A 144,179-nucleotide genomic window follows, 5' to 3' on the forward strand; every position below is an offset into this window, starting at 1 on the left:
AAAATTTTTCAGCTTTAACCATGATTGCGGGTGTTTGTAAAACAGATATGAGGCTATTGGGCTTGATTCCATACACAGACCTCTGCTCAGGAAAGTGTTCGCTAGAGTCTGGGAACCATTGCAAATGACAGCTGTACAGGGACAACACATCTGCCTTCAGCTTCAAGGCAACATTATGGTACTGTAGTTAATCTAGTTCTGCTCTAAATTACTTTTTTACCTTATCCTGTGTCTTTTAGATTAGTACTATTTCTTTGTTTCTATTGACACAATCGTGTATGATCTGTCAAAATTCTTTCTCATAAAATAAGATGTTCTTCAACTGTGAACAAAATTGCCAGGACAGGTATTCTTTATTCCCATCTGCTGCAAAAGTCTTTAGCATACTGCGTGCACTACTGGAACAGGCTGTTAATCACAAGCTATAGTCCTGTTTAAACAGTAAAACATACTAAATGCAAGGCTATAGTTCGCCTGTTCCTCCCCCCCACATTTGCCCTTCACGGGCTACAAGAACAAATAGGACATTATTTTTAGACTTTCATTTCTCCAGAAGGAAGGCAGTAGAGGAGCTGCTGAGCAACCGCATGAAGGAGAGGAATGCAATAGCTAGTTTTCCCAAATGACAACCAAAATTACTCCATCTGACCCTCTGCACAGAAGCAGTACAGCTTTATCCCTCTGATAAAGTAACACTGAGTTCTGAAAACGACAGGGAGTGACTCAAAGGCATGTTTTCAATTCTCAAGGCCTAATTTTTCAAAGCAAATAAACTTGACAAACTTTAGAGGTTTAGGAGCCTCATTACTGTCCCAGATTAACAGCAGCTATAGCAGCCTTTCTCAAGTCCTGTGTAAGGAGTCAAGTGAATCTCTTTATTTATATCCAATATATACATATACTCTGGTCCAACTATATGTATTGACACACAATTGGTGGAATTCTACCATCCTTTTGAAACGGATCATAGCGGTCTTGTAAGACGTGAATTTGCAACTAAAGACTGCAATTACCTCCTACCTCCACCCTTACCGCTTACATCCTTTGACTTGCTTCATGCTGGTGGGCCTGTTGGTCTGTATGGAGGGCAAGCAGACACCACGGCCATGTTGGTTTGATAACTAAACCCAGCTCTGAATACCAAGTTGTATTAATTTGATCCTTACTTTTGCAAAGCAACAGTAGTTCCGAGTGCCCAAAAAAGAGGAGGGTGAGTGCAGAGTGAGAGGCGAAACCAATGCAAGCAGCCTTTTATCTCAGTGTGCTGAAAGAGGCGCTACCCGGTTTACGTTACTGACCATGGTTGCTTTAGTCAGCGCTGAGGCCACCACCAGGCCTGGGCATGGCTGTGATACCTGAAGAGAAGCAAAAGCAAAGAGCTCATGTGCTTTCATTCTGGTACCACCTCATACCGGCCAACAAAGCCTGAGCATGTTCCCTTTAAGATGGGCTCTAGATAAGATCACCACAAATAAACGTGCTGCCTAACTTCCACCACTATTAAGAACTCTCAGTACAACTAAATGGCAATTTTTACCAATATGAACTTTTCCACGCACCAGTGTATTTCAAGCTGTGTGTGAAAAATCTCAGATGTCTTCTGCGTAACAAGTCTCTTCTCACCACGGCCATCAGCCGGGGCCGGGGCCAGGCGCCGCGCTGCCACAGCCGCCCCGTCCCCGCGGGCTCCCGCGGCCGGCGACGACCCAACGGCTCCCAGGCGGCCGCTGAGCGCGCGGAAAGCGCGCCGGGGCCTCGCGCCTCGGTAGCGGTATGTGTGTGGAGGGGGGAGGGGGCCGTCAGCGCCCCGTGCGTGCCGCAGCCGGTCACGTGGGCGGCGGGACCGGGGCCGGCGGTCGCGAGAGGCTGAGGCGGCGCTGGCGGCGCAGGGAGCAGCATGGCGGCGGCGCTGGGCGGCCTGGGTCTCCTGCAAGGACGAGTCAGGCTGGCAGCCGCAGCCGCCGCGACCTCCTCTCTCGGCCGGCCTGGCCGGCGGGCGCCGGTGCGGGGAGGCGCCGCCACCGCTCTCCCCTCGGCCGGGAGGAGCTACAGTTCTGAGGCGAAGGAAGAGGAGGAGCTGCGGGTCCGGTACCTGGATGACGAGCACAAAGGTATCGAGGGGAAGGCGGCTGCGGCGGGGTGATCCTTCCCCACTGACCCAGCTCCGGCAGCGCTCGGGCAGCCGGACCGGGGTGACCCCTGCGCGCCGCCGCGGCACTGTAAGCCGGCCGCCACGGCGGGGCAGGGAGGGGGAGGTCCCCGGGGGAGGGGCGGGTAGAAGAGCAGCGGCTCCTCCTCCTCGGCACCACCGCCGGTGGCTTCTTCGCAGGCTGCTGGGAACTGCCGGCATGGCAGTTGTATAACTGGGTCAGCTTGGTATCACTTGGCTTTTCTTTTTCAGAGTACGACACGGTATGTACTGTGTGTGCGAGGTACACCTTTCTGAGTTGGCATCGGTGGCCACTTTAATGGGAGAAAATGAAGTTTAGCAGCAAACTACTGCAATGGTGCTGCATCCCGCATCTGTCTTGCTTGTGTGCGGGGGCAGACGAGGACACAGAAGTTGTATCCGTGTTTTCTGTTCTGGAAAGTATAGCTTCGGCACTCTCGCTCATCTCATGCAGCTTTCCTAGTACCCATCTCACCCTCCTCCTGGCTTTTAGTGCTGTCAACTGCGGATGACCTAGTTCTGCTCAACTATACCAAGAGTCTTGCTTTAACCCACCTGGTTAAACAAAGAAAGAAAATCGATGTTCCAGAGTGATCTGGAGCCAGTAAATCACAGTATGGACGCTTTATACTTCCTCTTCTGGTTTGGTCCTCACCAGACTTTGGAGATGTTCTTCCACTGGAGGTGTTTCACCTTCTTTGGTGTTTGTCACTTCCTTCCCATTTGGGTACAGGAAGGCTAGGAATGGTGGAGAAACAGTAAGTGCATGCTCTGTTCCTGAGAATGTATTTTTAGAGCCATGATGGTATACCTACTAAAGTGGAGAGGGCCATAGTGTGAGGTTCTGTTCATCTGCAGCACATGAATCTCTTTATGTGGATAGTATGTATTGAAATAACGATATGTTGGGATGCACAGTTCAGTTCAGCTCTTTCAGCATGTTAACTCAGTTATTTCAGACTTGTGGCAAATTCAGGCAAATGCCTGTGAGTTGAGTATGCATATATGTAAATTTGTATACATATCCTGAGAGGTAACTTTAAAACTTTGAATTTTAGCATGAGGCTTAGAAGATTATTATTTTCAAAGGAAAATGCCGGCTCTACTTTCATTTGAGGGCAGATTTTTCTGTCACTCTTAAGGGTCAGTAAAGTTGATGATGTAATCTAATCCTGAATTCTGTCTTACCTGAATTCTGTCTTCGTGATTGTTCTGTTCCCAACTCTTTCCATTTCCTTTAAGTTCTTCTTTAGTCCTGTTTTCTCAACCAGCTGTGGAACTTGGAATTAGTTTTAAACATCCATTTTAATTTTCAGTTCTTTCCATTGAGGAGGAGGCAAGGCAGGAGCAAAGAAGAGTTTGAAAAATGTTGAAGGAGGAGTGGTTTTGCTTGTTTGTTTTGTACTTTTCCAACAAGTGGTAGAAAATACTTCAGTACTGCCTAAGATCATGATTTTTTATTTCTGCTATTACACTACAACCAGTAGAAGTAGGTACTATGTTCCAGCTGTTGAATCAGCTAGAAATCACTGCTTTTGTAATGTTATGAAGTTGTTTTGTACTGTGTGTCTATCCTGAGTTCATTGCTGAGTGTTTTTGATGCAGATACTGTAAGTTTGATTATGCAGGGAATTGAAGGAGGTTTTTGAAGAAAAGATGCAGAGGTAGCTAAAGTTTTTCACATCAGTAGCCCACCTGTTTTTATTTTTTCAGTCAAAAAATGTTTTTGAAGGTTTCTTTTTTCATTCTTTCTCAGAATATACACCTTTGTTAAATGTGGTATTAAAAATGCCCCAAAACATGAAGCATTTGGAGTGTTAAATCAACTGTGGATATCATAAGGAAGGAGTCAGCCAATGTATTTTCATTTCATGAATTCTCTTCAGGAGAAGGGATTTTCTTTGTGTTTGCCTTTCAGGAGGACATAGAAAAAAATACTGTTTGTTAATAAAGGTTAAGACAAGGGTCTAGAAGTAAGCCGGAAGGAATCATAAGCTTCATATGCCTCCTTCAGCAGCACAAAGAGCAGCCCACATTTTTGCAAAAGAAGCATATCTGCTTCTTCCCCATGCTGCTAGTACATGCTCTCCTCCTTGCTTTGTGTGTCGAGTTCATCTATCTTTATCTGCTTACAGCCCGTAGTACCCCTGCTGCCTTAGGATACTAACTCCATTTAAGCCCCTGTGGTCTTTCTTGCTCTTCTCTAAACTACCATTCATTTTTCCACCAGTTCATGTTCTAGACCTTCACGAGTGGGACCCTGGTGCCATTGCCTCATCGTATGTCTTCCATTACATACTTCTTGACTACACACAGGGACAGACCCTGTCCCTCTGACTACCTTTTATGGCGTACACATGCTCATTTATGCTGTGGGTATCATGCTCTTGTCCATGTCTAATCTTTCTGTGCTGCTTGGAGAAGGATTGTGTTGTCCAGGGGCTTTTACAGCTGAGGATGCTGGTCAGGCAGGAAAACTGACAGTTAACTGCCTCACGTAGAGGCATATACCATGTAGCTCTAGGCAAATCTTTCCCTGCAGGCAAAGTAGCAAACTGTCCTGCTTCATAACACTTCCGTGTGATTCATATACCACAGTTTTTGGGAAGATGTTAAACATAAACTGAAATGAGACTATATTTGAAAGGGACAGTTATGGGAATTTTAATTCCAGACTTTGCAGCTTACAAATTTGAACTGAAGTAGAATACAAAAGATGTGAGATTTTTGAAGAATGTGATTGCAAAATGCCTGGGTGTTCTGAACACATTGCAACTTGTGAAGCTTTTAGTATCAGTTTTGTATGAGTATAGGTGAATGCCAGTGTATTAGTATTTTTTAATTATATATATTTTACTTTATTTGAGATTCTGTTTGATTATCACTTGAATAGGGATGAAACATATTACAACTATTGACGTTTCAGAACTTTTAGCCAATTTGCATTAGCGGTCTCATTACAAATTTTAATGAACTTAGGGCTTTTGCTTTTTAAGTTATAGATGGAATTAGGAGAAATGTCTCTGTGATGTCACTTGACTCAAGTGTTGCAGTGTCACTTACTGGAATCTGATACAAATATTTGTAACATTTACATTTTACAGTAGAAGGACTCTTTGTGCTTATATTTTCCAGCTGGTTTTAGTTCAGTTAGAGTATGTACAACAGCTTTTTGGCCTCATCAGCTAGAATTTTAACATACATAGGATGGGCAGAACAAATATGGTCTCAGCTGAAATTATTTGTTCAGAAATTGGAAACTGATAGCTAGCTGATAAATTGGAAAAGCTTTCCCTTCTTTTGCTCTCTTTAAATAAAGCAAGGCTGAGCAGATGAGACCTACTAATTTAAGAAATGCAGGAAAGATTTTTAAGTGGTGTTTAGAGATAAAAAAGGTGCAGATAGGGGTTTTTGAAAAGTGTTTTGGTGTTTTTTAAAAACGCTGCCTAGTACACATCTGTATGATTTCCTACTTAAATACTTCTTGATAAGATGATCAATGGAAACCACCAGAATTGTGCATGATACACTCACCATAGATTCTTGTCTTGCTTAAGAAACTATTTCAGAATAATAAACTTCTAAGTCAACTTGGCTACATTGGTTTATCTGAGTGGTTAAGTGAGATAAGCATAAAAATTACTTAGCTCTCTTTGATTCTCCCTCCATTTTTCAGTGCATAATTCAGATTCATTTATTTTTTTTAGTTGTGAACAAGTACATTTGAATAGATCATTTGTGTGAGCATGTATACTTAATACAAATAAATGTATTTCCATGAGTACTTTTTATGTAGATGTAGTGAATCTTTCTAACTCAGACAAAATGACTAATAGGAGTGTAAAGTCAGGATTTATTTGCAAGTAACCATTTAATTGTGTTTCTAACAACAAACACTGAGGATGAATATTTTTTGAAAAATAAAAAGTGCAAGATAAAACAGATAAAAATCGTTATTTAAAGTACGATTTCCTGTGTGCTGATATAAAGTGTAGTTAAACCATGATCTAATCACTTGACTTAAATTGGTCCACCCTGTTTTGTACAGTATAGAAAGAAATATGATCTCTCTCAGGAGTTTTAAATAATGATAGCATCATATATTTTTGCTATCACTCTTAAAATACAGGAACCTTTCAATATGAGCTGTTTATATGCAAATCCCAAATTTAGTGTATACTATGAAATGAGGTTGTTTCTGGGAATTCACAGGTATTTTGAAGCTATCTTTCATGTATGTGTGTATCTTTATCTCACTGAAAGACATTTTTTGTTTTTATTATATATGACTTTAATTTAGTTTTCTCTTAAATGTTAAGAATTGTGTCACAGGCAGCTTTCTGTTTTGACAGAGGTAACATAAGCAGAGAACATATTGTACATTTGCATATGCTTTTCCTCTGATGATTGGTTAGGCAAGTCATACACGGGGGTATGACTTCCTATATTAGACAGCTTTGGGAATCATCCCAGACCCTTGGAGAGCCTAGCAAATAGGGTGAAAGTTTTTAATATGTTGATGTAATTTTTAGTAGATGCATGTCATTTGCTGAAGAGTGTTCTGAAATAGTGTGGAGATGACTCCCAGGGAAAACTAATTAATAGTGAATTTAGCATTATGTGAATGCTTATTCCTTCTTAGTGTATCTGCCTTCTTTGACACCATACAGATACTAGAATAATAATAATAATTATTATTATTATTATTTCTACTGTTACTTGATGAATTGGATGATGAATTTTTTTTTTTCTTTTACAAATAGATTTTTCAAACTTTTTTTTTAAAAGATTTTGGAAAGCACACTTATATGTGGGTGCTTTAGGAAGAATGAACCATGATTAAATTCTTTGGATAACAATATAACAGGTGTTTTAAAATACATAAAAATAATCAGGTTTTCTGTATGACTAACAATACTTGTCAGAATGGTTACCTGTATGGCAGTATTGTCTGAAAGCTTTGCTTATTTTTTTTCTTTTTCTTTTCTTTATAATTGAGTTGGTGAGGCTCTGCAGTGTTATATAGAGTCTGAATATTCTTTTTTCCCCTGGTTAGGGAAATTTATCCCATCTAAAATTGATATACCCATGTGACGAAGAGTTTTTGCCAGCAGATTCTTGGGGTGGGCTGGGGAAGGGAGAAAGATTAAATTCTCCGTTGAAAATCATGAAGTCTATTCTTCAATTTTTGTTTTGTGACTTTGAACATGTACTTATTCTGTCTGTAGTTTGTTCACTAATGAATACATTGGGAGAACTTCCCAAATCTTCCTGCAGTATTAAAAAAACCTGAGCATTTGTTTTAAGGATGCCCAGGTACTATAGTAATGGCATATTAGAATAAAACTGACTCAAATGAGAATTCAAGGAACATCTTTTTGTTATATATAGTTTTCTTGTGTAAACCTTTTATGCTTTTACTTTTGTGGTTCTTGCTTCATGGTTTTGGTTTGTTTTTTGTTTTTTTTTTTTCCTATTTAAGAAATAGAACAGCTGTGTGGGTGTCATCTGTATTTACCTCTTATTTTTCTGGAGAGGGAGGCAGAAGTGGTAGATTTATGACTTCATATGACACTGCTAAGAAGAATCAACTTGTATGATTTGTCTTCAAGGATCATTTCTCTGTAGGAAAAAAAACCTAAATGTACTTTAAAGTTAATTGGAATTTCCTTCTGAATACACTAATATTGGTGGAGCAGCAGTCTTTGGACTCTGATGGGGAGAAGAAGAATACAAGTGTAATTAAAAAGCATTTATTTCCTAACTGAAGAACAGTTTAGGATGATAGCATCTCGTTTATTCAAACATCAGATTTGCAGTGTGGCTTAGAGTTTAAAATCAAAGCCAGATTAAGTGCCTTTTTGTTGGTTTAACCTGTGGTGCTGATTTTGCCTAATCTACTTTGAACGTGTGGAGTATTTGAATTTGGAGTAATCCTCCTGAAGAGTAAGTTGTGACAGTAGAGAAAAGTGCTAGGGACAGAAGCACTGCTTGAACGTTGTTGTTTGCTTAACAAAACATAAAGAGATTCCTGCGTAAGTGCTGAATAAGGACCCTTGCAGGACATCCTAGATGATTACCTCCAGCCATGGGGATGAACAGGTGGGAATTTAGGCTTACAGAACAAGGGAGTGAAGGTCCTTGGGGTTAGCCAGGTGCCTCTCCCCTTCTAAGAGCTATCTACGTAGCAATTGGTTGTACCGTGGGAGCAAGCAAGATGCATGTAGTGTGTTCAGGAAGAAATTGTCTAAAAGATTGGTATAGGTTTGGTAAACTTAGATATTACCAAGATAACCTTTTCAGGATTTTCCTGTTTGATGATCATGCCTGTTAAGCTGAGAGGAGGGCAAAATAAGGACAAACAAATTATGTTTGTAATGCAACATTCAAACCAATGCATATATAATCAGTTGGTGAGACAACTGTTCTCGAAGTGGATTAAGGGATCTGTGAATGTATGATTGGAGCTGTGTACCAAGCATTAGGTGCAGTTTTTGTGTGTTGGGGGAGATTTTTTGTATGAGTTTTTATTTTTAAATAAAAGTTCAGGTTTCCCATTAATAGCATTCTTTCTGTGCTTGTGACGTCCTTTTACCTGTATCAGAGTTGCTAGTCTTTGCTGTGGTAGCACGTCTTGGTTTGAGAAGTCTCTGAAGGCAGGCTGTCTAAATATGGAAACATATGCTTTACAATTAAGTATCTTTCCTGATTGCATGTCAGCACTTCACACACAAACATGAAATTTGTGCATGCAATTGTGTAATTATACATTCAGCCTTTGTAAGCTCTATTTCCATGTGAAGGTGTGAAGGTCATATTTTTGTTCTTAAAATAAATGTCGTTTCTGTTGAACACTGAAATGTTTAATGTTGGAAAATGTAAGTCAATTCATATTCTTTCAAAAACTCAGTGGTTAAGTGATTACACTAACATTTTTTTGCAGTCCTCGATACTTCTATAATTTCAAAATAATAATTTACATAGATAATATGTATTTTACTACATTGTAACAACGATACACTTTTTCTTCTCCTCCAGGAATTGTGGTGCTTGGATTAAACAGATCTTATGCCAAGAATGCACTTAACAAAAATCTTTTAAAAATGGTAAGTGAAAAGAATAGTTTTAGTATAAAGGTGAAGTATTGGAATTAAGCACTTTAAGAAGTGTTTGGTTATTCCCCTTCCTCCTTTTCTCTGTAGATGTCAAAAGCTGTGGATGCTTTGAAATCTGATAAGAAAGTACGAACTGTTATATTCCGGAGTGAAGTCCCGGGGATATTCTGTGCTGGTATGCAAACTTAATTTTCCTGAGAAGCTGGAAATCTGTATCTCATAGTGCACAAAAAAAGCCCAGATTGCAAGGAAACATGTCTTTTGTATATATTCATCTCAGTAGCAAACAAAACATTTTTGTATGATTTTCCTTAGTTGCTAACAAGAACCAAATAACGGTTTTATTCTTTCTGTGTCATAAAGTATTTCAAAATATGTAATAAATTATTCAGGGTGGTGGAAAATTATTTAATTGAGCTCCTAGAAAGTCTTACACGTACTTCAGAATGAGGACCAAATGATACTAGAGGCCATATAAAGAGGCTGTGTAGAAAGCCATATCAAACCCATATTTTAAACACATTAAAATTAACTTTTAATTAAAGAAACATACTTAAAATTAATTATGAACATGACTGTTACTGCAGACTAAATGTATTCTCAAATAAAAAAAACTCCAAAACCCCCAAAAGCAACACGTCAACCCACATATATCAAGCAGTACATGTGTCCTGTCAAAGTGCTCAGGAAAACAAAAGCTCTCAACTACCAAACACTACGAAAGAGAATTTGTCAACATGTCAAAATCAATTGAAGGACCCATGTCTTTTGTGAATAGTCTCCTTTTTTCAGATGTCCCATCCAGTTGTTATTTTGTTCAAATTTAATTTAAATCCATTTGAAACTGAAAACAGAAGTAAATCAGTTTCTTCTTTCTAATACACAAATAGAACTGTCAGGAAAGAGAAGCAGATCAGTTCTGAAGCCTTTCTTTTCTGATGATTTATGCAGTCATTAACCTTGCTAGCCACACATAACATAATTAATTCAGGTTTAAATGCAAAATAGTTTTTCCAGTTTTTCCGTATGTAACATACCTAAGTACTTTTAGTTGAGTTTAAAATTCTTTTTTGTTGTTTTTAACAAGTCTGTTTTCATCCAGATACAGTTTGTTACTTACAAGGCTGGTGAAAAGAATTGTCTTGAAAAAAGGGAGTAATCGATTCAGCATTTAGTAATACATATAACTAGGTTAAGTATGCATGTATTGATCAGTATATTTAATTTAAAGGTTGTATCTTGGTTTAAAACAACAAGTTTTAAAAATCAATTGCTAACAGTCTTCAGGTAAAAAAGTTTAAAAGCTGTGGTTTTTAAACTGATGAAGAACGCAGCATCAGAACAACACATGCAACTGGGGTTTCAAATTAGGTGTTATGTAGTTCATATAAAATAAAAAGGTGGCCATTAGTTGAGATTTGTTATCAACTGTTTTATTTTTTTAAAACTTTTTTTGTTTAACATCCATGAATTTTATGGTAGTGTTATATAGGAAATATGAGAGCAGAAATACTAATTTTGAGGGAGAGGGTCTCAGGGATGGTATTGATATTGTATTTACAAGCTCCAAGTACTTCTCCAGTATTCTTTGTTGGCTGACTTGCAGAGCTGTTTTGGTATTAAGATTTAATGTAGGCTTAAAAACCCCTCAACTTGGAGTATGTATACACAGCTGACTGTAGACAAGATGCAAGGATGTTTATGAGTGAACATTAGGAAGGAAAATTAGCACTGAAAAGAGGAGTGTGAAAGACCATGGCTGGACAGCTATATCTGGACCTTAAACGAGGGAGTAGAGATAGGGTATGTGGGCCAGGTGTCTATTATTGGTGGAAAAAAAAAAATGACCAGCACAAAGAGGGTCCTAAGAAAGGAAACTCCTGCAGCTGAACTGCTGAAATAACGGAGGTTTTGACAGTGGTAACTGAAGTTCAGGGTGAACCAGAAGCCTTGAGACAGAGTTTGTCAATGAAAGAGCTCAGTGGCTGGAAGGGTTGCCTCTAGAGATGACTTTAAGGGGTGTCTGTAAAGAGAATGAAACTAGAGAAAGCATAGTGGGACATGGAGAAAACAGGTAATGGCTTAGGGAAGTAGGATGAAAGGAGGAACATATTGGATGTAACAAGGCATTTTCTGGAGGGGACGTACTCGGGAAATTCAGTAGAACAGAAAAAAAGTGTTTTCAAACTTGAAGGACAATGTGTTGTTTCAAGAACACTTAATTTCTTTAAAAAATGAAAGGATCATCCTGTGAAATGTTGTCACATATTCTTATGCATCATAGTGCAATTCAATTAGGCTAAACTTTGAATGTTTGCTTTATTTTTTGTATTTTCTCAATTATGTTTTCTTGCTTGCATGTGTGGGAATGTATGGTTTTAAAAATACATTTTTTATGATGATTTTTTGGACGACCATCTGATGTTTTACAGACCACAGATTGAGAAACTTTGGCCTAGAATGTAATTCTCTTTTATGTGTGGAATGAAATCCAAGATCCTTAAATCTTGCCATTCCTCAGCTATCAACAAAAATCTTTGAAAGCCACAACCCAAGTGTCTTGTTTCCTTCTAAGGGCTAGTCCACAAAACATGACATCCAACTGTTTTTCACAAATGACAGTGTGGGTGATTAAAAGATTTAAACTCTGTTGATGGCTGCTGGGGATTTGAGCATGAGTCCAATTTATGGCATGTTCACATAGTGAAATGGAAAGGAAAAAAAAAAAGGAATTGTGTAAAAGAACATAGAGATGTGCCAGCAATCATGTTCTTTCGTTTCTGCATAAAGATTCACTTTGAATCTTTTACTACTGTTTTCTTTGTATCTTCTTTCTTATGCTCTATACATCCATGGGTGCAGAAGGTTCCTCATTAATGCTTTAGCGCTGATCAAAAGGGACACCTAGAAGTCAAAGAAGAGCTTGGCTGCATTATTTCTTGGCAGTGTTCCATCCTGCAGGAAGGCACTGTCTGTGCATGGGATAAGGCAGGTGTCCTGTGGGTAAAAGTTCTGTGATCAAGTAATTAAGAGCTATGCTGTGTTCACACAAGGAACTGAATTACATTTACATAGGCAGTTTAAATAGCTTCATTTTTCATTAGTAATGTAATTTTAACATATGTATACTAGTGATATTGCTCAGGTAGTTTTTTGAGGAGATTTTCATTATTTTTCATCTTCAAAACATTTCTGGAAATGTAAGTGTGTACACAATACTGTTGGGAGATACGGTACTATGAGGAATGGAGGAAGAACTGTCTGCAAGTTGTTGCAAAACCTTATTTTGGAGTGGCAGTGTGTTCTGGAGACAATCTTAGAGCTTCTTCTGATCTTAACTACATGAGGTCTGAAAGAAGGTACAAATAAAACACATTCTCTCAAAGCTATTTTTTGGTTTTCAGATAGTGTTCAGTAGTATTTGTGGTCCGAAGAGTTGAGCAGGCTAATATTGCACCTTAAAGCTTTTATTGTTCAGTTTCCTAAGACTTTGAATAAAAGGCAAAATAATATTTATAGAACTTTCAGTTATTACAGACTTTTGCATTTGGAAATGTTGTTTTGTCAAGCTGAAGCCTGCTGCGTGATTCCAAGTCTTCTCCTTTCTTTTTTTTCTCTTTTTTTTTTCTCTCTCTCACTCTTGTCTATATGTCTGGTGATGTGAAATGGAGATTATGTTATGTTTTGCAAAGACAAACTATGCATGTTTGAGATCAGGTAATATTATTTTCTTTTGAAACAGTTTTATTTGTTGATGATTATATTAATTAAAGAAGCAGACTCCTCTTATATTCCTTTCTTCTCCCCTTTCGACCTGCTGTTCTTTGTACTGTTGTTTCCCCTAGGACTGTCATGGTCCTCCAGCTCTCTTTTTATGTTCTGTCAAGAAGGCATTTCTATGTGTTTTAAAAAAAAATTATTCTTCATGTGTTTGTCTCAGGCAATACCTTATTGGCCCATAGTCCATTGATTCAGCTTACAGCTCATACTACTAAATAAAACCCAATGCTACTGTTTTACAGTTCAGAGTAGTTACTGGTTTATTTTCCTTCTTCTGGTGCCTGGCCAGCGAGGACAGTTGCTTAACTCTGACTGTCGCAGTCCAGTCAGAGATTTCTTTCCTAAAAGTCCACATGTGAGTTGTTGTCAGTTTCCCTGCATCCATCCATCCTCCATTATGCAGAAAAGCTCTGCCATCTTGTATGAGAGGAGAATGAAATGCTATGATTCCCTAGAGGAACAGACCACTCCTGGGTTTCTTTTTTGCATGGGAGAGTTAGAAGGAAAGCTTTCAGGGGCAAGAACCTCTAACTTCTTGAGATTTTTTTGGTGACTGTGTTTAGAGTGTAATTGTTAAGAACAAGCTCTTCACTATTGCTTCTACAAAATGAACTGCACTAATTGAAATAGAAGTTGTGAGGTTGATGAGTTACTCGCTTTGTATATGCGTGCACGAAAAGAAAGCAAGTTTTGGGGCAATTTTTAGTTGATTTTAAAAAAAAATGTTGTTCTTTGGAGACCTTCTTTCAGAAATCTTTGAGACCTATCATAATATGGATAGTTAACTTATTTTTTTTGTTGTTGTAACCAGCTTTCAAGACAATTTGGAAAATTTTGATGTTGGAGCTCTTCAAACCACTTTGCCCTAAAAGTCACTTTGCTTGGCCAATAAAGCCCCCTCTTGGAAAAGCAGAAGTAATCTTTCTGCCAGCAAAAATTCATCGTTCGGGTCTGTGGTGTGAGTAAAGCCAGCACAAATACTTTTCCTGTTGGCATAACTTGTCTACATCAGAATTTTGTTTCCAGCACAGCTGAATTGGCTGTGTGGTGTCTGGTTCCCGGCTGCAATTTCCAGCTGGTGTAGTTTTTCTGGCAGAAATTTATGAAGTAGACAAGTCTGGTAGAGCAGATCTTGAAGACTTCCTCCTTTATGAGGTTTTGATGTGGAGGCAGAGAGGAGTTCCATAATAGCTCTCAAATACTTGATCTACTTTTATTTTTGTAGAACTAAGAAGAGTAGTAGGGAAGTATTACTGTGGGTGTAGTCTCCTTTTTCCCTCCAGTCTCTGTTAAACAAGCAAGGAGAGAGGGTATATTTTCCCAGAGCATATTTTGGTCCTCCGGATTCCAGCTCCTGCACAGGAACTGAGAAAAAAGTTCATGTATTACTCCACTGATCTCTTTTGAGGATTCAGATCATACATGAAAATACTGTAGTGTCTTTTGAATATTTTTGTTGCTGTACATACATTTCATTCCCCAAAATAAATGTCTTCAGAGGTAGATTGTAGCTGGGTTCTTTCCTCTTTTTTTCATTCCAGACTTTCACTAAGGTTCAAACTAGTGCTGGCTGCCTGTAGACACTAGCTTCAATTACAGTTGCATTTCCCCTAGAGCAACATGAGTTATGTGAAATCCAGCAAGTTGGTCAGCCGTGTGACAGCTACGTTTTGTGAGAGTGTGCATAACAATCAATCTGTTGAGTTTGGAGTCTATGGCTTGCATTTGTCAGACATCGGTTATTTTACTTCTTAATTTTGTTTCTGATGTTGTTTTTCTGAAAGAACTGATAGCTGTCATGATTTTCTAGAGCATGTGTTGAACAACTGAGCCAATAAAGAGTGCAGTTAGGATTGTGGTTTGATCCCCTAGTCTATACAGAAAAATTCCCAATAAGAAAAACTGGTTTAAATGTCTTTCTTTTGGAAGTACCTCCATCAGATAACTCCAGATGCTACCCTGAGGAGGCACACTGAATTTCAGAAGAAATTGGAATGACTGTGGATTTCTGAGAGCTAGAAAAGTTCATCTTAAACAAAAGCTTGTTCTTGGCCTTAAGTACAGCAGAGCTGGTGTGTTCCTAATTAATCACTTACATGATTCTAGTATTGCAGTGTAGTTCAGATGAGTTCAGTGTGTTATTTGATACATTTTACTCTGCCCATGTTTACCTTAACCTTGTGGCTAATTGTAGAAGAAGGTACTGGGAAATTAGCAAATAAAAATTGCTTGTAGTTAATGCAGCACATGGTGGCACAGTAAATAGCTGCATGCTTAGTTTATGCTGCAAAAATAGATAAATATACATACACCTTTTAGCTGCAGAAAAAATACAAATGGGAGGTTTCCAGGAAGTTTTTCAATAAGAATATGATAATATAACTATGTACTTTCCTGTTGAGGAGGCAGGCAAAAGGAATGGGTGGAATTGTCAACAACAGTGTGGTCTTTAAATCAGCTCTAATCAGCTATGATACTTTGAGCTAAGAAGCACTTGTCTGCCTTCTCATTGCTGATTACAGTGCCTGACTTGAGAAAAATTTAGGAAAGGTGGGATTTTTTTCATATATAGAGCTTTCTTAAAATTAATCTGTAGTTGTGAATGGAGTTTTTAAACCAGTGTATTGGGTTTACATGGCAAGGTTTTGGTAGGAGAGGGGTAACCTCTGTGAGAAGAGACCAGGAGCTGTCCCTGTACTGGACACAGTGAGCTCCAGCAAGCTACAAAATGGACCCATGGCTGCCCAAAGCTGAGCCTGTCAGCAATGCTGGTGGCACCTCTGTGAAAACATATCTAAGAAATGTTAAAAACCCATGTAGAGAAGCTGTGAGAGAGAAGAGTGAGAAAAAATGTGAAACAGCCCTGCAGATGCCAAGGTCCGTGAAGGAGGAGGTATAGGAGGTGCTCCAGGCACCAGAGCAGAGGTTCCCCTGCAGCCCATGGAGAAGACCATGATGAGGCAGGCTGTCCCCCAGCAGGCCACGGAGGACCGCTCTGGAGCAGATATCCACACTGCAGCCCATGGAGAACCCGACGCTGGAGCAGGTAGACGTCTCCTGAAGGAAGCTGCAGCCCATGAAGAGCCCTCTCAGGAGCAGGCTTCTGGCAGGAGCCTGTGCAGAGTAATCTGTGCAGGAGCAGATTTTTGGGCAGGTGCAGCCAATGAGGGACCCACATTGGAACAGTCTGTTTCTGAGGAACTACTCCATGGAAAGGACTCATGCTGAAGTAATTCTTGAAGAAGTGTGGCCCATGGGAAGGACCCACATTAGAGCAGTTACTGAAGGACTGTATCCCATGGAACGAACCCTATACTGGAGCAGGAGAAAAGTGAGGAGGAAGGAGTGCAGAGCCGAAGTGGAATGGTCTTGCTGCAACCCCCATTCCCCATCCCCCCCTGCGCTGCTCAGCAGTGGGGTAAGAGGTAGAAGAGTTAGTAGTGAAGTTGAGCCAGGAAAGGAAGTAGGGTAGGGGAAGATGTTTTTATTTCTCACTATCCAAGTCTATTTTTAATTGGCAATAAATTTATCTTTACTAAGTTGAGTCTGTTTTGCCCATGATGGTAACAAGTGAGACATCTCCCTGTCCTTACCACAACCTGGGAGCTTTTCTCTGTATTTTTTCCCCTGTATTACTGAGGAGGGAAGGTGAGAGAGCGGCTTGGTGGGCACCTGGTAGCCAGCCTAAGTTAATTCACCACATCCAGTTATTATGGATTTTCCAAAATAAGACTGAGGCAAAACCTTTATTCTTGGAGAACTATGACGTCGAGGATGGACTGGTCATATAAAGTCTCAGAGGAACTTTTGTAAAAAATGAGCTAAATAAAAGCAGTCAGGAAACTTTCTCTCCAGTTGAGTGAGTAGTGACAAGTACTGTGTAATTAGTACTGTACCGAAGCTAAAGTGGATGAACTTCAACAGAAGAGACTAAATCTGTAGCTGCTTGGTTCTTCATTCCATCCCTTACTTGAGGTGCAAGATTCTTGTCATCAGGTTTGTACTGGACGTGTTTAGATGTCTCTCTCTTCCTACATTTTGTGCTCTAAACACTTGTCTATGAAATATTGTGGGTAACTCTCCTCTAGTTTTTAATTTCTCTAATGACAACCTTAGTTTAGTTACTCCTTTAGTGGAAGGAACAATTTATAAAAACATATTTCTGTCTAAGAGAGACTCCATTCTTCCACTGATGGAAGACTATTTGAATTGAAAGTACTGTCAACCACACTGTACTGTTCTCCTGTATCAAAGTTTTTCATAGCCTGTAGTGGAAGTAGAGACAATTTTATTCACAGCTAATATTGCCACAGCATAAAACTTAAAAAAAAAAAAAAGTTTCTGATAATTGATTGTATTCAGCTGGGATGCTACTTGTGGATATTTCTGTGCAATTTTTCTTCCTTTTTTGGTCTTGAATGAGCTGTAGACTGTAGCTCACTGTGATATTTGAGCACAAAGCTGATGAATAACAAATTTAAGATCAGGCCATTAGTGAAAGATAAATTATGAAAGCCAGCTAGAGAGTCATATTTTTAGCAGTGTTTTTCCTTGATTGATGTAATTTTGAGATTTGCCTTTTAAAGCTGATGAAACAGAACATCTGACCATTCCTTCTCTTGTGTGGCTGGTGACATCTAATTCAAAAATGGAAATGTAAAATGTAAAATTAATTGATCCCAACAAGCATTCTTCTTTCTCCTTCCTTATTAGAACTGAAGCCATCTTGGACTTGAGAAACATGCTATTACTTAGGATTTACCTGAAAACTAAATCTCTCTGAATTGGTCCTCTAGTTACATGGTGATTCTTGCCAAGCAGATTCAATGTTTTTGTGAACAGTGACTTAAAACAAATGGTCAAGCTAATGCTTTACTAGTGTAAGGCTTACCTAAGGCTGCACTCTGTAATGCAATCACATGGAGCTACAAACCAACACCTACTTCAGTTATTTAAAGTATGGGGTTATTTTACGTGATGGATATCTGTCTTTAGAACTAGTTTTGAGCAATGCAGGGCTGTACTATACTTGGTGTCATTAAGCTGACTTACGTGTGCTGGAAAGTATAAAAGCAGAATTAAAGTGTGTATTTGGCTGCTGGAGAACATAGTGAGGTTGTGTTAAGTTTTAACTGCTGATTAAAAAAACCCGCCGTTTTTAAAAATTATTCTATTTAAATACTTTAATGAATTGTCTTAGGCTTTTAACCATTAGAACAAATGCATACAATGAATGTGATATTTTCTGGAAATATTTTTTTTCAGTGAAAACCACAAAAAAACCCCTGTTAAATTCTAAGTAAAATATATTTCTGAGAGTGGAATTTGGTTAGTTCTTCAGTTTAACCAGAGGAGGGTAACAGGAAACGGGCATGACTTTCCCAAAGCCCTTGAAAAAACTGTCGTAAATGCATAGTAAAAATTGATCAAATTGAATGCTTAAAATTATTAAATTGAAATATTAGTTACTAAGTAATTTGTTATTATGTTCTGGAGAAGCAGTCACAAAGCATAGTTATACTGGTTGAAAGAGAAATGTATTTGTTTGGATTCTTGTGTATGGCAGCCTGAGTTGTTCCCTAGGGTACCCTCTCTTTTGACTAGCTTTACACAAAACCTAGGGAGACAAACATCTGAAGGATATACTTAGCCATTTTGAGTTCCCGTCCTACATCTAGTTTATACTAGTTTGAGTGAAAAATTTGGGAGTGCAGCTTGTTGTTTTTTGGGTTTTTTAATGGAAAATAGAGGCTTTGAGCATAACTTTAGAGCCAAGACTTTTATAACCAAATGACTGAATGCCAGTTTATTAATGAGAATAAATGTAACCATATAGCTTGCAAATAAGCAAATTAAACAGGATCCTGAACAGTTGGAGAACTTCTGCAGTTTTGTGAGATGTTTGACACAATGCTCAATATCTTTTGGATGGTTACAGAAATAATACAGTCTCTTGAGTAAAAATTTGTAGTGACTTGGAGTGCAAACTTGACACAAGCAGGAGCTGTTGAAAAGTATCTTCAAGTTTGTCCCAGAATTTAAATGAAAGTGACATCTTGTCAACATAATTATGAAGCAGTGAAAAGCACCTCACTTGAGTACCTGGAATAATGAAATGCACATGCAGACCTTACTTAAAGTGTTATAATGAATTTTCAAATAGTGGAGTCTTTTCTGGAGTGGATTTTACCAGAATAGACTAAATTAAAATGGGAAAAGATACCAGATGGATGCAGAACATTTTGTGTTGGGAAAGCTATGTTCTGCAGTGGATGTCGTTAGGTGGTCTGACAATTTGTTTTCCCAGTTCCTCTTATAAAGAGACTCTGCTTTCTGGATATAAAATATACCCAGATTTTTATTTCAATATTTAGAGAATAATCAGAAATAGTTTGTTCTGTATTTGTCATCTTTTTTTAGTATGCTTTTCTAAGGTTTGATCCACAGATGTCTTTGGTGATGTAACTGGCTTATTTGAGCTTGTATGGATTGGAAGTGCATCTTCAGTAGCTATATTATGTATCTACTGCAACTGCAATAGATTTAATTTTGGTTTAAAAAATGTGTTCTACAGTATTTCAATCAGATTTATACAAACCCATTTTTTCTAGGTTACCTGTGTAAATGACTTCCTGCGTTTCATGTGCTTGTTACAGTTGGATTTGTCTTTTGGAATGTAGTCCTTGTGGCACTGCTTAGGAGTTGTGTTAAACTTCATGTACAGCTACTCACTTAAATGCATCACACCTTCTTTTTTTTTTTTTTTCCCTTTTCTATCCTGTATCATTGAGGCTTGTAATTGGATGACGATCGGTGCACATGACACCATGTAAGAAATTTTTACAATTACCTATGTGCGTAACATAGAGATGCACAGATGAACTTGGCTGTAATAAAACAGACCTAACTGGAAACTTGCATAACCATCGACAGACCAGTTCTGGTGTCTGTGTGTGTATCAAAGTCTGAGGACTGAAAGATTCAGCACTGCTGAAATCTTAGATTTGGTAGGGTACACTACTGGACAGGATGCTGTATCTGAACAGTCTTTGTTTCTGTGGAAGTGAGCAAAGTCTTCTTGGTATGCATGAGATTCTCCTGTTCAGGAAAATCCTTAGTATGATGTAATTTGTCATCTTTAAGCAAGCTATAGGCTGTGTAGCTTCTTGCAGGTGTATTAGAGCTAGGTAACTGTTGATTTAATGTCTAAAGCTACAGGAATATCTGTGTGGCCTTCACTGGTATTTTTAGGCTCTTTGAAGTCACAGGGCATTTCAGGTTCGTCCTCTGATACCATTTAATGTATCAGCTTTCTGTAGCGCTCTGTTGATCTATGTGCTAACAAATGCTTTGAGTATTAGTGGTCTTATTTTACAAACTTGTACTGGTTATGGCTGGGATGGCGTTAATTTTCTTTATAGCAGCCTTTATGGTGCTGTGTTTTAGATTGGTGACCAAAACAGTGTTGATAAGATACTAGTGTTTTAGCTGTCACTGAACAGTCCTTGCACAGCATCAAGGTCCCCTCTGCCAGTGAGTCAGCTGAAGGTGGACAAGAGCTGGGAGGGGACACAGCTGGCACAGCTGACTTGAGTTGAGCAAGGGAATATTCCATAACATATGATGTCATACTCAGCAGTGAAAATGGGGAGTTGTTTTTCCAAAGTAAACTTTGCTTGGAACTGGTGAGGCATTGGTCTGGTGGATGATTGCTTTTGCATCATTTCTTTTCTTCTTTTTTTTCCCTCTGCACTTATTAAACTGCCTTTATCTTAACCCACGGGGTTGTTCTCCACCCCCCATGCCCCACTTTCTTTTGCTGTTCCATTTCTCTTCTCCGTCCTGCTGGTAAGGAGTGAGCAAGCGACTGGGTGGGGGCTTACCTGCCAGCCAGACTGAAACCCAGTAAAAAACTATAGTTTTGTATGACAACAGCAATGAAATCTTGAGTCATTAGCTGGGGTAGCTCCAAAAATGTCCTATATGGTAATGAATACCAACATTACTATAATGTTACCATACTCTTTTTTAACTCTGCTAGTGGGATGCTTGAAGTCACTTTAAGCCTGTTCCAACAGGTGTTGCAGCCCTAGAGGGTTATTCTTTTTTCCCATTGTATTTTCAGAGTGCCTTGGTGAACTGTAACTAAGAACTCAGTATTTAGGGAGGTGCTTTTTAGCTATTTTTAATCCAAAAGTATCTTTAGCACTATTCACATAGAAACCCAGGTTTTGGAAAAAGATTCTTTCTGTACTTCTAGTCCCTCATGGCTGGCAGTTTGTGCAAACTTTGAGAGATGCCTTATGAGGATTGTTGTTCTCACGGCTTTACCTGTGGACAGTTGCAGTTTTTTAATGGAGTCTGGAATTGCAGTGCCTCAGAGTATTAGGTGTTAGATTACCAGTTTGAGATATATTCCTAAATTACAAAATGTTGTTTGGCTGTCTTTCTTTATAGGCTTGCGTCAGCAATGTGCTTTTGCTTTAAGTCTTTCATTTCAAATCTTGGGATAGAGAGAAAGTTCTATATAAGAGTGAAGACATTTAATTTATTTTTTTCAGATCTCTTGAAAGCTGGGTTAGTATCCTAACCTGCATTAAGACAATTCAGGAACTTAATCTGTGTTTCCAAGCTGCTTGTACATCTCTGTAATAATACATTTTAGATTCCCATATTGCATATTTGCATATTTTGAGATGGAATTTTATTTATTGCACAGAAAACACAATGGACTTTATTAGACAGAATTCTGTCCTTTAGTAATATCCAGTTGTTCATGGTTTGGTGATGATAGGAAGTCAGGAGGGGTGTTGAGCAATTTGGTTGACTCCAGCATGATACCAGACTCATTTTAACATGATTATGATGGAGGGTCACTATTTTAGTTCATGTAATTCTCACTCTTTTCATCATCTTCAAATCCTAGTTAAAAGAAAGCAATCAAATCTTTATTATGTGTAAATTCCATGTCTGTCATAGACTCTCCTACATCTTCTCAAAAGCTGCAAGCTTAGTTTCAGATGTTGGCTGGAGCTTTTGCTACAGTTTCAGGGCAGGCATATGGATCCATTTTTTTGTTGGATGTTACACTCACTCGTCTATGCTCCATATAAAATGGTTAAAAAATGTGGTTTTAAAGCGGCTAAAACCAGGTGAAGATTACTTTAATAGAAAGATACGGAGTATTGATTAGCCTTGTTAATACTATGTTGATAAGGATAACTTTGGGCTAGGCCTGTGCTACTCAGGACACCACTGCTAACTGCATTTGTGCTTAGATGAGCCACTTAAGAATTAAGTTCTTTATGTACCTCTGAATATTTGACTTTCCGCTGCAGTGTATAAAGTCCAGATCTCTTCCATAAGTATTAAGTCAAATTGAGTGGTCATCTCCACTTGAAATACTCATGTGGTGTCTGTGGGTATTTGATGTCTTGATTTGTGAAGAAAGGCTGCTGGTTTTCTTCACAGTTCTCTGAGGTAGGTTGTCATAGTGCACTGTATGAGCTAACTAACCTTTTGCTCTGGTGTACTAAGTGCCTATGGCACCTGATTTCTTTATTGGTGAGGGAACTGAGCCTGCTTTGCCATTTATATCTGTAGCTGAGAAAACCTGCTGGCAAAAATAATCTGCTCTCATGTGCTTGGTGGTAATGTGTGCTGGAAATAGAATACATGTGCGCAACACATGGCAAAAATAGTTATTGCATGGTAAAGAATTATTTTCCACTTGCTCTTGAAAAGAATAAAACGATCATGTAGCAGAGGTATTTAGACATATCTGAATCTATGGCATTTTCATCTTAAGACAATTTACAACAGATAGTTTCATATCTGCTTCCTTCTATAAATGGTGTAGAATAACACACGATGCAACTATTTATATGTGTGCTAGTTGCCACAAATATGAAGAAAAACTTCCAGTAATTAATTTTTACATTTTCTTCTCTTGTCTTTGCCTGCTACTTACCCTGGTTTCCTTTAAGGACACCTTTGTTGTAGGTTTAATGCAGTAAAATGTATTTTTTTGCAGCATCTAAAGTGAATGTACCGCTCTTGAAAGCTACAGGAGAACAAAATAACTGAATCCACATAAATGTAGCATGGAGTTGCTTATATATTCACAGTTATAATATGTTCATGCAGTGACATAGGAAGAGGTGGAGACCTGGCCATAATGAAAATTATATGAATCTTGTGTGTAGTTTAATTCTTTTATATGCAGTCAGTGGACATTTGTTTTATAGAATCATAGAATGGTTTGGGTTGGAAAGGACCTTAAAGATCATTTAGTTCCAACCCCCCTGCTGCGGATAATATATACTTTTCAAACTGTTTTCCTTTGTAAAAGTAATATAGGTAATATGAAAATGAAGAAATTCTGAAATGTCTCTTCAGATCATTTTCTCCTTGTAAAATTTTTTTTCCTATTTAAGTGCTGATTCCATATATATGTTTTAATAAATAGAAATATATGTGTGCTTCTGTTTATACACATCAGGCAACTCTTTTATTGTTTTACACCAGAAGAAATTTAAAAGATAAGTAAAAGAAATGCTGTTACTCTTAGTCAGATCCTGCCTGTTTTAGACAAAATACAGTCCCCCAAAAGCTATTTAATGATAAGAAGGTGCAGATATGTAGTTGTCTACAATGTTCTCCAACTTAATGTTGGTAGTTTAAGTTAATACTGAAGCAGCAGAGTTTTGTAGGATGTAAGAAATTTAGGTTTGGAATAGTCTCTTGTTGAGATTTTAACATGTCTTTGTGGAATTCCTGTCACCAGCTGGAACTTGCTGACTGCATGTGGATGGACATGGTTTTTAAGTGATTGAGTTCTGGGCTCAAATACCACCAATCTGTATAATTTGTTAAGCTCCTCCAGATGGCAGGTAATATTCTAGTGTTAGATCTCCTTTTCTTTCCTTTCTATCTCTGAAGTAATTTGCTGACAAGTCTATTGGATAGTCTTTTAAAAATAGAATAGATCAAATATCTGAAATTTTTTAAAAATAACAAGTCCTTAGAAAATAGAATTGAGTTTGCAACATTGGGGCTGAAAATATATTCAATGGATGGGAAACTCTGCCATTTGCAAACACTTTTGTTTATTTTTCTGAGTCAGTTTGAAGCCTTTGGGGACACTGGAATAAGGGGAAGTGAGCTGCTTAGCATGGTGCTTATGAGAAATAGAATTGCAGCTGCTATTTTCCTGTCTGACTTTTGTGTGAACAAAGCGTAATTAAGAGATGTTCCTGCTCATGGCTCAAATGCTTACTAGTCCTTACTTTCACACAGTACTGTGTGGAATGGCAAGACTTTGGCCTTGAGTGCTAGCCCAGTATTAATATGAGCCAGAAATGTTTGTGCAGGAATGCCAGCCATTTTAATGCTTCTTTTTTTTGTTTGTTTTGGGGGTTTTGGGGGGGTTTTTTTTAGTTCAAAGATTTAACCTTTCTGAATAAACTTAAAGCGGCTGAAGCTGAGCTCCATATCTTTAATCTTGAAGGCTTTTCTTCTTCTATTTGAGTTTTCCCACAAAAGTCCTTGTTCTCACCTGCTATAGCTTGAAAAGATTCCCAGTCAAACTCAGCAGTCACCTCATCTAATTTTTCTAAGGCCATTACTTCAAATGTTTCCTCAAGTTTATTTGTGGTCTGCTGTATGTAGAGAATGATCATCTTGTAATTGGGAGGCAACAAGTCATGATTATTGTTACAGATATTCTTCACAAGGCATGTTTATTTTCATATACTACATGTATTATTTACCTGCTGCTTTAAATGTTCTACTGAAAGTATCACTAGCTGCATAGCTGCACAGACACAGAATCTAGTGTCACTCAATCTTGATCTGCTGGAAGTTTCCAGCTAATATACCAATATGTCTAATACTGATCATTTGCGGGGAGGTGGAAATGGGCAGCTAGAGAGATACTGGGTGATGCCTTTCAAATCAAGGGATGGGATGGAGTCTAATGAAAAAGAAGAAAAAGGCTTTCACCCACACCTTCATCTACATTCAGGTGATTTAACAGTTCAAATTGTGGTTTTTCTCAGGAATAACTCCCCCTTTCTTTAATAGGATTTATGCTTGAATACTTACTTACTTCAGGACTTCTAAAGAAGAGATTCTGACTTTCTCCTTTTTACCACATAACACACTTCCTCCTTTTCTATTTACAGCTCATAAAACTGGGTGTGCTTTTAGTTAACTATTTTTGTAATTATTACTAATCAAAATAGATAAACCCAGCAGTATCAATTCCTTTTAACATTTAAAAAAACATGTGCAGTGGTCAGATGTATGGTACATGCAAAAGATTTGAGTCAGTCATCTGTAATAGTGCAATGAAAGATGTCTATTTTTTTCTGATTACTTAATTTACTAGAAATCAAAGTGGAACAAACAACAGGTTGCTCAGAATTTCAGGTGTGTTCATATTTCTTTTGAGTTGAAAGGCTTAGTACTATTTACTAAGAATGTTCTGTCTGAATATCACTATCCATTTAAGGTAAAAGAAGAAAGGTGAATGTCACCACTAGCAATTTTTAGGAATGCCTGCTTATTAATTAGAAGATAGAAAACCATGTCACTTGTCATTATAGAGATTAGATATTAGCAGACTCACCGCAAAGCTATTGCAATTGGTACAAATGAGATGCCGTGCTACTTTAATGCTATTTTTTTCAGTGGTAGTGGTGTTAAAATATCCATACATTCTTATTCTGTTGAGTAAATTATTCTTAGTTCTTTGTTTAAAAACCAAGAACTCTAGTGCTGATCTTATGGAAAGTGTAGAATAAATAGAAATCACAATTAGTGATTCCACCATTACTTTGGCGCTAAATAGTAGGATAAAAGGTGCAGCTTGTATGGTTGTCTAATTTGAACTATGCTATTCTGTATAAGAATTCAGTTACATCTCATTACCAGAAAGTAAGTGCACATCATGTTGTAGGCATGATGTAGAACTTATCTTAGTGAAGATTGAATTTGAAAATGAAAAGTGGTTTGAGGAAGTTGGGTATTCAGGCTACCAGAATGACTGGATTAAAGAAGTACTTCTGTAATGCTTATTGTGGAAATAATGTAGAAATACAAGTGGTGTAGGAAGTAGCTTTACTTTTTTGTTGTTGTTAAAAAAACCACAACTGTATTAAATAGTAATTGCAACATACATTGCTTTTTATTAAATACTGATATTTATCATTACTGTGATGTGAGGTGTAAACTCATGGTCTTGATGTGTTTAAGTAGCTGGGCTATTGTATGAGGGATTATTTGAAGATTGGGACAAACAGGTTTATCATGACTTGATCACTCTAGAGGTCTGTATTTGTGGTTCCTAGCCACTTGATAGGTGACCTTCATTGCTGTTGCCGTTATTGCTGTCTTCTCCTCCTGGATCTTCTCCACTGATTCTATATCTATCTGAGAGTCAAGGATGATGCTGCCTCTGTGCCTGTCTTCTGCTAGTCCTGATTTGTTAGCCTGACAGAGGTCACTAGAAGTGAGGCATAGCACAGAATCAAAGTTTATATTGACTTAACAGTGTTTGGAAACAGGTAACTGTCCTGTTCTTGTACCTTTCCACCACTACTGGTCTCTTTCAAGTGTCACGGAGGAAATGGCAGGAAGCCCTGTTGTGATGAACAGAAGAGAATGCTAGGAACTAGGGAGTGTCTGTGGCAATTGTAGAATTGATGGAAGTGTAACCAAAATATGTTGGGTGGTATCTGGGAAAAAATTGGCTTTCTTTTTAAGAGGTGTGACTAGGATCCTTATAATGATTCTTTTATTTTATTTTTTTTTCCTTCTTCAAGTGAAGATGTATTCAGGAAAGGCATGTGAGGTACAAGCTGCCTTTTTGTGGCAGAAAAGGTTAACAGGAGTAATATTGTTGGGTGCTTCTAAATTTAGAGCTGGATAGACAGGATGGAAAAAGAGCCAGCTGACTTTAATCTATATCTGGTCTGAATTTGCATAGGCATTGAAAAGGAATTGTAGAACTTCTGTATGTAAAGTTAGGGTTGTTTATGTTCAGGATTCCTGGATTTGAGGAGGAAATCCGTCTGAATTAGCACCTTGGCCTTTAAGAAAGGCTTGGCATTCTAAAACTTAAAAGAAAAAGAGTACAGAAAACCCCAAAAATTGTGCTTTCTGAAATATCCCATTTATGGGAACTGATTTAGCACCTAGTGCTTTAAATATGCTGATCTGGGTGTAAATTATTGCAAGATATGAGATAACCTATAGCAGTGGAGCTACAAGACTGCCATCTTACCAGAGGGAATGCTCAGAACTGCCATGCTGTCAAAGGCTCAAATATGCAGGAATTGCAGACATTTTGTTTGTTCTTCACAGTTTGATGATTCTCAGGAATGTTTCTGTGACACAAAGGGGATATGTGCAAAAGTACAGATCCAAGTCATGCTAGTAAATTATGACAGCAAATCATATGGAAGAATACCGATATCAATTTTGACTTAAAAATCATATGTCCACATTTAGAGAACTTCAGAAATCTAAAATCTTGCATAGAAAATAAATTATTTTATTAATTTAAATTACTTCCTTATGTAGGAAACATGCGTAGTATCTTTCATGCCAAACTGTTGTTCCCTTGATTAAAATGACTGCAGCCAGCATCCTTCTCATTTTGTTTTGAAATTTAGAATTCACCTTGCTTTTTATCAAAGTTACGTGTAAATGCATTTTTCTTTGTACTCAGTTCAAGTGGTGTGTGCAAGAACTTGTGTCTATATGTGTGTGCAACACGATTTGTGGTTCCTGTTAATAAAACAAATGATTACTAGAGAAAGTAGGTGGTTACTCTTAAGGGGAAACATAATCTGCATTTTTAAAATGGGAGAAAAAGGAAGACCCGGGGAACTACAGACTGGTCAGTCTCAACTTTGTGCCCAACAAGATCATGGAGCAGATCCTCCTGGAAACTATGTTCAGGTACATGGAAAATAAGGAGGTGATTGGTGACAGCCAACATGGCTTCACTAAGGCCAAATTGTGCCTAACAAATTTGGTGGCCTTCTATGATGGGGTTACAGAGCTGGTGGATGGGGGAAGAGTGACAGACGTCATCTACCTGGAGTTATGCAAAGCATTTGACACTGTCCCGCACAGAATCCTTGTCTCTAAATTGGAGAGACGTGGATTAGACGGATGGACCACTCAGTGGATAAGGAATTGGCTGGATGGTCGCAGTCAAACAGTTGTGGTCAACAGCTTGATGTCCAAGTGGAGATCAGTGACGAGTGACGTTCCTCAGGGGTGGGTACTGGGACCGGCGCTGTTTAACATCTTTGTCGGCGACATGGAGAGTGGGATCGAGTGCACCCTCAGCAAGTTTGCCGATGACACCAAGCTGTGTGGTGTGGTTGACACGCTGGAGGGAAGGGATGCCATCCAGAGGGACCTTGACAGGCTGGAGAGGTGGGCCCATGCATACTGCATGAAGTTCAACAAGGCCAAGTGCGAGGTCCTGCATGTAGGTTGGGGCAATCTCAAGCAAAACCACAGGCTGGGCAAAGAATGGATTGAAAGCAGCCCTGAGGAGAAGGACCTGGGAATGTTAATTGATGAAAAGCTCAACATGAGCCAACAGTGTGCACTTGCAGCCCAGAAAGCCAACCATGTCCTGGGCTGCATGAAAAGAAGCGTGACCAGCAGGTCGAGGGAGGTGATTCTGCCCATCTGCTCTCATGAGACCCCCACCTGGAGTGCTGTGTCCAGCTCTGGGGCCCCCACCGTAAGAAAGACATGGAGCTGTTGGAGCGAGTCCAGAGGAGGGCCATGAAGATGATCAGAGGGCTGGAGCACCTCTCCTGTGAGGACAGGCTGAGAGAGTTGGGGTTGTTCAGCCTGGAGAAGAGAAGGCTCTGGGGAGACCTTGTAGCAGCCTTCTAGTACCTAAAGGGGGCCTACAGGAAAGACGGTGAGGGACTGTTTACAAGGGAATGTAGTGATAGGACAAGGGGTAGTGGCTTTAAACTAAAAGATGATGGATTTAGATTAGATATAAGGAAGAAATTCTTTACTGTGAGGGTGGTGAGGCACTGGAACAGGTTGCCCAGAGAGGTTGTGGATGCCCCATCCCTGGAAGTGTTCAAGGCCAGGTTGGATGAGGCTTTGGGCAACGTGGTCTAGTGGAGGGTGTTGGAACTAGAGGATCCAATCCAAACCACTCTGTGATTCTATGATGTTATTAAAGGTGAATTATGAAGCCTGTTGCTTTAAAAATCTTGTGATAACCATATGTTGTGAACTAGTTTCTTAGACAAAATGTTATTAACAGGGAATTATTAAAAATGTATTGTTACCTCCTTAATGTTTGTGAAACAGTATCAAAGACTGAGAGGCAACTTAATTAAATAGGCATAGGGCCAAGGTCTGTGTTTTTAGTCAGTGACTGTTTGTTTATAGTTCTTTGGGGCTTCAGAGGCAGCTTTTTAATATATTAATTCACTCTTAAGGCTGGGTACCGTGGTAATGTTCAGGTTTTACCTTTTTGGTTCCTTGTAGCTAACATTAAAATTTCTTCCTAATGGTCATGAGCATATGTACCCTAACCTGTATTCATTTCATTCTGGACCTTTATGGTGAGTGCGCTGACTTTCTAAGAATTTTGTGCATCTGAAAAATTGAGTTATGAATGATTCCATACAACTTCTGGGGTTCTCCATTCCCTTTTATGAGAGAAGATTTTTGGCACTTGCTTAATATTTTGTGATATGTGACTTCTTCTGTTGTGGGGGTTTTTCCCTACCTAATTTGTTTGAACTACTGAAGTGTGATTTTTTTTTTTTTTTTTTTTTTAATTCCGGTATGAAATGCAGTAAAACATAGAGAACCAAGTCATACTTGCCACATAAAAGTGGTGATCATGTCTGTTTAATTTCAAATTAAAAAATAAATAGCAAGGAAGTATTTTAAGTATTAGAAGATATGAAAGTTTGGATAAAACTATGTGGAGACTGACATGAAATGTCATGGGATTCCTTCCTCAGTGAAAAGTTTTGAGGTACTCTACAGCATAGGCAGTTAATGTGAGTGAATCTTAGATTTTTATCTATCCTTAAGGAATAAGAAAAAAAAAAAGGGTTATGCAAAGCCACGTTTTGCCAACAATACATTGCTCTTTTAGAGATTAATCTTTGAGGAAATGATCTTTTAATTTAAATTTAAATCAAACGTGCATGTAACAAGTAAAAGTTTAAAGTACGAAATCTCAGAGAACTAAAAAGTCAGAGAGTAAGTTGTACTGCTTTGTGAGTAAGATATTTCTTCTCAGTAATACTTATAAAAGAAGCTAGCGGTTATTTGTTTAGTAGGTATTTCAGTAATAGTTTTCCCTTTATCCTTAACTTTCACATATCTCATACCTCACAATTAAAAACCATGAATCTTGATGAAATGATGTTACATTTCTTAATGTTCTGAATTAGTAACTAAGTTATACATATTGATAGAGTCAATTTGAATATAAAAATCTTGAAAATATTTAGGAATACACTGGAATATATTGAGTACATTATAAGTTTGTGTGTTCTGTGGCTTTTAAATATTTAGATTTGAATATTTCTTTTTGTTCTTAAAAATATATTTTTAAAAAAAAGCTTTCTTCCTGTCTTTTAATCTCTCAAATCTCCATTATACATATGTTTGGAGGAGTTGTTTATTTACCTTACCTTTGGAAAGTAGGACAGACTCCCAAAGAGTAATACAGAAATACTGCTCAGGTATGCAGAGATATGCTTAGGATGGAAGAAGCTCAGCTGGAGCTCGAACTAGCAAAAGGTGCCAAGAATAATAAGAAAAATTCCTGTATGTGTGTTAGTACCGAGCAGAAGTTCAAGGAAAATGTTGGTCCACTAGCTGCATGGGACTGGCAGCTTAGTTATGAATGATGCAGAAAAGACAGAAGTACTCGATTTTCTCTTTGCCTTGGTCTGACTGGGAAAGGTCAGCTCCTAAGTCTCTGTGCGAAGAAGTGACAACAAAGTAAACAGCAAACCACTGACAGCAGAGGAGGACTGAGTTAAGGTCGATCTGAACCGATCTTACGGGATCTGATGGGATGAACAGGATCTGATGGGATGCATCTGAGTTGGTGCACTGGAGAGCCACTATCTATCATATTTGCAAGGCTGTTGAAGACCTAAGTGACTGGAAAAGGGCAAGTATTACACCCATCTGCAAAAAAAAAGATTTGGGAAAATACAGACTCACTTCTCCAGGGAAATTATGGAACAAGGTTTGTGGAAGTTGTCTCCAGGCACATGAAAGACAAGAAAGTGGCTGGGAAAACCAACTCAGATTTACCAAGGGTCAATTGTGCTTGACCAACCTGATTCCCTTCTGTGATGAAACCACTCAGTGAATGAGAGAAGAGTTATGGATGTTATCTACCTTAGCAAGGCATTTGACATGTTCTTCTCTAGCATCCCTGTAGACAGGTTGGTGAAATAGAGTTTGGACATACAGACCATGAAAAATGGCTCACCTGCCAAGATCAAAGGATGATGTAATCTTAAAGGCTTAAAGTCAGGCAGTCACAAGTTGAGTTCCTTGAGGGTTGATGCTGGGTCTGGTAGTACTACTCAATATCTTTGTAAATGTTCTAATGATAGGATTGAACCTTCACTGAGTTTGCAGATGACTTCAAAGTAGAAGAAGAGGAAGGTATGTGGGAAGTAGGAGCCACCATTTAGAGAGGCCTTGACAGGCTGGAAAATTGGGCCAACAAGAATCTCATGAGATTTAACAAAGATATTAAAGAGAACTGGCACCAGTACTGCGCCCTGGGGAATGCCACTTGTGACCAGCCGCCAACTGGATTTAACTCCATTGACCACAACTCTCTGGGTTCGGCCATCCAACCAGTTTTTTACCCAGCGAAGAGTACACCACCTGCCTAAGCAATGAGCCGCCAGCTTCTGTAGGAGAATGCTGTGGGAGACAGTGTCAAAGGCGTGAAAGAACCTGGATAACCTAGTCTAGGGCTGTGCATGTGACGGAAGGTTGGACCAGGTGATCTCCAGAGATTTCTTCCAGTCTGGACTTTTCTATTACTCTGCCAAATAGGTGATAATCTTTTTTGTTACTTTGTGAAAGATGGTCTGGAATAGTTAATATTTATGAAGCATTCTATCTGTTCTTAATTGATCAAACTGAACTAATTTTTATTCAAAAATACAATCAGCAGAGACTCTTAACAGGTAGAGATTGATGATCTGAGTATCCTGGGTCTGGCTGGGCTGGGAAGCGCAATGGAATTCTTACTGGAATGCATGCGTATTTTGTCTATAAAGCATAAAATATTTTTTCTTTCACACAGGCGAGAGATTTCAGTAGTGGTTGACTTTCTTTTGTACTGTGATTCCTCAAGTGTATAGCGTTACATACAGAAAAATGGTAGTTGAAAGCAAAATACAAATCATCAATCTACATGCTATTATTGTTATTATAATAAAATTTAAATTATGCTGCTGTGGGTTTTTTGAAGGAATTTTAAGGATGTTAACTTCAAGTATGTATCTGTCAGCAGAGTAATAGTCATAACTCATTTATCACTGTGGTATATGTATTTAACAAACACCAGTTCTATTAAATAAAGTTTTACTTACCTTAGACTTGACACTATCTCTAGATAAATATATTTGGTACTACAGTTTCTGTTCAAAATTGGGAATTAAGTTGTCCTGAATAGATTTAAGGATGTAAAAACTTTATTTCTGAAATTGTTGGAAATCTGGAGAAAAAAATTATTGGTAAGTCTTTCTGAGTTTGAACTTCAGTTGGCTGTAGGGTTGTCCTCAAATACATATGCACAGCTCCCTTTTTGGGGTATTCCTAACCTCATAAAAGTTGATTGGGGTTCTCTAATGATTTCAGCTAAACTTGGATTTCTTCCAGTGGCTTCTGCAGGAGCTGCATACATTTGCCTTTGAGGAAAGATATTTACATGTACCCTAATGGCTGGTGTTTTTGTGGTAGTTATAAGTTAATCTATAATGTATGTCAAAGTTGCCTCAGTATTTTTGTTCAGTATCTTAAGTGTCTATTTTTCTGTGTGGAGAAGGAGAGATATTAATTCACAGTATGCTTAGTTACTTTGTGTGGGAATAAGCTGTGGGTACCTAGCAGTTCTTAACCTTTTAATTGGTAAGGTAACGCATGTTTTGTGGTCCTAGCTGAAAGCATTGTAAATTTCCTTCATAAATTCCGTAACCTGTTTCGTTGGGTTATTAAACATATTGTAGGTGGTGACTCTGCTTTGCAGTTTTCGGTGTTTGTAGTTCTTGCTAATGATACAGGGGAATTGGGCAGAGTATGCAAAAGAGTGTTTTCTGATACTCTTGGATGTCACTTCCTTATTGAAATTTTGGTGTGCTGACAGAACTGGTCAGTCTGTGTTTAGCAAGATCAAATGGCAAGCTCAAAATAACAGTGCTATGGTAAGAATTTCATACTTTATTCTACCTCAAATGCATGTGCATGTGTCACTTCCTTTCCTCTTCGCCGAGAAAAGGTACGTTGGGCACCATTTGACACTTGGTCAAATAACTTCACTGTTTAATTTTGGTGTGCCAGATTTCTAAAAGACTTTTTTAATAAGAATATTTATTGAGTAAAGTTAAAATTTTAGTTATGATGTATAAACCATTAAATTTTAAACAGTTTACAGCTTTTGTGGTGTGTTTTGGAAGTATGTGTTAAAGCGTAGTATAGAACAGTACTGTACAAGAAAATTTCTAGGCATTTGTGGTATTTTCAAAGTGAAGCTTATACAAAGATGTTGGAACAGATTTTTCAAACACAACACTCAGCTTTTCAACAATATATAAATTCTGTTTAGAAAGTGTGTGAAAATATCCAAATAAGGCAAGAGGCACGGGGGTCAGAGTCATCACTGTAAAACTTGGTTTCTTTTGGTGTGTTCTCCAAGTTACATAGCCATCCTTGTCATATAGACGTGTAGGTGGAAAAATTCTGGTGAATATCAGCAATTTGCCTATCTTGGTGGACTTCCCTTGGCTTTCTCAAATAAACATTTTCTCTGGCATCATTGTGAAATGCAAGACAGGCACATGCTGCAAAAACTCTGTAGACTGACAGTGTACAACAGCCAACCATTGAGTGGCCAAATGTTTAAAAACATGCAGAGTGTTAATTGATTACATCAGGATTTTTATACTTATGGGAAGTAAGGTAAAAAATAACTAACCTTTCTATGTTCTCTCAGTATTGAAGGGGAGAAATAAGAAAGTGGTGGATCAAAATCAGAGATTTTCTTTTGGATTGACAAACCTCAGTAGAAGCGTAGGTAGTGTTTAGAATGGCATGCATCTTCCTCACAGTAGTTTCAAGGTTTGATCTGCAAATACCAGTTTATGTACTTGCTGCTCAGCGGACCTCCTAAAGATTGCTGTTTGTACCAGTATTTTGCAAACCGGACTGTTCATTGGAAATTGGCAGGAAAGTGCTTTCCTACTGGTTTGCTTTGTAAATTTGGAAGTGATGCTTCTGTGAATTAAGTTGGTTCAAGAAGAGTTTCATTACGAGCTGAGATTACCTGTCTTAATCCTCCTGTAGCTGTAGGAGGAAGCAGCTGATTGCAGTGTCAATTTAGCCTTTCACTGTTGCACTTCTCTTTTGTCCTGTACTAACAGCTAGTAATTTGAAAATGGCACTGCGTAGTGTAAAAAGGATTTTGTAAAGTGCTGGGAGCAAGGAGGTGGGAGGTGGGGGGAATGACCACTATAATCACAGTTAATTTGTCAAGCTTTTGCTGCATTTCTGGGCAGATGAGATTCAATCAATGGAACAAAGCATCGAGACGCCAGAAAGTGTAATAAGGAGAAAGCAATGATTCATGCTTCAGTACAAACCGGATGGATGTGGGGACATAATTGCAGTGTACAATCAAATCTGCAACAGTTAGTTTGCCTCAGCTCACTGTTAGGTCAGGTTCCCCCTTTCTTACATCTTTGGGTAGAAGGGCTTAGAGAGCCCTGTGTTCAGTGTTGTGTGGAGTCAGGGACCCACAGTACAGCCCCCAAAGTCTGTTGGGAGTGGATGTGGGGAAGCAGATAGGCCAGACCTGTCCACAGTTTTCAGCTGTGGCCCATGGGAAAGTTGCAGAGTTCCTTCTGTGAGAGTTTTTGTGGTTTGAAAAGCTTAGCTACTTTGTTGCTCTCAGCAGTTGTGCAAATACTATTTTCAGATACTTTAAAGTAGGAAACTTGGGGTGAGAGGAGGGATCTTTGATTTCAATAGCAGAGAGAGCAGAAGTCTCTGGTTGAACCTGCACTCTCCTTCATGGCTGTCTTCAGAAACTTAACCTTTCCTACTTCTGACTTGAGAACAGATTTCCAAGAAACATGCGAATAGTTCTCTGCTATATGGGTCAAGGAATTCTTCAAGAATTCTTTGATCAGTGGTTGAATCTTATAACAGGAACAAAAGTATTAAGTCAGTGGCAGTTCCATCTCCTGTGAACCAGAGGATGCCAAGGTGTGTGTTCTGTTGGAGTGCAGCGAATGGTTTCTGCCTAAAAGTCTTCTGTCTGAAAAAGCTTCAGTTACTATTATTATGCTTTGGAGGGCTAAAATAGAAAAGGGTTAGGAAAAGAACTTTTTCTCTTTCCTTGACAGTTATGATGGAGAAATACTTAAAAAGGGAAATGTAAGATTACAGAAGTTGGTTAAGGCACTAAGATCAGCTGTTGTCCTAGAAATTTTTTACAGTACTCAAAATCATTAATTTTACATTGGACCTACCTTTAAATCCATTCTCACAAAAGTTTTTGTTGAAAATTTAATAGATTTCTGTAAATATCTTCAAGGAAATGTTTATTCTAAATGAAGGAAGAAGTCTGCAGTTTGTGTATTTTTTGTTAGAGGGATTGGATTTTTTGTGGTTGAGTCCTTTTATTTGAGTCCTTATTAAGGACTCTGAATAAATCAAAACCTAAAAATTGCCTTCGTCTTATCTTGACAGTAGATTTCCTTAAGAGTAATGCTAGAGGTATTTTTTAGGTTCAGTGCCCCTCTTTTGATGTTTTCTGTATATACTTTTCAAGGGTATGCCCAGTGAGCAGGATTTCATTGTGTAGAAGTTTTGAGTCAGATTGCACAGCCATACAGTTTTCTTGTTCGTAAGGCACACAGTTTATTGTTGTTCTTATATAGGCAATGGTTTGGACAGAGTTGTAGAAGCTAGACCCAGGCATTAACTGGTATCAGAGAAGTGGTATTTTTTATATCAGCACACTTGCTGATACAACTTTTAAAGCAAATCTTGTCACGAAGTTTTATGAAGTTTTTTAGCTACGGAACCATTATACTTAAATGTATTTGTGAAAGTTGCTTGCAGTTCTGTATGATTTAGAGTTCTATCCAGATTTATGCATGCAAATTTTATTTGCTTTTCAGGTTCCTGCTAAGATTTCTGTATGCATTGATTGTGAATTACTAAGGTAGCAATTGCAATTTTGCTGCAGTGCAGACTTGACCACAGTAATTCCTGTTTTATACTGCCAGCTCAACTGGCCTGTCATACTGTCTTCAATTGGGGTATACCCTAGAAGGCTGTTTGGAAGCTTTTGGTAAGGTGTCTGATAGCGTAGATTAAACTTGACATTATTCATTGGGAAACATGCAAATGCAGTCAAGACTGAAGCTTCATTGTTTTTCTGTTGACACGCACAGAAGGAGAACAAAAGTCTTAGTGAAATGAGGAGCTTTGTTATGATGGTAGTAGAAGGGGAGATGTGGAGCTGCTCTGTTGGGCATGTAACCTTAAAACAGCAGCTGGATGTCTATCAGAAGATGTCAGATTGAGATAGTAATTTTCACAGAGCTAGACTAGAGTTGCAAATTTCAACTAATGCTGTCAACAAAATTATATCTAAAACTATGTTTGATGAAGAGAGTCAGGAGTGTCTAGCATGAGTTAAGTCCAGAAAGGTAAAAGGGGAAGCCTATGACTGCTTAATTTCAAATTCAGAGTTACAGGCTTTACTTAATCTATTGAGTCCATTTTCCTGAATTGATAACATTTTGATTCTCAGAGTAGAGAAACATGAAAGTGTTTTTTGCATTGGTTATATTCCTTGTTTAGCCTTTTCAGACATGTGCCAAGAGACTAATTAATAGGTTCATTTTTACCAAATGGAAAAAATATGCACTAAGTTGCAGTGGGAATGTTGCACTTCTTTAGAGAATAAATGTGTATAGGCAGATTTTTGTCTTTCATGTGTTCTTCTTCTGTAAGAAAGATGGACTTCCTGTCTTACTCTGTGTTTAGCTTTTATTAATTATTATTACTGTCTGTTTCTCTTTTTCTTGACACATCCGTGAGAGAAAATGTCAGGTTTGCCTATCAGTGAATTTTTAAAAACACATTTTTGTAACCATCTCCAGTTACAGTATGCTTTTTAAACAGAATTATTTTCATATATTCATGAAGAAATAGATTAAAAATTTCGATTTTTAGCATTTCTTGGAAGAACAAAAATATGGTATATAACATATTCAAAAATACATTTTGGTAAAGTGAGTTGAAAAATGGTACTATGTCCACTGCAGAATTTTTTATTTAGATAAATATAATATGTTAACGTAAAAATATGCACTCTAGGTTATTTTATGATCTGCCAATAAAAGAATAATAAGTGCACAATGTGAAAAACACGTATTTATCAGACTTTGTGACACAGTTGGGAAAGTAAAAGTATATGTCAGGTGAAATATTAGCGAAAATGCTATTTTTCATAAACTATTTTAATATGAAAAGAAGAAATGTCACTGGGAAGAATATATTTAGTGAAAATCTGGTGGTGTTTAGTTTGATTTTTTTTGTTTGTTTTGGGTTTTTTTCGTTTCGTTTTTCCTTGATAAACAGTCCATGTTTTCCTTGAAATCTGTGGAAAAGGAATGTGACCCATTTGAACTGTCCTTGTGTCAAAATAGATTTGGTTTTTTTTGGAACACAGGAATACTTTATTTTTGAAAATGTATTTACGGTACTGTATACAGCTTGCTAACATGTATGTGAAATGTCACTTACAGGTGCTGACCTTAAAGAAAGAGCAAAAATGCACTCAAGTGAAGTTAGTTCTTTTGTCTCAAAAGCAAGAGCAACTATTAATGAAATGGGTATGTAATCTCTCCCTTGAACAATGTTATTTTAACTGTAACTTGAGAAGGGTTCCATCAGAGGAATGACATAAACGTGCATGGTTAATTCTTGACAAGGTAGTAGGATAGCCACAACTATTTATATTGATAGTACGAATCACGGTGTGTTGTTTCTTTTAAAAGGTTCCTAATCAAGTTCGACTTTTTTTTAAAATGCTAGAAAAAGCTAAATCTCAACTGAAATGGGGGTGATTTGCCCTGCTGTTTTCGTAAGGGTTGGTTTGTTCTGTGACATCCAAGTACTTTACAATTTAATTTTTACTATTGCATTTTTGTGGTTGGTGATACTCATACAGTCTTTAATACATTTAAGAAGCATACTAAACATCAGCTGTTGATAGAAGGCCTTGGTAGCTAACTTTCTAAAATTTTGTTTACTATGCACTTGTTCTGATGCAGTAAAACCTGTTAATAGTTTGGGATTTTAATTGACTTGTACCAGTTTTTAAGGATAGGGATTTCTTCATAAATTTTACATTATGAATTCACCATCAAATCATTATGTTTCTACCTCTCTGCTGATCACTTTTAGTATAACTTTTTCAACAGGGCATTGCCGATATGTTTTGTCAGAAAGAGAATTCCAGTGTACCAAGTTTGAAGCAATTAGTTTTATATATTTGATTTGTACATGCAACATATTTCTCAGAGAATGTTTTAAGATGCATTTCCTTAATAACATTGGGTCAAATCTTGGTTTGGCAGAATGTCATGATTACAAACCAGTATGTTTTGGCAGGTAAATGACAGACTACTGAAGAATGAGTCTTTGATTAGGTACTTCATTGAGATACTTGTGTCCTTGAATGTCTTAACTTTAAAATGAAGCAATCCTCAAGGCTCTTTAAATAAATAAAATTGGTAAAATACCTAGAAGTGAATAGATCATTAATATCCTGCAGCTGAAAGTGCATTTCATGCTAGTGTTTTTATTGGAATGCTGAGCAAGAGGCAGCAAGTTGTTCCATTTAGTTACTTTGTAAGATTTTTGGGAGTCTTCCTTAGCTCTAAGTAATAATTTTTCGGACTTTCTTGGGCTGAAGTTGCTGGAAATAGTTTCTGAGCTGCTATTAACTTTTAGATAGGGGCAATTAGTGTTATGATTTCCCTATGATCAGAAAATAGTTTTTTTTAAATGTGATTAATTTTTTAAGTGAGAAAATTCCTAAACTCTAAAGAAGTATTTGAGTTTGGCATTCTGCATTGGATGACTGGAAGATATACACAGTGATTTGATGCTTTGTTTTGCTTCAGAGTTGAAAAGACTTTAAGGCAAATGCTTGATTGTCTTCAACTTCATTAAAGTTCCTTTGAGAGTGTTTAACTATTGAATATGTAAGCAAATTTTCAGTGATATCTAAAAGGTTTACAGTGGATCATTATGCTAACAGTTAATTACTTGAAGTTTAGGAAACCAGTATGAGATCTCTAGTCTCTTTCTCAAGAAAAAAGCATGAAATTGTGAGTAAGTGTAATTAATATTTGAGAATCTAGGTCACTGAAGTACCTAGATAGGAAGGTTTGTGAGGGAATGTAGTAACAGCAATTAGACGTGCTGCAGGCTGGAAAAGAGAAAGAATTTGAACATTTGAACATTTTGCCTGATATTGTAACAAAACTTCTGCTTATGTTGGCTGTGTCTCTCTCCCCTCCCCCTTCTCTCCTTCCCTCACTCCTTCCTCCCTCCCTCCTCCCATTTTGCCATTTCTGCTTTAAAACACTAAACAAAACAATCACTAGAAGGTTCTTCAATGGTTACAGGATACTTGGCCATCTCCCAGTCTATTTTTAAATTCTTTTTTACAGGATTAGAGAAGGATATTGATTTATCACTTCTAATGTTATTCGTCAATTTTCATATCATGTATGTTTGGACATGCATACTATATAAGTAGCTTTTATTTTTCAGTCACATGATATATTCCCACTATATACATATTTGAGGCATTGTTGGTTTTGAATACTTTATGCCAACAGTAGATGTATTTATAGGATAGATCTAACATTTTTCTGAATGGTCTTTGCGGAACAATTTAAAATGTGGTTCCCTACATCAGGAACTGGTAGAGAATGTAAAAAAGTGTATTTTACAAATGAGATTACATTAGATGGGTGCACAAGGCATCATGTTGTGTGATGCCCTTATGAATAGAAGGTAGCATTAATTTTGTAGCAAGTCAGAGGTTCTCAGTTCTTTTTTTTTCTTCTGAAGAAGTGATCTGGCATTATAGAACATAATTTTTGTAGAACTAATGAGACATTGTATTTGCATGTGATTACTGCAATGAATCTGTATATTGAAAATAATAATGATATTTTTCCTGCCCAGTAACAACCAGAATGTTATGAGATGGTTAAAGAGGGAAAGCAATTTTCAATTTATTATTTGCCACTGCAGAATGCTATCTACCCAGGGAACACTATTTCCAGTCCCCCACTCTTTTTTTTTTTTTCCTATCCAAGTTTAATGCTGTAATCTCATTTAAAATGTGTTCTACTTTTTGCTTTTCAGAAATAGGTCATGTTTTGATAATTGCATTTGTGTTCAGATGTGTGACCTAGTAAGGAGATGCTTCTTTTTAACAGTATTTTCAGAAAGAAGACCGTTATAGACAAAATACACAAAAGGTTAATTACGTCTTGAACAACTGGATAAACTTAGCTTTTTAGAACTGGCATGCTTTGGCTTTCTTTAGTTCCTGTCAATTTCATTACATTTAAAATCCTTACGCTAATTCTATAAAAAGCTATAGTATCATTTTGGAATACATCTACAGAAGAGAATTTTCTGGAAATTAAAAGCATACTGCAGTTGTTTTTATGGGATTAATTTATAACTTCTTGCTAAATTTGGGTGAAGTATTAAGACTGCAGTAAATATCACTTGGTATAAAAATAAGCACTTAAAAAAAGAGCTGAAAAAATCGTATTGAACTGTTAGTGGCAGTTCTTAGAGCTTTTTTTGGGGGGAGGTGGGAATCAAAACAGCCTCTATTTTTAGCAGTGGTTGCTTTTGCTAAAATTATACCAGAATTGTGGGGGCTTGTTTGGGGTTGTGTTTTTTTCTTTTTTTTTAATTATTTCAATAGTAGGAATTGTAAGACCACTTGTCCGTTACTGTATTCTGACCTGAGGCTCTTCGTTACTGATGTAAGGCTAGCTTTACCCTTAAAAAATAGAAGAGAAAAGCGTTAATATATCTGTTGCCACCATGCATAACAAAACAAGCCTGACTAAATGAAACCAGATGTTACTGACTCCCAGAAACCTTTTTTTTGTTTGTTTGTTTGTTTGTTTTGAGGGGGAAGAAAAGCACCATCATGGTGGGTCAGATCTTCGGCATTTATTTTATTGTTCTTTATACTGACTGTGGGGTCTGGGCTGTGATATTACCATTGTATATATGTTATCTGTTGGGATTTCAGTTGCAAAACAAACTGAGACTATGTATGGAGCTGAATGCAATAACCACTCTTCTCCAGAAAAACACCTTGTGTAACAGTAAGAAAAAGTGAAGCTACAGAAGGAGTTTGAACTCAGCAAATATTTGTAATTACTCAGAGTGATGTTTGGCCCCAACCTCTAGTAAGTGAGAAACACCACTGGTTAGAAAGGCACATAAGCGTAAGTACCTAAATCCCACAAATGGGGAAAAAAATTGGAGACTGACTTTCCTGATTGCTTCTTAAAATCAAAGTTAAGTGTGGTCAGGCTTGATTTCTACATCACATTTAGAAACAAAACACCTTACTTGTGGCCTGGTGGAACCTAGATCTGAACTAAGCTAAGGAAGAAATTTTCAATAAAATACTAATTTTACTTGTTTTTCTGTTTGACATATTCCATTTCAACAAAACTTAGAGTGTTTTGTTTAAGAGATCTGATTAGTTTTGACGCATAAGTTGTGATATAACTTTAATAAGTCATGATATTTAGTAGCTTTGTTTAGACACTATTTTCATAGATGTGATTAGTTTTGACATAGTCATTTTGAATGAGACCACCCTGCATGAAACCACCTTGTGGTCAGTTACTTGTATTTGGTTTTTTATTGTGTACTTTATATTTTATTCAAAGCAGATACAACTCTGTATTTACAGATTTTTTTTTTTTTCCTCCTTAGCAATTTTCTGTCATTCTGGCTTCTCTCAGTCGTCATCAAACTTTTAATTTACCTAAAAGAGTGCTCTTGTTCATCCTTCAGGAGAATAGTCTCTTCTCCAAAAAGTTCATTTTTTTTACTATTGAAGATCACGCATCCTAGGAAATTCTTAGGTTGTGCCACATTATATGCTACGGTTTGGTCTGGGATACAAGCTGTCAAAACTTGACCTCAGAGGTCCTCAGAGTGGGATCAGGATTATATAAGTTTTGCTTGATTTCTGGTTTGCTAACTGCTACCCCACCTTCCCATTGTAAAGTCTCAAATATAGGCAAGAGTGATCATTGAGGAGGTCAGTGCAGCACCTTATTTTACTATTTGAGTTTCTGGAGCTCCTGGAGCTTTGATGAACATTAAAAATCCTGGTTTAGTAGTGTACGCTCCAGACCTGATTACTACTCCGAGAAGTGACTGCTTATGTAAATTGACCAAACCCATCTGTGTTTGCTGGAGGTAAGTCTGGGCAGCAGAGAAGGAGTACTGTAGTTTGGAAATCCAGGGAGAAAAACTGTGGGTTTCTCTCTTAGGGAAGAGCAGATACAGGCTGTAACTTGAAAAAGCATTGGCTGGGAATCTGAGTGAAATATCGCAGATAGCTATGAGATCTGAAAAAGGACAAATTTACATCTAGCAGTGCCATACTTAGTAGCCATCCTTAGGCATCATGGTCTCCCTACGTTGCTGACACTGTGAAAGGGAGATTTTGGCACAGTATGTGTCTTGCTGTGTTATGACTGTTCAGTTAAGTGTAGAGCATAGCTAGTACGGTCTAAGACTGCTAGCATTCTGAACGCATTGCTGAGCTCTTGGTTGTTTTCCAGTAGTAGATTTACTGCTTCTCTTAACATTGAATTAATTTGAGATACCCTTTGACTAAGTATTGTCTGTTTCCTAAATAGACAGTACTGTCCTTGCAGAGCTGAAATTATGGGCTTTGTCAAATTGCATTGGGTTGTTTTTAATTAAAAAACACAATGCTAAACTCTGTACCATTATAGAGGCAATGAATGCAACATTAAACTTCTCTACCAAGATGTTTATTAGCTATTTGTATGACAGCATTGCTTCTACAATTGCTAATACTCTTTTTTTCCTTGTGATAATAACTTTCTAAAAACTGTTTTATAAAAAGATGCAGAAACGGAGGACCTGAGTAGTAGAATGAGCTGATTGTCCTTCCTTACAAATTAGGGAGAACAAGATTAGGGAAGGAGATGGCTTTGCATTGCTGATTCATTGCTTTGATCCCTGGCACTGCTGTACAGCCTTGACAAAAATTAACATAGTCTCAGCTGTATTTTAGTTTTCCTTCTGGTAGTAATTCCAAATGCTGTTCTATGAGGAAAAGAAGCTGTGCTCTGGACTTGGCTCTTTAATTTTCCTCCCACAAAAAGTAACTGTACCAAAAGAAGAGTGTTAAGTGCTGAAATGGTTTATTGAGATCAACATAGCCAGTTTGCACATTGACTGTTAAAACAGGCCTCCAGTATGACTTGCTGTGCAAGGCTTCTGTTCCCTCTCAAGGGAGCCACATCATTGTGTATCTTTGATGCGTTGGGTAACTCTACCCTTTCCTCACCCTGTTCAGGTTTGAAATTGCATGTTTTGATCCCTGAATGAGAAGCAATAGTTTGTTAGCTCTTTTGCTTTGCCCGTCTCAGTCTCTGGCTCTGTTCCTAGAACCATTTGGTATTCAAAGGGCAGCGACTCCTGGCATGGTACCCAAAGTATTATGCTGCTCTTGTATCGAAGAAATTCTAAGCTTGTTGCTTGGGCCCAGCATTAAGCTTTGACTTCAGAATAGCATGTTCAAGTTTTGTATTAAACACGGCTTCTGCCTAGGTATGTGCACTGCTTTGATAATATTACCAAGCTAGGTTATAAAAAAAAAAAATTATTTATGCTTGCTGTGAAACATTAGGGAGTGTTTCCTCCGTAGTGTTCAGTGAATGAGCTGACTGAAACTTTTACTTAATATATTCAACTCGTTTAGAAGTAAAGATATTTTAGCACTAGACTGGGATTGTACGTATATGGAATACTGCTGAAATTAGATACAGGGGAAAAGTTCTAGAAATGTTCAGCTAAAATGGTCAGAGTCTGTGGAATTTTCTTTGTATTGTGTCAAACAAGAATGTTACTGGTACTGGCATATGTGTTATATTCATACATTATATCAAACAAGTAGACAATAAAAAAATTAAAAACTTGTCCCATTGGATTCTTTTAGCTATTAGAGATTGTAGTTGTGCTGCTTTTGGAATTTTATTTTGTGTGCTAAGAAAAAAAATCTTACATAGAAGTAGAATGTAAAAATGTAACTGAAATTATTTATATTTGGCATTATCCTTTTGTAAACTCAGGACTTGAATATGTGCTATGCTGCTTGTGTGAGTAATAAGTTCTTAAATGTACTTAGTAAGGATAAGAAACATAAGAAATAATGTTCTTTTTTCTTATATCCAAAGCTTGTCTTCATTTGCACAGAAAGTAGATTCATTTTTGTTTTACTAAGGGTAGAATAAGACTACAGGAACAAACATCGGTAAATACGAAGAAACTAAGGAATCTGTTTATCAAACTGAAGTATATCACTGAACATGAATGAAATATCCAAACTATTTTATGTAGTACGAAAAGAGAACCATGGGAAAGTTGGCTACAAAAGACTGTAGCTAAAAAGTTTGGTTAAAGCACCTCTTTCATTCCCATTAGTTTCCCAGCTTTGCTCCTAGTATGAAGAATATAAAACACACTGACAATAATTAAGTACCAAATAGAAAAATTTGAAATTAAGAGCATAATATTCCAATATTAAGTATTTTTTAGTGAATTCAAAAATATTTTTTCTAGATCACTTATAAGAGTGAGTGATCACTGCAGGAAACCAGGAAATTAATGGGATTGAGGGAGAAGCCTTAAGAAAACCCTTTAGCTACTGTCATAATGAAGGGAAGATAAACTTTGCTAGTATCTTTTGCTTAATAATCAACTGTAAGCAATGTGCAGTAACCATGTTCATTAAAAAGCAAAATTTCTTCACAAGTACTAAAAAGTAAATTTTTTTATGCAGCTCTGCCTTGCTACCAATTGTCTGCCTGAACTTTGAAGGTATTAAAGCAAAGATAATAATGTTCAAATAAATCTGTCAACAGCAGCAGTCTATTAAGCTTCTTATCCAAAGCACAGGAATTAGAGGGTAGCTAAAAGCCTTTCACAGTTGTAACTAGCAAATGTATGAAAAAGAATTGTGTGTATCCAAATGCACATGTAGACCGTTCAGACTTAAAAGTGTGGTCATGTTTTTGCAGATGGAGGTATTTTTAAAACATGTAAATATATGTCACTTTAAGTAACCACTTTTTCATTCTTTTCACAATTATGACAGGTAAAGCTTTGTACCATTTCATTACTTGGCTTGCACAAAAATGGTTTGAACAATCTTCTTTGCCTTCAAGTTCACATAGGAAGATTTGACAGCCTCTCTTAGTCACTTTCATATGTTGCTATATACAGTGGTTGGTTTTCATAGTATTATAGAATGGATGAAAGTGCTTGTTGAAGTATTTGGTTTCTGTTAGCTTTTTTCCCCAATAGAAAGGCTTTTTTTGATGGTGGTGCTTGCAATTGAAAAGGCAAGCAAACTGTTGTAGTCACTGACTCAATAGCAGATTTTACAAGGCCCAAATGCCTTGTAAACATGCCCAAAACACAACTGACATTGCTCTCTAAGTGCAAAGTGCGTATACCATCTTAATGTTGTTATTGTTCTTCAGGAAAAGATCTCAAAGATGAAATCAAGATACAGTATTGTTTTGCAATCATTTTTCTGATTTCTTATGACATAAATTAACTTATGTGAAAATGTAATTTTGTCATTAAAATGTTCCTAACATAAAGAATATTTCAGTTACCAGAATTGCCCAGGGACACCCTCTCCTTGCCAGCCAAGGTGCATAGTTTATGCCCTTCTGTTTTTTGAAGGGAAAAATCTTAATTTTATGCTCAAGAGGAACAGCACCAAGAGAGATCAAAAATCTGGGTAGTGAACAGGTGGAAGAGAAGTCTATTCTGAGTTACAAGATAGATATATGTGTGTGTGTGTATATATATATATATATGTGAATTTATTTTATATACAGGAATTGTAATTATGATTTAATATTTAGATTAATATTTTATATTCATATTAATATATAAAATTTAGGTATAAACTTAATTATTTTAAAATCAAATTAAAAATCCATTCCCAGTTATTATAGTGAGGTAGCATGTAGTTTTAAATAATCACTAATGCTGGTTCAAAATTCCCATTTACATCTATGGCCTTTTGAAAACTCTTTGCTAATGTGTAACCAGAAAACTTGCAGATTTTGGGTTAGTAAAGAAACTCTGTAAAGTATCAGATCTTGAACCTTTCTTTCAACATTGTTGGTGTAGGAGTCAGCCCATAGACTCGCACTATTATATGATTTTAAGCTATTGTTAGTTGAAATATTTACTGAAGATAAATAGGATGTAAGTACGTACATTGTTTTGTAATAATTACCCCCAAATTTATAATTCTTTATTTGGCATTTTCAGTGTATGATGTGACTTCTATTTTTTCCTTCTTGCTTTCCTAATGGCTGACCCATCAATTATGGAATCTACAAATTTGTGTTTAGTTGTGTTTAGTTCAGGGCATGTGACCATTCTTTTCATTAATTTGAAGGCTCCGTTATTGATACTTCTTTTAAATAAATGTACTAAGAAACAGCTCTCTTACTTCTAAATTAAAATTTGTCCTTGGGTAGTGCTGGCACAACTAATCCTGGAAACTGCTTCTTTCTTGAAGGACAAGAAAGTCATCAGGTGTAGTCATCATGGATTCACAAAAGAGAAATAATGCTTGACCAGCCTTATAACCTATGATGAAATGACTAGTTTGGTAGATGAGGGAAGAGCAGTGAGTATTGTCTACCTTGACTTCAGGAAGGCTTTTGGCACTGTCTTGTATAAGATTCTCATAGAGTAATTGATGAGTATGGACTGGATGAGCAGACAGTGAAGTGGATTGAAAATTGACTGAACGGATGGGTCCAGAGGCTGTATGCATGAAGTCAGCAGCATGAAGTCATCAGCAGCATGAAGGCCTCTACTTGGAGGCCACTAGCCAGTGGTGCCTACCCCAGGGGCCAATAATGGGTTCAGTCCTATTCAATATCATTAATGATCTGGATGATGGGACAGAGCATATCTTCAGCTAGTTTGCTGATGACATAAAAGTGGAAGGAGTGGCTGATGTACCAGATGGTTGTGCCATCATTCAGAGGGACCTCAGCAAGCTTGAGAAATAGCCTGACAGGAACCTCATTAACTTCAACAAAGGAAAGTGCAAAGTCCTGCACCTGGGAAGAAACAACCCCACGCACCCCCATGTGCTGGGGGTTAACGATCTGGAAAGGAGCTTTGCAGAAAAGGCCCTGCAGGTCCTGGTGGACACCAAACTGAACATGAGACAGTACTATGCCCTTGTGGCAAAGGCAGCTATGGTATCTTGGTCTGATTAGGAGGAGGAGTGTTGCCATTAGGTAGACAGAGACAATCCTTCCCCTCTCCTCACCACTGATGAGGCCACTGCTGGAGTACTGTGCCCAGTTATGGGCTCCCCAGTAGAAGAGAGAGATGGAGCTACCAGAAAGAGTCCAGCAAAGGGCCATGAAGATGATGAATGGACTTGAGCATCTCTCCGATGCATAAAGGCTAGGACTGTTCAGTCTGGAGAAGAGAAGGCTCAGGAGTGACCTCATCACCTAAAGGGGAAGTGCTAAGAAGATGAAGCTGGGCTGTCTCCACTGGTGTCCGTTGACAGGACCAGAGGCAATGGGCACAAACTGGAACACAGGAGGTTCCTCTTGAACATCAGGGAACACTTACTGTGAGGGTGACTGAGCACCAAGGAGGTTGTAGAATCTGCCTCCTTGGAGATCATCAAAAGCCATCTGGACATGGCTTGAGCAGCCTGCTGCACATGATGCTGCTTGAGCAGGAGGGTTGGTCAAGGTGACCTCCAGAGGTCTCTTCCAGCCTCAATCCTTCTGTGATTTAAAGGTTTCTCACATGCTGCAGACATATGTAGCTAGGTATTTGCCACACTTTCTTAGTCTGCTTAAGTTAAGAAAATGAATTGTGGAACTTTTTATATATCCCTCAATTTATAGCGTACTTTACTCCAATAATCCATGTTGTACAGTATGCAGGACATTTTTAGACAATTCATCCTCCTTGCTTTGTGTTTTATGAAACCCGTTATTCAAAAGGAAAAATGAGCTGCTAGAAATGCCCCCTGAAGTCGCTTGTCCTAGTAAGCTGTGCACTAATCAACATTGTTTGTCGAATAATCAGAAGTGCCCATGTAGAATAAATAGCTTGGACAATCTATTTCTCCCTTCTGTGGGAATTCAGTTGTGATGTCATGTAAATTTGAATTCTCTTGCTACTTCTGTCTTAGTTGGAGTTTTTGAGGGAAGTAGGGTACTCTTACTCCTTTCTTGTCAGTCAATACTGGGAAATAAGAGTTCTTCTTAGACCATTGGCTGTCTGTTGACAATTGAAGACAAATCAGGCTTATGAATCTGGTTCAGTACGTGCTAAAGGTAGCGACCAACTTCTGATTTACATTTAAATAACTGTTGTTTTTGAAGATTGATTGCCAGAGATCACTGAAGAAAGAAGAGAGATGAACAATAAGGACTTTTTTCAACGTTGTCCAGGTATAGGAGGACAACAGAGGAATAGCGAGGGGACTTGTGATGGCTGTCTTTCACTTTGGTATTTCATTATCAAATATTTGAAAAAGCTCGCTTTAAAGTGGGGGTTCATTTGAATGTACCTAAATACCAAATTCTAACTGCTGTGGTTAGTTGAATTGAGAATATTTGTCCTAATCTGTGAAAGAGTACGTCAAATTTAGAAGTTCATTATATCTAAGGGACCATATACAATTTGTGTAGTGTTAGGGATTGAATGGGCTTTCATGGAGTTTTCTTTTCTGATTCACGGGAATCATTAACTGCAACTGTTGCTGCAGTAACAGTGCAGACCTCTTTTCTTTCAGAGAAACTGAATTCTGTTCTGCTGGACTTGCAGTTCTTGAATTGATGGCTCCTGTATCTCAGCTATAGGAAGGAATACTACAGGTGATCTTCAGGTTGATTGTTTGAAACTGCTGTCAAGCTACAAATGTATGGTTCTCACACAAAGCTCATTGACATGCAAACAACCTAGACCTCAAAATTTTGTGCCTAGCTCAAGAATGTTTCTTCATTTTGTATGGATATGTGGTACAGTTGCTAACAGAAAATACACTACAGTTATAAATTTGCTCAGCAAGCAAGGAAGTCACTCTTAGGAGGTCAGTCTCTTTGGATCTGATACATTCTAAATCAATAACTGTTTTTTCTGGGTGTCATGTATTTTAAGTTAATCAATTTGGGTAAGTTGATGTAGGTTGACAAGGAACATAAATCACAAAGTCTGGAATTCTGGATCACCATATTATTCTTCATCTGTCCATTTCAGGAACTCTCAACAGGGACTAGTAATAGTGATAGGTCTTCCTTTGAGCCCTTGGACACTGTCTAAAGAATGTGTTTGTTGCCGGTTATGTAAAAATCTACTTTTTGTAATGTTTCATAAAGGCAAGGCTACTTGCATGTATAAATTGTTGACATTATGATTTTACTGTATTTATTTATTCATTCTTCATGCTTCTTCCTTCCTTCTTCCTCAATATGTGTGGAAAGAATATTTTTCCTAGTTGATCAGACCATTTCATTGTCTGTCAACAGTGAGAAAGTGAGGTTGTGCAGGAATAGAAAAAGACTACTTGATAGTTACTAAGAAAATATCCAATGTAATTCAGTTTCCTCTCAGATATTATCTTGCATATCTGTAATTTTCTAAGAACTTTTTAGATGAATTAGGGGACTAAATAGTTGCATACAATTCAGGTCAATAGGATCCAGGCAACTTGTACTTTCTATTTGGGGAATGTTGGTGTCTGCAATATATGAATCAGCTGTGTGGGCTTTGTGACACATATCTGAGAAACTGTATCTTGGTCAGATCCTCCAGACCTGGTGCTTGTATTCATATGCTGGTCTTTTGTTCATCATATAATCATCTCTAAGCAGAAGGGAAATTAATTGTTAGTCACCAGCAGTGGACATCATGTGGAATGTCACTTAAAGATGAAATAACAGTTACCTGCTTCAAAACAGTTATCATTGTTTGAGATTGCTTCCCATATATTACATGTGTTTTTAATGTACTTAAATTCAAAGTCCTCCTCCTGTGACATTCTGTACTGGTGACAAAATTGTGGGAGAGTTTAGCTTACTCTACTCTTTATGTCTTTCAGTAATGGAAAGTCACAGAAAAGCAGGAGGCATCCCAAAAACTACAAGATGCTGCTGGTCAGCCTAATCTAAGACTACATGTAACATGTATATTTACCAGGAATGCATTCCTGAAGTTGAGCTGAAGATACACAGTTACTACAGAGTGGGAAACTGACCAATTTCTTTATATTGCTGTATATTGTCTTTTCTAACTTTTGTTTGAGGTTTTGTGGGTTTATTGGACTTAACTAGCTGTATCATGTTGTTTAATTTCTCTTATTGAAGTTTTTTGCGTGCCAGTGATTTCTTAGTTGTTCAGTTTACCTGTTGGTCAGTCCACCTGTATCATGTCTTGAATGGCCAATAAACATCCTTTTATACAGGTTGTATCACCTTCTGTCCTGACAGATTATTCCTCAAATAACTTGATACATAAAAATGATTTTGATCTGCTTCTTCATATTTGTCTCCTTTTCAGCTAGTCCAAACTCCATTTCCACTCCTGTGATCTCAAATATGGAAATGTTTTTTGTCTTATGTCTGGCTCAGTTGCTGACTTAGGACTAACATATTGTCCTGGTTTTGGCTGGGATAGAGTTAATTTTCTTCCTAGCGGCTGGTATAGTGCTGTGTTTTGGATTTAGGATGAGAATAATGTTGATAACTGATGTTTTTAGTTGTTGCCAAGCAGTCAGGGACTTTTCAGCTTCTCATACTGCCCTGCTAACAAGAAGACTGGGGTGCACGAGAAGCTGGGAGGTGACACAGCCAGGACAGCTGACACAAACTGGCCAAAGGGATATTCCATTCCATATGATGTCATGCTCCATATATAACTGGGGGGTTGGCTTGGAGGGAGCGCAGCTCAGGAACTAGCTGAGCAGTAGTGAGCAATTGTGCCGTGCATCACTTGTTTTGTGTATTCTTTTTTTATTATTGCTGTTGTTATTATTACTATTATTTTTCTCTTCCTTTTCTGTCCTATTAAACTGTCTCTATCTCAACCCACGAGTTTTACCTTTTTTTTGGTTTTCTATTTTCTCCTCCATCCTACTGAGGTGGGAAGGAGAGAGCAAATGGCTGTGTGGTTGTTTTAGCTGCCTGCCAGGACAAACCACGACACGTATACTGAAATGGGCCCTTCTTTTACTTCACTGTACTTAGAACCTTCCTTTTCTGTAATATGATTAAGTACTGATGTTATATTAGAACATGAGTATTGGCTTTTGCTTGGGACACTTGTCTTATATGCAGAATGGAAGTGTATATACAGAATATGCAGCATGTTTTACAATACAGTAGATGTGTGAAGTAATCCTTTATGAGTTCATTGTGTGAACTGGCTTATTATTTACTGTCCTTCATATTCCACACTTTGATGTACTACAGTAGTTCAGTGCAATTCTCTGACTACAGTTTAATGCTGCTTATTTCTTACTCTTTCTTTAACTACTTCTAGCTACATTAATCTGTGTATATATGTGGTCTATTCTTGTCTGTTTGTTGTACACTCTAGTTTAATTGTTTCAGTCATATCAGATCTAGAATCCAGCACTAATGGTTAGTAGTCCAATTGCCTGAAATGTATATCTATTAATTACAGTGTGACAAAAATGTGGAATGTTAAAGAATAAAACCTTTAAATACTTTTTTTTCTATCACTCATAGCAAATGAGCCTTGCCATGTAGAATCATTGTGGAGGTTGACTTGTCTATTTAAGTAATTTATTGTTTTTTAAGTTTGAGAACATACAACTCAGTTAAGTCTACAGGGCATGATTTGTCAGACATCTTCTCTGTTTTTGTTATGAGCTGAACTGTTTTGGCAGTTGTGTATTAAAATTATGCAGATAAACAGGAACAAGTGCCTACAAAATATGAATATTCCAAGAAGCTTTATCCTTGGTAGTAAGTTTTAGTGACTTAGAAACTCAGTTTACTATCCAAAGCAATTGCTAATTTATTTCTGTATTGCTTTTTCTGGCACTTCACAAGAACATGTTAAAAGGATTAATTTCTTCAATTCTTTTGATAGGTATGCACAGAGCTATTGTAAAGAATTTTTATTTTGCCTTTCATTCATTGTCAACTTCCATGTCAGGTGATCTTTAGAATTAATATCCTTGGGAAGTGATGATTCTAACATACGCTATCAAACTGCTTTTTCTCCCTTTGAATTATAAATTTTAGTATTTCTTGATGGAAATGCTAATTGTAATTCTAGAAATCAAGCTGGTTTATAAAATCTTTGTATAAGGTTCATTTCCATGTGTAACAGTCTACTTGAATTGTACCATAGCTAAATCTGGAACTTAGCACAGAGAAAATAATCTGCCTTGGAGTACTGCAAAAGTTGTGTAAATAGCGTTCCAGATACTTTTTGCTAGTCTCTGAGAAAAGGAACATACATGCAGGCAGTAACTACTGGCAAATACAGTTAATAATGACCATACCTTCGTGGTCAGGCAAATTATTTTTCATTTACCTATGGCAAAGGCAGATTTCTTTAAGAGAAATGCTAGCTGTATCAGCCTTGAACTTGGACTGCAAGACTGTTTGGCAAATTGGTTATGGTGACGGGATTATGAGTTTCGGTCAGTAACCTGACCCTGCTGGAAATGAGAGTTGCCTTCTCTTCTTCACTTCCCATATAACTAAGAAAAAATAAATAGAGAAGGAGCAGATGTCTCTTGTGCCTTCTGTGGTAGATGGCAAACAGAATGGATACCTTGGGCTCTTTTAAGTGCAAGTGCTTGATGTTGCTGATGGTAATCAGTAGTCTCTTTTGAGGCTGGAATTGATTCAGATAATCACTTTTAATCATGATCTGAACCTGCAACTTCGCACTTTAAGTCAAAGAGTTTGATTTAAAGCATCTGTTACAATCTTTAAAAACATTGGTAAATTTTTATTCTTTTCTTCAAGACAATTAGATTTTCATTAGCTGTTGATCATGAAGGGATGTCAATTTGCAGCTAAAAATAGTCTTTCATTTAACTTGATATTTTGTTTTCTCACCCAGTGAGACACTACCTGTTTGTGTAAAGATTTATTGATGCTGATATACATTGACATTTAATTGATTTTTTTTTTTAAAATGGAGTTTTCTGAAGTGTATCTGTCAGAAAGGAAAGAGGTGTGCTAGGTAGCACAATTTCTAAATTTAGAACTAACTAGTTACCTAAAGAAAGAAAGTATTATTTGTAATTAATATATTAAATTAATCATTTTTGGTAACATTACACTTCTAGATTTTAAAAGGAGAGAACATTCTCTCACACCTCATTTTCTTTTATATTTTGGGAGCAGGTTTTTTTCTTTTTTCAGTTTCCAGCTAAGACTGAATGAACTGGTTATTGAATTTGAGTAGCTGAAACATTAAAGAAAATATTTTTTAACATCTGCAGAAAAAAATATTGCTGTCACGAGTTGGTTTAACATTTCAACAAGCTGTACACACAAGTGTTCGGCTAATGAATTGCTTTTGACTATCTTTGAAACTACAGTAGCAAAAATGTACTACTCACACTGTTTGAGTATATTTTAAAATTATTGATAGCTTGTGGCAAATGTTATGTTAAATATAATGAAAGCTGTACTATACAAATTTATTTCTCAAGTTAAAAATACATTTTTCATGAAACTTCCTTGAGTTTGTAGAGGAGAAGGGAGAAGAGAGCTCAAACTTGTCGGAGGTGAAGAGGACTGCTTTAAGCTGAATGTTTAAATGACTTCCCCATGTCAGAACACTGATGATAAATTAAATGCAAGCCATGCCATGGTCACACAGGCCTGTGGAGCCCTGCTACCTCTCAAGTGTACTGGCAGCATTTGCATCTGTTTATCAGACTGAAAACTTTCCCACATTCCATTAAGCTGTTAGCTGCTGCTTTACAGGGAAAAAGGGGCAATAGTGGTGGCCACACCATGTCTGGAAAAATTAAGACACAAGAAGCTTCCAGCTATGCTAGCATCACAGATGATTATGATAAGGCATCTGTATATCAACTGGGACTGTTTGTATATGTGCCTTTTTTAAGTATTGCTGTTTTATTGTTTGCCAAATTCTGCTATGCGTGTTTTTCAAGTTTACTATTCAGAAGTGAGCAGAGGCTAGAGAAAAAGGCTTGCATACCTATTCAGCCACAGAATAATTAGAGGGAGGGTCAATTTTTTTGTGTTGCTGAGCAATCAATTTTAGACCTGCTTGGTTTATGAAACTTTTTTCCCCATAGCATGGCTATACTTTGAACAAAATGTAGTGAAATGGTGTTTCAGAGATGTTCTTTATGTGGCTGGTGTTAATTAGTACTTTCTTTTTCAGCTAATCTGCCTGTACCTACTATTGCTGCAATAGATGGAACTGCATTAGGTGGTGGCCTGGAACTTGCATTAGCCTGTGATATTAGAGTGGCAGGTAGGTCTGAATCCTGTTTATAGAATGTAGGATTATTAGTGTGGCAGATGGCTTGACTAGTCCTTGTTTTGGAAACAATTTTATAAACTTATTACATATTTGATGTTGTTTATAACCAATTATTTTAAAGGGGTTTAGCAGAAACCTGTCTTAAGTACTTGCTGGTGTTTCATTTCAGAAAACTTACCACTGATAGCTGAATTGTTTTTGTTACATGCATTTTATTCTCATGACCTTCATTTTATCAGTATTGCCAGAAGGGTTATGTGGTTGTTTTGATATTTTATTCAGTAATTCTCCTCATTTGTATTTGAAGTGTTCTAGATGGAAATTTGATTTTGTCGAAAGTTGTTAGTGAGACTATTACTACACAAACAATTAAGATGGTACAAAAGAAAAGTGACAACAGCACTTGAAAAGAGGAACCTTGACCTATCCAGCTGTCAGAACTGTAAAGCCGTTTCTTGGAAACTAAATGGACGCTTGGTCTTGAACAGTTGTCAGTAACTTAGAGTATATAAAGCTCTTTGACCCTTAAAGAATATACTGTCAGCTAAAGAATTCATAATAAGCAGATACAGAGTTCCACCCCATTTTAAGATGTTAAATAATGACAGTCTTTTTCTTTTAGTATTTTACATTTTGCAGATAAGTCTCTCACTCACTGTAATTGCTTACCTGCTTTGTGAAAATTAATAAGGTACAGAACTTGCCTTGATGTCAGATCAGTTGAAACTATTTGAAGATTTTTGTAAACAAATGCTTTTAAAGTAATGTATTGTTCTTTATGCAGGAAATGCAATAGATTAACAATCTTATAGGTCATTATTACATATTTTGCAAAGTTTTTTTCCTGTATATTATGGTAAGAACTCACATTCTGTTTTTTAGCTTCTTCTGCTAAAATGGGCCTAGTTGAAACAAAGTTGGCAATCATTCCAGGTGCAGGTATGAATGTTTTGCTTTTGTTACCATGGATAACTAAATAACACAGGCTCTTGATACTTGATTTTGGATTGTTTTTTATGAATATATGCTTATTTTTATATTTCTATTAATGATTATGGCATGTTTTAAAGCTTATTGCTCATATTAGTTACCAAAAATTAATTAAAAAGTATATTTCTCATTTTTAGGGAGTGGCACTCGTATATTATGTTTTTAATCAAAGTCTTCATTAACTAAGTCGGTATGGAGTGATTCTGTAAATGACATTTGATGTCTCGATCTGAAGGCTGAATAATTTTGCTAGGATCAGACTAAGAAAAACGATCAGTTAACTATCAGTGTACAAAAATGGTAATTTAAATAACGTAATGTCTGGTACTTTAGGATTCAAATTCTGTTTTCATAGAATCATAGAATACCAGGTTAGAGGGGACCTCAAGGATCATCTGGTCCAAGGAGCAAAGGCTCCGTGTAGATAAAAGCACTGTCGAGACAAGATGGCCCAGCACCCCATCCAGCCGAATCTTGAAAGTGTCCAATGTTGGGGAATCCACCACTTCCCTGGGGAGATTATTCCAATGGCTGATTGTTCTTATTTTGAAAAAATTTCCTCTTGTGTACAATCAGAATCTCCCCAGGAGTAACTTGTAGCCATTACCCCTTGTCTTTTCCATGTGACACCTTGTAAAAAGGGAGTCTCCACCTTCTTCATAGACACCCTTTAAATACTGGAACAAGGTGATCATGCTGCTTGTAAATTGGTTGTAAAGAGTTTAAAAACTGAAAGTATAGCTGTGAATAGATCTTTTGGCTTACCAATATTTTTTGAGATTTTTGGGGTCTTTTCTGTTTGGAAGGCCAGTTGACTGTCTTTTCCTGGATTCAAAGTGAATGAAGGTTATACAATGAATAATGTTCCAGGAGATCTTTGTGTTATGAAACCTTTTGTTTTTATTTTATGGATAAATCATTGTCACTTGGATTAAGATATCTGCCTTTCTGGGGAAAGGGCAATACCTTGAAAACAAGTGCATCCCTGTAACCCCCACCTATCTTTGGCCTTCATTCATGGAAGTTGTGGGGAACTTTATACTCTTTTTTTACCCCTATTTTGTTTCTAATGGGTGGAACCTATTTTGAAAGCACTGTGTCTAATTTTAATGGATACCACTGCGGCTCATGTAGAGAGGACAGTAAAAACTACCATAGTGGGAGCACTGGCATGAACTTTGTGGAAGAAACTATCCCATCCTATCACTAATCTCAGCAATTATTGTGCAATTTCAAATGCTCTATTTTTATGGTTATTGTTGCGTTGCGATTTCAGTCAATACTCTCTCCTCATCTCTTTTTCTCTGTGGTCAGAGCTATATTTTACATGAGGAAAACCGAGCTATGATGACTGGTGTCTTTTTAGCAGTGGATAAAGATAATAATGTAGATGATTTTAAGGATTTATTTCCTTCTAGTGGTGTTGTCATGAAATAAGGTGCCTTCACAATAAGTCCTAGTGAAGAAAAAGACAGAAAATAATGTTGTTTATGTTTTGTCGGCAATTTTTTCCCCTTTGTCCTCCCACTGCACCCTCTCCTAAAGAATTCTGCAGGACAGTATTGGAGATGTACTCTTCAGTTCAAGAAATTCTTGTCAAGTTGTCCATATATTCTCAGTATTCAATGTACTTAAGTTGTTCCATGTTCCCTTGTCTTCAGTTAATCATAGATGTTTCAAACTTTGAACGCTTTCACCTTAAAATGCTAGGTGACTGACTCATTATAAGTTTCATTCAGAATGTTTTATTGCTATTCAAAGACTGAAGTTTGAAAAATCTTGGGTTTTTTTCTCGTACTAAAATAATGATTTGGGCATATGTCTTCGACTCCTTGAAAATCTGACAGTTTTCACCATGTTACAATGCTTTTTAAACTTAAAATGTTTTGGGGTATGTTCAGTGATGAATTTTTTCCCTATTTCTATCAGCCTTTCTGAGAACTATTTTGGCTGAACGTATTCAAGCTTATCACAACATTTTCCTCATCAGCTTGTATCTGCACCAATCCTGTTGGGCAATGACAGTGTTTCAGCCCTTTTTGGCTCTTGTCGTCTGTAAATAGTAACTGATCATGCTTTGTGTCATCAGAAGGTGAAGAATGAGTGACGGAATTAGGCATATGTCATTTAGGTAGAGATGCCAGATATGCCCACTTGAACCATAGGCTTCATGGGTTAATGGAATATTTTCTTCTAGTGCTTGCTTCAAGTTGCTCTGAGTGAAAGCAGGACTGGGCAGTGGAGCTGAAAAGAGAGCTGTAGCCATTAAGAGACCTCAGTAGGTTTCTGCTGCCATTTAGTACATCTGAAACACGCTGACAAGATGTGTTGCTTCTTCAGAGTGGGTCCCTGCAGCATGGCAAGCTACTACTGTTTTTATTCTGCTCCATCAGCTGCCAAGAGTATGTGATAGATGTAAAGATTTTAACTTGGGTGATAATTAACGTGGGTGTTTGAGGCTGTATGAAAAACTTCTTTATTTTCTGTTTGCTTTTTTTAAAACCCCAGGAAGTTGCATTCAAAAAGCTATGTTAGAAGAATGTTACTAGAATTTAATAGTATTAAAATATAGATTCAGGACAGATCAGCTATAACATTTTGGACCTTGTATGTTATGTTTGATTCCATCCCACTTTGAAATGTGATAACCAAAAGACACAGTCAGCTGCTGTCTAGCGACCAGCCAGTTTTAACGTAAATTTCCTAGGTGCAAGAAATTGTGCTTTTGAGTATGCACAGAAGTACTGCAGCCTTTTAAAGGCTAAGGCTGAGCAGCAGTTAGTTGAATCCCAGTTAGTATACGAAAATGAATTGTTCCTTCTAAGTCTGCTGAGGGTCTCAACCAAGTAGGCATTTGTAGAGCATGACTTACCTGTGGTAACAGGTTGAGTTTCCTCAGAAAATTCATCCATGCCACACAGCAAAGCAAGACCAAGTGGGATGACAGTGGTGCCTCCTTTTATACAATTGCTTTTTGCACAGACCAGCTGCTCAGGTTGTGAGGAGGGAGGATTGATTCTTCTGCCTTTGGAAATTTAAATCCAGTTCTCTCTGCTATGAAAAAATCCTTAGCTTCCAGACTGTGAGCTAGGGAAAGTAGAAAATCTTTGCATTTTTCAGTACATCCCACTGTCTACTAAGGAAGTCAAGATTTAGAGAACTAGACGAAGTATGTAACAGGGAGAAAATGGCTTGGTAACTCACTGCTGAGGAAGTTACCTGAGAGTGAGTGTTGATGATTGTTTTTTTCTAAAGCAAGTCTTCCAATCACTATTCATTGCATAAGTGGTCTTACACCACCTCAACAGACATATATATCAGACTGTCCATTTGTTCATCCTGTTTCTTCCTCACTTTTCTTCCCTATGAACTTGGGGTCTTTTGGCCAGTTGTGGTCTAATTTGACTCCAGGGCAGTGGTTGCAAAAAAAAGACAGTCCCTAGAATTGTATTAAAAGTAGGTGGCCAGATGAAGGGAAAATTGTATTATCCTCAGATGAAAAGTTTCAGCACAAACTAACCTATTCTTGGGCATGAAAAATGGGCACAGGAGGGAGGAATTGTGGATGTCCTAGCTATGGAGAATGTTTCAGTCAGAATACTCCTCTCACTGAGTAGCGATGAGTTCATGTGAGACAGAATTTCATGGGAAACCAGACTTTGTTAGCTCTGCAGTTTAAGGAGGTTCTTGTTATCAGCCACAGTGGCTTTTCTTAAAGTTGTTCATTGCTAAAATGAGTTTATTTTTTGGATCTGTAGTCAAAAAGCTGTTCAAACAACTTATTTTCCGTGTGATACCATAGTCTGTACAGAACTCAGCATAATGTAGGAAGAGTCTTTTTTACACAAAAATCACATTCCTTATCTTTGTTTTTACTTTGCAAACTCAAGTAAAAAGAAAGGAAACCTCTTTCATTAATTGAATGTAGTTTTGGGTATCTCTCAATTTGCAAAGGAAGTGTTTCATAGTGACAAGTTTCTCCTTAGGTGAAAATGCTCTTTTGGAGCAATTGTATCTAAAGTCCTTTGGTTTTGTGCTTTGTAACTTTTAAAAGCTATGTTCATCCATGATTTATTTCTGTTTTTTATCTCTAGACTTTCACAATGGATGTCATACTGGGCCTGCAGCTGATAGATGATGCCTTGCTGGCAGATCTGCTTTTATTTGTTAGTGTCTTATTTGTATACCACTCAGTAACAGATCTGTTAATGAGAAGATAAAAATGCTTGTAGACAACATACATAAACTTTCTTACTCTGTTAATAGAATGAAATATGATTGGCTGGACAAGGGAAAATATTCTGTGGTAATAAGTAGCAAAGACAGGTGTATATATTAAAAAATAATTTGGGTTTTCTTTATGCAGTTTTTTCCATTAAAGTTTTGTGTTTAAAGCTGAGGTATTGGTATACATCAGCAATTATTTTTTCATAAAAAAGACAAAACAAAATAATGGAACTTCACTGAAATTAATACACTGTGTCAGCAGATCATTTGACCCAGCTAGATTAAAACTGTAGCTACTGGCCTGCATACTTACAGCTGTCACTCCTTTTTGTTGTTTTGTTTATAAAGACATTATAATTAGCAAGACTTCATTCAACTCATCAAAATCAATTTTGCCTTTGTTCTTCCCTGCTCTTCCCAAAAACCCCACTGCTTCATTATAGAGCTGTCTTCCGCTGTTTAAAGATAAAATAAAACGCCAGCATATAATCCCTGGGATCATGCTTTCCATGACAGCATTCAGTTTAAAAGCATATTTTAGGAAGAGGGCTTAAAAGAAAAAACAAAACAAACCCAGAAAGAAAAAAAAAAACCCACAACTGTTAAATCTTTAAAAAAGTCTTTGTAAATAAGCTGTATCTTCTTTCTGTATCTTAAAGTTACTTTGAACCCTTTTTTCGAAAGGTGAAACTGAAGCTTTGTTACATAGCAGGCTGGACTGTTTTTTGTCTTTAAAGTATATAGCAAAGGAGAGATTTAATAGCAGCATTTCTGTGTTCTCCTTTTTCCACTTTGGTAACAGTATTGTTTTGACTGTTTTTCTAAGCTTTAAAATGTGTTTGGGGAAGTTATGGTACTTGCAGATTAATAGATTATAAAAGATGACAGAGGAACACACTGAAAAATTAATTTTCTTTGCATAGGAAGAAAACAAGTGTAAGAATGAAAACTGGATTTAGGTAATCATAGTGTATTTTCCTTATCTCTTAAGGTATTCATTGTTCACTTTTAAAAACAACATGAAGGTCTCTTGTTACAGGATTTGTTTTAAAGCTGAAAAAAATATTCTGTTTTGGATGAGAAAGATGTCAAGGGAATTTCCAGATGTGAAAAACTCATACAGAATGTGATCTTGCTAACAGCAGTAGTTGTACAATTCAGCCAAGTGTAAAGGTTAAATAAAATGTCAGACATTTCAAGTTGAAATCTGACGCACCTTACAATATATTGTTAGCATATTCTTTAGATTTCTATACTTTGGTTTCAACAGTAATAGGAATAATTGCATTTGACAAATACTGAAAAAAGTTAAGTGTCACCATTTATGGCAGTATCTGTGGCAGGAGCTAAAGGCTTCTGCACATTTAGTGTATTTTTTCTGCATGTAGATGCTACTTCATAGTACATCATTACAGAGATATTTAGAAAGAAAAATCTGCTTATTTTGTATAACTTTATACATCTTACCTGAGTAAACCTATACCTCTGCATCCCGTCTTTATTCCTGCCCTAACTAACGTACTCTTGTCTTCTCCTTTACTTTTTCCATAAAGTCTCCGTAGTTCTCACATACACAAGTATTTCTCATTACGTATGGGCAACAGTTGAATCCTCTACCTTTTTTAAAGTTCAACTCTTAGTCCTGTGACAACTGACTGATTGGGGAAAAAAACCCACGAAGTGAAACAGTTAACTTTGAGTTTGTTTCTCTTTTTTTTCAGTGAGTCCATAAACTCTCTTGTGACATCTCTTACTTCTCCTGTTTCCTTATCCCAGTCTTGTGTCAGATTTTTAATATTGTAAAGTTCCCAAGTTAAATATTCATAGAAGACAATTTTAAATAAGCCCTTGAATCAACATCTTCAGCAGTTCATCAATGTTGTTCTTAAAAAATTATTTATTGTGGAACAACCAAGAAGATGCACTTTCTTCTTCTTCTTCCCTTACAATTAAGAAAAACTCTTAATTATTTTTTTTTTACTGAGGGACTGCTGAGCATTTACAATCCTATTATGATTTGATACAGTAAAAGCCCCAAATTAGTTACTCTAAGAACATTTATGTGCTTTTTCTTCAATCATCTGAAGTCTAGATAGCTTTATTTGCATTTTAATATTTTGTAATGTTTATTTTATGCATTGCGTTAAATAAATGGCCTGAAGTAAAAAATTGCTAATAGTGTAGAAAACAGATGTTTGAACATCCACTCTTTTCTCAAAGTAATTAAACACAAAATATAGAGTTGTAGTAGAAGGAGGTAAATTGGTTCTGCTTCTGTAAGTTAGGGAGAATTGTGGTTCTTACATTTTTCCTTTTCTTAAATAAAAATAAGCTGATTTTCATCAAATGACTCATTTTCTTTTTGGGCTTTATGATCAGTTGTGATGGTGATGATGAGGCAAAACTTTAAAATGTCGTGCAATACTAACACAGCAAAAGCATAAAACTAATGTTTTGCAAATTTTATTTACAGTCTCTCTATATAGACAGAATAGTTTGCAAGTAGTGGCAACATACAGCAGAAGTGAAGGTGATAGGAGAACTCTGTCATCAGAACTATCACCTATATCTACATGAAGCATACAGTACTTAACTTTGCAGACTGATCTACAGAAAAATCTGTGCTTTTCCCTTTGCATGCTAGCCATAGAACACTTTCCAAAACGATATTAAAAACACAACTGGTACTTCCTACAGAAAAAGGAGGTATCCAAGGCTATCATCAGTGTCCCAAATGACTGCAATTGTATAGAATATTATTTGAAATGTTAAGTTCAGTGTAAGAAATTGACCATTTCTAACATTCTAGTTGTTTCTGCTAGCAGAGATCACAGAACATTTCTTTCTGACCTAAATTTGGAGATGTCTTGTTTACAAATCAGAGCTAACTGATGTTTGCGAAATTTCAGTATGCTAAGGAGCAGCACTGCATTCCCAATATACTGTGTTTAGTTAAAGTTAGTCCTTTGATGCTGCAGAGGAAAGAGGAAATAAAACAAGAACAAAAGAAAGCCCCAGAAGCCAAGTTTAAAATTAGAGGAAGTGTAAGAGATGATAAAGGGAATTTTCTTGGTCTTGGAAAGCAAATCATGGAAGGTCTGGGATTAGTGTAATATACCTATGGAGAAATCAAACCTTAGCAACAATGATTGAATGCTTTTCGGACCTTTGTCATGTCTTCAGGGTATAAAAACATTGTTCTTGATATCAGGATTGAATTTTGGGGTACTGTGTTAATTAAAATTCGTTCTTACAACCTGAGCAATGTTATCAATTGTTTTCCCCATTCTCATAGGTATATAATCACATTTGCTTTCATCAGTTTGAAAATTGTTTTGTGAGATTGATGGATTGCTCATTTTTGAATGACAGCCAGAAAAATGAAAAAATGTAACAGTTTGGTTTCTTCCATCCTCCTTAAATCATGTAGATTTAAAGCCCCATTCAAGTACTGTTTCAGTGAGCGTGGGTTGTACTATCACATTTTTATCTTTTCCAGACCATTTCTGTGCCATTGGTAGCTAAAGAGTGAAGCTTTGAAAAGAAAGTAAATGCGAACTTTGCTTTTGCAATTTGATTTTCTCACCATATATAGAATAATATGACACTGAATAGAAACTACGGTTTAGGCAGACTATAACGATATGAATGGAATTCACAGCAGGTTTTATAGCATAGGTGCAAAGTAGGATATATTCACTTGGCACGCGCAAGTGAAAAGGACATGGAGAGAACAAAGTAAATGGAGAAAAGAATGACCTGAACTGCTGCTAGGTAAAGAATCCTTTATTTTTCCAAAGCCAGTTAAAATTTTCAGTTATCTGTAAATGCACTTGCAGTAATCAGGTAAATGAGTTTTGTATTCACTCATAAGGATCCATCAGAGTTCATGAATCCCTTTGATGAAATTATTTTTCCCTTGCATAAAGTTTGGAATTAATTTTAGAACTTGTATGAAGCCTAATGTACTTTGTACAAGACTGCTCTTTTTTACTTTGTAAAAGACCACCCTTTTCATCCCCAAACATGTCCTGAAACCAGCACTGGTGTCTATCTCAAGCTCTCTTGTCCATTCAAAATCATGATAAAACCTTCCATTTGCACACTTTTCTGTAAAGATTTTGTGTTATTTTCTTTAAACTTTTCATTGTTAAGCTTTAACAAACGGAAAACTAAGTAATAAAATCCGATGTTTCTGGGGAAAGGTGGGACATGATGAAAGTAAAAATTTGCTGGATAAGGAAAACAGAATTGCATAAAATTTTCTATTAAAAAATTACTTACTGAAGGGGTTTTTTTAGTCTTTTTTTTCCCCCAAATTAAAAAAAATTGCATTTTGGAAATAAGTATTAGACAAATTATACTCAATATCTACTGACTTGTCTTACCTCTTCTGGGGGACTAGGAGCTAAAACAAAAATCTTCAGCTTCAAAGTTCTAGGCTTAGCTTCTTCCGTAGTCAGCATCTCTGAATTTTAAGGTTCTCCATCTTCTTGTCTCATTACCTTTCCACATTCTTCTATTGAGGAGACTTATTGCTACTTCAGCTCATTGTGAGAGATTTTGAGTCTATTGACTGAACAATACTGAAGTTGTCTCAACTGTGTCCTTTCTTCCTGCAGCTTCACTTACGCTATTTGGCAAACTAATACATCTTTTCCTCTACTCTTCCTATCTCTATGGTAACACAAGTGTTAAGGAGAAAGAACTCCTTAGGGGGTGTTAGGAAAGGCAGAGAAAACAGGCAGGTGAAAGTAAGAGTCTAGTACAGAAAATTATTAACTGTAAAGAATCAGTGATAAAGAAAGATGAAAAAGTGTGAGCCAGTCAATCTGGGTTGGGAATTTATTTTCTGATTTCTTGAGGTGGTGAGAGAAAAATAAAATTTTATCTTTTAGTGACAGAATCAAGCAAAAGTGTATCATTACCAGCTATCAGTGTGTATATATGAAAAACATACCAAGGCAGTGGGAGACAGCAAAATAAAAGGAGTGAGGAAGATTATTCATAGCATATAGGCAATTTTGGAAGTCTCAGTTGCTATGCATCACTCCTGTCTCTCTGCATTGACAGCCCAGGAAACATAAGCTCCTTATTTTAGTTCTTGGTTTGTCCCTAAATAAGTTGTGTAAAAAGGGTGATGAAAATATTCCTTGTAGTGTTAAGAAGCTTGTTAATCAGCATAGTGATAGACACAATTTAATACAAGATGACGAAGGTGAGACATTGGATGCTAACGTATGTAGCTGATCAAATTACGTATCTCTTGGTAGTTTTCAGTAGTTCTTTAGAAGTGATGACCAAATGTGTTTTCCAGTTGCAGAAGTTGAGATAAAAAGTATGTGTAGAAGACCTGCATGATTCTCATAGGTGAGAAAAGCAACATTCATACTTAGGAATCAAACACCTCATAAGCTACTCTTTTAAGTGAGTCACCTTCTGTGGTGTATTCCCCCTCCTCCCTCCTGCCCTTTATTTTTTTTAAGTCTATAGTTTGACAAAACCTAGCTATGATACACATACAGTCTGTATGTATATTTGAGATGGAGTCTGCAAGAAACTGTGTATCTATACAAATAGATGGTGCAAAGAAACAGAGACAGAAGGTGCAGGAGAGAAGGAGAAAAGATACGCATGCTCATTAGGAAGTTACTGACAGACAGGTTGGAGGTGCAAACCTGAGGACTTAAAAAGTTTTTAATAATGAGGAGAAAGAAACAATATGCTAAAACTTCCTATTGATTCTTCTAAAGAAATGGTTTATTAAGAAGAAAATAATCAGTACAGGTTTTAAAACATATCTATGTATACAGTTTTTTGTTCTGTTTGTTTTTTCACAGGTACTCCCACAGCATTTTTCATAGAATCATAGAATGGTTTGGGTTGGAAGGGACCTCAAAGATCATCTAGTTCCAACCCCCCTGCCATGGGCTGGGACACCCTCCACTTGACCACATTGCCCAAAGCCCCATCCAACCTGGCCTTGAACACTGCCAGGGATGGGGCATCCACAACCTCTCTGGGCAACCTGTTCCAGTGCCTCACCACCCTCACAGTAAAGAATTTCTTCCTTATATCTAATCTAAATCTACCTTCCTTCATCTCAAGGCCATTACCTCTTGTCCTATCACTACAGACCCTTGTAAACAAAAAATTTTGAAATTTAAATGATGGGCATGTCTTTCAAAACTTAGTTGCAAGTCTTTATGTCATTATTTCATCAAAATTTCAATTGACATCAGAGTTTGTCACAGTAAAGATTACAAAAACTATGGTCATCCTTTAGAACTTGTTTTAGTAGTAATGAATCCAGAAGGAATCTGAAGGAAAAAAGAAAATGCAAAATTTTGAGGAGATAAAATTCTAGACCTTTTGTGTAAGTCATTGCACAAGTGACCCTTACTGGGCATAGCACACAGAGAAGAGTTGCAATTTAGTCATTGGGATGTGTTAGTAAGAACTTGCGTAAGCAGGGATTGCTGGCTGAAATCAATGCATTGCATGACTTATGCTCAAGTCTGGCTTATAAAAGAATGTGAGATTTTTAGCAGTGCAAGAATAGTTTTCCTGTAATATTTCAGTTTACCTTCTGTGCTTTGCTTGGTTAGTGAATGGAAAGCAATTTACAGGAAGCAACAGGCTTTGGAAAGATGAAAAGAAGAAGATGAAAGTATCTTCTACTGTGTATTGTTATTAAGATTCCCCTCTTTAATATGTCTCCATCTCAATATAGATGTTACTGGGGGTGAGGAATTGGGAGTGGGGCTCAGGAGTACCAGCTGGAGTGTATAAATGGGGGCTAGTATAGACGCAACAGTGCTTGGTGAGTTCCCAAAAATTGTGTCGACAGCTGTTGAGCTCATCCATACTCAGTGTATTTTTTGAAGAGAAGCCAAGGAATTTTTAATCAAGGAAGATTACTGAACAGATTATTGTGTGCTGAATATTTAAAAATAGACTTACTTTTATTAGTAAAAACTCTTTGTTTAAGCCTGAAGTGTAATATTTTTCACTGAAAATGCAAAAGCTGTTTTGATTTAAAATAGTATTAAATCGTTATGAATGAGTTAGAGATAATGAGACGGAAAGAAGATAATACTCTGTTTAATCGGAATGTTCTATAGGAATGTCAGCGTGAGTAACGTGCGTTTTAACTTTAATGGATCTCAAACTGTGGCATTTCTGGGGGAGAGAGGGTTTTCAGTGACTGGAAAATATCTGATTTAAAGAAAATTCTCTACAGAACATTTATGTGTGAGGTTATTTTGGTAATGTGCTCTCATAGGACCAATTGCTACTCTTTTCCCACCCTAATGAAACTAGGTCACTAGTTTTTGGCACTCATCCAAGTTGTGAGATTTATTTGGTGTTCAAGCACACTGTCTAGAAATAGTGATGCAATGTCAGCAAGGCCACTTTTCATTTCATGAACATAATTTCCAGTGCCCTGGAATTAATTTATTCACTGACCTGTTAATAACTGCAATCTGTCATTGGCTTATGGAGGCAGAGGAAGTGTCTGGAAATAGTCATGGTCACCCTACCAGGTGATTAGTTACAGGATTTCTGTTCAGTGTAACAGTTTTTGGTTTGATCATGTAAAAGAGTCTGACTATTAATGAAAACAAACCAACAACTTAATCAAAAGGAAAATACTTGTAATTAGTAAATACTGTAGAGAGATAACTGATTTGCACTGGTTGTTTTACACCACATTATACTGTAATATATCTGAGAAACATTCTGGTTACCCTTGAAAATGTATAGAAATTCAGCATGTGTAGATGATATATAATTGTTTGAGAAAGCACATTATGATATTACTGTTGTGCTTGTTCAATAAAAGGAAAACTAGTAATTCGAATTTAGTGGTGTTTGAGGTTTATTCTCACACCACCATCCCTCCAACCCCAATGTTTTTGTTAAAATCAGATTTGTCTTTTGCCACAGGCATGGCAGGCAGTTGCTCAGAGCGGTAGATTGCTCTGGATAGCAAAATAGCTGTTAGCCCTTTTCTACTTTGCATGTGCCAGAGCCCTGGAGAGTCAAGCTTGCTGCTGCCATTGAGGGAGAAGGGTTCAGGGGTCAGAAAACAGTTCTTACTGCGCAGTGTCACAGCTGGCCATTGCTAGCAATGCTGATGCTATTTTCAATGTTTCTGCTGTAGAGGAGCAGCAAACCTAGCTCTAAAGGGATCCCTCCCCTGTTCTGCCTCCTAGCTCCAAGCATTTTACCTTGCTTTAGATACAAATGTTTATTCTGTTCCTCATTTACCTTTCTCTGTGGTAGAAGCTACTATCTAGAAAAATTAAATTTTGCCTGTAGCGGTGAGCTGGCTCTCATTAAAGTATCAGGCACCATCACTGCATGTAGTAAATCCCGTTATTGGGTATATGTGGGAAAAGGCTTTTCTAGGCTAGTATGAAAATGATCTTTGGGCACAGATTAAAGCTAATAATGAGAAAGATGGGGCGGGGAGTGTTGTTTGGTGGTTTTGGCATTTTTGGGGGTCTAGTTTAATACAGTTCAGGAGCTTCTGAGTTAGGGTACTTCATGTGATATTAGAGATACTAAAATTTCTGATGGAACTTTCAGCAGAGCTCAGTGCTTATCTACTATCGCTGGAAAGAGTTGCCACTGTTTTTGGTCTTAGGTTTCATGATCAGTAGTGTTTTTCTTGAAGCTGTAGTTCAGAAGACAACTTGTGGCCTGGACTTCCATGGCTGAGCAATGATAGTTGAAAACACGTCCCTTCTTCATAATGGTTCAGAAAGTCAATGTAAGTGAATGGCTACATTTATTTCCAATCTGATTTTTTGAAATTAGATGTTTTCCACTGTTTGAGGGTGGAAAATACTAGAAATCTTTTTAGTGGTAGCTGGTAGGTTCAATCTGATTATTTTTGAAAATTCCAGCTTTATACAGTGTATGTGAACTATTTAGAGGGAGCCAAGCACTATTTTGGGGTGAAGTTCTGATGTCCATAGAAGGATCATCCTACACCTCTTCAGTGCTAGTAGAATCATAGACAGGTTTGGGTTGGAAGGGACCTCAAAGATCATCTAGTTCCAACCCCCTGCTGCGGGCAGGGACACCCTCCACTAGACCACGTTGCCCAAAGCCTCATCCAACCTGGCCTTGAACACTTCCAGGGATGGGGCCTCCACAACCTCTCTGGGCAACCTGTTCCAGTGCCTCACCACCCTCACAGTAAAGAATTTCTTTCTAACATCTAATCTAAATTGACCCTCCTTCAGCTTAAACCCATTACCCCTTGTCCTGTCACTACACTCCCTGATGAACAGTCCCTCACCATCTTTCCTGTAGGCCCCCTTCAGATACTGGTAAGCCACAATTAGATCTCCCCAGAGCCACCTTTTCTCCAGGCTGAACAAGCCCAACTCTCTCAGCCTGTCCTCACAGGAGAGGTGCTCCAGCCCTCTGATCAGCTTCGTGGCCCTCCTCTGGACTCTCTCCAACAGTTCCATGTCTCTCCTGTACTGGGGCCCCCAGAGCTGGACACAGTACTCCAGGTGGGGTCTCACAAGAGCAGAGTAAAGGGGCAGGATCACTTCCCTCGACCTGCTGGTCACACCTCTTTTGATGCAGCCCAGGACACGGTTGGCTTTCTGGGCTGCAAGCGCACACTGCCGGCTCATGTTGAGCTTCTCGTCAATCAATACCCCCAAGTCCTTCTCCTCAGGGCTACTTTCAATCCATTCCTCGCCCAGCCTGTAGTTGTGCTTGGGATTGCGCCGACCAACGTGCAGGACCTTGCACTTGGCCTTGTTGAACTTCATGCGGTTCACACGGGCCCACCTCTCCAGCCTGTCAAGGTCCCTCTGGATGGCATCCCTTCCCTCCAGTGTGTCAACCCCACCACACAGCTTGGTGTTGTCAGCAAACTTGCTGAGGGTGCACTTGATCCCATTGTCCATGTCACCGACAAAGATGTTAAACAGTGCTGGCCCCAATACCGACCCCTGAGGGACGCCACTCGTCACTGTTCTCCACTCGGACATTGAGCCATTGACTACAACTGTTTGACTGCGACCATCCAGCCAATTCCTTGTCCACCGAGTGGTCCATCCATCGAATCCATGCTTCTCCAGTTTAGAGACAAGGATGTCATGCGGGACAGTGTCAAATGCCTTGCACAAGTCCAGGTAGATGATGTCAGCTGCCCTTCCCTTATCCACCGACGCTGTAACCCCATCATAGAAGGCCACCAAGTTTGTCAGGCACGATTTGCCCTTGGTGAAGGCATGTTGGCTGTCACCAATCACCTCCTTGTTTTCCATGTGCCTGAGCACAGTCTCCAGGAGGGTCTGCTCCATAATCCTGCCAGGCACAGAGGTGAGACTGACTTGCCCGTAGTTCCCTGGGTCTTCCTTTTTACCCTTCTTAAAAATGGGGGTTATGTTCCCCCTCTTCCAGTCAGCGTGAACTTTGCCAGACTGCCCGGACTTCTCAAATATGATGGAGAGTGGCCTGGCCACTTCATCCACCAGCTCCCTCAAGACCCGTGGATGCATCTCATCAGGTCCCATGGACTTGTGCACCTTCGGGTTCCTTAGATATTCTCAAACCTGATCTTCTCCTGCAGTGGGCGGTTCTTCATTCTCCCAGTCCCTGCCTTTGCCTTCTGTGACCCGGGCAGTGTGGCTCAAGCATTTGCCAGTGAAGACTGAGGCAAAGAAGTCATTGAGTACCTCAAGCCTTCTCTGTGTCCTGGGTAATCAGGTCACCCATTTCATTCTGGAGGGGACCCACATTTTCCCTCATCCTCCTTTTATCACTGACATACCTATAGAAGCTTCCTTATATCTAATCTAAATCTACCATCTTCTAGTTTAAACCCATTACCCCTTGTCCTGTCACTACATGCCCTGATAAACAGTCCCTCTCCAGCTTTCCTGTAGGCCCCCTTTAGGTACTGGAAGGCTGCTACAAGGTCTCCCCTGAGCCTTCTCTTCTCCAGGCTGAATAACTCCAAGTCTCTCAGCCTATCTTCATAGGAGAGAGAGAATTTATGAAATTCAATTCTAAGGCTTGTTGGGGTTTTTTAGTTTTAAAATATAATAGGAAAATACATTTTTTTGAATGAAAAAAGACAACGTAGGACAGAAAATAGCAACTTTCTCATTGACTCTTGCTAAGTATTTTTTAATGGAGACTTGTATAAAGGGCAGTAGCTATTGCATACTCCTCTGTTTGGTAATATTTATCTTACCAGACTGCAAGCTGTATGATTCTCCTATATGTAACAAGAAAAAGTCTGCCTGCTTTATATAATATCCAGTCTTTCAGTGTATGGAATGCTAGCAAATTTTGATGACTTGGCCCATTGAATCTTTTGTTGTCTCCTTTGTTTTCAAATTCTTTCAAGTGACACAGTAAATTAAGCTGTTCTCTGTTCACTACATCTGCTGACTGTCCCCCCTAAAGTCTTTGTAATAAAAAAAGAGAATAAAACCAAAGTCAATTCCTGGTGAGTCATTTTCTAATACGTGATAAAACAGGAAACCAAAAGTGGGGATGAACAATGTGGAACAGCATTCTGATCTAGTAAATTACATAGAAGCAGAACATACATACTTGGGTTTTCATGCCAGAAAAACCAAATGAAAATAATTTTGATACATCTTTCAGTGTTTCAGACACATGAGTGTTTTTTTTTTTTTAAAACATGCTATTGAAGTCTTTTTAGTTGTATTCATTTCTAAATTACTTATAAGGAAATCCCATTAATATTTTGTAGTGTTCTTATGTGAATCTATTATTAGTAGATAATGTGATCATGATTCAGCTAGCTGTTTTGGGGGGGGATTTTTGTCCCATTTTTATGTTTCAGCATGAAATAAAGAAATGTTTGGTGGCTTTCTAAACCTACAGTTGTTTTGGGACATGGAAACTGACACGTTTGGAAAATCCCTCAGCCTGAATCACTAGTTCACCTATATTGTAGGAAGTATAAAATAGAGCAGTTTAATCATCTAAACATTCATGTGAATGTCATTCTTCAAAATTACAATGTTACAGGGGTTCACTGGTTTTTTGGCATTACTATGGCAGTTTTTTTCATTTTGCTGAGCTTAACATCTGCTTTATTGACTGTTTCAAATGAATTTCTATGACACTTTTGCCAAAGGTTTGCACTTACCAAGAACATAATCTAAGTTCAGTTTTCTTCTGTCATGAAGTCACTTTTTTCCCCCTGTTTTTACTGGGGAAAGTTCTTTGGAAAATATCTCTCTTGGCTCTCTGTTTTCTTGTAATGGGTCAGCAGGTGATACTTTTCCCAGCAGAGCTGGAATAAAAGTAGGTCTTGTAGAAAGTAGGTGAATAATAACTAATTAAAAACCTTGAAAGTGTTCATAGATTTGAACATTTTATGTGTGGAATTTTCACTGTACAATGTAGGACTTTGTTTTTATAAGTCTCACCTCTGAAATCATCTAGCTATTCTCAAGTGCCTTCATCTCAAATACAGCTAAAATTTCAGTGCATTCACATGTCTGCTAAACAGAAGGAAAAATTAAAATATCTGTGAAGTCACTTCTTCTAGCATGTATGAATGAGTGAGGTGCTAGGTGGATATTAGCAGAGTCAGATAAAAAATTTCATGGTAAATTCATCTTACTTATTATACAATGTTGGACTTCCCCAAGATTTTTCTTGTAGTAGAAGCCTCAGTGTAGCAATAAATGTGGGAAGACTTGTTGTCCTCTTAGGAAAGATCAGTGAAGGGTAGCTACTTTAATTGGACAGCTGGTATTTTCTGGACATTTTCTACCACCCTCTTTCTGAAAGAGCCTTAGAGTGCTACCACACCTGGATTCAAACACAGGCAAGCTTAAACTCCAGCTTCTCTCTGTGTACCCTGTGAACTGGTAGGACAATTTACAATTCTGAATTCAGGCATCCAGACATTAGGTAGTTATCTTAATTGTCAAAACAGAGGCACACAGTAGCACAAGGACTGAAGTGTTTATGAGTTGCCATATCTTGAAGTAGGAGCCAACCTTTCTCTTCAGACAGTTCCTAGAAGGCCATTCTTGCAAGCAGAAGACAGCATGTGGGATTCAGTTCCCTAAACATGGTGTCTGGAGTGTCTGGCTGGGGCTCTGGTTGCTTCTGTGTTCTCGCTCTCAGTGTAGGAGTTGTAGATACACTGTGATGTCCAAAATGCTTTTGATGCCTAGATGTAGTAAGTCGAATCCCATGCATAATGTCAGTGTTACGAGGCTTCAAGCACAGAAGGTTTTAAGGGCAATTTTTTGTAAAGTACAGAATGGAAGAGTGTAGTACAAGTTGCTGGTTTTACATTCAGATGGATCTGTCTACTTTTTTTATGTGTGGTAGTTTGTTTTGTTTTGTTTGGGTTTCTCTGGTTTTTTGTTTTGAACCAGAACTACTTTTTTTTTCTTAGAAGGGACAGATACTTTACAACTATATGTGTGTAATTTGTGCTGGTAACAAATACATGCAGATTTAACAACTATGAACAAATATTACATATTATTATGTGGCCATTTGTGTAGGCAATACCAAAATTTCATAGACTATCCTAACAATATGAAAGACTGTAATGCAACTAAAATATACAGAGGTACAAAATAGCTCTGTACATAGCCATCATAAATATGGCAAAGAAAATCTGAGAGAAAAGTGTGCTTCAGAAGTAAAATTTAGTAGATGTAAATTGTATAGACTTAGCCAGTAATTTCCATTGAATTTTGATATATAAAATCTCACACAGAAGATTAGAGCAACTCTTTCATAAGTCATAAAGTCAGAATAAATATTCTTATTTTTATTCTTATTTTTTTTAGTATAAACTTTACTTTCCAGTTTAGTCTTCATTTTACACAAAATTAAAAACAAAAGTCAAAAGAAAAAAGTTGATGTAGAATTGATTGCTCTCAGTATGGAAGAGAAATGTGGTAATTTGAAAACCAAATGTCCTTTGCTATAATAATTCTGCCTGAAGTAGCTGGTACCTATTGATCTTTTATTGGAATTCATGAAGTGTGACACTAGATTCATGTACAAATTGCAGTGAGTTTCACAATGAACAAGGAAATACGTATCTTGTATGTTAAATTTCTTTTAACTGAGGGAATTAATAGACAGTTTTAACCCAGATATACTGGGTTGTTAGTTCCTACAGGACTGGACCCATAGTAGTGAAAGATTTCTCACTGCTTCTGCAAGATTTGCTATTACAGGCAGAAACAGAGTGACTGAATTTTGATGTTTTAGTTGTTCATAAGGATGTTATCCCTAACCAGCTTTATAACTACTGCAGGTGATCAAAAGTCTTCATGCTGAACTCTTAGAAGTGCCAGCTTTCTTTCTGGATATCATCTCTTCAACAGAATAGGAGGTCACCCAGAGCATAGCATTGTGACCATAAAAAGTTTTACTTTCTTCAATCTTGAAGTAAGAAATAGAGAGGAAGAAAGTAACACTGAGAGTACAGAAATAATAGTCCATGCAGCATATGAAGCATCTATTGTACTTGCTCATTATTCATACAGAAAAAAAAAAAAAAAAAGCCCCTGTGAATGAACAAGCACTTACTGCAGTCTTGGAAGTGTCGGAGGTCCAAATAGTGGAAAATGCTGATATGTCATCTATTCTGAGCTCATCACACTTCTCCATTTTAAAATGTAAATTCTTTCCATGTTCTGTAAAAGATGTGTCCTAAATTAGAGTATGGAGGGTAACATATTGTAACTACAGATTTTCTGATTCTCTTGAATTCCCTGCAATACATATGCAAGTCTGGGCAAGACTGTTTTCTTTTGTTCCTGGTGAGATGACTCTACTCTTTACTTTGTCCTTTACTATAAGTTCATCTTTACAATACCTTTCTTATTGGAAACCTAAATTTAATATGGTATGCTTCAATGTCTGCAAAGACAGTATTTTATTTGCTTTTCTACTCCTAGAGAAGAGGTGATTACAGATAATGGAACCAATGATAGTCAGAAAAATTCTTTATTGTTTCCTTTCAAAAAAACCTACCCCAATACTACCCCCCAAAAAAAACCCCTCAAAACACCCCATCCAACAATATCTTCCCCCAGGAAAATATGTATTTTTTTAAAAACAAGAAGAAACAAAGAAAAGTCAGTGAAAGAGTGAAAAGTATATTTTACTCTTGAAAGACATTTCTCTTTCTGGTGGGCAGAATAAAATGATTCTTAGACCTTTATCTGTTTCAGGTTTGTCAGGTGACATACATTTTAGGAGGTTTTTGTAGATTTCCGTTTGCTCATCTTGTCACCCAGGAGCCAGCTACTGTGTGAGAAAAATACGGTTTTCAGGATTCCTTGATCTGGACATGGTCTTGGACAACCTTTTCTAAGTGACCCTTCTTGAACATGGGTGTTGGGCAAGATGTTCCCCAGAGGACAATTCCAACTTCAATCATTCAGTGGTTCTGTGATTTTGGCAGTTGGATGAAGTATCAAAAGAGTGAAAACCATGTGGGGTTTTTTATTTTACTTCTCAGAATCAGGGTAAAGTGAGGTTGCATGTTGTAAGCACAAGTACTAACACAACATAAAGAAACATGTTAAATGTGTATGTGAGTCTAAATTTGGATTTTTTTTTCCCCTTGCCCCCTGCATATAAAAGGGAAGTAGTACTTTCAAAGTAGACCAACAAAATGACAGCTGGTGAAGTATGATGGGTCAATGGAAAAATCGTTGACTTTCCAGAAAACATTGCTTGTAGAACAAAATATTATTGCAGTCTCATGCTATTTTTCTAATTTGTTATCTTTTTCATTCTTTTGTTTCCTGATGTTATGGGACTTCAGATTATCACCTCTGACAAAACTTCTACTTCACAAGTTTTGTTACACATATGAGTTATAGTTTAGTGTTTTACAGAAAGGTGGTTTAGTCTTTTCAATAAGGGTGTTTTATGATTTCTACCTTCTTACTTTGTGTGGTGTGGATAGTAAACTCACTTTCAGATTCTTTTTCAGTTGGTAATAGGCTTGGTTGAGAACTGTTGTACTCCTGCTTAACCAAGTGTAAGATAATGTAAGATAAATGTGCAGTTACTGGGTTGGTGCCAAGGGGAGTTTTCCTTAGGCTATTACATCAGGAAGCAAACTTGACTAACAGAAAAGAAAGTGGTGTTATCCTTACAAATAAGTGTAGAATAATAGGGAGATGATAGTACAGCTATGGTTAAGGTTGAGATGAATTTGCCTGTTTGGTTGCAGATTTTTTCCATACTCTAAAAGCAAAATGTGTTCTAAGATTATCTTAAAAGTGGCTGAATCTTATTGAAAATGGGATTATTGTGAACAGTCACATTTCAGGAGGAAGAGATTTGCAAGGTACAGTGATTCTTGGCCCAGAGGTTGGCAGTACAGAAGATATAAAATGAACAGGGAGACATCCTAGTACCATATCCAGTTCTTATTTCGGGTTGTGTGAGGGTATACATTTAAGGATTAAATTGTTCCAGAAATTAATTTCAAACCCGAAAAGGACCTGGGGGTGTTGGTCAACAGGCGGCTGAACATGAGCGAGCAGTGTGCCCAGGTGGCCAAGAAGGCCAACAGCATCCTGGCTCGTATCAGAAATAGCGTGGCCAGCAGGAGTAGGGAAGTGATTGTCCCCCTGTATTTGGCACTGGTGAGGCTGCTCCTTGAGTCCTGTGTTCAGTTTTGGGCCCCTCACTACACGAAAGATGTTGAGGTGCTGGAGCATGTCCAGAGAAGGGCAATGAAGCTGGTGAAGGGTCTAGAGCACGAGTCTTATGAGGAGCGGCTGAGGGAACTGGGGTTGTTTAGCCTGGAGAAAAGGAGGCTGAGGGGAGAGCTTCTCACTCTCTACAACTACCTGAAAGGAGGTTGTAGCCAGGTGGGCGGTTGGTCTCTTCTCCCAAGTAACTAGTGACAGGATGAGAGGAAATGGCCTCAAGTTGTGCCAGGGGAGGTTATGAGGAAAAATTTCTTCACCGAAAGGGTTGTCAAGCATGGGAACAGGCTGCCCAGGGAAGTGGTTGAGTCACCACCCCAGAGGTATTTAAAAGACACGTAGATGTGGTGCTTAGGGACATGGTTTAGTGGTGAACTTGGCAATGCTCGGTTAACAGTTGGACTGGATGATCTTAAATGTCTTTTCCAACCTAAATAATTCTGTGATTCTGAGATTCGTGGTGTATTTCATAGTCATAGCTTTTGAATGTGGCTGAGGAAGTGTTTGAGCTCGGCATTGGTATACTCTAGCATGTCTGACATCAGTGACTGGGCTACGTTGAGGTGTTTGTTCCAGGTCTTGCTGGTCCGCACTGTGTTGGTTATTCTGGTTTTGTTCCTAAATAGGACTGAATACTGAGCAGGCATCTTGCTTTCAGCAGTCTTATGCATATGGCTAGTGTCTTTACAGATGCAAAAAATATATGGAATGATCTTGACTAAAAGATTATCTTTTGAAAATAATATTGAGAGAATTGCATTGTTTGGAGATGCAGGAAAAAATTTGGAGGCTTTTTTGGGTTTATTTGTTTATTCTTGTAAAGGGTGCAGTTTACCTGTTGCAGAACGTTTGTCATTCTCTGAAGCAGCCATTGAAAGAGGTAAGGTTCTGCATTGGCCAAACAGTTATAACTGAGGTCCTGAATAGAATGCCTATTTTATTTCCGCTACATGGGGGGAAAAAAAACCGTAACACAAGCATCAAATTTTCTTTGCTTAAAGGAATTGTTTTCTCTTATTTATATGCACATAGTCTAACTCTTTCAGGGACAGTGTTACTGTCAGGGATTTATATAAACGGATCAGTAAGCACTTAGCTTAGGGGAAATGCGTTTGCAAAATCAGATCCATCATTTCTCTGTTTGGTTACATGAGTTTTTATCACAGAGAGAAATGAATGCTTATTAGTATAATAAGCATTTCTAGTATTCCTGTAACATCTTTATCAGATGTTTCTAAAAGGATAAATGTAGATAATATTTTACAGGGAATCTTTAGTGCACAGCTCAATAGATTGTAAAGTTTTACACTAATGATATATTTTTAGTAGATTAGATAATAGAATCATCAAGTACAGACCAAGTGTAGAGTTTATTTGACTGACTCTACATGACCAAACATGATTTTTGACTTTTATTGAAAGAGAGCTCTGCTGTATACATGGTCTTTACTGTCCCTTTCATCTGCAAAATAATGATGCCCACTAAAATTGAAGTAATTTCTGGGGAAAAGTTGAGATGATGTTGATTTTACTTCCTGATACTTTCCTGATACTTAGAGATTTAAGTAGGTGAACATAATATCTTTGAAGGATTTTAACCATGAGAAATCAGCTTTAAAAAGTATAGTGACATAGTTATTTTTGAAATAATTATAGATCATGAAAAGTTACTTGTGCTATAAAAGAATTTGAAAATTTGTTTTGCATAAAAGCTGTTACTGATTTATTTACAATCTTCAGATATGTGTGAAGTATAGTTTAAGTATGGATATTTTTGCCTATTTTGCAAATATTATGTAACTCCAGACTAGTCTGCCCTACTGCAGAAGTGGGATATTGGGACATAAAGTATCTGTAGCTCATTGATTTTTGAATGTCTGATTAAAGTAAATTACATCAATCACTGGCGTGGCAATGTAGAAATATGGAAGTGGTGTAATAGTAGTAATCATTTCCATAATGAAAAAATCAGCTTTAAGAATGTGTGTAGGAGGAAAATGTTTTCCAAGAACTAACTGCATTTGAATATCATTTCATCTAAATAGAACACACCTCCATATGACTGATATTTTCATTTTTAGTAATCACTGACATTCTTTGTCAGAAGTTGCTTGTCAGAAGTTGCTTGTGTTTTTTTGAACATTGGCCTGCTAAATTTTATTTCTCTACACAAAAAATTAAAAATAATATGCCTTATTCTGCTTTTCATTATATCCTATGATGCGTCAAGTATTTTCAGCACTTGTTTGTCAGTTGTTTTCATGGTCAGTCTGGCAATTATCTTTACGTTGTCTTTCAGTGTAATTTACTAAGCTCTTTTAATGGTGAAAAGGGCTGGTTTGGACATTTCTTTGCCTCCTAATCAAGTATGTGGCTGATATAATAACTAAGTCAAAAACCTTAAAATTTACTACTTTTAAGCACATCAGAATTAAGCACGGTACTCACTTCTATGAAATAGTTTTCTTAAGGTGTTAGGAAGTTGGGTTTTTTTTTTTTTTTGATGACTGATTTATTGTATTAAAGTCTCAGAATAATTTGAAAAAAGATACAAACTTCTCCACTTAAGTAAATCGATCTTTTACAATGTGTGGTTAAGGAAAATCCAGATTGATTTAATAATGTATCACTCTCTCCTCTGTGTATCTTTTGTGAGGAAATCAGATGTTGAATATGAAACTAGGTGGAATCTGGCTTGATACAGCTGGTAAACTTGTAGTGTTGTTGCAAAGGCTATTTCATAATGCTTTGCCATCATACCTGTAGTCTAGCAGTATAGAAGCAGAAAGTAACCAATGAGATAGTATATCAGTTTGAAAATCCGACACCTTGGGGAAAATGCAGAAGCTTGTTAGGAGTCCTACAGTATTTAATTATTCTAGATCAAGTGAATGTTTACAGTATTAAAAAATAGATAACAGAAGTGTACTTTCAGTCTTCTACTTTCAGTCTGCTTAGAAAGCAGACATCTTAAGCTTCATGATAATTCGTTAGTAGAACTTTGCAGATAAGGATAAATAAAGGATAAATATCCCTAATTGTTTATCTGTGGTTGGTATCACTGAAATTTTGATTGCTTAAACTTGCCCTGTGATGGCAGCCACGTATGATTCCAAATAATTAGAATGGGAATTCACACAACTGAAGATTCTACCATTTACCTAGAACTGAGATTTTAATGAACTATGTAACCTAGGTTAAATTTGTAGAAGCTGATACCATACTTGTTGTGAATATTTTCATGAATCCAACCAAATTTATACTTATGAGATAACTTAGTAAAGAAAACACATAAATTATGGTGAATCTAAATAATTGTAACTGTTTGATACTTATGTCTACTGTAACTTCAGCTGTTCCCTAACTTAGAGTCATGCCGTAAGATGCATGGCTCTTTCTACATACTGTTGCTTACTGTACTTGCTCTTTTGAATTACTTTAAGTAGGGATGATGACCAGCACTTTGGTGAATACTTAGTGAAAGCATGGGGGAGAAAGAATTACTTGAGTGGTATAAAGGTATTTTGTGCAGAAAAGAAAATGTAATATATTGTGATTTAGTTAGAGATAATACTCACTTTCAAGGACAGATAACTGGAGTATGTTGCAAAGTCTTAGATATTTTTCTTTGATATGTGTAATGCCTCTGGATAAAATGAGGCCATGCTACTCCCTTGGACTTGGTATTCTGCAACAGCTCATCTAATATTCTAAGTGGGAAAAAAGGATGGGGTTGAAGGTATTGGTACTACACCAAGAACATTTTTATTAATTGTAAGAATTAGCGCTCTACAATAACTTTTATTTTCAGCTTGTAGGAGTGTTGTATATGTATGCATGCATGCATACACTCATAATTTTAGGTGAATGGTAACTCACTAGGTGCTTTGAGAGCAATTTTGTTTTTCTGTTTTATTTTTTAACTTGTATTGTTCTGGATGAATTTAACATAATTCTGACTTCAATTATTTATTTTAGAAACAGATTGTGAAACAGTGTTTTGAAAAACTTGAAAGATTATGACACCAAAATTCTTACTAAGTGTTTTGGAAAACAGTAACTTACATGAAGTATCTGGTTGCTAAGAAAGAAAGTAGAATTTAGTGAACACAAGCCTGTTAGTCATAAGAACCAGCTTCTATTTGACAATGAAGATGTGGAAATAATGATTTTTTTCAATTCTTTACAATTAAACATTCTAAAAGATTAGTGAAGTATCTATGTTTTGACTAGTGCTGAGTGATACTTGTATTTCCTTAAATGTTCACCTGTGAAAATTTCAAAACAAAAATAGATTGAAAAGCGTTACTTTAACTATCCTTCTTTATCTTTTTTCCTTTTCATTTTTTAGGACTACCAATGATAGTAAAAGAATTTGCTCTCATTGCATGCAGGCAGTTAGTAGCAGTATTTCCCATTGGTATGGCATGTAGGTGGTTCATTGTAATTTGAGCTGTAATAAATGTTCATGCTGCTCACTACTCTAAGCTAGTGATGTTACCATTTCACACTAACTTCAGGATTGAGAAGTTTTCAGTGTTTGAGGATATGAGGGAGAAACAGTTGAGTGGTCTCAACAGATGACACCACAGTTAGCTCACAACAGTGTTCACATTGAAAAGATAAAATACGAACTCTTGAAATCAGTGAAGAAGCTCAAAGGGATTTATAGTAATCTCAGAAACAACAGAAAGTGTTTTCTCACATTCCAGAAGATCAAACAGGTGAAACCTTGTTTATTAAAATGGAGGAGCCAAAAAATTAAAGCTTCTGAAAAATGGAACATTGTCAGTGTCGTGGTCATCAGTGGAACACAGTCAGTGTGACTGTGTGACCTGCATAGTTCTTGCTTCAAGCCCAGTTTCTTTTTATCTTCACATTCAAAAAAAATCAAAAGTAATTTGGTGACTATGGCAGAATGAGAAGTGAAAACACAGAATGTAATTGCTAAGAAAAACTTCTCTTATGATCATGAGATGGTCTTCAGCATCATTTAACCCACAAGTAAAGACCTGTAGGAAAGATCAGGAAAAAAACCACCATGGCCATAGATTGTGGTGGGTTGTTTGTAGTTGTCAAGCACTAGAAAATTGAGAAAGATTAACTGTTATTATAACAGAAATAATTAAGAATTAGTATAAATCAGAGAGAAAATATATATATTAAAATATTTTAAATGTTGCAATTAGTTTTGCATTCACTTAGGTGCAACATTACTCAACTGTAGCATGAGTTTGGTCTGCAGAAGAGGCCAGGCTGTATTATCAGAAGCCTTGTGCACACAAATGCAAAGAGATTAATGTGAAAAGAACCTTTCTTCTTTTGAGTTTGGTGTCTCTTTGTAGGATCCAACCATTCCGGAAGTCTTCCATCCCCTGGTGTTACATAAAACAATATGTTATGGGTGTTACATAAAACAATAAGTGATTTTCAGGTTGTAATGGGATGATGTGCTAATTTTGAACATCTGACACTCCTTAGGATGACTAGAAGCTTTTTATGAAAGCTACAGTAGGGAAGAAATAACCAAATTGGTTTTGTTTCGAGCCAGGAAATGTAGAATTTGAACAGAAATACAGAAGTAAAATGCACTGTGGCTGGAAAACAGCTGAATTAAAAAATAAACTGTGGAATGACAACGTATCATACCAATAAGATTTATCAAAATGGGACATCTTTTGGGAAACTACTTCAGCACTTAAGTGTACAAATAAGGTGGTCATTTCAGGTCTTCTATTTAGATTTCTACTAAATACCTTTTGTGTTAGAGCACTACTTCTTTGACCCTAACGTGCCTCTGTATGTCAAGCCTTCTGGCCAGTTAAGGATTTGTTTCATACTTTAATCCTTCTTTTATGGAGGAGTTCATGTGGAATAGTTTCTCAGACATTTAGAAAATGTCAATTATATGAATCACATTGTCTCAGTGGAATAAAAAGTGGTTGAACTATGGTCCAGATCAGCCTCTTGTTTTACAGTCATATGAATCAGTGTTTGGGTATTATGTTATTCATACCATGAAGCTAGTGCTGTAGAATTAGGCTGTTATATCACATGTTGGAAAAAAAAAATTACGTGTTTGATCAACCATGGTGTGAAGGCTAATTGTATACACCATAATCTAAACTGCTTGTATCATTCAGCAGGACTAATGAAGACTGCCATTGGCATTCCCAACATATTCTAGGTGGAGAAAAAAATAACATTTCTTCAATACTCTTTGCTTCTGATTTTTATGACAAACATTGTTTGATTTGAAGAATAGTTGATTGAAGCTGCAAATGAAGCTGAATGGGGATACACTATGGAAATGAGCAAGATTTTGAACTGGCAAAGGAATTGTAGGAAGCTTGTAGAGGAATTAAAAAGTACACTTGAGTAAATGCAACAATTGTAGGTCTTTCATGCATACTTTCTACTGGTTGAGATGATTGTACAAGCCATTTCATGGCCTCCTTGTTTTTCTCTGTGATTCCCTAATGATTCCCTTAAGCCGCAGAGGGAGTTGTTAGTAGAACTCTTTTGTTCTTGATACAGTCTTAGGTTCACAATTTTATAGGCAAGTCTTGTTTTTCCATATTGAAACAAGAAGAAAATTGTACACCAAACAAAGTATAAAAATGCATTATTATTGAATCTGAAATAGGCTAAGCTTTTGGGGTTTTGTTAATTATTTTATCTTCTGACATTTCACACAGTCTAAAAATCCTCAACAGTTGATTGGACCACAGACAAGTTTAAGAATTGATTGGAGTCTATAAGCTCAAATTTAATCTCTCAAGTACAAGGGTGAATAGAGGCTATAGTTTTCCACTTATGATTCTGCACCTTACAGGTGGGGCTTATTTGAAAGCAAGGGAGGCTTTAGAACCAAAGAGCTTGTATTGCCTACCCCAAAGGTCTCTCTAGCCCCATGTCTTGTCTCCCACAGGGCAAATGTATATAAATGATACCTCAGTTTATTACTTTCCCAGTCTCTGTTTTTTTGATTAGGGATTTTCTGAGCTGGACGTAGTTTATATATTTTTAATAACTTGGTGGATTTTTCTTCCATGAATTTGTCTGATCTTTCCTCCCCTTAAGTCCTGCTTTGTTACAAGCTTTGTTCAGTAGTTGTACTGAGTTGGTTTTGCACAGAGGGATCTGTACATTCTAATGGAACAGTGACCTGATAATTAAGTGATGTTTGCATGATCTAAGTAAGATTTTTTTTAAATTATCATTACATCATTACCAGCAACTGTGGATTCCCTGAGCAGTAAGAGAAGTGGAAGTGCTGACAAAACTCGTGTATTTTCTTGATTTTCTGCTCCCTCAGTGCTTGCTCCTTACCTCACTCCCACTAGCTAATTTGAGTCTTTGTGTTACCTGACAAGGAACAGTTGCTTTGTTAAAGGCAAGTTGTGGTGACCTAGCCATGATGCACTTTTTCCTGATGTGGTTGGTTAAACAATTTAAATAGTTATCTGGAAGGGTGTCAGCATATTACAAGCAGCTGTGCTGAGAGAAAAGATAACTGCTTACTATCCTACCCTCAGCTGCCTGTCTTGCCCTCCTGCCAGAAGTCATTGTTCATTTAGATCTGGTTGCAGAACAGCTAGTGCAAACTCTTCTTTATTTTACTCAAAATAAAAGGGCTAGCAAAGACCTACAATTTAAACCATCCAGGCTGATTTTGACTAAAACAGACAGACATCAGTTGTAGAAGCAACCTCACTGGTGTTTAAAGAGAAGCAAAAACCTCTTTTGCTGGTACAGCTTGATTGACTAAAGCCCAATACCATACAAGATTAACTTCCCTTGTGTATTCTTAATGATAGGATAACTTAGGTTGGACAGGTGCTTTTAAGGTCGTGTGCTCCGATCCCCTGTTGAAGTTAGATCAGGTTATTCAGGGCCTTGGCCTGCTGAGTTTTGTATGCCTTCAAGCTTAGTTACTCCTAAGCCTCCCTGACCAACCTGTTCTGTGATTTGACCACCCTCCTGGTGAAGATTGTTTCCTTCTATTTTATTAGAATTTCACTTGACGCAACTTGTGCCTTTTGCTTCTGAGTATTTTGCTGTGCATCTCCAAGATGAGTTGGTCTCTGTCTTTTCAATAACTATCCCTTAACCAGTTGAGGATAACAATAAGGACACTGTGGTAGACTGTCAAAAACTTCCTAAGCCTGTGGTAATTTACAGTCTTTGCTCTCCCCTCATCTGCTGAGTCAACAATCTCACCATCAGGTTGGTCAGGCCCTGCTTTTTTTTGTGACAAATGACTTCCAGGAAGATTTGCACTGTAGTCTTCCCATAGACTTAGGTTGGGCTGGATGGCTTGTAGTTCCATGGCTCCTCTTTGTTGAAGAGAGTATGACATTTGCCTTTTTCTAATCTTCCCATCAGGTACTTTACTTGATTGCTATGACCTTCCAAAGAAGAGACCTGTATCACAGTGGCATTAGCCAGCTTCCTTAGCACCCTTGGATGCATCCCATCTTGTCCCTTGAGACTTTCCAATGTCCGGTTTACTCATCTGGTCCCTGACCCAGTCATCTCTACTGTGGGCAGTACTTCAGTCCCGCAGACACTATCATGAGGGTCAGAAGCCCTGGTGGGCCTGATCGCAGACCTTGTCAATAAAGAGCAAGGCAAAGAAGGCACTGAATAATAGTTCAGCTTTTCTATGTCCTTTGTCATACCTTTTCCATGTCATTTGTTGCTTGATCTCATGCCTTAGTCACCAGGGACACACACACTTACCTTGCTCAATTTTTGGTGCTAACGTACTTACAGAAGCTCTTCTTGCTCTGCCTCCAACTCCAGCTCCTACTTCCATTTGTGCTTATGTGGGTGATGTTTCTATATTCCTCTTAAGTAGCCTGTCCCCACTGCCACCTTACGTACACTTTCTAACATTCTATTGTGGGTAGTTTTTTTCATTTTCCTTTGAGATACTGCATTTACTACCTTCATATTTGCAGAGGGAATTCTGCATGCCCAGTTTTTTCCTCAATGACTGCTGCTGGAATTTCACCTGCTTTCAGTTGGAGAAGTACCTGGCTCTAAGCAAATAGGTCTATAGCTTGAAGTTTCTGCTCTTGAGTAGTGGACTGTGATCCATAATTGCAGCTCTTGCTATCTTAAGTGGGAATATGGTACTTGAAATATGTTTTACCTGTTATGTTGTAAAATACTAGAGCTAGAGTGGAGTCCAAAACCTTATAATAATTATCAATTTATATAGAAGAGTGTACAGTAAATTGAGATTAACTTTTTCTGATTTTAAGAGTGATTATATCTGTTCAGGCTATTCATAAAATGCACAAAGGCATTTGTTAAGACAAGGTGCATGGTTCAAACAGTATGAGTGGTATTCAAGTGTTTCAAGTATGTATTTAAGCAGTTTTCCTTCTATTTTCTTTTTCTGGGATTTGAGACATTCCATTAAAAGTAGGCAGCTCTTAATACCTGGCTTATAGCTAACTTCTTAACAAAAAATCAATAATTCTGTGATGAGTAAATTCGTTTTAAACAGTAATTCAGAGACTGATAAAGGTTGCAGTTAATATCCTTGTTACAGTGGCTATATTAGCAAATGTATATTTAATTTTATTTCATTGAAAGAAATTCATAAAATGTTGCATTGTTCATGAAGAGTTATTTTATGGCAATAAAATGCAGAAAGCTTAATTACAGCAGTCTGTAGATGTAATGGATATGTGTTTAACACAGTTTAGGCCTCACTAACCAGTTTAATGGGCTGATCAAAATTCTCTCATAATGTTACTGTTTTGCAGCACTTATCATGTACAATAATTCTGTATTTTTCATTTTGCATGGTGTATGAAAACGTACAGACTTTTTTTTTGCCTGTTTCTTAAATTAGTCAACTCTTGTGGTTTTTAAATGAGGAGTTTAACTGCATCCAAAGCCATTTAATCATCCCCTTCCTAAAAAGAACTCTTTTCCTAATATTGTCTTATGAGATGATGACTTGTCTGAAAAGACAAATTGCTCTCTTGGTGTAAAGCAGTTTAGAAGGCACAGATACTAGCTTTCAAACGATTTTATATAATAGTTTACAGACACGTAGGATGGTTCAGTGACAGGTTCAGGCTTTATGTGATGAAGTAAAATGAGTTTTAAACTCTGATGACTTCATGTTGAACAAAGTGAAATTTTAGCTTTGATCTTCAGGGATGGAACTTAAGACGTGTGTGATGACTCAGTTGTAGTTCAGAGTGTGACGATTTTAGTAACTTGTTGTTGGATGGTGCTACATGTTGAGAAGTCTGTAGGAATAAGTGAAACAGCTTTTGTGTTGTAGCTGCAGTTTAGGTAATTCATGTTTTAATTACTATCCTTACCCTTATAATCATTCCAAATTGGAAAATATTATATTTTTCATTAAAAACAACTGCATTATGTTTTGAGGCTTTTAAAATACACATTCTTTCCAAAATCTGGTTAAACCATATGTGTGTTAGACTAATTTTTGAAATTCCTTCCCCGATGATCTTTAGGTGGTAAAGGAACAAAACATAGCCAGAGTGTAATTATTATAGCAAATTGCATTTGACATGTAACAAGAGAAGAAGAACAACCTCAGTATGCTGTTGTCGTTCTGTGGCTTCTGGTTGAACCTAAAATGTAATTACTTGTATGCCAGTTGAAGGCCTTTTTTAGGACTGCAAAAATCTCTTTTTGGCAAGTTAACTTTAAAGATGAAATAGCAAAGAGATTAGTGGCCAGAATTTTACTATTCAGTCACCCTGTCAGTGCCTTCTGAATTAGGAGGTAAATAAATGATAAAATACTGACATTTGCCTCTATGAAATTCCAGTTGGTGTTTCAGCATTGGCATTTCTGACACTTTTGAAAATCTGTCCATTTTTAATTCAATTTGTTCTGCAAGTTGGAAGAATAATTTTAGAAGTCATATTTAGAGATACAAAATATACTGCAGCAAGGATTGTAATGACCAGAAGAAAAATCTTGTACAGGTAGAGGTTACAAATAATGTGCAGCTATCTAAAACATCCTCTCAGTTGTTGATTTTCTGTAGAAACTACTTTTACATATGTAATAGATCAATATATGCAGTATGTCTATTATAAATCTTAGAATTATGTGCTGTATCTCTGATGAAATTGATAATGTTGGTATTTAAAAGAAGTTTTTGTAGTTATATAATATAAATTATTGTTAGCTCTTAAATAAGTTTGACATATTTTAATTAAAATGTACTAATTCAATGTACTATGAGATAGCATTATCAAAAGTTTTCTACTGTATAACCAGCAAGTAGGAAAACTGATTTCTTAAGTAGCACAAGTCAAAAGAGTATTTCTTCAGTGAAAGAATTTCAAAGATGGATGCTTGTGGGGAGAGTCATGATGTTTCAGAATTGAAATTAGGATTTCAGAAGTTATCTATGGGAATGAAAAAACTGCAGCAAGTTTATCAGAATTGAAAACCAGTACTGGATCAGATGTACCAAGCTTTTAAGACTTCTCAGCACAGCTCTGAGTTCTGGATCCTCAAGGCTCCTGACCCACACAAACAGGCGCTCAGTTGTGTGGCTTGAGCACCCTGACCTACGCTGTGCCTTTAAGGGACTCCTTCCTGTGCAACCAGCGCTGAGCTCCAAGATGAGCAATAACGTACAAGGCTGCCATGAGAAAAAGTAATGAATTCCTAAGCAGAACTGGATTGAAATGTAGCATACCATCAAAGATGCTGGTCCAAAGATTTATTTTTTTTCTTTCTGTATTGGGTTTGCATGGCAACGGTTTGGTAGTGGGGGAGGCTACAGGGGTGGCTTCTGTGAGGAGCTGCTAGAAGCTTCCCCCCGTGTCCGACAGATTCAATGCCAGCCGGCTCTGAGAGGGACCCGCTGCTGGCCAAGGCTGAGCCCATCAGCAACAGTGGTAGCACCTCTGGGATAACACAGTTAAGAAGGAAACAAAACTAGCAGCAGTTTTTCAGCCAGAGAGAGGAGTGAGAAGATGTGAGAAGCAACTCTGCAGACACCAAGGTCAGTGCAGAAGGAGGGGCAGGAGGTGCTCCAGGCACCAGAGCAGAGATTCCCCTGCAGCCCGTGGTGAAGACCATGGTGAAGCAGGCTGTCCCCCTGCGGACCATGGAGGATGATGGTGGGGCAGAGATTCCACCTGCAGCCCATGTAGGACCCCATGCCAGAGGAGGTGGAGGCACCTGAAGGAGGCTGTGACCCCATGGGAAGCCCACACTGGAGCAGGCTCCTGGCAGGACCTGTGGCCCTGTGGAGAGAGGAGCCCACACTGGAGCAGGTTTGCTGGCAGGACTTGTGACCCCGTGGGGGACCCACGCTGGAGCAGTTTGCTCCTGAAGGTCTGCACCCTGTGGAAGGGACCCACGCTGGAGCAGTTCATGAAGAACTGCAGCCTGTGGGAAGGACTCATCTTGGAGAAGTTGGTGGAGGACTGTGTCCTGTGAGAGGGACCCCAGGCTGGAGCAGGGGCAGAGTGTGAGGAGTCCTCCCCCCCTGAGGAGGAAGGAGTGGCAGAGGCAACATGTGATGAACTGACCACAACCCCCATTCCCCGTCCCCCTGTGCTGCTGGGGGAAGGAGGGAGAGAAATGGGGAGTGAAGTTGAGCCCAGGGTGAAGGGAGGGGTGGAGGGAGGTGTTTTAAGATTTGGGTTTACTTCTCATTACTCTACTCTGTTTTGCTTGGTAATATATTAAACTAATTTCCCCAAGTCGAGTCTGTTTTTTCCGTGACAGTAATTGGTGAGTGATCTCTCCCTGCCCTTATGTTGACCTACGAGCCTTTTGTTATATTTTCTCTCCCCTGTGCAGCTGAGGAGGGCAGTGATAGAGCAGCTTTGAGGGGCACCTGGCCTCCAGCCAGGGTCAACCCACCACACTTTTTTTTTTTTTTCTGGTGAGAGCTAATACCCACCATTATTTGTTTAGGTGTCCTAGCTGTTTGACTAAGACTTTTCCTCCTAAAGTCTACATGCTTCTTAAATTCAAAGTAGAGCCTGTAAGATTTCTTAGCTCCGCAGCAGGGAGTTGGATGAATTTAGCACCTCAGCCATGACAAGCATACAAATTGTATGCCAAGGGTTTGCAGAAGAATGGATTTTGGAGGCCTTAAAGCCCTTAGTTCAGACCTGTCATCAGCATATGACTTGTTAGGAGAGTAGGAAGGCTCCAGGGTGCTCACTGAATTGTCATTGGGGACTTTTGTGTTACTTGGGTGTACGAAACTAGACTTACAAGAAGCAAGATAAACTTCGTATCCAAAACCAAGAGAGAATCATGAGAAACACAGTCTCTGTGTTTCAAAATGCATATATTTCAAAACAGAGGAATTTTCAAAATGTTCTCTAATGAAGTGTCAACAGAAGCTAAAAGTTTGAAGAGAAGGTGTTTGACATGCAGGAGGGTATTGGAGCGTTTAGAAGCATGCAGATGGATGACATTTTATCATCAAACTGTGTTACTGCAGATTGTACTGAATAGGAAAACACACTGTGTATAACTTGTTCTGGAAGATATTTGTATCTCCTGTTAACATGTATCACTATGCCCAAAGTTATCTTGAGCTTGCCCTTTTAAGTTTCCGTTTCCATTCGCTTTAATAATAAAATAACTGGAAAGCCCCCAGTGCTGACAAATTCTATGACACATACAGAGTTTAAGCATGAAAGGTCATCATAACCAGTAGATGCATGTTTTTAACATAAATATATGGTAAGATTGTACTAGTGGCTTGATATATTTAAGTATGACGTTAGCATATGTTATTTTTGTCTTGAATCAGAGTGCAAAGTTTTGGACCATATCGTTATATTTTAGCTTCAGAAATGAAAGTGAAACACTTACATGGACACAAATCTATATATGTTAAAGTGAGAACCTTTCTACATTAAGGTTTTTGAGGAAACTCTCTAAGAGACTGCTCTGCTCAGGAGAAGAGATTGCCTATTGCAGTCAGGATTCATTGACATATGTTCAGTTTTCCAGTTGGAATTTCCTTATTTTCCATTTGAGGACTTATATGTTATTTATGATCTATAAAGCTCACATTTTGAAGCAGACTGTCAGTATTCATTGAATGAGACCCATAGTGCTGTCAAGGAGAGGACATGACTAAAAGTAGGTCTTTATTATTGTAATGTGAAGCTTCAATTCAGCAAATTGCTAAGGCAAATAATTGTTTGAATATAAGGTACCAACTGATTTCCTGGAAATGTAGATCCATACATCTGTTACGTCTGATGTCATACACTGATATACTTTGCAGATTCAAGGGATAATGGCCCTTAACAAGTACAAACACCATGTTATGTTTCTCTGTGTAATGTTCACTAATTTGCTTTAAACATAAGCCATTGTTTGTGTATGAATAAAACAAAAAATGATAATTTCCTCTTGGCACAAAGAACTTCAGAAAGCCAGAAAGAGTACAGTACAAACCTAATCATTAATGCTATGTTAAGGTTATGTAAATAAGTATATCTGCGTAATGTGCATGTATATATTTTATATTTGTTGCAATTGTGATTTTCTAAGTTTGGAAATACAACCTTGTATAGTAGAAAACAAAGTGGATTTTCTAAGGTTTAGATTGCACTGGTGTTTCAAAATACATTTCGAAAAGTACACTGCAAGCAAAATATTCTTCTGTTTCATTTTTAATGAAATAAAGAAAACATTATTATTCACTCTGTTTAAACTTTATCTGAAAGTATTAAAGTGATACAATGAAATAATTGTATTAGAGTTGAGGTGTTTCACATAATAGGCCATGACATTGGTTCCAGTTGCAGCACTGTGTGTGATGAACAGAGAATGTTGTGGTTCAGTTTCTCCTCTATGAAGGAGGCAGATTATTGCAAGAAGCAGTACTGTGGGTTACATGCTAGAAGACCACTATATAAGGAAGGAAAAATACAAAGAGCAGTTTGAGCGGGCCTTGCCTCTCTCTGGATGCTTTAAGATATTCAGAGGAGGACATGCGAATCCTTGGGAAGCTTTGCACTTGCTTGCCGTCAGCTACAAATTAATATAATTCAAAGCCTTCCGTGTCACTTTCTATGCTGCAGTTTTCCCATCCTGCAGTTTCTTTTCCTAAAGGAGAAGTTTTTCCCCCCCAAAAATCTTAGAAGTGATCAAGCATGTTATGGACTGATTGTCAGATTTCATTTTTGAGAAATAAGCTTGAATATCTTTTGTTCCAATGTGTATTGAGAAAATTAGCTATACGAATACAAAAATCTGCAGTAGATTTAGAAATTAGTTTTAATGTTTTACATCAAAATGTATTATAAGTAAGTATTTACTGCTTATTTCCTATACCCTTGAAAGCACCAGATTGTAATGGAAGTTATGACAAAATTTCTTCCACGTAATGAGGCTAATCACGTCACTGTAGAGGCTTTTAATCAGTGTGAGCCCATCTACTGGGAATCAATGCCATTCTTTTAAATATTTTATATAGCTTCCATTATGAACTGAACATTTATAGGTTAGGGTTTCTGCCTAAGCACTTTTTTAAAAAACCTAAAAATAAATATGAAATAACCTTATTATAAATCTGTGATCAATACAAATAAAACTTAGCACTTTAATTAAAATGTTCCAGAAGAAAGCAACAGCCTGATAGATAGAGTGTTTTAAGAATTTGGATAGTAAGCCTAGAAAAAGTCTTCAGGCAGGACTTGTTCAAAATTATATCCTGCCACATCATAACATGCAGCAAATAAGAAACTAAGAAACCCCTACAGAAAAAAAATTAAATAATAACTAAAAAAGTAATAACCAACAAACCAGAATGAAATGCTGAGAAGAATTACTAAGTTTCAGCAGAGGACTCTGAGTTAATAAGGTATCAGTTCATTTCAACTAGATTTCATTATAGTGGTTTCATTGAAATAAAGTAGTTTTTGCTATCTGTCTTGAGATGCAAGATACAAGAGATGAGGGCATTGTTTTACTGGTTATTGTTTAAAAAAGTAATGTGATTGCTATCAGTTTAGGACTAAAAACATTTGGGAGTTATTCTGAGTTAGAAGGAAAACTTTATGATCATATTTCACACATCATTTAATGTAAACATATTTCTTTCATGCAATGCTGGGTTTATGTTCTAACATGTCAAATAGGTTTTAGTTAAGTGAAAATAAACTCCATGGTGTTCAAGGTAAACCTACATTGCCATTCATACAATGCAGTAATCTATGTAAGTGTAAAGATCTTCACTTTTAAACATCCTCTTTTGATTTTATGTCAGATTTCTTTTGTGTTGTGTTTTGAGTCTCTGTAGCCTTACATATTAGCATGCGTAAGCTGATTTGAGGAAAAGTCCAAGCGAGATAGTGGGCTGTTCAGGATACCTCTGAACAGGTATGTGGAATTCAGCTGGAGTGAGCTTCACTTCAGCACAAATGATGGTGTAGTGTTTTGGCATTGCTTGAAGCTCTGGAGTGGCTTTCACTGTAGTACCAATAGGGTTAACACGGATTTTCTGTAGATAATGATGTGTATTACAGGATGTAGAACCTGACCTTACACAAAAGCGTTTGGAGCATGGCTTTTCCTGTGTTTTTTCTGGCATCTGAATAGTTTTCAGAGACTTGATAACTCAGATTGTTCAACTTCTAGAAAAGAGGCTACGAGCACATGTGGCTAAATTGTACATAATATTCAGTCCAGTGCCAGTTGTGCTGGGTTCATTGGAAATGACCAAACTACCCTGTTGTGAAAGAGCACTGATTCTGAGGCACGGGCTTTGCTGCACATGTGCAAAACTATACATGTGTGATTCATCTGACCAGGATTGTTATGGATTTCAGCATTTAAATCTGCTGGGGCTACATGTATGTGGGGCTTCATTTAATATGGTGCTTAAAAATGGCTTAAAGGCTTAAGCGCAGTTTAATGGGAACAGAATACCTGCAGCACATCCTCTGCAGTGAGGCAGATTTCATGTTGCCTACCAAACTGTACTCTTAGATCTTTGTCTGTTTCTACCACTTATGGTCAAGACTTGCCCTTGGTAAAGCCATGCCGGCTGTGTTGAATCACCTCCCTGTCCTCCATGTGCCTTAGTATAGCTTCTGGGGTGGCCTGTTCCATGATCTTCCCAGGCACAGAGGTGAGGCTGACAGGTCAGTAGTTCCCAGGGTTGTCCTTTCTACCCTTTTTAAAAATGGGTACAGTTTCCTTTTTTCCAGTCACTGGGGACTTCACCTGACTGCCATGACTTTTCAATTATCATGGAGAGTGGCTTGGCAACTACATCAGCCAATTCCCTCAGGACTTTGGGATGCCTCTCGTCAGCTCCCACAGTCTTATGTGTGTTCAGGTTCCTCAGTTGGTCATGAACCTAATCTTCTCTTACGGTGGGAGGGACTTTGGTCCCCCAGTCCCTGTCTTGTGGTCCATCCACTTGAGAGGTGTGGGAATAGAGGTTGCCAATAAGACTGAGGCAAAAAAGCTGTTGTGTCATCCATGTGCTGTTTATAAATTTTTCTGGAGCTTCCTAATGACGTTTGTTTCTGTTCAGGCCTGAGCAGTATTTTCCTTGTATTGAGAGGCTGAAGTCAGGGTCCAGGGCAGAAATCTTAGGCCTTGTCCTATGCTCTCGGCGACCCTGCTGCAGTGCCCGCCACATCACAGTGTATGGCCACCACCTTGCGGAGATGCTCACCTTGCAGGTAGTGTGAGGAAGGAAGACATAGCTCAGGACTTGTTTAGCAGGAAATCAGACTTTAGAAGGACACAGAAGTGGAGAAGCAATGGGGATTTGGGAGGAGTTACACTAGGGTTTTAGGTGGAAAAAAATGGTAGGTGATCCTGGAACTGAAAGGACAAGGTGTTAAAGAACCACTAGCGGAGGAGGAAGTGAGAAAAGCCTGCTGAAGAGCTGTAACGCTGGGGAGGGGACTGGGGCTGACCAGTCAATGAGCAAATGACAAAAAGGGCAGGCCACAGTTTGAGCGTCCAATTAGACAGATGGTACATAAAAAATTATGTTTGGGTGGGAACATAGCAGAAATGACTGTGCCTTTTAAAACACAGTCCCTAACAGAGTGGGGAATGGAGCCAGTGTTTTTTAAAGGCTTATCTATGGTGGAAGAGAAGGGTCATTTTAAAATGTATTTGATTGAAGTATTACATTAAGCTGTGTTAATTTGTGCGTGGATACAAATAGTTCCAAGTTAAGATGGACTTAACTTGGTTTATTTTAATTCGTTTTTAAATTGAACTTTTTTACTTCAAGGTAAATCAGTGTAATATTTCAGAATGCTCCTGTACAGGCATCCTGTAAGTCACATTACTCTTCTGTCATTAGCAGTCCCAACTGCAGCATGTGCTACACTCTACATGGCATTTGATGTTACTGTAGGAAAATTTTACTGTTATCTTTTAGCAGCAGAGAAATCCAGTACCTTGCAGCTAAAGGTAATATACCTTATATGGTTCCTCCAAAAGTAAACCGTATATGGTTCCTTGTATGGATCCTCAAAAAAAAAAAAAAGAAGCAGGGGCAACAAGTATGAGATTATACAGACATATGTAAAGTGTATTTTGGAAGAATGTGATTGAAAAGTGACGCAGTCAAAAATTAGCTACTATTAATATGCAATCTTGCATAAAACTGCACAGTATAGCTTGCAAAGTTTTAGGCCAGTTTTTTATCTCTATGCATTATTCTATATATTCTTCCATTTCATGGGCGTGTGTATTGGTGCTGTTTATAATGAGATTTTTTTAAAGACTGAAGCTTGCCCAGATACGTTGTGTGGATTGCAAATGACATGTTCCACAGACATTGCTAAAATGTCAAGCCAAATTTAACTCTGTATTCCAAAGCAGAGATGTTGGATAAGGCGCTTTTTTTAAATTATTATTTTAATATGAGCAAAACACATTTTTTCATGAGTTTCATTCTTAGGTGCAGCTGAACAGTTTTGGCTGATTTAAAAAAAAAACAAACCACCACATGAACCGCATAGCAATATGAAGTGCTTGCTGGGCAATACTTATAAAGTGAAGAGCAGTTAAAACTGGAGCAATTATACTCAATTAAAAATAGCACTTTATTTTGGGAAATTTTATGTGATATTAAAAAAGGTGATACTACCAGTACTGCCTGTAAATACACATATAAGTGCATCATATTGCTAAGATTCTTTAAATTAAGGATTAATTTTTAGATGGATTTTAACTTTTTTAGCATTTCATTTATGAAAAAATAGGCCTATGATAATCTGCTTACCCTACTATATCATACAAAGATAATGAATATGGATGTGAAATGAAAACTGATTACACAGTAGTGTACAGTACAAGATCATTAGATGCTGCAATAGAAAATGAAAAATGTAACACCATAGTGCAGAGAATTCACGAAATTCCATATTTGTTTTTGAGTCCCTAATTTACATTTAAAAGATTACTTTGTACTTGAAGTAGCTTAGTTAGATGAACAGTCTATTTTATCTTCTTGACCAGAGGAGTGTGAGTGGTCAGGATAACCTGATATGAATGTGAGGAAGTGTGAAAACAAGGAAGACTATTAAGTATAATCCCAGCAATAATAGTAGGTACTATGGTAATATGAACAAGATACTATCATTTCCTGAAATTGAGGAGATGGGTAAAATACTGTCAGAGCTCCCTTTGGTATTCTCTTCACACAGAAGCTTAGAAATATAGTATTAAATATTAATAACAACATAAAAGACCTTTGGTCTTATTTTCATTTTAATTAGGCAGGATATATATGCCATTCACTTTGAAGCCAAATGCTACTCCTTTGTATTAACCTGCAGGGGGTACTAGAAAATTGAACGAAGTAGCATTTAGCTGTTTCTCCTCCTGCCATGAGATAATTAACATCTACTCTTTTGCAGGCTCTCTTAGTGTTACCTGATCCTCGTATACAGGTTTCATATTGACTTCCAGAGTTTGAGCTGTATGGTGTGAAATGCTGCCTCAGCCCATTTCTTATAAATCACCAGAACTCAGGAAAGTTATTAACCTTCAACTTAAACTGCTGAACCTACAAGGGAAGCTTAATCTCCTAATGAAATCACATTGGAGAGACAAAATAGGCAATAATTTCAGGAGGGAAACAAAGCTGTATGTAATACAGTGAGCCCATTTTGTTTTATGGTGAATGATAAGGCAACTGAAAAAAATAAGAACTTAATGGTACGTCATATGGCTAAAAAGAACAGGAAGCTTTTTGACACAAAGCCGAAGCAGGAATTAGTAAGAAGCAAAAGAGGAAAAATTAAATCAATTGTATGAAATCTGTGGGTTTCTAGACTCTTGGCCAGCTGTTTACTCAACCTGCTTACCTCTTACATAGGTTTTCCCCTCCACATCTAAAGCCTAAGAATCATCTTAAATGGGGCTTTGCAGCTTCTGATGTAGTGGCCGGGGATCCTGGGGCCTCTGTTGGGAGAACCTTGAAGAGCTGTCAAGCTCCTTGGCCAGCTTGTTCCTCTGGTTAATGGCCTTAGGCATCCACTTTGGCCAGAGTTTTATATACTTTAGCCAACTGGCCAGGTAGGCTAGTGTTTCTCAAGTCTTAAACCTAACATATTTTCCTTGGTCAGTCTACCACAGAGCTATAAGCTTGCCAATCCTGCCGTCTGTGGGACTGAACACTCCTTATGGCTAAGCTTCCTCAGACTGAAGAGTCTGGTGGACTTAAATGAGTTATGCATGTTAACCAACAGGAAACAGAGCTGCTTTCAGAGGAAACCCACCTGTGTTCCACTCAATGAAAACAAGTGTGTTTATACTGAATACTTCACTTACTGATGAATTCACATTTTCCAATGATTATCAGAAAAACTGTAACAAGTTTGACTGTCACTATAATGCCCCATGACTGAAATTGTCTCCTCTGTACATATGCACTATGAAACACTATAGATTGCATCATCATATTTTTTCATGGATACCCTCCTGCATAGAATAGATGGTTCTTCTTTAATTACCTAGTACTCAACGTTTTGTCTATTTTGTTTCCCCATTGTGTAAAATGAACATCATTCCCTATTTCCTGTACATTTTTTAGCCTTGTTCTGGGGACGTTTTTCCAGATAAAAGTACATGAAGGTGATAATACTTCATCTTGCAGAAGTGTTAAGGAAATAAATTTCAGTAGTATCTATGAGATACCCATGCTGTGGTGATGCTAAACAGTTTATTTTTTCCAAAACTCCTGTGAAGTGAAGGAGTATAAATAGCTTTGTCCTATCAACAAGGTGAAAATCCAGTAAACAACAGCTTACTTCATCTCCTGATTGTCCTTGATTTTTAGAGAAAATGTTAAGTGGTTAGCAAAAATACTAGTCTCTACCTTTCCCTTTTTCAAAGAAAATCACATCAGTCTTGTGATAAACTGAGATACTTTTTCTGTGCAGTTTGCAACAGGTGTAATCAGGTTTGTAAATTTAGAAACTTCCGCATCTGCTGTAACACATCATCTTAGGTTCCACCCCTCTGCTATTAGAAAAGACAATTTATCCTGTTACATAGTGGTTACCAGACTTGGACTAGTTGCAAAACAGTTTCTGACATATCTCACTTCCCTTATTCTCAGATATGCATGTAATGTGTTAGAGCTAACTGAAAATATTAAACCTATGTTGTACTGCTAGAGCAGTTGGTTTGAATTTGAAAATGTTAATGTTCGATCAGAAGAAATCCCTGACTTGGCACATGGCAAGCTCTAAGAGTATTAGCTGTTACTTTGGGGGAGAAAACAGGTAGAAGGAATGCTTTTGTTAGTGCATACAAATTTTTGCCTTTTTTTGTGTCAATAAATAAATCAAAAGAGCAACCCCCCCCCAACTACTCTGTTACTAATGTTACAAGTGGACACCTTCTGTGTTTAAGAAGTATTATTACTCAAGAGTTTTGAGGCATAGAAGATCAAAAATACTACTTTTGTTTCTACTAAATAATTAAATTTAATTACTCAAGGGTTTGAGGCACAGAAAATCAAAAATACTAGTCTTTTATTGATAGTAAAAAGAATAAGCAAACCTAATTGTTTATGCGAAAAAGATTATCACACTTACTTCTTCCAAAGATTCAGTAACTGAATTTAGGATACTCATGTAAAATACAGTCACAGATCATTTATACTGTAAAGTATAAGAGGCAAACTTTTAATATTTTAATTATATTGTATGATTCCCATCATGGCACTATTCAACACTGATGGGTTTCCTGGAAAACACAACTAACCCAACTCCTGAACTCTCAATAAGGATAGTGTAAAGGATGAATGAAACGTCCAACACTTCCCTGAAATTGAAGCGTGCCTTTCTGATTTTCTGTTGCCCCATTTTCAGCTGCCACAGGGTTGAAGAGCTTGAAGTAAGTAGGATCAATGTACCAGGCCAAGGTAATACAAAAAACTAAATCCATTCTACTTATGGTCCACACTAAATTTGAAACAAGTGACAAATATATCCTTCATATGGGTATGAGTAGTGTAACACAGTTTTTAATTGAATATTTTACCTATTTTGAGATTCATCGTTACTGAATAATAGTACAGAGTCTAGTTATTCCCATTTCATATTAATTTGTTACTATATTATGTAAGAAAGAAAAATAGTTTCCAAACTCATAATATATTCATTGTATGTCTGGTGTTTTTCTTCAATTTCCAGAAAATTCAGCAAATGAAATGGCAATTGTGTAGTCTGCCTTAAAAGGACAACTGCACAGGTTAATTCACCACAAAACAAGTTGGACAAAATGATTTATGAAGTACTGTTTCCTTAAATATTTCACAAAACCTCTCTGGCTCTGGAGACTTATTTGAGCCAGCTATTACAAATCTCTGAATTTCAGAAATAGTAGATTCCTGTCCTTTCTTCTTTCCCTCCATTTTTCCTCATATATGTTCAGTTTATGGCCAAGAATGACTTTTTGTCCCCTGATTCTCAGACACAACTGAAAACAAGCTTATAAGAAAAATTGCCCCCAAAGCTATCAATCCTTTGTAGCTTTATACTAACAATTCTTTATTAAGGGTCTGTATATTTTAATATGAATTTGAGATCTGAGAAACCAGTGTTAATCAGATGACTGAGTTCATTTGAGTTTTCTCTTAACAGCTAGTTCTTAATGTAGAAGTTTTGTGAAATTGTAAAGAAAATAGGAACACAGGGTGCAATGTACGTGACAGACATGAGTGTTTTAAGCAAGAAAATACAGAATTCAGTCTCTCAGAGGCCTACCCTGCTGCATTTTTTAAACATTATTTTGCATTTGAGCCTCAAGAAATATGAATGACTATGCTGAAATTTAAATTATCCAAACTTAGAGAGGATGAAGGAAGTTAGTTTAATTTTGACCTTTTAGCTCAGTATGCTAACAACATTAATACCTGCCAGAAGGAATGGTTATTTGTTAGTTCGTTATGAATGGAACGAAAGTCTCCTTTTAGCTTGGAACTATGAGGTCCTCATAATAAGCTTCTTGGCTTTCTTGGTTATAAATCATATTTATCAGATGATTTGGATGATCCTAAGAATTTTTTTTAGGTGTTTCTAGAGAAGAACTAAGCTAAAGGAAGCCCTCATTTGCCCTGTTTCTTGGAAATACAGTGATGATCTTGCCATAAGAAGAAATTCAGGAGCTTTGCACAGGGTCACTGGAAACTCTGCTTCCAGTTGCAGTCATCTGTTCCAGCTCCCTGCAACTGCAGGGATTTCCAAGTGGTTTTTCCTTAAAGGAGTTCTTTGTCCCCATACCCTGCCTTCCTTTACGTGTGCATTTAGCATCAGCTATATCTAGTTTATACTTGCAGAACATGTTTCTTTATTTTTTGGGGGAGAAGTAGTAGTCTCTTTCCCATCCAGCATATTTGCATGAAACCACCATTACTTTCATATTTAGGGAGCTGAAATGATCTAACATAGAATATTGTGGGGAATCATGACTGTGTTTAGTGTCATAAGCTGGAGGAGGTTGTCTGTGGGGTTTGAACCTACCAGCTTGAGCTCACAGGTGTGCACCTATCCTTCTATCCCATAATGAACCAGGAAGGAAAGGATGTACATATTACTGGGGCTGGGGGTTTATCACTGCAAAGCAATTAAAATTGCTGCTGCTCAAGGAAATTCTGCATGTACAGTGCAAATAACATATAAGATCACCATGACATTAATGGTCTCAGTTTTATTGATTGTATTTTATTTTTATCAGTTCAAACAACCAAGATTTTCTTTGCCATGAAGTCTCACTGGTATGAAATAGTACCTGGCTTGAGTACAAGCAGCAGACTGGAGAAGAAGGGTAAATTACTTGCTTTAGTAAGACATTTTTAGGTGTAGGTAGGACTATTAAAAAATTGAACGTTCAGTTTAGCGGCTGAACTAAATTATCAAAGTCAAGCAGTAAAACCAAAAAGTTTTGTTTCAGATTAAATAAAATATTTTATTTCACCAGATACAATGTTTTAGGCTCTTAAAAAACCCCGAGGAAATAGAGATGCATGAACAAGCAACCAGATGAGAGAGACTGACACAGCAATGTAGACTGTCTCAAATTGTATTTAAGCTTTCTAACAAAAAGCATAAGGGCCATGCTAACACATTGCAGCTTATCATGCTTTTGGTATTCCATTGGATATCTCCACAGAACACCTACAGTTTGCTGTGTGGTCTTAAATTAGACATGCTTGGTAAAATACAGCCCTGTTTGGTTAGGGTTTACAACTGAGGTGTGATAAAGGCTTTAAATTTCTCAACAGTTTCAGTGGTCCACTTGGAAGAAGAATAAATGTTACAACTGACACTGGCGAGGGAAGAGGGCTGCCAGTTCTTAGGGTGAGTTACATCTCAGGCTTAAAATGAAAGAGATGGGAATTCTGTTAAAAAATACCATTTTTTCAGAGAAAGAAAAAAGAGACTGAGACCAAGAAGGTAGTATGGATTTATGCTTGCTCATCAAATTCCTAGCCTTGCAGGCAAATGTAGTCTACAAGGGGTTTCATTCAGCATCTCTACTCTTTTTCTGAAGATTCCATTATTCTCTTCAGATTCCAAGGGTAAATTGTTCTTTATTACAGAAATTTTTTTTTTTTTTTTTTTTTTTTTAGTTTCTTGCTCATACACCGTTTATTGTCGGAAGGACTTACATAGAAATAGAGCTTTTGAAGTCTCCAGGCTTCAGTAGAATGTTCCTAAACTGCTGTAGATTTGAAGAGAGCTCTAGCACTGACTCTTCAATCAAGCAGGTGGATTGCTGCCAGAGAAGGGTGAAAGGATCCATGTGTAGGAGTGCCTTGAGAGATCCAGAGCTAGGAGCAGCAAACAGGCTGTAGCTGCACCTAGAAGCAGAAAGGGTTCAGCAGCTAGGTCTGCTCACAGCAGAATGATCCTGCATGAAAGAACAGGATGAGGCCAGCTAGTGAGAAGTGAGAGGTGCTCCCTATCTTGTTGATCTTTCACATTTGTTACAAATTATTCTTAATGACTTATGTTAATTAAAAGATATTTAGAATTTTTTTAGTAAGTGCAGTGTTTCCGGCTGCTATCCTAGCTCTTGCTGCTGATAGAGATTAATTTCTTCATTACCTCCCGCATACATAGCTCCAGATGTCTCTCTTCCTGGAATTTGGATTTAGGATGTAAGGAAAATAAAATTAATATCTAATTTCTTTGATCCTTAAAATTGTAAAGGTCCATGAATGCCAGCTCATCTGTGTGTGATTAGGTGACAGAGGAATCTAATTAGCACTAGCTTCTCCATCTATAGGAACAGGATTTACCATTGCATAAAGCTGTTTTGCATTGCATGCTGTAAACAGTGACTTCTGTATTGCTGTGTCTCAGCAGCAGGTAAGAGGAATGTAAAGGTGTTTTCTTAATGTAATTCCTTTCCTTAGTGCTGTAACAGCCATACAGCTACAGCCTGGGAATAATCACTTTTTTAATCTTATTTAATCTCTTTCTTTGTTGATTTCCTGACAGCTTTTGGGTTTTTTTGAGGAGTTACAAATTGACTAGAAGGTGATGGAAGAGCTGTAGTTTTCTGTTAAGGAAAAACATTTGAGTAATCCCAAACAATAAAATGTTAAAATACCAGTTTACACTTATTGGGGTAGGTCCAGTGTTACACAGGAACTGCCCTAGTAGAAAGTTTATCCCATATACATTTAAAGTTTTACACAAAATTATATGTAGTGAATTATATTAAAGTGAAAATTTTTAATGAATTTGGACTGTAATGTCTTCAAAAACTCTGATTCTCAAAATGTTAACAATGTGGATTAAATGGAATAGTATTTATCAGCAAGGGAAGAAGAGTTGTTTTAAATGTACCATCTGTTGACTGGCCTTTTAATAGTAGTGTGACTCAAAACAAGGTGCTTGTCCTACCTACTGTCTCTCATTTGATCTTGAACAGCAATATATCAAACCAAGGGTCAGTCAAAAGTAGTAGAGAGATGTGATTTCCTGATAAGGACATAAACAAATAAGCAATTTGGATATTCTTCTGCTTGCTTTTGTTTGTGTTGAATCTGTAACCTTTTAGCCTTTGAATACGTGATCTTTTGTATAGCGTGGAGGATGTCTCCTGCTCTCAGTATAGCTGAGTAGTGACTGAATCATGTTTGTATAGTGAATAAAGAAGTTTTCTGTAGAGCCTGTAAAGGATGATCCTGGCTTTGGAAAAATACCTTCTCTCCCAGCCCATCATAGGCTTCTAACCTGGTATGTTCGGATCACTTAAACTGAACTTTCTTAGGTGTCAGTTCCCAGATTTTCATATTTTGATACCCAGTCCGGAGGTATTGAGCATGAAAACCTGAAGCTGAAGTCACTAAGGCTGCTGGTGTCTCGGAAAAAAACAAGTCTCTCATTGTTTCAAGCTAGGCATGCAGATATCCATGTGATGAAAATTAGCACATGGAGAATATCCTATAGCATAAACTGAATGCATGTTTATATTTACACTTGTGATCAATTTATCTGAATTGTTAATTTCTAATATAAGTTGTAATTATTCTTGCATATAGGTAATATACTTACAAGCAATAGCAAATAATGTAACATTCAAAATACAAATTAACATGCACAAATAAAAATAATGTTTCAATTATTCATGTGACTTACAGGATTTTTAATAACAGCAATGATTATTTCTTCACATAACAACTCTTACTGTAAAATAAAAAATAAAAGCATCAGCTTGGGAAGTAAAAAGAACAAAACGCCATTCTGGCACTCCTAGGTAGCACTACAAAATCTAACAGATCAAGCTAAAAAGTTAGGAATATTTCTGAGTATCAGGCTTGGTATCTCAAAATTAAGTTCTGATTTACTGAAGAGTTTGCTTTTTGCATTGCAGACTGTTAGATTAATGCATGCCACCTTTGAAAGATTTGGCTAGTTCTTCAGTAGAGTCTGTTTTCAAAGCACTGTGAAATGTCATAGACATTATGTTATAGCATTGATACTAGGCTAGGTGCAGTGTAACTGTAGTGTATGCCTACCTCATCTGGGAGGACATCCTACTTAAGATGAAAAATATGCTTCCTATGTGCAAGTTCATTTTAGATATATTCATCTGAGGAGAGAGAGCATTCTGCCTTCTTGGGATTTGACAGCTGAATGAGGCAGAGTTGTGTCCTCCTACAGTCTTGTTTGCTTTGCTGTTTTGCCTGGGCTCCCATTCTGTTAGCCACCGATTCTCCTTTCTTTAGTGCTGCTCAAGTCAGAGAATTTCAGGGATGAATAAATTCAGAGGTAAATTCTTAAAAACCCATTACTTTGGAACAGTTGAAAGCAGATTAATTTGATAGTAGTCAGGATGGGAAAAAGAACAAGGTTAGGAATAGGAATTGATTTGGGGGGTTAGCAGAGTGATGGATTTCTTTGCTGTGTGGAAGAATAAAATGGTAAAATTTCCATAAGGAAAGCACTGAAGTGAAGAAAATATTCAAGTCACTTGCTCATAAGCAGTGAAGACTTCAGATTTAATAGTCTGGTTTTTGCTTTGCTTGTTGTTTCTTTATTTCAGTTCTGTCTATTAAAAAGTAAAGTAATTGTCCCAATTTGGGACTGTGATCTCATTCAAAAGATAAATAAAAATAGGATATTACTGTGGTAATTAATTTTTCTGTATTTCATTTGCTCTAAATAATGATGATAGTTTTTCTCATGTCTCTGGGATTTTTGTCCTGATTTTGACATGAATCAAATTTTAGCTGTCATAGTAAATCCAAAACTGTAAGAACATGGACTTAGAATTTATTTATTTAAAATACAAGTTAAATAAAAGCTTTTACCTAGTACTACTCATAAAGCCCACATGATTTGTAAAGTATGATCATACAGAGCAGCACTGGTCTAACCCTTCTACCTGTTGTTACAGCTGAGTAATGACTTCATAAATGCATGGGCATAATTTTGAAACTGGAAAATACCTTCTCTTGGGCCATTAATTTCTATCTGCAGCAAGTTCAGTTATGTTTTAATGCATGTTAAGTTCACTTTCCATCATTGCATTCCCAAACAACAGTAAGACCAAGTTCCTATCTGGAGTAATAGGAAGGCACATGGCCTTACAGAATGTCTGTGTGTGCTCATGCTTGTTGAATTTGTTTACTTTTAAGTAAAAATTAATAAGTAGATAAACAGCCTTAGGCATTTCTCTTTTCTTCCTCGAATAATTTCAGTTTAAAAATAAAAAATAAAAATAAGGCACATTGTCAGTATGTGCATTGCTAATACCATGAGTCCTGGAAGTCCACGTGGTAGTGCAGATCAGTCCTTGTCACACGGTGTTTAGTCTTAACAGTGGAGTCCATTCAGTTGGTTGTACGACACTTCTGATGGCAATGTGGAGTAAACTCCTTACACCAGATGCAGAATCCCTTTTGAAGTGGAGTCCATTTTATAAAAGTCAGGTTCCAGATGCATTTTTTTTATTCTATTCATTTCATGTATGCAGCCGTCTGCTGGGAAACCATCTTCTGTCTTTCTCAATCTACAAGAGGATTACTTATTTTGAAAATAAATTACTTTTTCTAAATTACCCAATGATTTCATCTTTCTGTACAAAAGCTGTGATTATTTAACTGCTAGTGAATTCTGAAAGAGTATTTACATGTTCTCTCATACATCGTAAGCAATTGTACATCTTCAAGCCAAGTACTACATTCTTCTAATTCAAGCTGCCACCTTCAAGCCACCCACGCATGGCGGTTTGATATATTCTAAGCATTTTCCAGATAGGTTTTTAAATAAGCCAGTTCACAGCCACAGATGAATAAAACAAATTGTGAAATTAAGGACTGATGTGCAAATTGAGTCAGCAGTTTTGGAGCTGGGGTTTGCCACTGTGGGGCTGGCATAGGTAGCAGGTCATCCTGCCTCTTCGACCTTGGGTATGGTTGTGTCTAAGGTTCCTGCAGGGCTTTTTTTGGTTTGACTGGCAAGCCAGACTTCCATGAGTCCTTTTGGCAGCCTGCTATGAAGTCTCGCTCAAACAACTTATCTTCTCAGTCATCACTGATCCCCAGGGCAACCTCTGAGTCAGCCTCAGGCCACCATCTCAGGCTTTGCTCAGGTTTTCAGTCTTCTTCCAAACAACGACTTATATGGCCAGACATGAGAGCAGCCTCGCCTACTGCCTGCTCTTTGTCAGCTCACTGCTTTTTTCCCCTTGCAGTGATAATGTTTTGTTTCTTTTCTTCTCCATCCCATTTTCACCTTGTCACTTGCATCTTTGTTGATGTCTGTCTTTCCCAGTCTAAGCTGTTTTCCATCCTTAGTCAGTTATCCAGTTTGTGCCAGTGAAGGGCTCTTCATGTTTTCTTCTATGAAAGGGTTTGGGATGTCTGAGCCCATAAAGATTTATACCTGGATTTAAGTTAGCTAAAACACATGCAAGTTTGCAGAATCAAAGCCTAATCTGGGAAATAAGGTGTTAAAAACTTGGTGTTAAATATTGTCTTGGTAGAGTGTTTAGGCTTTTAGAGTGTTTAATATTTTGAAAATTGTTTAACTTAGCAATGGATGGCAGGTACTTTAAAAGTGGAAAATATGATTGTTACACAGACTTAAAATATGACTTACATGACTGAAAAGTATTGACACTAAAATAATAATTTTATCCATGTTAGTTTATTTATGGACTCATATTGTTAATGATTTGGTGTTATGAACAGCAGGTTTCTGTGTTCCATATTTCTATGAATGTCAAGGGAAAGGAGAAAAATCTGCTCCTTGCAGCTTTCTGCAAAAGAATCACAAGGATGCATTTAAGCCATTTCTTGACTGCCTCGAATAATTAGAAAGTTTGTGGCTGACAGACTTTGGTTTCACCATTGATTATTAATAAAACATTAGAAATGCACAGTAGTTTTTAAAAAAAGAAATCTGGAAACTTGTCAGTTAAATCAATCTAATGGAAATCAAACAAAGCTCATGTGAGAACGGATAGGATAGAAAGATTCATTTTTTACTTGACTTAATAAACAGAATTATTGCTGAATTAAAGTTTGGAATTTTTGTCAGAACAGGATTTTTTCCAATATGTTTTGACAGAGCCTTGAGCTATGAGAAACTACTGACTGTAGATACTCTCTGCCAGAATGATGAATCTATTTCCAGTAAGCTAGTTGCTTCATCTTGTTGGATATACTCTTGGGAATTTATCACGTAATTCCCTTAATCCAAACCAGTTGTGTACATATTTTGTAATTGATGAATTACTGACAGTTGTGGTGGGTTGACCCTGGCTGAGGGCCAGGTGCCCACCAGAGCCGCTCTATCACTCCCCTCTTTCATTAGACAGGGGAGAAAAGGTAAAACTTACGCGTCGAGATAAGGACAGGGAGAGATCATTCTCTAATTATCATCACGAGCAAACCAGACCGAACTTAGAGAGGGAATTCATCTTATTTATTACTAAGCAAAACAGAGCAGAGGAATGAGAAATAAAACCAAAATCTTAAAACACCTCCCCCCACCCCTCCCATCTTCCCGGGCTCAACTTCACTCCCGGCTTCACCTCCGCCCCCCCCAGCGGCACAGGGGGACGGGGAGTGGGGGTTATGGTCAGTTCATCACGCGGTGTTTCTGCCGCTTCTTCATCCTCAGGGGAAGGACTCATTGTTCCCCTGCTCCAGCGTGGGGTCCCTCTCACGGGAGACAGTCCTTCACGGCCTTCTCCAACGTGAGTCTCCTCCACGGGGTGCAGACCTTCAGGAGCAAACTGCTCCAGCGTGGGTCCCCCACGGGGTCACAAGTCCTGTCAGCAAACCTGCTCTGGCGTGGGCTCCTCTCTCCACGGATCCACAGGTCCTGCCAGGAGCTTGCTCCAGCGCGGGCTTCCCACGGGGCCACAGCCTCCTTCAGGTGTCTCCACCTGCTCCGGCGTGGGGTCCTCCACGGGCTGCAGGTGGAATCTCTACACCCCCTCATCCTCCCTCCATGGGCTGCAGGGGGACAGCCTGCTTCACCATGGTCTTCACCACGGGCTGCAGGGGAATCTTGCTCCGGCGCCTGGAGCACCTCCTCCCCCTCCTTCTTCACTGACCTTGGTGTCTGCAGATGTTCTTACATCTTCTCCCTCCTCTCTCTGGCTGCAAAAGCGCTCTCTAACTGTTTTTGTCTTTCTTAAATATGTTATCACAGAGGCGCTGATTGGCTTGGCCTTGGCCAGCGGCGGGTCCGTCTTGGAGCCGGCTGGCATTGGCTCTGTCAGACACAGGGGAAGCTTCTAGCAGCTTCTCACAGAAGCCACCCCTGTAGCCCCCCCCGCTACCAAAACCTTGCCACGCAAAACCAACACATTCCACCCCTCGCCTCTGTGAATCACATATTTAAGAATTATCATTAAAATATACATTCAACACAAAACTTCACAAACACTAATCACATCAACAAAGGAAAAGAAAAAAGAATTCCACACACCAACATCAAAACAACACTATCACAACACCAAACAGGAGTGGACAATCTACACACAAAATCTACCTCTAATCCCTTCACCACTGTATCACTCTCAAGTTACGTTCAGTCAATGTTTTGCCCGTTACCTCTTCCCATTACTATCCTTATCTCGATTTTCTTGTGCCCCACGTTGGGCGCCAAAAAAGACTGTGGTGGGTTGACCCTGGCTGAGGGCCAGGTGCCCACCAGAGCCGCTCTATCACTCCCCTCTTTCATTAGACAGGGGAGAAAAGGTAAAACTTACGCGTCGAGATAAGGACAGGGAGAGATCATTCTCTAATTATCATCACGAGCAAACCAGACCGAACTTAGAGAGGGAATTCATCTTATTTATTACTAAGCAAAACAGAGCAGAGGAATGAGAAATAAAACCAAAATCTTAAAACACCTCCCCCCACCCCTCCCATCTTCCCGGGCTCAACTTCACTCCCGGCTTCACCTCCGCCCCCCCCAGCGGCACAGGGGGACGGGGAGTGGGGGTTATGGTCAGTTCATCACGCGGTGTTTCTGCCGCTTCTTCATCCTCAGGGGAAGGACTCATTGTTCCCCTGCTCCAGCGTGGGGTCCCTCTCACGGGAGACAGTCCTTCACGGCCTTCTCCAACGTGAGTCTCCTCCACGGGGTGCAGACCTTCAGGAGCAAACTGCTCCAGCGTGGGTCCCCCACGGGGTCACAAGTCCTGTCAGCAAACCTGCTCTGGCGTGGGCTCCTCTCTCCACGGATCCACAGGTCCTGCCAGGAGCTTGCTCCAGCGCGGGCTTCCCACGGGGCCACAGCCTCCTTCAGGTGTCTCCACCTGCTCCGGCGTGGGGTCCTCCACGGGCTGCAGGTGGAATCTCTACACCCCCTCATCCTCCCTCCATGGGCTGCAGGGGGACAGCCTGCTTCACCATGGTCTTCACCACGGGCTGCAGGGGAATCTTGCTCCGGCGCCTGGAGCACCTCCTCCCCCTCCTTCTTCACTGACCTTGGTGTCTGCAGATGTTCTTACATCTTCTCCCTCCTCTCTCTGGCTGCAAAAGCGCTCTCTAACTGTTTTTGTCTTTCTTAAATATGTTATCACAGAGGCGCTGATTGGCTTGGCCTTGGCCAGCGGCGGGTCCGTCTTGGAGCCGGCTGGCATTGGCTCTGTCAGACACAGGGGAAGCTTCTAGCAGCTTCTCACAGAAGCCACCCCTGTAGCCCCCCCCGCTACCAAAACCTTGCCACGCAAAACCAACACAACAGTAAATAAATATTCATACAAAATCAACTATTTGTTAAAGAAAAAAAAAAATACTGTTTAACAATTTTTGTACCAGAACTTAGCGGTCTTGTATTCACTGTGTCTTTTCACATGAACTAGAGTGTCATCTAAAACTGCTGTTTACAATTATTACAACATTGAATATATACCATCTCAGATAAGAGCAAATTTACATTGCAACTGTATGTCAAATACTTCTATCAACACAGTGAGTAATACCAGATCACTAGTCCTTGAAATAACTTGTCATTAAATTTGTGAAGATGAAACAACTATTCTTCCATCAAATTCTGCTCTACATTTAGATGAAATGCCTTGGTTAAATAATGTCTTTGAAGACTGGGTGTTACTTCCTTTAGCTCTGATTGTAGTTGGCAGGCATTATATGTTCTTTGTGTATTACCAAAACAGAACATCTATCTGCAGCGTACTCTCTGTCTTTTCTTCATAAATGGATGTAACTTTGGTGTGTTGGATGTACTTTGGTGTGCTGTTTGCGTTTGATTAATTGGGTCATACTGCTTTTGTGTGTGTATATATCTTATTCCTACTACTGAATATATATGATTGATGCACTGAACTGTTGGCTTCTATTCTGTGAATATTAATCAAAGAATATGCTCCTCTGCTTAATGGCTTTGCAGTGTAGGAGGCAGCCAAACAACATAGACCATAGTCTGCTTTTTTTGCTCTTTAATCATTATTGTGTAAGACGCTGGCAAGAGCATTTTTTTCATCTATAAACACTATTTCATGCTTAAACATATCCATTGTTTGGTCAAAGTTATGAAATATTGTTGCTCAATTAAATTTTGTTTTCAACATTTCCTGGTAAAAGCAGTAATAGAAGAGATAAAACAGTGAAGGAAGGGGAGATTATTAAGTAGAAAAAAATACTAGGTATAGCAAGCAAGGAAGATGTGGCGTCAATGAATTCAGCCTCGTATGGTTTCACATCTTATGACTTGGACAAATAGATTCCATTACTAAGGTGAAAGGGATCATTTATGATTAAACTATTCTTAAAGAGAGTCAGGGTAGACATTTGCTATGTTCTGCTGTATGTAAAATTTGTATAAGGATAGATGTTGATTAGGGTGTGACAGCTTCTTGGGTGAAAAATTAAAAGACATATTCAGTATTTAAGACAAAAAAGCCAGTAAATGTTTGCTTGTGGTGATACAGCTTGTGGTACAGCTCGCTATCAGAAGCAGCAAGCTTCTTGAAAACACAGCTCACGTTTTTATGGCATGTAGTTCTGATATGAAGGTTGATAGCTACAGCTTTAGTCAATCTCTGTGAATCTCACCAGAGAGGCAGCCAAGGTAAGAGGCTTAGGCTTTCGGGTTTGTAGTATTTTACAAGGGGGGTTGTTCTAGTTCCCACCCTGCCCCTGTTCCCCCGACCCCACCCCCCCTTCTAAAAATTCTCTAGAGTAGAGGTTTTCTCCAAATTATGGCATTAGCAAAATTTTCCCCCTAGCACTATCACTGGCTTAGCTGTACAACTAGCAGAATTAGTAGAATATTGAACAGGAGTTCCTCTTGCTGTTGTCTGTTGCCCTTGACCATTAGGACAATCTTGCCAAAACCCTCTCATAGTGGTAGGACCATAGAGAATATCACATTGTTTGTATTTACTAATGTTGTTCTACAAATTTTATTTTAACTGTTATGAGTATAAGCATTTTTTAATTTCTCCAGTTTCAATGTAGAAAATATGTCAGTTTTTCTTATAGATCATTATTTTGTAATATTCTGCAAAGACGTAAGGCAGAAGTCCCCTAGACCTTCTGCATTTTTGTATGATGTAATGTGTTCGAAGGCAGGTCTGTTTTTATGGAAAGGAATACAGTAGTACTGAAGCTTGTGATTCATAAAAAAAATAGTTGAAAGCTGACTCATCGAATCCAAAAAGTTTTTGTTTGTTTCAAGTCAGTTTATTTGTCTCAGAGATGTATTTAAAGTATTTTCAGGAAACATCAGTAAGAGAACTGAATGGCTTAAATAAAATACTGGCTTAGTCCACCATTATCTAGTGGAAATTTATCTATTTTATATTAGTTGAACATACTTTTATCCAGTGTTATACCATCTCCCTTTGAACACCTCCTATAAATATTTCTGTTGCATATATACATATATTTATATTTGAATATATTAGCATGCTCTTGCAGAAATAGCTATTTGGAAATAAATACTTACAGACTGTCTATATAAATTGAATATTTGTTTCAGATCCATGTCAGAATGGTAGACCTTGTATATTTTCAAAATCCTTTCTCCTGGATAAAGGCCATTTCCACTGTTTTAATTCATACAAACATTTGCTTCTGTGATTTGAGTCTACTTCTTCAGTTTTGATAATGATTATTCCCACATTCTTCTTGTTTGTCAGTTCTGGAAAGTTAATTGTTAGTCCAGCTGAGCAATCTTCACATATTTGGTTAATGTAGTTACTCTTATTGACCTTCTGAAAATGCTGATCTGCCAAAGCAGTTTTTAACATAGTAAGAAAAGCTAACTAAAGTTAGGTGCCTTTCTCTGCCGACTCACACCCGCCATTGACCTTCCCTAGTTTTTGTAATCAGGCTTTAATATTTCAACATAATATGGAAGTAAGAAGAGACAAACCCATGGCTTTTTAAAGACCTTCTCTAGTAGTTTTAGTTTACATATAAATTTTTATTGTCCCTAGTATATGAGAATTTTAGCATGGACTACAGTCTTGTTAGAGTATATATTGTTTTGAGTATAGTTCTTCAAAAGTGTTCATATTGTGGTGATTAATATCATATAAATATACAGGTTGTTAAAAAGAAGTAGTGTTTTTGGATATGGTAATTACTGGCTAGTAGTTTTCTTTCAGCTTTTGGCTGATATTCATATAGTAACTTGACTGTAATTGAACAGAATCTCTATTAATTAATTGCCCTTTTCCATTATTTACATTTTTTTCTAAGAAACATGCAATTGATTTCATTTTAGACTTAGTTGCAAAACTTAGGAAGACATTTAGAAATGCCTTTGTATGATAGTTTAATTTCTGTATCTTCATATAATTGTTTATGGAATTAAAAATAAAAATATTTGAACTAAACAAGACATCTACATTTGTGGTATAAATGCATGGGAAACAAATACTTGCATTTTTTCTTTTTCCAAATTTTAGGGGGGACACAGAGATTACCTCGCACAATTGGAGTGTCTTTGGCAAAAGAACTAATCTTCTCTGCACGTATTGTAGATGGTGAGGAAGCAAAATCAATAGGGTTGATTAGCCATGTGGTAGAACAGAATGAAGCTGGGGACGCTGCATACAGAAGAGCATTAGCTCTGGCAAAAGAATTTTTACCTCAGGTAAACCAAATTATTTTTATTTTAGTTTTAATTTTTACCAAACATTAAGACTGAAAAACAACTGACTGTATTAAGAAAATTTATCATGAAGTTATATATTTAAAAGCTATTCTAATTACTTGGAGAGCAATCAGAATTTTTCTGTCTCATGTATTGAGTGATGTTATTTGGTAATTATTTCATAGTGAAGCAAAAAAACTCTGTCAATCCTCTTACCGTCATGATATGGTCTGTTTGTATTGCGTGTTTTGGCTTTGAAGTTTTAAACAAAAAATAGTCTAAGGGGTTTTTTTTTTAGTAAAGCAGTTATCTCAATAGGTTATTCTGTTACTGTTGAACACTTCAGAAAAGAGGCAAAAAAGTCCATATGAAAGTGGACATATCTCTGTAACTCCTTATTTTGAAAACATAAAGCTAAATGTAATATCAGTATTAAAGCAAAATGCATCTACTAGTGGAAAGTTTGCTTTCTGTGCTTTTTGTATAAGCTTGATGAAAGAATCATGCTCTTATTCATTCGAAGTGACCTCCTATCTCTGTCTTTCATAAAAGAATTGAAATGGAATCTGCTGAATTCCTGTGCTTTAGAACTTGAACATTTTAGTAAGAAGTTTAAGTATAATCCTTACAGCAGTCTTTATGTTAGCTGATTGCTACCTGTTCCCTTGTTGCTGTAGACCACAAGCAGTTTGTTCAGAGTAGGAATGTGAGTTTGGAGCTTTTGATAAACTTGCTTTTCAAAGGTCCCAGGAAGCAAATTCATAGGAGGCAGAAGAAGAAAGTGATTAGTAAGCCACTTTATTGGATCACAAGTGTAACAGCCGAAATTAAATAACATTGTTTATTTGTGTCTTGAACACCCTCATAGCAAGACAAATGTGAAAATACAGTAAAAATTTTAACATACAATGATTCTGGAAGATTGATTTATGGTTACAGATTCACATTGGAACCAGATCAAAAGCATTTGACTTTTCCCAAAGCAGCAGGCCACTTCTCTAAAGCAATGTCTGAACATGTCTGCCATCCAGAGGGACTTTGACAGGCTGGAGAGGTCGGCCCATGCAAAGCGCATTAAATTCAACAAGACCAAGTGCAAGGTCCTGCACGTGGGTCAGGGCAATCCCAAGCGCAACTACAGGCTGGGCGGAGAATGGTTTGAAAGCAGCCCTGAGGTGAAGAATTTGGGGGTGTTGATTGATGAGAAGCTCAACATGAGCCGGCAGTGTGCGCTTGCAGTCCAGAAAGCCAACCGTGTCCTGGGCTGCATCAAAAGAGGTGTGACCAGCAGGTCAAGGGAGGTGATCCTGCCCCTCTACTCTGCTCATGTGAGACCCCACCTGGAGTACTGCATCCAGCTCTGGGGGCCCCAGTACAGGAGAGACATGGAGCTGTTCGAGCGGGTCCAGAGGATGGCCACGAAGCTGATCAGAGGGCTGGAGCACCTCTCCTGTGAGGACAGGCTGAGGGAGTTGGGGTTGTTCAGCCTGGAGAAGAGAAGGCTCTGGGGAGATCTAATTGTGGCTTACCAGTACCTGAAGGGGCCTACAGGAAAGATGGTGAGGGACTGTTTATCAGGGAGTGTAGTGACAGGACAAGGAGTAATGGTTTTAAACTAAGAGAGGGTAGATTTAGGTTAGATGTTAGAAAGAAATTCTTTACTGTGAGGGTGGTGAGGCACTGGAACAGGTTGCCCAGAGAAGCTGTGGATGCCCCATCCCTGGAAGTGTTCAAGGCCAGGTTGGATGAGGCTTTGGGCAACGTGGTCTAGTGGAGGGTGTCCCTGCCTCTGGCAGGGGAGTTGGAACTGGATGGTCTTTAAGATTCCTTCCAACCCAAACAGTTCTATGATTTCTAACACTCAGAAACTGATGCTGATGGATAGGCACAGGACTGAGACTATTCCCAAAGATGTTTTTGCTGTTCTGCGGCACATTGGAAGAGGAGAGTAGAAATCCTTCTGCTTGCTGGGAACCTCAGTCACTCATGGAAGAGTGTCATCCCTTGACTGGTACAGGCTTTGCAGTAGCATATTTTAGGTTTGAAGCTGAATCAGTTCATTTGATGTCATTATCACATCTTTTCATGCGTCTCCATTGTGTGATAATAGGGACATAAGACTGACCTTGCAAAGGCCTATACTGTCATACTGTCTCTTAAGGTGGCTGTTCTGAACTTTCTTTTGAAGGGAATTGAGCAAGCTTGACAACAATGGGTATGCTCAGCACCTTTGAAACATAAACCAAACACACTAATTAGGTTCTTTTGAAAATAGTATACTTTCATTTTTTCTCAATATTGAAACTATCAGTTTGGAAGCGAGTGTCCACTGTAGTGATATAATTTAGGACATTTGACCTATTTACTGTGAATTTAATAGAAGTCCAAAGTCTAGAAGATCCCAATATGAGAACATTGATGTGCAGACTCTTCACTGCATAATCTTGTAGATTTTGATGATATGTAAATAAGCTTTTTCTTTCATTTTAGGGACCAGTAGCAATGAGAGTTGCAAAACTGGCCATCAATCAGGGAATGGAGGTAAGGATCTGTACTTTACATAAGAGTAAGCAGAAGTCAGCTGCCAATAGGTCTACTGCGGTGATTTTTTTTTCTAGAACTGTTTTTTAGTTTCTCAGTGTATACTCTCAAAATCTTTGTGGTCAAAACTTTTTAAAACATGAAATGCAATTTTTTTATGTCACAGACTCCTGAGACTAGAGTTGATGCTGATTTCTGTAATGAGGCTTAGTAACCTCATGTCTGTCCAGGCGTAATGCACTCTGCTAATTATTAATACTAGAAAGTAAACATAAACTACTATGAGTTCTATTTCAAAGTCTGGGCAGAAAAAACACTCAAAGTCATACTCTGTCAAGTCTGTCAGTGCTCTCAGTGTTTAGTAACTAATAAAGTTAAAGGCCAAAAGGCATGTTATTTATTTTTAATAGTTTAATAGGGGTTAGTGTTAAAATTATATCTGGAGTCTGATTTCATATTTGATTCTGATTGTCACTCCTTCTTGAACAGCTCATTAAAATCCAGCTCTGAACACATCTGGACATGTGTTTTACTTTAGGCTTGTGAATCATCTTCCTGAGCTCAGCAGGACTATTTGTATTTAAAGTTAAGCACATGCATAAGCTCTGCACCAGGACACCTTGTAGCTCAACCTGGGACAAGGGAAAGGGGATCACACTGCATGCAACATCTGAATTCAAGAAGAATAATTTAAGATCAGACCATTTTTTCTTAAAGTCTCACAAGCAACCAATGATATAATTGAGTTCAGCAAAGTGTATCACCAGTAAGTTTTGGCCTGAGAACCAAACTCAGATGCTGTTGTGCAAAAAGTATGTTTGTTAGGTTTCCACAGCAAGTAATGATGGAATTCAAGATTTATTTCAGTGGTACCCAAGCTTCAAAATGCTACAAGCTGAATTATCTGGATACCAGGTATAGTGGACTGGAAGGTCAGAATCGTGATGTTTATAGAATTAGGGACAGTAGGGTTAGAAAGACTCTGAATGATCATCTAGTTCAATCTTGAGGCCCCAAGACAAGATCTACTGTATCAAAACCAATCAAGCCAAATGTTCATTCAAGCTGTTGTTACACACCTTCCACGGCAGAGATTTCATGGCTTCCTTTGGTAATCTATTGTAATAGTTTATCTCCCCTTTACAAATTGCTTGTGGTGCATAGTCACAGTCCTTTCAGTGGCCAGGTGGAGAGATGGTAAGTTCTGCAGCACCTGATGCTTAAGACAGGCAAAGAAGTTGTGAGAGGAAAATTCAGCCTTTTCAGCTGTTCAGACCAGCTCACAAATTAACAATGTTATTAAAACTAGGTGATGATGCAGGATGGCCACTGGCCTCTTCACTTTATTTTAAATCCCTTTAAACTTGTATTTCTATTTACTTTGTGGCATGGCATCATGTTCTTATATGGCCTTTTGAAGGTAACTTGTTTCAGAACAATTTTTAAATAATCCTGCAGTATGTTAAATCTCTTCCCTTGTAGTAAATGAAATGATTACAAATGTGCAGGTAGCTAATGGTTTTTAGTCAAGTGATTTGTAAGGAAAAACATACATTGTTTTGACAGTGTATTACATACTAATTGTATCACCATATGAGGAAAATCTTACAGAAATACTAACCACTCTCAGTACATAGCAGTGTAGCATTTCTACGTTAAAGTAGTGTAGAAGAACATTGCAGAAGTGTTTTAGTATGTGACATATAGAAACACTGTATCTAAGTTAGCTGTCAGGAAATGATATCTAATAATATACAAAAATACGCTTTTTAAAACCGTTGTATTCTTTTCCTCAGGTCGACTTAGTAACAGGTTTAGCAATTGAAGAAGCTTGTTACGCTCAGGTATGTAGCTATGATTACACACAAAAAAACCAACCCCAAAAAACAGGGTTTGTTGGTGCCTGTTGTGAAACATGCAGAAATTCAACTAGAAATTTTTAATGATTTCTTCTACAAATATTTTGGCATTGTATTTAGACCTTCCTTCTACTTACTCTGGTTTTGTAAGGAATTTAAGGAAGGAGATGTAGTTTAGGACAAAAATATCTCCTTGCCAAGACTATTATGGTGACGGTAATGAAGCACTACCAGCCATATCCCTAGCCAGTCATACACTGCCATGTATCTAGACCAAGAACTGCCTTGCTTTTGCTTTGTTATGGTTTAACATGAAGTAACATAAAGCGCACTTCACTAACATGTGCCACTAATGGTATATGTGCTAACCAACAGAAAATCGAGACAAACATCTTTGCCAGCAAAACATGGGAATGATGTATTTGAGTTTGTACATTCCTGGACTTTGAGACAAGTTTTTGATCATGAAAATAGAAGCATAGAAGCATCAGGACTAGATGCTTATTTAAAACATGTGGTGATCTGATTAATAACCTACCCCTTCTCCCCCTCCAAAAAAACCCACCAAAAACTCAGAAACAAACCCTAAAGAATTTCTCACAGTCATCTGTTTGGGGAAAAGATACTTCTGCTCCCAAATTGTTTCTCAGCCTTAAATTGTGCCTTTGAAGTGTCCGATACTTTCCTCTACCTGACTAGACATCACAGTTTTCATTTTTCTGTTGTGTTATATATTGCATATTGGATGCATTGAAAAACTAGGATTTGTATGAAAATATTTTTCTTGATATTGTTTTTGGCGTCAGTAATGAATTCTTACTCTGCTCATTGCAGACTATTCCAACAAAAGATAGAATTGAAGGTCTTCTTGCATTTAAGGAGAAGAGACCTCCTCGCTACAAGGGAGAATAGAAGAAGCTGATGCCTTTAAAATACAGTGGGATAAAAGTACTGCTTTGAGGACCATTAAGGTGCACTTTGCATCTGTACCTGGAATATCACAACCACCAAAGTAAAAGCAAATCATACCAATGTTACAACATTTTGAGTGTGTCCATACTTGTACTGGGCCCAAATAGAAATGTGTGTCAACTCATGCTCATTACACTTTCTGAAGGTTGATGTGTGTATTGGCAAGGTCACAGGTTCATGCAGCATTTTAAAAATGTCATATGTATGAAATATACCATTCCACAATTGAAAAAGCTCTGTAAATTCTTTATATAGAAAAAACCTATATGTGATGTTAAGTATAAATCTGCTGTATCATTTTATCAAAGCAAAAGTGACTACTGAACACCAAAAATAAGAAATTGTACCAAATACGCTTTAAAATGATTCTGTGTATCAGTAAAAATTATATTTGAGTATTCTACCTGAGTATGTACATTATTAATAAAGCTAATAAAGCTAAGGGAAATGAAAAGGATTTGTTTGGAAAATGTTAAGCTTTATTTATCTGACTATTCTAAGTAAAGTGAAATTAACTTTAGCACATAATGGTGTCCTTTTGATGAAGTCATTGCCATTATATTAATTTAATTGTATTAAATGAAGGCATTTTTGAGGCCAGCCTTTAATTATGCATTCTTGTATGTTAAACCTGGCTTTGTCTTGTATTCTTCCAGCATATCATCTGGTCAGCACTGTCTTCTCTGAAGGAACTTTATTTCACTTTCCCCAGTTATTTTAAAATTTTGATGATTGTATTAAAGATTGTTGTGCAGGGATGCGACTAATGAGCTGTTAAAGAAACTAGAATTCTCTTAATCTCCAGAATATTCCTTTTGCAGGTCCTAAAAATGTATATTTATATACACCAGGGATGATACTGAAATGTTCTTTGTTCTGTGGTGGCCTCAGGGTTCTTTTCATACATTGAAAGAGAAATCCAGTAAGTTACAAGGTGAGAGAACTGTTGTGATTCATAATGTATATTTGCTGTGGACATGGTATATACAGCAAATGCCTGGAAATAACCTCTTTGAAAGTATTTTTGTTAACTTGACTGGAAAATAAATGTGGCTTAGCAGTCAGATGCTGTCTTTTTATATGAAAACAAATTTCTTCGTGTTTGGTTACCATTGGCTCACAAAACTGGTGCATGCTCTGCTGTTTCTGCAACATTAACTATGGTCACTGTCCATATCTATGATGATAAAGCGGCTGATCAACATGAAATGACAAGAACTCATTTAAATTCATATTTAGACATATCATTACATGTAAATTGATTATAACTGGTAGAGCACACACTTTGTTGACTGGTAAACTTGCTGAGTCGATCATTTCATGCACGATAATTTGCAAATAAAGTACCGGTGCTTGTTTTGATAGTCATATAAAGCCTAGAGGGTCATTTTCTTGTGTTTTTGAAATGCTAACATGTCATTTTCATTTTTACTGAGTAGGAAATAATTATGTTAATAGGAGAAAAAATATTAAGTCTGTGCTGATGGGTTTCTGTTTCTTAACTTTGATACACAGTCTGGTTATTGAGCTGCCTCTGTTTTTCTAACAAGTGCTGATTAAGTAGCTTCTGTGAATGTCTATTTAAAAAAATCTAATAACTTTAAATACTGTGGCATAAGACTGTGTAGATCCGTGCCTTTAACTAGTAGTTTTGATCTCAGAAAATAATTTTGCTGTCACAGTGGTCTCTCCATTCCTTTTCTCAGGAGAAGATCCTGTCATATTGCAGCAATTTGAGTCCCTTGTTTGAAGTCAACAGTTTGAATATTATTACAAAGTGAGTACCAGTAGGACAATTTTTAAAGGTACTTTTCAGTGGTGTTGAAATTGTTCTTAAGGAACTGTATTTTAGCAAAAGGTGTGTTAAGCACTTACTGTCTCTGTTACTAAGTGATGTGTTGTGATGGCTGCAATATTCATGATTAATACAGCAATATTAGAATTCTGCTTCTACAAGAGGGTGATTTATAACAGAAATGCTCTTATAAAGGCTGACTTTTCCTTATGAAAGTTACGATCTGGCAAATCCTCCTTCAAGTGCTTAGGCTCAGCTCTTTCAGTTCCTGGTGAAGCCATGCTTTTCTCCACAGTACCTCATGGGTGAGGGAGCCCTGGTCCCCGCTGGTTTCCTCAAAGGTTATCTTATGGTGCCTAGGTGTAAGCAGCTTTTTCTCCTGCTTCTGCTGAGCTGAAGTGGATAGTGAGTTCTTCTGCACTTCTCCACTGAGTTGGATATTGAAAAGTTACGGTACAGGTAGGTCTGTTACCTTCAGGTGATCACCTCTCAAAGGTGTAAGTGCAAGTTCAACTTACTAAATTGCCTAGAAATTCTGAGTTTCCTGCAGAAATTAGTGTGACTTTATCTACCACATGTCATTTTAGTCTTTAGTCTATGAAAGCATTTGTGTTTTCTCTTCAATATTACTGAACTAACTCACATTCTTACTAGTTTTACTAAATTTCTAGATAAAGTTTTCAGAATTGTCTGAATGGCTTAAGTCAGTTCAGTGCTTTTGAGTACTCACCGGCTATGAAGAAATATGGTGTTTTATTTTATTATGAGTCTATGTAATGATACAGTTAAGAGCACTTGGAGAATGTTTTCCTATGGAACGTTTCTGTGAGATTTGCAGAGCTATGTGTGCCAAATTGTTGTTGAAATTCTGTCAGTCTACGTGCAACTACTCATAGTCCTACACCAAGGTTCATATCAATGCTTTCTAGAACTGTTTTTAACCAGCTGTATTCAGAATAGTAAACATCAGAATGTATCATTTGCAGCTGTTTCATATTTTCCTCAGTCATTGCATTTAACCATAATCAAATTTGTTGAAGAGAACAAAAAATAACAGGTCTCTCCAACACAGGAGAGGGTACAATATCATGCTACTTGGAATCTGGTTTTGGGAAACGTAGGGAGTAAAGGAAGGGGTTTGGTACTAGTGTCACTTCACATAGCAAAACCAACTCATAGATGCAAAGTGAAAAGAGTAATTGAAACATCTTAATTTATCACCAACTTGGTTTTTGTTTCATTGCTTTTCCATGCAAACAAATCCCTGAAAAGGTGTCTACTGAGATTAGAGAGAGGATTTACATTTAAAAAAAATATAATTGAAATCCATTGGTATTTCATGTGGTGAACAAGATGTGCTTTCATTTCTCATTTGTGGGGTTTTAGCCTTGTTCTTGTACCTAATGACGCTGCTGAAAAGCCATAGGGCTTCACTGTCTAGTGAGGCTGATACAGTTAGTGTACTCAAAGTGTGATAATGATTATGATGATGTGGTTATTTTAAGATGTTCTTTTTCTGCACACTTTTAGAAAGACAGCTATCTCCAAAAATGAGAAAAAGGAAAATAATTGCAAACAAATAAACCAAAAGGAGAGATGTGTTCAGCTAAAGGTAATGAAATTCCTCTTGTGTATTTTGAGGGATTACAAAGACTAACTTTTCTATTTGTGTCTTTTTTTTCTGTTGCTTTTTGTTTTCTCTGAGTCTGTAGCTTGGACACCAGGGTGCAGGGAACGCTTTTAAGAATTTGTATGGGTTGTTTTCACTTTAAGAACATTGACGTTTTATAAGCCAAGTTAGCAAAGTTTTAAAAATTTTCCTAAAAGGTTTTTGAAAGATGTAATCAGAAATGATCGTGTTATCACCAAAGATTAGGTAAGATACCTTTTTTATTATAGATTTAAGTCATGTTCAGTTTCAACCTTGGAACAGAGTTGAACAGAACTTTCCTGAGTTATGCAGAATGTACTGTGCTTATGCAATGTATTCATTATGCATTATAATATATGTGTATATACTGACATGTTATATGCATGCATATGTATGTGTATGTGCATATGTGTACATAGAAATAAAATTCTTCAGACTGTTGGATGAGATCAAACCCCCTCAGGATGTGATAGTACTATCCAGCCAGAAAGTTTTGAATCTGTTTGTGCAAGAGCACTACCAGCAAAAACCTTGAACCCCACACAGCATGTGCTGTGAGTGCTACAAGTGGCCATACTTACAGCATGGAAGTTCTGTAACACAGAAATTCTGCCACAGAAGCAGCAGTGATGTAGGAATGTATGTCACCGTATATCTGGTTGTGCACATCTGGTAATTCAAGAGTAGAATAAACGTAGCAGAAGTTGAAGTTAGTTCTAAGTTTCAACAAAGGTGTGGCATCCGGATAGCACATTCCTCCCAGTCCTATAGTATCGTTTGCTTCTGCAGTTTGGACAGGCCTACAGCAATCATGAGCAGCTCATTAATCAACAACTGTTGTAGATTATAAGATCAGTCTCCACCCCCCCCTTAAATAAGTCTAGACTTAGATTTCATCTTCAAATTTTATCTAGTAGATAATTCTTCCAAGGACACTCATTCACATGGGAAGAAATATGAAGTATGTTAAAAGAATTTATTACAGAGGGTGTGAACATTCTGTGTCAAAGCTAAGTCCTATTGCAATACTTGAGTTCAAAATAGTACATTAACCCTCTAAGGCATAGTCTCTACATGTATGTTTACAAATTCTTCAAAGTTCTGGCTAGTGACTACTACTCTTTGATTATAATTTCTGAAGCATATGCTAATAAAGCTTTTGTAACATTAAAGACTTGAGAATATGTTGCAGCTTTCTTTTTATGTAATATAACCACTTTCAGAAGAACATGAAAAGTTTGGTATTTTTTAAAGGAACTTATACATCAAATTGTTGCTTCTTTATTCTAGCAACTGCTAATTGATTTAACATTTTCTCTTAAGCATAAGGGACTTTGTGATATCATCTTTGGCTCACTTCTTTCTAGCATGTTAAAAAATCTGATGCTAGTTGTACAAATTCTTAAAAAAATGTGTCTCATGCAGCTGAGAAAGACAAAGTATAAAATTTTAATTGTAAGGATAGAGTTGTGAAGGTTGTGTTTTCATTACCTACAAATGCTAATAATATGTCTGCATGCTTCTGTGGAAAGAGTTTGACTCTGCATCTTTTGTGTAATAAGTCTATACTGCTGGGACTGTTGTCTTCAAAGCTGGTCTGTAGCTGAACTGTTGTTGTGAATATATGTAAGTATCCCCAGCTAGTGACCACTCAAGGTTCAGTCCATGATTCTTGTTGTCCTGTCGTCATCTTTTGGCCAGCTTCCTCTTCCAAGTAGTGGTGAATGGAGGAGAGAGCCAGGGAGCACGCTTCTAAGAAGTAGTGGTTCTAGGAAGAATGAATAGGAGACATGGCTTGTAGGGTGTGTTCAGGCTGCATGTTTGAGTCACAGTCCACTTCGTCATTTCTAATATCTTCATTAGCAGCTCTGCAAAGTGGATTTTTCTGTAGTGGGTAGTTACAGCACCTGAGTTCTATATCCTAATGACTAGTAGAGATCATAGCATCCAAAAATGTTTCCAGACTATCCATATATTATACGAAAGGAAATAGAGGCCACAAAAATGGTACAATGAGAAGAGTTGTGCCTAAGTTACCAGTTTGTAAATGAACACGCAGACATGGTTTTGTTCTTTGTGCAGAATGAAATTACTTCATTTTGGATTCTTACCCTTTTTTCCAGATCTTAGCTGAAATCAATCCTTTTATGAAAAGTGAAGAGGATATGCTGCAGTCCCTCAGTCTGTCTAACTGCTAGCTGAAGGACTTATGAAACACCAGAGCAACTCCGTTTCTGCTCTCTCCTTTCACTTAATTGACCTGAACCAAACCCTCCTACAGGGGTCACCTGGTCAGTGGGTGGTCTCCATCACTTTTCATGAAACTTTTCTACTTTCATTACTTATTCTACAAGTTAATTTATTAAGATGTGGCGATAATGACCATTCACCTATTAGTTTAGAGAAGGAAGGTCTGTCTTTCTTGCTGCAGGAGGGACTGCATCACTGATTTTTTTTTTTTTATAGATGCTGGAGCAAGAATGAGAATTCTGCTCACTTTCCCCTCATCCCCAGCATCTCCTTTGTACTCTGTGGAGTCCTGTCTGTCAAATGTGAAGATGCCTACTGAGTCAGACTCATTAGGTGTGGAATATTTAGTTCATAAATCCTGAAAGGCCTTAGATACAGCACCATCTAATTGCTATTGCCTAATATAATCACAACTGTGACTTCGTGAAGCAAAATCTCAGCAGGAATTTTGAGAATTAAATTTTGGACTTGGGCACGTAAGCCCCTGTATAGATGTGGTCTTAAGTTGTGTGCGTTTGTGATTGCACTTCTAGGCTTCTTTACTCTTTAGGATTATTAGTTAAGCTTGAAAATACTTCCTTAAAGTAAGCAAGGGATATCAGAAATCAGTTTAGCCACTGGTGCCATATCGTAGATCCCAGGATGGAACTGAGTTACTGTTGACAGGTGGTAGTACTTACAGAGCCTGGCTACCCCTGTCTGTACCAGCTCCCCAAAGCAGTCAGACTGTCAGTGAGGTAGAAGGAAACCCTAGCAAGTCAGGGAGGAGGTGGTGTAGGAGCAGCAGTGGCATAGCTATGCTACCGGGATGGTTGGCTGTGCTAAAGCAGTTGTATGAAGCTGGTTATTCCAGCTCTGCAGCCTGATTCTGCCAATAGAGAAGCACAAAGAGCTGTGTGCAGGACAAACTTTTGATCACGCTCTGTGTGTATATATGCATAATACACAAAATGTATGTCCATATGTCCACTTTGCTTCCAGCGCATAGTTTTAAGATTGTTCATAGAAGCTTTTAAAGCATTGTTTCCATTGTTAAAATAGCACATTAAAACCACATCTCCACAGGTATGTGTGTTTAGAGTTACAAAAACATTTTGTCCTATACATGTTTTTATATTTCATATAATTACAGCATATTTATCTGAAGTATTTCGCAAGTATACTTTTGTGTAATACTGGTAGGAGATTAAGTAATAGCTGCTTACTAGCACTATTGCACAAGAACATCAAATGTTATTGTGATGTTCTGAGATTTGAGGTACCAAGCATGCATTTGGCTGCTTTGTTCCTGTGACCTTTATGCTCTTCTGGATAATACAGCAGTCCTGTAATGATGCACATGTTTTCCTTTACACAAATGCCAGTAACCACTTGAGCAGGGCACTTGATTCCAGTTTTGATGGGCGGTGCCTATAATGGACAACGGTAGTGTATCCATGCCAAGTTGGCCATCTTTGTGCTTTACAGTGCCAAAAACTTCAAAGCTTCTTCCTTTTAGAACTCTAAAGCAATACAAGTTTGTGTTTCTTCATATCATCAAACTTAATTATTGGCAATAAGCAACTGCTGGCAGGAGCGGCACATCACATGGCTCCATTTCTGCTTTAGAAAAGGTCAGCATATGGCATAAACACTTTGCTGTATTATGCAGCCTTGTACTCTGATCACATAACACATGCTTCAGAAAGCATTATGCAATGTTATACTCACTGATTAATGACTGCTTGCACAAGAAGTTTTTCATTACCCTGAATGCTAGCATCCTGGGAATGATTAACTTTGTGACATAACTCTCATCACATAAATATGGAAGATTCAAATATAGCCTCAAAATAACGTGTTTCAGAAATAACTGAACACTTTCCTGCTTAGTACTGTGTACAGTACATGATTAACAACTGCTTTAAACCTTCAGAGTTTAATAGAAAAGCCTATTTGTGAGAACTGAAAACAAGATTTATTTTTAGGGTTTAAAGTTTTACCCAAGATGAATTTTTGCACACAGCAGCATCTCATTCGCAGTGTTTTTCCTCTGCTTGTGTAAGTTTGAATTTCCTGAGAAAAATCTGTGCCAACTATTTTCAGCACTCAGCCAGTGAGTTAAACAGAACAAGTCAAATCTAGCCCTTATTTAGACCAGCAACTGCATGTGTGTAAAATGTCTCAGTACAGTGTGTTCAGTATGATAGTGCATACAGTTGTGTGCTTAAATCAGTGTAGTTACAGCAGAGTAAATTCTCAATAATGGTCGATTTTTCTGCAGGCAGAGTAAGAAAGCAAAATATGGTCCCAAATGAAGTGGCTTGCAAACTTGCAGCCTGAACATTGCTACACATTCACATTTAGCATTTTTGTATTCTATTGATTGATCATTCCATGTTCAAATTTTGCAGATTCTTATGTTAAAAAGCATGATGACAGTGCATCACAGATGTTATCTTAAAGATGTACAAAAGAGGAAAAGCCTATAAAAAGAAATGTTCCTCACCATATTCCTCCACATATGAAGATTCATCTTTGGTTTCAAAGTAATGTCAATTGCTACCAGTTATCTATGTTTCAACAACTTTGTTAAAGGAGAAAGTTGGTTTGCCTGTTTGGAAATTCAAGATCAGTTTTCACAAGGAAATAACTATCTTAAACTTCTGCTTACTAATTTGCCGTTAAATGTCAGACTAAAAAAAATTACATCTGCTTTTTATGATTCCCTGTCCTGTAAGTAATCCTGCTCACAATCAGTCACATTAAATAAAGCTCCTTAAAGTTCTTATAACAGGGGGGATGGTTTAAGATATCACCATGCTAATGCAAGTGTGCCATTTCTTCAGAAATAATCTTCATTGACAACAACTAGAGGAGGTAAACATTGACCTTCAGTATGTTCTCTTTAATTTTTGCCTTTTCCTGCATTCCAACTCCTACAAGCAGTAGCAAAGGCTAAAGGAAACGGCCTCTGACTAAGCATTAGCTACCAGCGCGCCCTCATTATAGCTGAGGGTTCTTATTCTCGCTTAGCCTACGTGCAGAGCCAGCTAGTCTTTCAGCTGTGATGACGAAATGCCATGCATTTCTTCCTGGAATAGTACGCAGATAAGAGGCCACTTGTTATGCTGAGGTTTCAGATGAACTCCACTAAGGGTTTCAAAACACTCTGTCACAATTATATCAGGTTTCTTTAGCAACCAATTCATTTCAGACACTTCTAAGATAAAAAGGGAAGAGATGTTAGTTTATTTTCCCTTGTGGTTTCACTGTTTAAACCTTTACAGGATATGACTGGATAGTTTATACATGGGCTGAATTTATTAATTTTAAATAAAGCTAGCAGATCAAAATGGATCTCTTCCTCTCTTGAAATACACATTATTTGTAATCCCCCATGCGTACGTACAACTTGAGAGAAGAAACAAAAATCTCATGTCCGTGATATGCTGCTGGAAAGGTCTTGCTGTACAAATGGAGTTGCTGAGTGCCCTGAACTCATTCTGGGTCCAGCAAAAGCTGAGAGTTTTCAGAACCTTGCAGCACAAAGGGTTAATCCTTTATCCTGGGACTGAGTTCAGGTGCTAGGACATGTGTGCACAGTACAAGCCCAGTTGACCTAAGTATTGCTTAGCAGCAGTGGGAGGACCTGTTTGTGAAATAATGGTGCAGATTTGGGTCCTGTTTAGGTGTTTCCATGCACTAATGAAAGCAACTTTAGTGGGGTCAAACAAATCACAAAAGCATCCAGACTGTAAAAGAAAGAGGAACCAATGATGTGTTTGTTTCAAACCAGGCAATATCCTTAGTAACAGCAATAACAGTACCTTATTGTGAAGAAAGGAATATATGGCCTGGAATAACCAATGGATCACGTGCAGGTTACATATAGCTCTCTTTGCTCACCCTTAGACACTAATTACACATTTGGAATCTGTGATATGCCCCATTTCCGTTCATTCATTAAGGATGACATTAAGTCGGTTGAAACTTGCCTTTCCATTGGATCTGTGTGCCACTTTAGATAGATGCAGTCAGTAGAATGGGGAGTCTTATGACAGTAAATCTGAGTAAAACGCAGCCTAGATAAGTATTTAATATGAAAAAAAAACCCCACAACTCAAAATGGCATCTGTCCTTGATCACTTCACCTGCAGTTCTCTACATTTACTAGTATCTCATTAACTGGGAACTAAAAGGTAAATTAAATTTCCTTTTAAGACAACAAAATTTTCTGTTCCTATTTACATAATGGAATTTGGGTCAGGGCATAAGTCCGTAACCTTATTCCTTTAATGCCTTCCAAAAACATGTAATTCCCAGTGAGATCACCAGGAATCTTCATTCATAGTCTATTCTTTCTTTTTTTCTGCCACTGTTCTTCAATGAAGAGGGTCCCCTTTGAAAAGGTCCAGAGAACACTAGAGTTGTCAAACCCACCACTTCCCTTAATGACTTCCCCTCCCCCCTCCTCTGCCTTTCTTGGACTAGTTATTGACTACTGACTCAGAACAAAATAAGAACAAATTTTCCTCATGAATAAATTATTTCATAATTGTTTACTAGAGATAGGTGATTCTTGCATATTACTACGAAGAAGTCCTGTCCTTGCCAGAACAGGATAGACCAACAAGCCTATGTTTCTCCATGATTTTTCTGCTCTCTTTTTGTCAAAATGTGAAAGTCAGCCTAAATACTGTTGCTGCAGTGGTCACTAGCAGGTCTTTTAAATGTTAGACAATTAACTTTCACAAAAATTCTGATCCACCAAGTATAAATATGAATTATGGGCATCTCCTTTTTTGAACTGCTGCTGTTGTGAGCTCTGATTTTAATTAAATACCATGATGACAAATATGTTAGAAATAGTACCTGTTAAATACTAGTTCTTCCAAAGCTTCTTCCTTTTGTAAAATTGGTTGTTTATAAGTCATTTTACATGTTGTTTGAAACATCTTGCTATGGTTTATCTTCTTTTGTATTTTTAGAAGATTTGATCTTAATGTCTGAAAAAGACATTGTGTTTTCATGGAGTATCATGGGGGGGAGGATCACAGTGCCTTTCTAGAAAATTATACTAAAAAGATAACTGCTGTTCTGTGGTTCAAAACCTTGCAATGTTGTAAACTGAAATTAGTCATCTTTACTGAAATCACAGAACCAGTGAACACAGTCCCACTGGCACTCGTACTAGCAAAACCTGTTTTCTCACCCTCTTTGGCCTTTGCCACTTTCTGCCCATCCTTCCATGCAATCCCTGCTCTTACTGCCCATGTGTCTGAACACATCTCACTGTGGGTACGTGTTGTTTGAGGCTGCAGCCCTCGAAGAGAAAGTGTGATGACCAAGTTACGCAAGTTTTTCTCAAGGAGGGAGGCGAGAAGGGGACACTAGCTTGAGCCTTTGTCTTCAAGCCACTTATAGAAAACTAATGGATCAACCTCCTCTACCTCATTTAAGTGCAATTGTGTAAGGGTTCAAAAGATACAAGGGTGAGGACTGACTGGTAGTAATAGTATCATTTTGTTTCCTAAGGCTATTGATGCATTGGTGGAGCATAGTGGATATCTGCAGGGCCAGGTTTTGTCTTGTTGTGCAGTCAGTCGTTCTAGCTGTCAGAGGCAATCCGCCGCTGAGGATTGAGCAACTGCGGGACGGGCTTCAGCCCATGAGCAAGCGTCCAGGTCCTGGGCCATCTTGACATAGTGATTCATTGTTATCAGTATCCAAACTAGCTGGACGTAAACCAGGTCAGATTTCTTTATGTGCATTTGCAAATCCTAATTGCAGGGTAGTTGTCATGGCCATTAAAAAAAAAATAATAAAAAATCATTCTCTACAAATTAGAATTCTTTCCCACCTTAGCTAAATCCAAGTTAAAGCAAGAAAGGAGGAGTGCATTGTGCCCTAAATGTCAGCACCTTTAAGCTGTTCTAAGTCATAAAAACACTAGCAATAGTGCTTGCCAGTCATTCATTCTCGACTGAAATATAAGCAGTTTACGCTGGTGAATTAATAACTGATAAATAGGTATGTTGAACACTTACAGGGGTGTTAATGACCCTGCAGTATTGTTTTAGGAAATAAACAATGCTTCTAAGAAATACATGATTGTGACTTTCAGTCTTGCTGTGGAGAATGTAAGAGTTGGGGGTGGGCTTTTTAGGCCTATTATCTATTCTTCAGAGAATTATTTCATTGCTAGAAGCAGATGGTGATTTTTAAGCCCACTGCTATTTTGGTCTACTTTAAAAAAAAAAAAAAAGTCCTAAAAATAGACCCAAGTTACCATATCCAGCAAAAATATGTTGTCAGCTCTTTACTCTGCTGGGCTGAAAACAAATCTGTCAGCAATTTCTTTGGGTTAAAGTATCTGAACACTTGTGGGGTTTGGTGGGGGTTTTTTTGGTTTTGGGTGGGGGGTTTTTTTTAAGCATTTTAAGTGGTTTTGTAACAGAGTCCATTTAAAGCTTTAAGTATCAACAAATTACCATCTGTTGTTATAAAGACACTTTATCAAATTGATGAGACCTGCACTCCGGTTAATGTTGTGGATCAACTGCATGAATTAGACTTTAAAGTCTGAATGAGTCTGAAATCAACATCTTCAGCTCTGCTGGAACAGACATTAAAAACCAGCCCATTTTCTGTAATTATGAAAACGAAAATGAGAGTGAGAGTTATTCATGCAGAAAAAAAAGCAGTGGTAATGCATCTTAGTCAAATAGGGTTCTTACGTTTGCTTTAAAATAATTTCTTGGATTAAAATTGTGGTTTAACAGAGTGACAGAATGAGAAAGGAAAAAGCCTTTTGGATTCCCTGTGTACCTCCAGATGATTGACATAACAGCAGACTGACAGTACAGTATTTTCAGAAGTATTTTCAGTATTAGCTCACTTTGGCATAACTGTTGGCATAAAGATTTAATGTAAGGGTTCAGTTAAAAGAAGGTTGTATTTGTTATCTCTATAGCACGTGGACATGTCCTAGAATAATGGATGCAGAAAGCTGAACCAAAACCAGATCTCTAAGGCAGGGATTTCATTTTAATGATGTCAGTGTAAAATATTTTGTCTGGCATCTGAGGTACAGCTCCTTAGGGTCAAATCCTGTGAAGTATTAAGGATCCTTATTGTTTCTTGGAGATTGGCAAGATCAATAATTTCCCAAATCAAGACTTTATTTTACTAATTAAGTGGAGTGAATACTTCATATCTGGAGGTGCCCAGATAGATTTAAGTGTGCTAAGTCGTGCCTACTGGCAGCATCAACCCCTTTCCATTGGGGGAAGTAACTAAGTTACTCTAGAGGTAAGTTAGGCTCTGCAGTTTGGTCTTTCAATTCACACGTAAGTTACAGGCTTACAGCCAGCAGTGTGGCTCTTCTTATCAGAGAATTCTGCATATGCAGAGCAGACCTTCCTTCAACCCTCCTCTGAACTTCACTTGCAGTGCTCAGCTTGAAAAACTGTCTCTATAAATACATTGTCAGTAATGTTGGCAGCCATTGCACTGTGAGGTACAATCAGTTGGGCTTGAAAGCAAATTGAGTGAAGTATGCCTGGAGGTGAGCTATAGAGCATGCAAGCTGTCATGTAAGGGGAAGGTAGTAGAGAAAACTGGGATACATGCCAAAGACCCTGAACTCTGTGCTTAGACCTGCAGCTTTAGCTGTCAGATCCACCTCGTGATGACCAGCACTGAGTGTACAATGTAGTGAAAGGTCCTTCCTATGGGAGCCTGATGTTGCTTGCTACAAGGACAGGTAGATTTTATGTGCATGATAGGGATAAAGTGTGGCAGGGTCATGGAAGTGCTGTATATTACTGACCATTTCAAGGAATGGTTATATCTGGTATGGTATACATACAGATACTTTGCTGTCAGTTTGTTGTTCAGTGTTTCAGATGTATAACTCTGCACTGCTCAGTGCCAACCATGTCTATGTGTTTGTTCATGCAGTGGAACCACACTGTGACCTGTCCCAGGTCTGGCCCGGTACAGCACCCCAGGACTGGGTGGGACAGACTGTGAGCTGGAGGGAAAAAAGGAAACCACATGGAAACAGTGTAATTTCTGAAACAATTTAAAGTTTTTAGAGTGTTGAACTAATAAAATTTTGTTTCAAGAAAACCCTTCCTTCCTCTAATTTTTAGCCCTGCACAGGCTTGACGCTTTTTGACCACAATTCCCATTATCCCAGTATTATCTTCTAAGTAGGACTGATTCTGAACCTTCTTGTCATCTTCCTTATCTGCCAAACATTGATCTTTCTGTTGTCTTTTTCCTGTCATAACAGATTACTTCCCATCTCACACCAACTTTTTGGTGAGTATTAATATCCTACCTTTCCTACAGTTTTGCTATCCCATGATCCTGAGATGAAAGAACCTGTGGGATGATCGAAAGTGTGAAAAAATGCCTGCTCCTGCCAGGACAGGCATATGATTTACTGTGATGCTTGTGCTGAGGCAGCCAGCGGTCTGATGCTTAACTCCACTGATGGTTAACTTCTCTAAGCACAACCACATGGTCCATGGTGATTTTGAGATAAACTTTTGGTTATGCAAAGTCAGCCACTGTCTTTGTTGGAATTAAAGAAAGAGGAAGATGAAGTGAGAAACTGTTTTTCATGCGAATGTTATGTCATTCACATCACCTTAACCCAATGATGACCTTAAAGGAGAAGAAGGAAAAAAGTCACTAAACAAATAAATTCGTATGTTCTTGGCAGTAGGACTTGCTTTGCAAACATGAACATTTGGCAAGTTTCTACATTTTCCTCATCAAAACTAAATTGAAAGCTGAGAAAAAAGAATCAAAATCAAAGTTGAGGATATTGAGTTGCACTGACCCAAACACACGCTAGCTGAAGTCTAACAGGGTTTACATATCTCAGCAGAGAAGGCAGGCGATCAGATCTATCTCCCTAAAAAGAGGAACAAATTTTCTTTTTTAAGGTTTACAAAGGGATCTTCATTTGAAGAGAACAGGAAATGAGCAGAAATTAAACCTCACAGACCTTATTGTACCTAGTATTTTTTTGTAAAAGGAGGTAGGCAGATGACAGATAAGTCAGTTTGTTTATGTATTTATGCGCATGTGTATATACATGTATAAGGATATGTAAGTGCTTTTCAACAAATCCAAGTCTTCAGCATGTGTCAGTATCTCCAGGTGCATGTAAGCCATCTGAACCCTACAGCCTTAATTGCATAACAGCTGTGTTACAAAATATTACCACACCAAGATCGTTTACATTATTTCATAACAAAAAAGAAATACTATTACAGAACATTTTTACCCGTAAGGGAGAATTACTAATTATTTAAAACATTGTGTGTGTGTGTGTGTGTGTGTGTGTGTTTGTATATGTTGTATAGGGGTATATGAGCCTCATTATGGAAAAATGTAGGGGTGGATTAAAGCAGGATCTGTGGGATACAGCCCCAAGGTCAGAGGAGTTTCAACAGAAAAGAATGTCAGAAGCTAAGCAGAAAATACCAGCACGGTTGATTATAATGAGCTTATTGGGGTGATGTAGACCACTTAACTTGATGAGAAAGCATCTCTTTTGAAGGGGAAGCAGTTGTGTGAAAGACTGTCATAGGCCTGGTCAGAGGACAGGTCACATCCAGAAGACAGCTTTGGTAGACAGCAGATGTTTGGGTCTCCGAGTGGAATCTAGACACTGGTGTTAAACTTCTGCATTCTGTAGACAGCAAGTGGATTGCTGACTTCTGAGACAAATTAATTCAGTTATCTGTCTCCTCTGTTCAAATCCACATTTGTTTCTTGCTGCGAGGCAATAGTACAATTGCTGGGCTACTGCCTACGCCCTTCTGTGTTAGAGATTTTTTTCAGTATGTAAATCATAGAATCATAGACAGGTTTGGGTTGGAAGGGACCTCAAAGCTCATCTAGTTCCAACCCCCCTGCTGCGGGCAGGGACACCCTCCACTAGACCACGTTGCCCAAAGCCTCATCCAACCTGGCCTTGAACACTTCCAGGGATGGGGCCTCCACAACCTCTCTGGGCAACCTGTTCCAGTACCTCACCACTCTAACAGTAAAGAATTTCTTTCTAACATCTAATCTAAATCGACCCTCCTTCAGCTTAAACCCATTACCCTTTGTCCTATCACTAGACTCCCTGATAAATTAAAAAAAAAAAAAATTTTAAAAAAAAAGTTTTGGTTTGGTTTGGGGTTTTTTTCATGACTGGTAAGAAAATGACCTGGGTTCTTGTTCCTGCTCATGTGATTGCTTCCAGACTTCATCTGGTGACCAAAATGGAGGTCTCCCCACCCTCAGGTGGGTGGCCCAATTTCCTGCCTGTGGAGGCTCACTTTTTTTTTCTACATGCATTTATGCACGTCCCCTTCCACGTCAGTAATTTGCTGGTCAGTAGTGCCATTCCAGCAGTTTTGAAGAGTCACCCCTCTAGGCTGAGGCACCCAGAATGCTTTCCTGTGAAATGGAGAGTTACATCTCATCAGGAAAAGAAATGGTGACTTCTGCTTGTCCCGCATCCAGGGTAAAACCCGTATCAGCTCCAGCTATGCTGAAAAAGAAAGTCGTGGATATTATTTTTTATATCACCCTGACCCAATGAGTGGAGTAGATGTCCACTGACATACATGTGTTAGACTTTGCCCCTTCAAGGGTAGATAGCAGAAAAACCTGGTTTCTCTTTTAAGGCTGGGGGTGGGGGACTGGGCCTGAACGAGGTTTCTAACCAGCTATACCAAGAAAGTTTTATGTTACTCTGGAGTGCAACATTCAGCACAATCCTGTAAGTGTTCATGGGCAGACAGGGGATGAGTGTTTTTTTGTTCTGAGGATTGTAATGTGGGTGCATAGGTTTTTTGTCTCTGAGAGTCAGAATTTGCTTGAGTTTAGGATTTGTAAAATACTGGGTTTGATATGTCCTCAGGCCTAATTCTTTTATAGAATTCATCTTATTTCTCAGTATCCATATGGGTGATGAAATATGAGATACAAAAGGCTGTCTGCAAAGTGCATGGAACTCTGCTATAAGACGACGATGATGTCTGATGTAACAGTGGGAGATGTAACACATTGTGGCAATGGGCCCTCAAGACTTTTAAGTTAAAATATGCTTATGGTGTGAAATATAATTTTTGCAATACATTTTTGGGCTTTTTATTCATATCTCCAGAATTCTAGATTAATACAGTGAAACTAAAAAGAAAAGAAAAAAAATCCTACAAGCCATACGTGGGACCGACCACAACACCTCTTCCTCTTGTGGAGCACCACCAGGACGGAATGTTCTCAGAGGGCTCTGGGTGATGGATAAGGGAAGACTGTCCACAGTCTCTTTCTCATGGTTCCACTGTCCTAAATTCTCGCCCGCTGAGCTAGAACAGGGGTGTTAGCTTGGTGGATTGGAAATTTTGGTATTCGTCCGAGGAATTTCCCTCACAGGACAGGAAATCCCTTCTTGGGCAGGTGCAGTAGGGGGGCTTGGGAGCAAAACGTGTGCTCTGCTGCCATCTTTCTCCTCCAGCTGAACTATGTCTGTTGAGAAAGGGGTCTCTATGGTATGTAGATGTGGCCTAGAGCTGAGCAAGTGACACTAGTAATCAGGGTACATAAGATGCTTCTGAGCTTCCTGTTGTGTTGCATATGCAAAGAAGGTTAATACTTCACCCCAGAGGGATGACAGGACTTAATTCCTGTATGTCATCCTGAGGCTTCCTAATGCAAAGAAAAGCAGTAAATACTACTTTTGCAGGGCAGTGCTGGGAAATAATCTGTGCTTTTGCTTATTCACCTGTTTGCACATAATGCAAGCTTCTTGTGAAATGTATCAGCAGATATGCTGTTATAGAAGTGCACAACTCAAATTTCTCCATGACTTTGACAGGCTTAAATTGTGTGGCAGCTAACACCACCCAAATATTTCCCATGTCTATGATCATCTCCTGAAACCATTTCTAGCTTGTGAGTCCCCACGGCCCTTTCTTCTTCCTGCAGTCCCTTCCAGGCACCTCCCTATCTCAGCTACCTGTAAGACAATATATGACTGACCACTGAGAAGACAGGGGCTTCCAGCTGTCTGACCATGCAGGACGTATTTTCATTTGGCAGTGACAGATCAAAACAGTAACTTGATATATCATGCCTGACCTGTTTGATTTTCAGGCCTAAAGTACCACTTCTTTCTTTTCTTTCCTTTCTTCTCCTAAACACAAGCATACCTCTGCAGGTAGGACAGAAAGCAGAGTTCCAAGGCTGGTCAGGCTACTCATAGCTAGCAATGGAGAAGTTTTTATCAAGAACTTACTTGCAATTGCAGCTGACAATCAGCTGGACTGAATTTGTGAGTGACTGAAGGGAGTTAGAGATGCAATAGCTGAGAGAGCTCTTGTTTTTACACCATATATGATGTGCCAGCACATCCCCCCTTCATTACCATTTCTCTGAGTAGGCTTCTCTTATAGTAGTCTTTGAACTGACTTGTAGGGCTGCACTTGTCAGCTATTTCAATAGTCAAATAGACGACACCTTCTGCTACCACCTATTTATATTATCAGCTTTTTCATCCTTGAAAATGAGAATAAAAGAGGTGTATATACTAAAAATTGTCATTTAATTGCATATACCAGCTATCTGCACAGGCAATGCACATACGCCTATGTCTATTTAATAAGTATGTAAAGTAGAAAATTGCACAGACTTATGCTGTTCTCTTGTTCTCCAAGTCATTTTATATTGGAATTGTAATGAACTCACAGCTAAAGTTGAATCCAAAGATTATGAAATGGGTCAAATTGTTCATGTGCCAGTTTGTAGCTGTATGCTACTAGATTTCTATTACTGGTTTAGGCTAGCACAGCAAAAACTAGGCCCATCTGTGTTCATGTTGTATGCTAAAATTAACAAATGCTCGTTCTTGGAGTCCAAGCAAAGCCAACACTGTTTCATGGAAAAGTTTTATTAAACTACAGATCGGTTTTCTGTTGTTATCAGTGCTCCAGTCAGCACACAATCTCTTCCCACCAGAAGCAACTCCAGGTGGCACAGCATTGCTTGGGCTGTTAGCAATACTCTGAAGAAGAGTATCCTCTGCAGAGCACTTGGGCCTCATCTCTACCTCTTCCCCGTTAGCATGTAATGTACTGTTTAATGATGTCCCACATTAAACAGTAAATACATGTGGGACACAGTATTTGGTCATTTTAGCAGATATTGGTGGCTTTCATGTTTGGAATAGCATAACTAACATTAAAAATGCAATGCACTTTACATTTAGCACTGATAGTTACAGACTAAATTTAGAAGAACTGGTACGGTTCAGGTGAGCAAGAACTGTGTGCATAGCTGAAGTGATGATTCCAGGAAGGACTTGTGTGTAATTCTGTGAAATACTCATGAACGTATCTTCAATATGTCTCTATGAAATATAGACACTAATGTATTCATTAATATGTAATTAAGATAGTCACATATATACCAGTAAGCTGATCATACCCTCATTCATGAAGCATATTTTAAAGTATCTTTATGGAAAGAAAACTGCCTCTGTATCTGGCTTTTCAGCTATCTACTTAGGACCAGGAAGTGAATTTGGACATCACATGTGGCTTGACTAGTGCAATCGCTGAGCCTAGCATCTTCCATCAGCACCAAGGCTGGCAGCACAGCAGTCCTTCCGGCTTTCCTGAGCAGCTCTGCCCGTGTGGCACAGCCCTGCCTCTGGGCCTGAAAGAACAATTTAATTCCTATCATTATCCTCTTGGGCTTGTCTGCTGGAGAAGGGTGCCCAGCAGTGATGCTTTTTGGTCAGGAACTGATTTACCTAATCTGGCTGGATTAGAGCAGCAGTGTGTTTCATATGGCACACAGGTTTTTGGTCAGAAACTTTATGTTTGTGAGTTACCAAGTTGCAGCTATCATCTGGCTTCTCTCAATCAGACTGGCATTTCGCAGGGGTAGGGTATCTGTCTTCTGACTTTGGCCAACCAGGCAACATTTAGCACTTTTAACTACAATGTCAGTCTATAAATTACAGCCTTGGCAAAACAGCAGTGCATAATCTGGCAGCTCAGTTGTCATTTTCAGAGAAAGCACACTTTTGTCCACTGTAAATACATAATAAAATTTTGGAGTCATTCTCAATTTCCTTTTTCAGTCATTGTTACTTCTTTGCACTCACGTAGTCTTGCAATGAAGTGATACTCTTGTTCTTTATCCTCTTGCTCAGAAGGAAGGAGGATCAGGAAGTTGTGGAGAATCAGTGAAGAATACAGAGAAAAAATTCCTACCTTCGCCTTGAGTCAGTGGCATATAGGATCCTACACCTAGGGAGGAATAACCCCAAGCACCAGTACAGGTTGGGGGTTGACCTGCTGGGAAGCAGCTCTGCAGAGAAGAACCTGGGAGTCCTGGTAGACAACAGGTTCTCCATGAGCCATCAGTGTGCCCTTGTGGCCAAGAAGGCCAATCGTGTCCTGGGGTGTATTAAGAAGAGTGTGGCCAGCAGGTTGAGGGAGGTTATCCTCCCGCTCTACTCTGCCCTGGTGAGGCCACATCTGGAGTTCTGTGTCCAGGTCTGGGCTCTCCAGTTCAAGAAAGACAGGGAACTGCTGGAGAGAGTCCAGCGGAGGGCTACAAAGATGAGGGGACTGGAGCATCTCTCGTATGAGGAAAGGCTGAGAGAGCTGGGTCTGTTTAGCCTGGAAAAGAGAAGACTGAGAGGGGATCTGATCAATGCTTATAAGTATCTAAAGAGTGGGTGTCAAGAGGAAGGGGCCATATTCTTTTCTGTGGAGCCCAGCAACAGGGGTAACGGGCAGAAACTGGAACACAGGAAGTTCCATCTCAATATGAGGAAAAAACTTCTTTCCTGTGAAGGTGACAGAGCACTGGACCAGGCTGCCCAGAGAGGTGGTGGAGTCTCCTTCTCTGGAGATATTCAAAACCCACCTGGACACAATCCTGTGCAACTTGCTCGAGGTGATCCTCAACTAGATAATCTCCAGAGGTCCCTTCCAACCCCATACTGTTCTGTGAATCTGTGATTCTGTAACTAATCTGACTTGAATTCATAGATTCTTGCCTGTCCCTTAAAATAGAAGCTGGGTGTGGTGGTGGTACTTTCTGAAAGTAGAGTCTGTACTTCCTAAAAATAAAGTTAATTTATCAGTGTAAGCACTATGGAGTACCAGCATGTAATCTGCTCCATCTCCAGTGGAATTCAGAGCTCCTTGTTGTTGGTCAGGATGAGGCCGTGAAACCCCAGAAGATATTTTTAGCAGATCTCAGTAAAATGAATTCTTGTAAAACTGAATTTTGCCCCATCTGACAGGGTGTTTTGTCTTTGTCCTCTGTCATGTTGTTTGAAGGACAGAATGCAGGAAGTAAACTGGTTTGTTTGTTTGGGGCTCTATTGAATGACAAAAGTGGAATGGAAATCCAAATATACTGAAATGGCATTAATTGTACAATATACTGGCTTGTATTAGTAATTCAAAACAATTTGTCCTCTGAACAGGCTGACAAGGAAAAGTTCGCATTATGCGAAGACTACACGTGATTTCACTTTATGTGACTTGACTAACTGTGGAAATAAAGTTAACTACCCACATAAAACTTGGTAGGACCAGGACTTTCTTCTGCTTTATTTTATTCTTCAGAATGAAGAAGCATCTTCTGATCTTGAAGTTAATTTATGACTTCTAATATGACAAGAGTTGAAGAGTTAAGATTAAAGGATAGGCCTTGGAGTTGTGTCACATGGTTTCTTTCAGCTCCTCCTGTGTCTTTCTCAACCATAGTATTGTTCATACCAGTCAAACTGAATTTATCTGCAATTATGCACTTAAGTTTCATTAATGCACAGATATTTTTTTGTTTGTTTTAGCTGCCAAGATTATATCATTTCTGGACCCAGTGTATGTGGCACAGTGCAGCAATGCAAATGCACAAATGATCCATGCAAAGCTCTGTGTTGTGGTGCTACATGTTTCTGGTACCTGCAGCAACTTGCTTTTAAAGCATGTTAAAGCAGTCAGCAGTATGAACTGTCCTTCACTGGTTCTCCCAGTATGGAACATTTTGCAGTGTTTTTGTTATTTAAATTTCTGTTTCATCAGGTTTTTACTGATAGATCTTTAGCAAAGACGTTGTCTTCAGTGTGGCTACTGTCTAGTGTGGTGTACTTCCCCTCTGCCCAACCCTGTCTCCTGCACTGACCCAAAGTGTCCCAAGGTGGAGAGGAGAGCCATGCAGCAGCTGGCTGTGCGTGATAGCTGGAGGTCTTTTCTGAAACAAAACCTAGGCTAGTTCTCAGTTTTGAAGGGCTTTTCACCCTACTACCAGAAGCATCTTAGGAAAAGTGTAGACTGTTGCTTGGAGTCCATGAATGTAGCTCTTCTTAACATCATTAGTGTTAAATGAGATTAAACTGAAGGCAGTGGGACTGCTGATTCTGCCTTAGGCTGTCTGCCAGAGCAGAACTCGTTCCTGAATGCTGCCCACCTCTGTGTCTGAGGCAGGACTGCAGGCAGATTTTTGGGTTACTGGTGTGCTCTAAGCCTGTTCTTCAAAGCTGATGTACTGGCAACAGTTTAAAACTGAAGTCCGGTTATGCATGAGCTCTCTGAAAATGAGTGCTGCTTTGATTGCTTTTGTGACAGAGAGCAAGAATTTGTTTTTATCATCTGTCTCACCAACTCTGCAGCTCAAAAATCAATATTTTATTCAAATAGAAAATGTTAATTTGCGACAACATAGAAAATGGTGTTTTTCTACAAATAATCTTACAGAACCATTGAGCTGTGGCTTGTGGCCTTAAAGTCTAGGCTTTTATTTCCTCTAAATATACTCTGTTCTTTTTTCTGGGTGTCTGTCATGTTGAATAAGTAACAGGCAGTGGGCACAGGACCAGGACTCATGTCCCATGTATCATGTAAAACAAAACAGGCAGCTCTTTGAATTGTGAGGCTAGAATGCCATCAGGGGCTGCTTCTGCAGTCACAAAGCTGGAATGAAGGTGCCAGAATCCCAAGACAGAGTTGCAGCCTCTAACTCAAAAGGAGTTCAGGGTTTTCTTTTTAGATGTAATATGTACTATTCCAGTGCCTACTTGGTGTCATCTGTAAAACAGCCTCATCTTCCAAATTTCTTGTTGTCCTGCCTCAGGTTCCTTCTGAGCCATCCCCCAGCCTCCCTCCTCTGTTCCCCTCTTTGCCGTCCTTTACCAGTGCAGCTTTCTGTGTCCTGCTGCTCCACTCCATCACGGCCAGGGTTCTCCTGGCTGCCCCAGCTTTGCTGCTCTGCTCAACGTCAGAGACGTAGGTGTGGGCAGTGATGCACTCAGGTCTGCTGCCCTCACACTGGCTGAGTAGTGCTTCAGCCTGTGAGCAGTCCCCCGGACTTGACATTCACGCACTTGTAGGATCCAATTGCTAATCAATCTCATGCTGCTTGCGTGCTATGTGCCTGTGTGCCGTGAATGAGAGAGAGAGAACAGGATCCTGTGAGAGCAGGTTAGCTGACTCATACAATTTTCTGGCCTGATATTATCTCATCGGCAGTAGATTTGAATAATTCACCAAAGTAATGTTACTACTGCAATTAAAAGAAGGATTATTTGCAAACGCTCTCATAAATAATTGTGGATCACACTTGTGAGAATACATCTGAAGATTCATTTTGTGTTACACCTTCCTTAATTCCAGGCTTAATTTATCTAAATTTTGTGGCTTATCTGTTCGAAGGCATGGTTTGGCAGCTTTCAAGATTAGTGGGCCAAACTGTTGATGTCTTTTCCAAATCTGAAGTCGAACAGTTATTGCTGATGGGCTGATCCGTGATGCCTTGTGCCTGGGACAGATAATGGTTCTTGAGCCCCCAAACAGTGACGTATGGAGTTCCCCATCTGCTTGTGTCCCACCTCTAGCACGTGTGCTGTCAACTGCTGGCTCTGGCAGATAAGAAAATACTGCTGCCCTTTAGCAAAAAAGATGGATTTTGTGCATGTCAAAAGAAACCAACTCCTATGATGTCATCTGCCAACAATTAATATGTCATGAATGTAATCGTTTAGAAGAAATTCTGCAAGATTTTTAAAAATGATTAAATTATTTTCAGGTTGCATTATTATATTTACCTACCTGTTGAATTGAAGAAGTACAGTTGAGTATTTTCTTTCTTGCCTGCCCTTGGTAGAGGGTAGTATTTTAGTGAGGATTAACTAAATTCCCTTCAAAACATAGCTGTTGATCTCTCTGTTTTCAGGGTTTTTTTGGTCTGAATTGAATTCCACTTCTCTGATGTTTTCTATTTTAATTCTTAAATACTGTGATCAATGTTAGGGTCTATTAAGTTTCAACTTTCTATTTTTATCCGTTGGTAAACACTACACCAGATGTGGGCGTGAAGGACCTTGAGAAGCTGAGGGAGTTCTGCTTTTATTCAACAATTTTAACTTTCATAACTGAGAATTTCAGCTCATTTTTAGAGTTGTGTATGTGCTGTTTTGGTTTTTTTTAAGAGCTGAGAAAAACAGGCTTACGCAACTTAGTTTGCATAAGTGCAGTGAGTCATTCACATTTCTTTTTTGCATGTGTCTCTGTGTGTTGTATCGCTTTATATAACTTTTCTTTGAAAAAGTACTACTGTGAATGCTAAGAATATATTTTCCCTGTAAAACAAGAAAGAAATGTGCCTATTAGGCAGATAGCTGCTTCTAGGTTGATGTCTCCTCATAGATGCTGTTCTCTAGGAAGGCATTTTGGTGATTCTTCTTAAGGCTCTGGTTCTTCAGTGGCAAAGTTTATGCTGTTATAAAGGTATAAGAGGAAGGCCAGGTAGCTCTATCCTTTCCCTTTCGTGGGCAGAGCCGTGAGTAACCCCACGTGATAATGTTGATTATATATATATATGTATATATTTATGTGGTGGTTTCAAATGTGGGTAGCCCTTTCAGCATACTGTAGCTTCTGCTTTATCACATTGCTTTCTACCATCTAGGGAAGAGTGGGGCTTTTAGAGCAGAACATCTCTCTGCATTGTTGGAAGAAATCTGGGGCTTAAGTCCTTCACGTAGCTATCAGACACAGGTGGCAAGGATCCTCCATCAGGAACACTTACAAAGAAGTGCTCTGGAAGCCTTCATCTTTTTTGACACTATTTCATAACTCTGTGTGATCAAATGTACCATGAACGTCTGGCTGATTGGAATTTATTGTTTTGAATGCAATTACAGGTATTAAGTGTCTGTACAATGTAAATGCTGGAATTGCTTTTTTGTTTTATGTTTGCATGTTTCAGATGTGTTTTCCTTGAAATCTG

General features: G+C 38.0%; 1 protein-coding gene and 1 long non-coding RNA gene across 3 annotated transcripts; one reads left to right on the plus strand and one right to left on the minus strand.

Annotated features, from left to right (window-relative positions):
• The first annotated feature begins 1,743 nt into the window (after positions 1-1,743).
• On the plus strand, positions 1,744-120,549 carry AUH (AU RNA binding methylglutaconyl-CoA hydratase). Of its 2 annotated transcripts, XM_075741277.1 has the most exons (10): positions 1,761-2,111; positions 9,209-9,276; positions 9,373-9,460; positions 38,160-38,246; positions 55,159-55,251; positions 56,143-56,199; positions 113,616-113,803; positions 116,294-116,344; positions 118,141-118,188; positions 119,038-120,549. In XM_075741277.1, the coding sequence occupies exons 1-10, from the start codon at positions 1,898-1,900 to the stop codon at positions 119,113-119,115; spliced, it is 972 nt and encodes a 323-aa protein (XP_075597392.1). In that variant the 5' UTR covers positions 1,761-1,897; the 3' UTR covers positions 119,116-120,549. The 2 variants fall into 2 exon arrangements, with proteins under 2 accessions (XP_075597393.1, XP_075597392.1); XM_075741278.1 differs by lacking the exon at positions 38,160-38,246 and having other exon boundaries at positions 1,744-2,111; positions 119,038-119,408.
• On the minus strand, positions 79,728-112,781 carry LOC142599607 (uncharacterized). Its single transcript, XR_012833187.1, has 4 exons — positions 112,649-112,781; positions 104,351-104,398; positions 82,430-82,582; positions 79,728-79,967 (listed from the first exon to the last, which is right to left on the minus strand). It is a non-coding gene; the product is annotated as an uncharacterized LOC142599607 (long non-coding RNA).
• Positions 120,550-144,179: the final 23,630 nt, after the last annotated feature.

This window comes from Balearica regulorum, chromosome Z (assembly GCF_011004875.1).
Source record: "Balearica regulorum gibbericeps isolate bBalReg1 chromosome Z, bBalReg1.pri, whole genome shotgun sequence".
Taxonomy (NCBI): Eukaryota; Metazoa; Chordata; class Aves; order Gruiformes; family Gruidae; genus Balearica; species Balearica regulorum.

Excerpts from the sequence above, each read along its gene's own strand:
- AUH (XM_075741277.1), top strand. The coding sequence starts at position 1,898 with ATGGCGGCGGCGCTGGGCGGCCTGGGTCTCCTGCAAGGACGAGTCAGG. Across the intron at positions 113,804-116,293 it reads CAAAAGAATTTTTACCTCAG|GGACCAGTAGCAATGAGAGT; the intron begins GTAAACCAAATT and ends CTTTCATTTTAG. Across the intron at positions 116,345-118,140 it reads CCATCAATCAGGGAATGGAG|GTCGACTTAGTAACAGGTTT; the intron begins GTAAGGATCTGT and ends TCTTTTCCTCAG.